The 144,179-nt window shown below is 29.4% G+C and overlaps 3 protein-coding genes and 1 pseudogene across 4 annotated transcripts; 2 read left to right on the top strand and 2 right to left on the bottom strand.

Annotated features, from left to right (window-relative positions):
- The first annotated feature begins 26,207 nt into the window (after positions 1–26,207).
- LOC103576997 (Fanconi anemia group J protein homolog) lies at positions 26,208–97,171 on the top strand. 2 transcript variants are annotated; one of them, XM_008557461.2, is made up of 8 exons: positions 26,208–26,347; positions 26,570–26,800; positions 26,887–27,233; positions 28,586–28,697; positions 91,235–91,285; positions 93,551–94,296; positions 95,734–96,078; positions 96,171–97,171. In XM_008557461.2, exons 2-8 carry the CDS (start codon positions 26,578–26,580, stop codon positions 97,164–97,166), a joined length of 2,820 nt encoding a protein of 939 aa, XP_008555683.1. In that variant the 5' UTR covers positions 26,208–26,347; positions 26,570–26,577; the 3' UTR covers positions 97,167–97,171. The 2 variants fall into 2 exon arrangements, with proteins under 2 accessions (XP_008555683.1, XP_008555684.1); XM_008557462.2 differs by having other exon boundaries at positions 26,335–26,419.
- Positions 97,172–97,274: 103 nt separating this feature from the next.
- LOC103576996 (coiled-coil domain-containing protein 86) lies at positions 97,275–99,922 on the bottom strand. Its single transcript, XM_008557460.2, has 4 exons — positions 99,794–99,922; positions 99,645–99,715; positions 97,521–97,725; positions 97,275–97,417 (listed from the first exon to the last, which is right to left on the bottom strand). Exons 2-4 carry the CDS (start codon positions 99,665–99,667, stop codon positions 97,331–97,333), a joined length of 315 nt encoding a protein of 104 aa, XP_008555682.1. The 5' UTR covers positions 99,668–99,715; positions 99,794–99,922; the 3' UTR covers positions 97,275–97,330.
- A 6,395-nt stretch (positions 99,923–106,317) lies between these two features.
- On the bottom strand, positions 106,318–109,134 carry LOC128668255 (eukaryotic translation initiation factor 2A-like; annotated as a pseudogene).
- A 476-nt stretch (positions 109,135–109,610) lies between these two features.
- LOC103578729 (traB domain-containing protein) lies at positions 109,611–129,102 on the top strand. The gene is made up of 7 exons (XM_053742723.1): positions 109,611–109,859; positions 109,954–110,174; positions 119,057–119,304; positions 119,373–119,487; positions 125,275–125,411; positions 128,442–128,851; positions 128,928–129,102. Exons 2-7 carry the CDS (start codon positions 109,976–109,978, stop codon positions 129,097–129,099), a joined length of 1,281 nt encoding a protein of 426 aa, XP_053598698.1. The 5' UTR covers positions 109,611–109,859; positions 109,954–109,975; the 3' UTR covers positions 129,100–129,102.
- The last annotated feature ends 15,077 nt before the right edge of the window (positions 129,103–144,179 follow it).

The following is a 144,179-nucleotide window of genomic DNA, read 5'->3' as shown; positions in this document are numbered from 1 at the left end:
TTATTTTACTACATGTTAATAAATCTGAGTGTGAATATTTAAATACAAATCATCAATTAAAAACTTAAAAACAATCAAATCATTTAATTCACGAATATAGTACTTAAAATGATTAATAAAAAATAGAATTTCGAAAGTAATATAAATGCTAAATTTTAGTATTATTTATTATTGGATTGAAATTTTATTGCCAATTATAATTTCTTACTTAAGAAACAATTTTTAAAGCCATGCGTGATTACTTATACAGACGTATTAGTTTGTAGTACAATAAAGTTATATAGTATTGCTTGGTTTAATTTTATATGGGACTTTAAATTCTGCAGGTAAACAGCTGCTCAATCTGCTTCATTGCGTGTAAATTTGATTCATTTTATTTTAACAAAATTTCCTATTAAAACGAATTCCAATTATAAATTATTTATTTAATTCAGTTAATTAAAATTATTGCACGGAGAAATTATAAAGTTAGAATTTTTTGAATTTCGTGAGATTAACTGATGAAGCAAATGTAAATGTCTTACTTTACAACGTCCACTCGAGTTGACAATAATTCCCCATTTTACACCTATGTCCTGAAAGCATACAGGGTAAGGGGGGGGGGGGGACAAACGGAACTTCTCCTAAATTTTATAAAATTTTTTTTTAAATGTTTTAAACATTCTAAAATAACTTTTGTAAATATAATTGAGGATTATTAGTTTTAACTTTTTCGGTTTATAATTAAAGTCGAATGACTCTAATCCAATTAAGGCGAAAACTCAATGTATATCATATCTCCGTAAAAGAAAGTCGAATTTGTTTTATGAAAACGGCTCTGAATTTCAGCTTAGAAAACCAAGTCTAAATTACGTCTTATTTTTGACCTGGGTAATGATACTGTTTTAGAGTCACAATTTTCAACTTTTCGCTAAGAAAATCGAAGATTTTTGAAAAATTCAAGAAGTTATTGTTTTCACCCCGCTTTTCAAGAATCGAGTTTCCATCAGATGTTGACGTTTTGAGGTCCTAGCAAGCTATTCTGACTATTTTCAGAATGATTTCCGAGGGTGTGTGTGTGTGTGTGTGTGTGTGAATCTCTTATAACTTTTAAACTAATTAACCGATTTGATTCATTCTTGCAGCAATCGAAAGCGTTTGTTGGCCGTCAACTTTTCTCAAAATTTCAGATCATCTGATAGAGTAGACTCAAAGATATTTGAGAATTATGAAAAAAACCATCGGTCTGTTAGTTGACCCTGCTGGCCAACTCCAAAACTTCCCGCCGTTTCCGAGCTCCTTGAGCTCAAAATCATTGTTAAGAATACATTTTTGAGCTTTTCGAGCTCGAAAATACTTTTGTATGCCTTTGTTTTCGAAAAATAACGTCTTTTACCATTTTTTCTACAACGATATCTCTCGAACGAATTCACCGATTGAGACGGTTGAGATGGCAATCGACGCGTTTCATTGAGTTCTAGAGCTCAAAACGTTTTTGAGAAATTTCAAAAAAATTAAAAAAAAAAATGTTTTTTTTTAAATTCTTTCGTTAACGGTTTCTCTTGAACGAATAAACCGATTTTGATGGTTGAGGTGGCATTCGGCGCGGCTTTAGAGCTGATTAGATTTTGTGACAAAGTTTTAGAGCTGATTAGATTTTGGAATCAATCCATCAAGTGAATTCAAAGTTATTCAAAAAAAACATTATTGAAAAAATTTTATTTTTGAAATATCTCCGAACGTACCCTACCGATTAAGCTCAAATTTTCAGTGCTTATAGTAAATAACAAGCCGCGTCGAATGACATCTCGATGATCTAAATTGGTTCATCTGTTCAAAAGTTACAGCATATTTACATACGTACATACATACACTCGGACATCTTCTTGAATTTAGTCAGGATAACTTCCTAGAACCTCGAAACGTCAAGAATTTTTGAAAATTTGCAATTTTCTTAGCGGGAAGTTAAAAATATTTTTTTTAATTTTTTAGAAATCATTCAAACGATCAACTCTAAAATCTAATCAGCTCTAGAACTCAATAAAACGCATCGATTGCCGCCTCAACCATCTCAATTGGTTTATTCATTCGAGAGATATCATCGGAGAAAGAAATGTTGAAAATCGGTTTTTCATTAATGTCATTGAAACGACTAAATCAAATATTTCCAAAATTTAATTTATCCTAGAACTCAATAAAATGTACCGATTGCGACCTCGAACATTGAACTCATTCTTCAGTTTAAATAATATTATCAACAAAAAAAATTTTAAAAACACCGTTTTCAATATTTTTCTTGGATGTTTCATGTATTAACGGTTTGATATGAGTCAGAACTCATTTAAATCCTTACTTTAATCACTTATATTGATTTCTGTTTTTCTTTATTGAATATAATCGTGGATAAATATTGAAAAACGCTCATTCGTTAATTATTTTCGATTCTAAAATTTCTTATTTCAACATAAAACGTATCTCTTTTAAGCTAGAAAAGCTCACGAAAAAAGGGGTGCAAGGGTACTTTCGAGCTCAAGGAGCTCGAAAACAGTGAGAAGTTTTGGGACTGGTCTACAGGGCCAACCGGTGCTCAGATTTTTTTTCGTGTAATATCGAAATTATGACTATAATTTTTAACCAAAAACTCCAACTGTATAAAACGAATGATTTGAACAAAAATTAATGATATAAACGAAAGGTATATTGTAAATTATTTTGCATTATAAAATAAAAAAATATTTATAAGAAGGTATTCTCATAAAATATATGTATATTATTAATTGATAGTTAAATGATAAAAACAATGCGGTCAATGACAGCAGCAAAAAAAACATTTGAAATATCTTCACATAACGTATACTACAAGAACGCGATCAAGACACGGTGTGAATCTCATCTTTTATTCAGTTTCTCTTATTCCATGGAATCAACGACTTGACGTCCGGTGTATATAAAAGTGTAACCCGTTTGATTGTGGTGATGGACTTAAAATCCAACGATCAGAGAAATACCACATACCACTTCCACCGTGACTTACACAGCTAAATTTATATTTTAATACTTAAAGATATGCCTTAAGGCGTAAACTGTAAAAATTATTCAATTTGATTTGTAAAAAAAAATAAATAAAATATTTTTAATTTGTCCAGTTAGTTTGAAAATAATATCTTAAATTATCTATTGAAATTAATAAAATTTATATTAAATAAAAATACATATTATATATATGATATAAAAAAGAATATAAATATTGTAACAGTGCGCTTTGAATTATCGCCTAGAAAATCTGGCGCGAAAATTAAAATTATTCTATGGCCATCTATTGCTAATTTTGTGTTATTTATATGTTTTCACACTTTTTCAGTTACCCGGGGATCTATAAATGTCCCGTTACATCAAATTTTAATTAAGTTGTAAACCGTAGTTAAGTAGCTCTAGTCGTCAAATTTCAGCTTATGAAAGTGTCAGCAAAAAGTTGCTAGAGTCTTAAGCACTGGCTACGACCTATAGAGTAGACAGAGTAGGATTAAAGACGCTTAGCGAGGTCCCTACTCTACATTCAGAGATCACTATGCACTACATTATTAGCTGACCTAAAGATAAGTTAGTCGAAATCTAAAGTCATACAGATCCCAGTGTCAAGTTTTATTTTACTATTATGTCCGTTATCGAATATGTATTGTGAGTTTTATACTATTTATTTTATTACAATTGTTCGAGGTATTCTGTGTTCGCTGGAACCGTTATCGTCAACGTTACCAAACTGACACATCACTATCGGGAAACCCTTAAAGCCACATCAATCAAGAAGTTCAGGAAATCGTCCTCTGGTCAAGTTTTGAACATCTAAGGATTGCAAGTGGCCGATAAAATTTATACCCAATCTGGTCACTCTGTACGCTCTTTCCATGTTGTTTATTATTATTGCACACCTCAAACGTGAAAGCTCTGAGGGTGCTTTATTACTAACTTGTTTTTTCCGACTATTTTACACACATAAAAACATTTTTACACGCTTTTAATTATACCAAAATAGGTCAAATTGTAAATGAGCATATAGAGAATTTACAAAGGGTCAGTTTGAATCTAATGTTAAGTCGATTCGTTATTTTATTAGTTTGAAATAAATTATTTCAACTCAAGAAACTAGTGTTGTCAATTGTTACGTATGAAGCTTCATAAACACGATAACTCTGGATAAACACAATTAATCGGCCTAACTTTTTTTATTATCTTTGTATTTTTTATCACAAGCAGAGCTCTGATGAAAATCACTATCTAAATCCCTTTAGTTTAATTGTAATTAATTAAAAACGTAAAACTAGTAATGCTCGAGACGTTTAGCTGCTATTTTTATTTTTTCACATTTTTTCTCTTTATCAGTTACTGGCAGCAGCACTAACTTAACAGTATAAGTTTGAGAAAAAAAGAGCGACATCTAAGACAAAAAGGTGGGATATTAAAAAAGATATTAGTAAAAAAATATCAAACTGAAAAAAAGATGTAGAAAAATCAAATTAATAATTAATAGATTGAATAAACATTCATAATTAAAGCAAAAAAAACAAAAAGTGAATTTATGGTATAAAATAAAAGTAATGATTAAAAATAAAATGAGCGATTGAGGTGTGCACTTTTGAATTATTCTATATTTTTATTAACTTCTCTTGCAAATTTTCAAAAATTCAGGAAGTTGTGGTTTTCACCTATACCCATGCAGCTGCCAGAGTTGAACGACGGGGCCCAGTACTGGAGAACCTAGCTTTGGCACACCTATATTGGCCCATGCTTGGCTCGAGATAGGGTACTCAGTCCTGGCCATCCCAGACATTACCCGAGTCTGAGCCAGAACTGGATAACCTAACTTTGGTCGTTATAATAATTACCTGGGGTTGGGCTAAAACTGGATTCCCCTGCCTTGACCGTCCGAAGGCAACCCAGACTTGGGCCAAGGTAGGATTACCCAAGTTTGGCTATACCTATGGTTTAATAAGTAGATCATATAAAAATATCAGTTCAACATTAGTAGGTTCGTCCAGTAGGTACCGTTCAGACCCAGCAATCAGAAGGACGACAGTTCGCGTCCAGAGCCCAGCAGAATTTTCATCGAGTTTTTTTCACATCATTTACCTCCCTTAGATAGTTTCAACGTTAATGATCACGAACTCTGCGAGGTTAATAATAATAACATTTTTTCTTAATTAAATTTATTTGTTTCATCGATGTATGGGCCAGGTTTAGCAACCAGGACTGGCCCCGTGTTATCATTTCAAACTTCTACCAAGATTGGGCCAATGCTGGCTTACAAGCTTGGCCCAAGGTTCTACATACTTGGACCAAGTCCTAATATATATGATATATATTTATCAAAATTACAAGGAGTAATTACAAGAAGTGATTATTGAATGGTAATTTGTTATTATTCTGATTGAAGTAATAACGATTTTTAGAAATTAATTAGATAAAGCTTCGTATAGAAAAATTTCGCCTCTACCGTTATGTGTAATAGCAAAAAAGAATTATATCGCGGATAAAAAAAAGCTTTTTTTGGGGATTGTTGTATGCGCGAAAAAATATAAATTACAAGTTTTAATTAATAATACAACTGATCAACCAAACATGTTCGTTTAAAGCCCTTCCACGTATCAGTAAGGGTTTTCCGTTCGTTGAGAGAAATAGATGGTTGCAAAATAACTGGGATACACGCCCGACAATAATTGACGAACGCCCAGCGATTTCAGTACCAGCGAGTGCTATGACATGCCAGTGACGTGGAGAATAGCCGCGAGCACGTCGTCTTTCAGCCTATTATACATTTTTCCGGACTGCAGGTAGATATATATAGAAACAAGACAAGAAATGACAAACGGCAACAAGGGACTTTATTACATTTTTATCTTTCTCTCTTTGCTTGTACATCAGTTATAACGGAATTAGAGGTTGGCGGGAGCTTATTAGTCTAAAGAAAGAGACACGAAGAGGGATATAGAGTCGTTTTATAGATATATATGTATTTTGTACGCGACGCTAGTACCACGTAAAATAAAGCTAGAGTTAGGAATATCGCTTCCTGGTTTCATGTTGACATGCTCGCTCTTACCAATCGACCGAAACAAATTATTACGACGTTTACAAACTAATTAGTCTGTCAACATATTTTTTTTGACTCATTTAAATGTTATTCTTAGCTTATACATGTATATATTGTCATTAAATGAGGAATTATTGTCGCTAAATATCTTAAGAAAAATTATGTCGTGACATCGTGATTGTTATTTTATTAAACTTTTGGTTTGATAATTTCTCGTTACTATACATATATACATATATATTCATTATAAGTATAAAAACTCATCAACTCTTTCTACTTTATTGATTTGTACGGGCATTAATTATATATCTTTGTAGTTTTATCTCTGCCGACAAAAAAAATTTTGCTATAAAAATAAAAAGCTATATATTAAACGTTGCGCAGTATATATGAATATTTAATGATAGTATAGAATGGAATTACGGAAGCCGAAGTGATATTTCAAGTATTTGCGGTACTTAAGCCGAGGTAACGAGGTGAGATAAGTCCAGAACTACTGTGAGTATTCACGCGAGGGCCGCATATAATAACGCTATATATATATATATATATATATATATATATATATATATATATATATATATACGTGTATGTATTCATACATATGCTCATCAGAAATGTAGGGCCCAAGTTGTTATGTATGTAGTATTATAACATATATAAAAAAAAGTTAAAGCTAAGCCGACTGGGCCCACACACGATAATGTAAGCACGCATGCGCTGTATTTGCAGGCCCGCATGTAAATGGCGATTTCGTCGCATTTAAATTATCGCGCATGCTCGGTTCACCGTGACTAATCGCGTCACTGAGACAAGCATTATTTTGTGGGGTGAATTTTCAGACGATCAAGATATGCCTGCCGGTCTATTTTACGTTTATTTTTTTTATTTCTTTTTCTTGCTTTTTTACTTTTATTCACTGTTAAACGTTCGTGACGAAGAGTTTAAAGAAGAATAGGAAGAAGCAAATACGAAAAGACAGAGCAGCGTCAAAGAGAGCAGTCAACGCCTGGAAACTTAAATTTTCTTGATAACTGTTTGTCTTCGAGATACTGATCGGTGATGCTTTTTCTGTTCTCGCTGTCTGCCTGTTTATTCTATTCATTCAATATACTTGTTTGCTTTTCCATCTGCTTACTAATAGATAAATCTATTTCATTATTTTTTTATGCTCATAATTATACATTAAAAATATTTTATTTATAATAGTTATAAAAAAATCAAGTGAGATTCAACTTAACATGGAGAAAAGTTATGCCAGAAATTTTCATAGTTAATACTAGAGTCTTGGTTTTAAATAAGTATGTTTTATTGGCTGATAGAAAATTTTTGTATAGAATTATCATAAGATTAAATAAGAATCTTATGGATAGAAAAATTTTGGATTATAATTTTCGAGGATAGAAATGTTTTCAAATAGAAAATTTACTGAGAAATTTTCAGAAGTTTTGTACTCGAATAAAAAAATTTTGAATAAAAACATTGCCAAATTTTGAATAAAAATATTGCCAAATTTATATCTACATAAGATTTATAACTTTCTTTTAATTTCAGTAACAATTATTCCTTAAAATAATACAAATTTTGGACCACGTACTTGGCATACAAATATTCATTATTGATGATAAATTCTATTTTTTACTTATGTTAATTTTTAATGCCATGTTTTTTCGGGTACATAATCTCTAAATTTTAATTAGCAAAATTAGTGATTATTCACTATTTTGCAGTATGAAGTGAACGCTTTGCACTATGAATTTGTGAATGCTCACTATTTGCTACTGAATTCTACTCATAACTACTACTTTAGTATTAGAGAGTTAGATAACATTTGTTTGTTCTTATAAATTAGATTCGCTTGAATGACATCTGATTATTATGATAATTAATAAATATATATATTATGATAAATTAAAATTTTTTTTTTTCTAATTTTATATTTCCAAGCCAGAAAACGAATTTGAATTTTATATTATAAAGTGTATTAATAATTAAATAGAAGGCAAAGGCGACGTTTTTGGGCGTCACAGACAATTTAACACCTGGTATAAATGGTTTGTTAACGCATAATCATATCAACTGTCACAGCTACAGGATACAAGACATTAAAGTATGGAAATTATGCTCATTGCAAATGTAAGTATAAACACTAACACGATTAATTATATATATATATATATATATATATATATATATATATATATATATATATATATATATATATGGATTTTAAATTATCCCAGTTAGTGTTATTCATCCCTAAGTTCTTTAAGGGCACGGCCAATTTCTGTCACTCCTGCGATCACAAGTAAATAAGTTCTCCATGGATCGGTTGATATTAAACGGATATCTTGGTCGCCTGGGTGCGTCTGAATAAAATAAAAATAAACTGTATATATATACTAGCAAAATAAAAAAATATGACACAGTTAAAGATAATAAAATCAGTTGGTTTACTCGTTTCCTCTAACTTTGACAACCGTAACGAAATATTTTAAATATATTGTTATTTTACTATATAATTTTCATGTATTATATTAAAAGTATTATACTATTATAGACAAGACAAAAATAGCTCGACGATGGATATTGAAAAAAATGTCAACGGTTCTATAAGCAGTAACAGCTATAAGAATATGAAAATATTCCTTACGCTGTTATTTTTACTTTCCCTATGTGACAAAGTTTTAAATCGATATATTGTACTGTCAAACCGTTTTACTCCACGTCAGATGTGTAAATGATATTATTCATTCAAAGCCTATGAGCTTATATTAGTACATAGTGAAGATATTAATATTTTGGTTATAATCAATATTTATATGTGGAATATAAACTGGCAAGCTAATTTTTATTGATATTTGCATACATTACATATCATCAAAGTAGTAAATTAATAGATACTATTCTCTTATATACACACTCATATTGGAGGATAAGTATAACATACATATGAACAAACAGAATATTGTAGTAGTATAATTTAGAGCACCAACAAATTGTTAATGTTATAAATTACTGTATACAGTAGCAATAATTTATTTAACGGTAATATTTTATAAATTGTTGTTTTGATTGAGTTTACAAACGTTTCTTTATTTCAATTAAAGCTATAATTATTTATATGCCTACAGGTTCTTACAAACAAAAACTTTCTTTTGATGTTTATACCTTGAAAAACTTTTGAATAATTTATGAATCTAACCAGCTTGAAATGACTGTAACGGGCTTTGGTTACACTGTACGTAAGCTTTGATAAGTGTGAAGGATTTGAAATTATCAAAAAATTATTTGATCAATTCTTATAACTATTTGTAATGTTCAATTATTATAAATGTCTATTTCTATTGAAGCAAAATCTGTTGAAACCAATCAAGTAATAACCGCACATTATACTTTTGAGTTTTTCGAGCTCGCTTGAAATACTTTTTAGTGCATCGCGTTTTTTGAGCTCGAAAAAAATTATGTTTTGCCTTGCACTGCGAAAATTAAAAAAGAATACAAATATTTTTAAAAAATCTTAAATTTCGATTTATAATTATTAATAAAGCAGATAGATTTGTATAGAAACAAATACATGTATATGTAATTGAAATAAAGAGTAAAAGGACTTTTGGGTAATTTTTTTAACGTTTTGTTTTCGAAACTGTCTACACGAACAAACCGACATCAAAAGAAAATAAAAGACGTTTTTAGAATGCTTGCAATTATAAGAAATTTTTTCATGAAAACGGAGATTGAAAAGGTATGGTATCACACTACTATATGTGATATTTTATAAAAAATCTTTCTTAATTAAAGAAATTTTAAGTTCTATGATTTGGACGTGCATTATATTTCTGATCTAGGCTTTATGTGGTTTCCTAATACATCTAGAGTTCGGTATTCCTGATTCAGACGTAATGAAAATCAAACTGGTATTTTTAGTGAAGTAGAAGAACAATCTCGTAATAGAAACGATAAAACAGTTGAATAAAGTGGTTTTTGATGATAGCAAACATATATTAAGCGACCTTATTCCTACGAAATTTAAAAGGATGCACATGAATAGAACAACTTTTATGATTTCCTTCGAGAGGCTATGCTTCTACATCGAAAAAAAGGCTATAGAATATTTATTTGAAGTTATAAGTGTGACCTAAATAAAAATCGAAGACGAACGGGGGTGTTTGTGAATTGAATGTTCCAGACCGGAATGGGATACTTTCTATCTACGATGCTATTATCCATGCGTATCCCGATGTAGTTGAAATGGTGATGGATTTTGGCGCAAACATTAACTCTTGTCACAATAGACCATGAATGACGTATGGGTGACTTTATTTCGCTTGCAGAGAGCACAAAAATGAGTACATTAAATTTCTATTGAGCAACAAAAGTGACTTATACACTTTTAGTGATAATAAGTTAATACACGGAGAGAAAATTATAGGAAATATTCCTATATATTATGGGAATGGTTCCCATATTGGTATAGGAACCATTCCTATAATATCATTAAATTTTTTTTTTTGTAAAATAGTGTAAAAAATATCCCTCATGATATGAAGCGATGCAAACGAAGCTTCTTCGACAGTAAATTTGTATTGAAACACTAAATTAAGCTTAAAATTACCCTTAATATTCAGGGATAACTTTCATGCACGAATAAATAAAAAATATTTAAGTTTATAATCAAAAATATAATAAACTGTGAGCGTACATAACAATTTCTATTGTTTCATTAATTACATAAATTTTATTTCTACTAATAACAATTTATTTACAAAAGCCTTAAATTAATATTTTTATGATAGTATGGGTAGCATTCCCATAATTATAGGAACTATTCCTATAAGTATGGGAAAAATTCCTATAATTATAGGAACTGCTCTCATAATGTATGGTCCTCATTCCTATACTGGTATAGGATGAATTTTCACAAATTATGGGAACCATTCCCATAATTTTCTCTCCGTGTACTACCCATACGTTTGAGCATTGACAGTATAACAAAAAAAAACAATTCCATTATTTCGGCACTTACAAAAGTTTAATATATCGACCGAAATCAGAAATGAGGTTACTTTACTAATTTTTGAACTTGAAAAGAAGAAATTGTCATTGACTAAAGAGATTGTATCTAAATTAATAATTGACTAAATTAATATATTAATATTTAATTAAAATACACCGTTGATTCATGAAATACTATTTGTAATATTAAAGAACTGAATAATTTCATAAAATCATTCGAACCTTTCATAAAAAATTTAGTTAACAATAAAAAAAATAAAGGAAAAATAGCTGGTCGACAATATTCAAAAGCAAAAGATTTTTAGATTATTCGATTAGGATTATCAGATTTTATTAAAATTACCATAAAATATACTCAAAATGAAATGAAATTATTTAATTTCACACCACACGGAAAAAAATTTGCAGGCATGTTGCAACAACAGTAAAAAATTTTGCGTTATTGCGTCAAAAAACTTAGTGTTAAAAATTTTTATGTTAAATATTTAACAGTTTTATGTGTACATTTAACATTTATTCTGTTAAGTCAACACAAAAAAGTGTTAAATATTTAACACAAAAATTTCTAACACTAAATTTTTTGACGCAATAACGCAAAATTTTTTACTGTATAATTATATTTTACTATTAAGTCGCAACAACAGTATTACTCCTGTAGCTACACCAGAATTTTTTCCTGTTGCAGCAATATGACTGCCTCCTGTTGCAGCAACAGGAAATTTTTTTCCGTACTTTAATAAATAGCAAATACTATTTCACGTATATTATGTGTATACACTGTGAAAAAAACGGTGTTAAAATGGACTCACACTACTGTAACGGTGCTATCTAATCGGTGTTAAATTGGTGTACATGCAGAATAAATTAACTGTGATTTAAATATGAAAATGTGAATATAAGTGCTTTGAAATCTGTAAAACAGAAAAAAGTAATAAAAATCATAATATTTCGTTAAAATTACGAAATTATCGTTACTTGAAATAAAAACAATTTTATTACCTCTAAAATAAGAAATATCACTTTTATTGAACTGAACAAATTGCATAAATTTTTGATCACTTATCAAATTAAATATTTAAAAACAATATTATAGTTATTTTTAATATAACTCGTTTTTCATAAGGTAATAACTGATTTAAAGATGATAAATTAATCATTGATAATTTTATTTTGTTTTTCTTGCTGATTTAGCTTGCAAAGAGACGTGAATCATAAAAATCTGCTTCCCTTATTTTAAACAATACTATTTAACATGTAATTGTGGACAAATATTCTATGAATTGGTAATCCCGGCATATCACAAATTTTTGAAACAGTAAAAATTTTTTTTTGTTTGTCAAATAAAATTACATTTCTCAATTCTGATACTTCAAAAATAAAACTACTTATTTTTAACATGACTCAGTACCGGAAAAAATTTTAGCATCACACTACCAGTGTTATTTTAACACCGGTTTTTTATTCTACAGTTTTCTGTTTCACATTTCATGTATTCAAGATCACATTGATATTGTTATCTTAATTATACCTCACATACATCTGCGTACACTAAATGATACTGTGCATTATAACAAAATAATTCCCATACTTGAAAAAAAATGTCTTTGAATAAATAATTTAAATATATCCTCATTTTTTTATTCTTCTTTCGATCCTTTAGTATTATTTGTATGCGTAAAATAAAACTTACTGCAGTATCTTTTGAATAAAGAGTATTATCTTTTGTATATTGTTATTAATATTTTTATCAGCTTAGTTTTATTTATAGTTAACAAAAGCGAGAACTTTTGCGCGATATTTCACACGGAGAACGCGGCAATTACGACCCGCATATTGTAACAATTATGAATTGCAGTATTGACCACTGCACGTGCAATAAATACGCTGCACTTGTAAACGTCCTTGAAAAATGCATGGGGCGAAACAAGACAGCTCGACTTATGGGAAACGTTTAGTCAGGCATTCGCGAGTATATATATATAACCGTCATCCTATACTAACCGGATGCAACTTCCTGCGTAATAGACGACCCAAGCTATTTATTTCACCCGTTTATTACCATCTTTTCAATCATCCAAGGTTCTAGTTGTCTATTCATCAGTTCTTCATCGTTCATCATTACCATCGTCAGATGTTATTATACACATACATATATACATACATCTATACAAAGAAAAGTAGCTATTAATTATCCAAAATATATTATAGTATAATTTATTAGATTTCAGTCGCCGCACTTCAATAAACAATAAATCATTCATATATATATATGAGTGTACTAATATATATTTCCTGACACCGTGTGATTCTTAAAAAGGGGAAAAGTGCATATATTGTTAAATGTCAATGACATAAACATATTATGTGTATAAGTATTGAGCATTTGACCATTGGCCTGATTCCCCCATGAGAATATAGATGACAAATAAAGGACCATGCGTGTGCCTAAATGAGAAAGAAAGAGAGATAGAGGAAGAGAGAGAGAGAGAGAGAAAGAGAATAACGAACATCTAGGGAAAGGACAGGACGTGATACTGGTGGTTACTACTGGTTTAGCTTTTAACACACGGCTGTGTTCAATACATTTGTAAATGTTATTGAGAAAAAGAGTGTAACAAGAAAGAGAGTAGAGACATGAACAAACGTGTACGACTGACTCGACTGCGTTTGACCACACCCTCGATAGCCGTAGAGATTTATAGCCGTAGTGACCACGATCGTCGACAAACCATCGCCCACCCACTCACTCCTCTGCCACCTCTCTTCTCTTCATCTCTTATAAACGTACGTTCTGACTCTGTACGCGCTTGTTACCAATTCCAATCGCCGTTTCCCGTGTAACTACCAGGCGTAAATAAATTGGGACATTGCTGTGACAAATTACAAGTAAACGGAGAGACGATAATTTTTGTCAAAATCGTTAAAAATCGTTTTGTCATTTTGTTTTTTTTTTTTTTTTTTTTTTATTTTATTTTATTTCTTGTCTTATAACTAATGTAGCGACCATAGAAGACAATTTAGTTGGCGGATGATGATTGAGACTAAGTAATCTGATACAACAGTAATACCGTTCCTTTTAGCTTGTTCTCTGCACTCATCGATGCGCATCAAGTCCAAAAGCTATACAACTATTCTCTTTCCACTTTCATTCCTACAAAACTCCTACATATATGTACTTAGTCTGTGTAGTCTTTCAACGCTTTTCGAGTCTCTCATCACCCGACGTGGACGAACGACATGTGCGATCGTGCCAGCGTGAAGGAGTCTAACGCGTGGATGCGTTCTCGAGTTATTGCCTCTTTCCGGTGCTTATAGGTGTCCATTACGCGAAGACCACTGACTCTCCATTGTTAACGATCCGCGACTTTCTTACTTGACTGCATGTATTTTTTTTCCTCCATCCTCTCTTACAAAACAACTAATAACTATTAGAAACTAGCGTTACAATTCAGCATATGTCTTTTGTTTTGTTTTTATTTTTTTATAATCATTTTCATCCTCATAATCATCATCATCGTCGAATCGATGAGAAACTTGACTCTTTAAATTAGTATGCGACCTATTGACTTCCGTTAAGATGTATTGTGTCTACAATTCTAATGAGCAGTTTGATGGTTATCTACTAAAATTGCCTAAGATCCGATTGATAAGACCTAAATACCTCTTCCTGAGCCATTTAATTTAGTAAAAGATCTATGGCCATAAAAAAAAAGTAAATTGACTTTTTTAGATTTATTGTTTTATTTTATTTTTTACTAAACGAATAGATAGTAATATATTTTTAATAAATTAAGGTAAAAGTCTATTTTATTTTTATATTTTTTGGTAAAATTGAAATAGCTTTTATTTTAGTACATGAGAAGGATAAAAAAAAAAATAAAATAAAATTAGAAATAAAATACAACAAAGTATAAGAAAAAAAGGACAAAGTACCATCTCAATTTAGTTGTGTAGTACAAAAGGGGGATATATAGTGACGGGGCAAGAGGAAAAAGGGATGATTGTTTAACGGAGCGAGAGTGCGTGGTGATCATACAGGACATTGAACAAGGCGTCGCCGACTGCGCCAAATTATAACTTATTTTATGACTTTTTTGCACCGGCCATTTAACCCTAAGGCCAAGGATTACATATAAGAGAGCGAGAGTTAGAAAAATCCATGTGGTTTTGGTGACAAATTCGTAAATTAAATCACACCCTAATAACTTCCAGCCATGGATAAATTTTTCCCCCTTTTTATTGTACATATTTTTTTATTTATTTTGTATATATATATGACAAAATTAAAAAAAAAACAATAAAAGCATGAGCCGTTGGATAACAAAAAAATTTAAAATAACAGTAAGTTAATTTTTCTTTTGCAACGGCTATAGATAATTAATGGACTTGAAACATTTAAAACTTTTCGGCAGTATAGGTATCTTTTCAGATATATTATTATTGCTAAGACATTTTTGTGGTGAGAGAGGTCGACAAATGAGCGAGGACCGTAACGATATGAGAGGGTAGGCGTAGAACGAAAATTTGAAAACTGTAGAGTAGTTTGCCGCCGACGAGGTATCACGCTGTGAGACTCACTGTTTTATGGTTTCAGCCGGAGAAACTAAACTTATTACGCGACGGGGGTTGGTATCGTCTTGCCAACCCTGTATCTGTCGAGGGGGATGATTTTTTATTATTAAATCACACGTCTGCTAACGCTTGTCGCACGATTAATTTTCCATGACTGTATTCTTTATTATAAGAAAAAAAATGTATAATCGTTTCCGGTAGTTATAAATTTCAATAATAAACATTTTTTATAGTTAAGTATCAACCAACTTAAAATCTATTCTCCTAAAAAAAATGTTTTATGTCATGAAATATATAAGTTACTTTATTCATCGAAAGTAGAACATATAAACGCGATCACTTCATCAAACTGGATTTGTCTTATCCTCTTTTCTTTATTTTTTCATTTTTTTTTTTTTTTTTTTTTTTGCGTCGGGAAGTTGACTTACTCTGAGTAAAAGATTTAGATGGGAATAGAAATCTACGGGGGTTACAGCAGAGACATAGAAAAACTTGGGGTTATATAGTCTTGAGTCTTGAGTCCTGAAAGGGACGGCTAATTCCACCGTGATCGTATCTGATCGATATCCTTCGACTGGCCTCACCCTCTAACGACTACCGACTGACGACTGACCTCGTGTATTTGTCTTAAAATATTTAAATCTGCCAAAGTGTCATTCACAGTGATTTTTCATAGAGTTTAGTTATCGTTAAAAAAAAAAGGAGGAACAAAAAAAGTTTCTTTTGTCTACTTAAAGATTTAAAGTCCACCAAAGATCTACTATAGTAATAAGTCTTATATTTTTTTACCCGCCAGCATGCTTCTTTTGTTTTACTTTTAAAGAGCTATTGAACTCTTGGACATGCCCTCATCAAAGTTATACAGTAGGATTGTTAGATTCAAAGTTCATTCACGCAATGTCTGAGATAAAAATAAAAATAAAATAAAATTCACAAAAGTATTTGGATACAAACACTCATCATAGGGTCATTCGTTCTGGGAATAGACGATAAAAGTTCTGACCACATATGTTATGTCCGTAAAAGTCAGTTGATTTTCGGTGACCAAGAGGATGCTATCGCGATGAAGATAACTTTCCTACACCCTTCGTCTTATCGCCGACCAATAGATACCAAACTAAGATAGTGGGAGAATACTCGAAATTGAAGACACGCTTGAGTGATCGTTGCAGCTGTACCTCGGTCAATTAAAACTTTTTGTTGTCGACTTAGTCATAGAACATTGGAGACTTCCCACAGGAACTTGCCAATTTCATTAGAGTTAACTGATATTAGATTAAAATCTATTCTAAGAAAGTACTTTTACACCATTTTTGTATACAAGTGATGATTCCTTAACTTCTATTACACTTTTTTTGAAAATAAAATATACATTAATTTTATTACAGTTGTTATCTTTTACAAATGATATTTAAGATAAGTGGGAAAAAATAATTGGAAAGCTGTTATCTTCCCATAATTTTGAGCGCTTATGGGGCTCAAAAATACTTTTTCGAACGATGGATTTCTTTGAGTCAAAAATTATTTTAGCTCAAATAAAGTTTACTTTTATTTTGGGATTACAAATTAAAGAAATAAAAAATAATTAAGAAATGAGCAGTTTTTACATTTGCGTTCACAATTACTGCTGATGAAACGAATGGACAAATAAAAATCAATAGAAGAAAAAAAGTTCAGTGAGGTTTAAATCAAATTAGACTGTTTAATTACAAAATATCTGAACAAAATGCAAGAAATGGTCGATTTTCAAATTTTTTGCTGAGTCCTTTTTTTTAAACTAATGAACCGATTGAAACAATTCTTGTGACGATTTCAAAATTCGGATAGTTATAGAGACATTATGAGTAATTCACAAAAAATGAGGAAGATTGTTATTTTTTAAAAGTTTTGTTCTCGATATCTCGACACAATAAACCGATTTCAAGGTTCTTTGCAACATTCGACACGGTTATTAAAAAGAATTCATTTTTTCAAAAATTTTATTTTTGAAGTACCTCACTATTTACTGGATTAATTGATCACAAATTTATAAAATATTTAAGATTCGATGCACTTATTCAGATGCCACATAAGAGATCTAATAATCATACCGATATTTGAGAATCATCTCAAAAATAGTCTAATTAGTTTCTCGTAATCATGATATTTTGAGATCTGAACACTCAATTTTCAAAAATCGGACTGAAAATAATACACTGATAGAAGGATTTCTTTGGATTTAATAAGATTTGTTAATATTTAACAAACGGTTCATTAATGAACAGGCTCAAATAAATATTTATTAACCGTCAACAAAATATTTATTAGAGAGTATTTCACTTGCACCAAAAAAATATTTAATAATTCATTTATTTTACGCAATTGGACGTATTTGAAGATATAACCTAATTCTCTCAAAATATAAATAATAAAAATATTATAAAAAATTTATTTTAAGTGGGAAGATGAAGAGTATATTACAATAAAAAATTATTTTTATTAAATAATTAACAAACAATTATTTAAAATAATTTTTATAAACTGTGGCCGTGTGGCAACGCTTACTATACTATCCAGTTAGTCTCTTGCTAATATATACAACTACATATGATTATATGCAGCCATCTATCGGTAATATTTACCAAAGAATTATTTGTTAACTATTACCCGGGTCAAAAAATTTGATCTAATTTTGGTCTAACTGGACTGTATTTGGACTACTTGGTCTATTATTGAACTTCTATCGAAATTCTAACCTGTTTTTGATTCACTAGGACAGAAAAATTTGATCTGATTTTAATCTAATTGGACTATTTGATCTGTTTTTGATCTTTTATAAAAATTTTAAGCTGTTTTCGACCTGTTATTTTGAAAAACTATTGCGTTACGGGTAGACCAAACTAGATTAATTCTTGAACTTTAAAAAATTTTAGTTCTGAAAATTTGCAAAGACAAAAGTAGATTAAATCAAGGACTTATAAAATTTTTATTTATGGGAAATATTTATAAAAAAAATATTAAGTTTCAGAATTGATTATGTTTTGTTTACTATTTATTTAGTCTCTTTCGTTTAAAAATGTCGGCAGTTAATGAAAGTTTGACAGCTTAATTTTTAGTTGACTTGACTGCATATTTATAGCATTGAATAAAAGTGATAAAATAACTCTTAAAATGTCAAAAAAATTTTCTTATTTACTGGATAAAATTGAAAATATTTTGACATTAGAAATTATCACAATTCTTGTGACATCTTATTACGGAAGCGCATTGGCGTTTCAAATATTAAGAAAATTAAAATAACTTTATAAATCTAAATTATTATCATTATTTATATTTTTAAAAAGTCCTGTTTTAGATCTAAAAGCGAGTAAAAACAGATTAAAAATTATAGTACATAAAGTCTGTTTTTTTCCTTAAAAACAATTGAACACATACCAATAATTATAATAAGAAAGTCTATTATTAGTCTAAAAGCAATTTAAAACAGACTAAATATACAAAAATAAGTCTGATATTGGCCTGGATAAGGAATAGTACGGGCAAGAACAGAGTAAATTCCTATATAAAATAAATAAGATTTATAAACTTGAATTAAAGAAAAAATATTTGAATTTATCATTTATTTTAAAACAGATATAATTTTTTGACCCGGGTAATCAATATTTATTTGTCTCAAAGAAGCTTCTCACAAGAATTTCAATAAATCTAGTTTATTATTCTCAAATAAATCCTTCTATCAGCATAACTATCCCTGAGAGTAAAGTGCATGGTAGTGGTAACTACACTAAGAGAAAAAAAAAAAATTAAATTCAAGAAAACAAGTTTACTTGATTCATAATAGTAAAAACAAGAAAAAACTTTATTACATCGAAGTATATAATATTTCTTATTTTTATAACAATTGTTTCAATCTACTCATAAATTTCTACAGACAATGCATTTTTACTAAAAGTAAGGAAATATTTATCTTGACACTATTAATACACTTTCTTCTTTCAGTGTATGGAGGAACGAGTATAACATCCATATAGTAATCTCATCTAATCTATATAGTTACTCGTACTATATCTAAATTCTAGAATCTAATTAAAAATAATTATATCAACTATATATTAATAACAGTTTTTGATTCATTACACTAACTATTGACAATTAGTTACCAATGACCAGAACTTGTCCTTTAGCAATAATAATAACAATACACTTGCTTAATTCATCTCAAATAGTAAAAAAATTATAAGTAGGTATTTTAGTTTATTTATCATTAAATAGCATAACTATTTTAATGGTCAATCGAACTATGTACTGATATTGTCCTCGTCGTATTTAACTATACATGAATAGTTTTCTTAATTTATAATAATATATGTAAAAATTGAAGCACACAATAGATTTCTGTAATTAAAAAAAAACTGGTAATTAATGTAACCAAAATTAAATAATTGATCTAGTTGATAGAGTAGGTATTATTTAAGTATTGTTTATCAGTTCAGAAAACCATTTGTTCCTCTCAGTGTACCGTATTTTTATAAAAATTTATAATTTCTGTTGCAGTATAACAAAAAATCAAAAAATGGATGTAAAAATAAATTTGACAAATTATCAATTGTCCACAATACTATTAAAGCTCGTAAATATTAAATGCCAGAATGATATAAGTGAAGTGAAAATAATATATTATCGAAAAAATTGTGGTCACAGGACCATGTCCGGTGCAATCGCCACGTCACGCTTATTCGCTATGATGTAAGGGAGTATAGGACTTGGCCAAAAAATAATACTTAGGGTTGTGTGCAAAAGAATGCCAAAAGAGTAAAATAGAGGGGGCAATACAAGGAAAACATGCACGTACGACACACTTTGACATTTTGTATTCTTTGCGCATAGACGTTATCTTGCCTGCGGTTTATTACATGCGGCATGGGAATATGTTTTATTTATATTTTTTTATTTTGTGGACTCGGTCTGACTCTATATGTAGAATGGACCACCTTATTTTCTTTTCTATTCTACTCTTCCATTCTTTTTTCTTTTATGCTTTTACTATATTTACATCACGATATAAACTGAAACAAAAATATTTTAGATTAAGATATTGTTAAATCTTGTGTATAATGTATATACATATATATAAGTGGAATAGCTAAAGTAGATAGGAATAACTTACTCCGAACAGTTTCATAATAGCATTTAAACAGATGTGGTGTTTTGATAAAATTATAAAAGTTAAACTGGATAACATTCCAATCTAATGCATGCTTAATAAGGATAAAAAATAAATGTACAAGTGTTCACTTTGGTAATTAAAGGAATTTAATTTAACTTAAAAAATTCTTCAGCCTTTCAAACTGCCGCAAATTTTATTCTGGACGCTCTATTTGTTTAAGAAATATTTCGTAAGAGATAAATATGAAAATACTTTTAATTTGTTCTATTCTTTAATATTTAAATTAAACAGTACAAGTTAAAATTGGAAAATTCGAATTGGATTTTTCGAGTCTGTTAAAACAAAACAGATGCAAATAATCTGCAGTGCTATATATGACAAAAAATACATAAATATCAACATGTTGGAGCAAAAATACTATTACTGTAGCCGTAACTTTTCCGTTTATTTAATAAGATTTGTTTTGATGATCATAATGGAATAAACGAACTAGTAAAAAATATTTTAGATGAGGGGAAATTTTTGTCTGAATCGTAGGGAGGGGGTGGAGGAAAAATAAGCCTTCTGAAATTTAAAAATTTTGCATAATATAAATAGGGGAAAAATAGGCCTCCTAGTATATTTTTTGAAAAAATTTTTAAAGAAAATTTAGAGTCACTAAAAATTATTTTCGATAAATCTTAAAACCAAAAATTATTTATCAAAAATTTTATTCTGATTATTTTAATAAAATTTTTAGTATAATGGGTTGACAATAATTATTTTTGCATTCCATGAGATTCTTTCGCACATAACGGATATGGAAATTTTTTAAAATTTACATTTATTTATTTTTAATGTTATTAGTTTCTGTAGTTTATTATACCCTACATATTTTTTTCTTGCAATGACCAGATCGATTCGATATAAATACGCACTAATTGAAAAAAAGCAAACAAAAAAAAATAGTAAAAACTGTTTATGTATATTAGCTACTATTTGCCTTTTAATACAAATTTTGTGAAAAAAATAAAGACTAAAATATATAAATTTTTTTTTGTTAATAACACATTATAAACATAAAAAAAAAGAATATAATTAAAATAGAATATTGTACTGCTCTTTAGAATTGTTAATTTTCATGTATTAATATTTTGAAATAAAAATAAATAAATTACTTCTGAAAAAAATAACTTTAAAGAAACAGTAGTATTCAGAAAAATCTGTCAATTCACTTGAGAATGAATGAAATTCGATTTTATCCCATGGAATGAAGGGTGTTACACGCAATTTAGCGCCTTTCGTAATAATGACTAGCTGCGCCCTTCATATAGTTTATGGATATCGTTCTGATGGGTATATATAACATACGGCTCGTTAATCCACCTTGATATTATTAATGATAAGTCTCTCTTACTTTACCCTTAAATGTAAATATAAATATAAACATAGTCCATTATTGCATACAGAAAGGATTTATTATATATGTATATATATATATATATATATATATATATATATATATATATATATATATATAAGGCATTTATAAAAGAAACGTTTATACTTATTTAAAATATATATATTGTTTTTTCAAGGTAATAACTGATGTATATAAAATATAGTAGATAGCCACCTGTAGTGATTTCTTATAAGTAGAAAGATTATATTATATTGTATACATAAAATGTATAATAATATCGGAGATTTTATACCAAACCACCGATGAGCGAAAATAAAAATTATGATCACCATCGATTTAAGTCATATGCACGGAAAAAACAGAATATTACAAATGAATAAATAATAGTACAAAGTGAAATCTGTTATCAATAATTTGTACTATTGTGCGCTTAATGCAAAGTAGTTTACTAATTTTTGTAGAATCCGAAAAACTACTATCAATTATTTCAAAAAGTAAGTAAATATTATCACTTTTAGATATAATACGTGACTTATTAGTGAAAGTTAATTAATTTAGGACATAATCTATTAAAAAGTAATGATTATAGTAATGATAGAACTCGGCCCCATATTAATGTATTTTGATGGTTCAAAGTTTTATTTCAAGAGAACTGTATGCTCTTTGAAATAGCCTATATGTGCTTAGCGGTACCTTCAACTACAATCCGCGTGGAAGCCTTAAAAGTCTAATGCCTTGTGACATTAGTGTTTTTTTGTTGTTAACTTGCACACAGTTGACTTTTAGGAAAAAACGTATGCAGCATTTTTTGTAAGAAATCTAGTCTTCTACAGAAAAATTCATATAAGCCGAATTTCTGAAATTAATATTTAACGAGATGTATGAACTTTGAGTAATTAATATTAAAAATTGTAGCTTAATATCAAGACTCAATACTATAAAATATCATCAGTTATAATTATATAATATTTATTATATTTCAAGCATAATAAATTTAAACACTTTCATGTTCTATAAATAATTATAAATGAAACTAAATTAGGAATAAAATTTATTTAATTATTAATAATCTAAATCATTTCGTCCGGAATATCGTTTTGTATTTGTGTAAAAATAACATTAGAGTGCTGTACTCTGAGAAAATATAACTTTTGAAAATATTCCAATTTTTTTATAGAAATTGTAATACTGAAAATTTTCGATCTAATATATTTTTACTCTCTAAAAATGAATTAGTGAAATTCTCGCGAACCAGTGGATACTCACTATTTCTACAGCTATAAGTATACCACTAATTCAACCAGTGGTATACTTATAGCTGGTTCCCAGTGAATATTCACTAATTTGAAGTGAATTTCACTGATTCATTTTTAGAGAGTAGGATACAAATTTGAATAGTCCTTTCATAATCATTGTCTTAATCGAGGAAATTTGAGTTGATCACACTCGAGATATGTGGATATTCTTTTTTTTTTTTTTTTAGAATAGTGGCAATAAATTTATCCTGGTGTTGAAGTTATTAGTATTAAAATTTTTCCCGGTACTGAGCGATGTGAAATATAAGTAGTATTATTTTTCAAGAATCAGAAGTCGAATTTCATTCCAAATACAAAAAAACATTTTTTATTGTTTCAAAAATGAATGAAATGACAGTTTTAGAATTCATGGAGAAACCCAAAGAATATTTGTCCACAATGATATGTTAATGTTATTGTATAAAATATGGGAAACAGATTTTTATGATTCACGGCTCTTTGCAAGCTAAATCAGCGAGAAAAACAAAATAAAATTATCAATGATTAGTTTATCATCTTTAAATCAGTGATTACCTTATGAAAAACAGCAGAGTTATAATAAAAATAATTATATTTTAACACCGAGCCTTCACTGTTGAAAAATTGTTTGAATTTTCAAAACATTGTATATAACGCAATAAACACATACATTTGTGCTTAAAATTTCATTACTAATTTCATATAGAATTTAAAATACACGTTTTTGAATTTTCAAATCAACACTTTGGATTTTCAAATACTTCGTTTTGAATTTTTAAATACAATTTTTTTAATATTCAAATACTTTGTATTTAATTTTCAAACACTTTCTTTTTAATTTTCAAATAGATGTATTCGAAAATCTGAAGCGTTTATTTGAAAATTCAAAAGCATGTATTTTAAATTCTATACGGCCGTTACAATGAAATTTCAAACACAATTGTATGTGTTTATTGCGTTATATACAAATGTTTTGAAAATTCAACCAATTTTTTTAACAGTGTATGGTTACATGGAAATTAAAGACTATTAGGTATATAAAGTAACAAATGTTTATTGATAAAACTTCAAAATTTTGTAAACTGTCATTATATTTTTTTTTTAAACGATTAAATAAGTAGAAATTAAATAAATATTTGAAAGTTAAATCACATTTTAATATTTAAATCACTATAAAACTATATTATGTTTATTAGCATTATGCTATATCACATTTAATACTGTTTACTGTCAATGATGTTCAGTTCAGTCACAAGTTTTATTTACTTTATATTATCGAGGAAATAAAAACTTAACAACAATATAAAATTTGATGTACACCGCTCAAATTACTCAAATTTATTATATATTTAACTAATTAGTATTAATACACAATCCTTGATTACTGAACGCGCAACACGTCACGCGCAGAAATTTCATATACAAGTATTTGAATTTTCAAATAAGTATTATGAAATTTCATATGAAATTATTAAAATTCATTATGTCTTCGAATTTTCAGTACTTGCTTTGAAATTTTAAAAAACAAGTATAAATTTTAAGTACGTTTATTAAAATTCATATTCTTTTTCTTAATTTTAAATACCAGCTTGATTATTAAATCATGTACATTAAACTTAAACCTTTTTTTATTGAAAATGAAATTCAAATATCTAGTTATAAAAATTCAATTCCTTTTGTATTGTAATTTTTTAATTATTTTTACAGTGTGTGTTAAAATAAGTCCATTAATTTCTAACGCCGTTTCTTTTACAGTGTACACATGAAACGTGAAACAGTATTTGCTATTTGTTAATAGTGTGGAATTAAATACTACACTTTAAGACAGAAAAAATAACTCCCATTACTTTTAGATTATGCCATTTATAATCTATAGATTATGTCAATGATATCATTATTTCATTGAAATTTTCGAAAATTCATATCTTGAGAACTTTTGGAGATTAAGGGCTAAAAAATCACAGGTAAGCGTCTTTTAATACATAAAAAAAAATGCCAAAAATTCAGCTAAATAAAAAGATATGATTTTTAAAATCTTGTGATTTGGTATGAAATGACCCAAATGTGTTGTTTTCGATACGCTTGTCAAGATAAGCAAATTTTTTCTTAGAGAGATTACCACTTTCCACCAAATCTAACGTTTCAAAAATATACCGTTGAAAGTTTTTTTTTTTATTTTTCTACACGGAGATCAATATTCAAAAATTAAAAAATTTTTTATCGTGTAGAATTTGTTTTCTTGTTAAAAGTATACTATAGAAAAAGTATACATTATCTCAATAAAATTTAATCGTAGTCTATAATCCGTCAGAAACTAGATCACGTATCTTAATTACTGAAGCATTAATTATCCTATCAGTCAAAATATTTTCTTTAAATAAATTATTCAAAACTTCAACACAAACCCAGCTTAAAATAAGTGGCGCCATTTAGTAATAAAGTATCGTACTAACTTAAAATGTATGTCAGTACTTGAAAAAATTTTCAAATATCGTTTTTTTTTTTAAACCGAATGCTAAAAGAAACTACAAATCAATATAATACTAATTGATTAATTACAAAACAATACAGTGAGTTCACAAATTCAAATATTTAAAAAATGAACTAATTAAATCGATTCACTTTTATCTATATGGACTATCGAAGTAAAGTAAAAAGCAACTAATCGATAGTTGAACTCGATTATCTCCAGCGAGCGCATGCGCACAGGTTAAAAAATATTTGCCGCGCAGCTCGCGCAGTAAACAGTAAACACGCGGGTTATCTGTCTTTTATTATGTGATGTTTGTATTCAGCAATAAATTTAAATTATTTATTATTTGTTTATCGTTATTTTTTTTCGTAAGATCTTTGAAATAAAAATTTCAAAGGTAAATAATTTTTTTTTGATATTTAAAAAATTTAAATCCATCAGATCAAATTATTTTGAATTTTATTTTAAGGTTATAAATTTTTTTAAATTATAATTTTATTTTATTTTACAAGTTTTGTGTAATGACAACATTAAATAAATTTATTTAAATATTGTAGTCATTGTATGCATATATTAATTTGGTATATAATATGTAAAAGTTGATTAATTATGTTGACAGATCTCACAATGATTTCCGATGATGATTCATCTGATGAATTTCAACCATCAAAAATAATTATTTCAAAAAAATCAAACTATTTTCCTGCAATAAATAAAAATCCAGGTATTTTGGTTGCTGGTAAAAATAATCAAGATATTGAAGCAATTATAATATCTGATGATGATTGTATGAATTCAACTGATTCTAGTGTCTCTCCCAACCTAACAATCAATTATAATATTGACAAAGGTACATCAAAAGTTTATATGAATCTAAACATATTTAAATATAAGTGCAAATTTAATTACTGACGCTAATTGTTTTTGAATATTTAGATGTTGATAATAAAACAATCGCACCCGCAAATCCTATCAACACATCGAATGCTCCAGCATTACAAGGCACATCATCAGGATTATTTCGATGGGGATCAAAAAGAATTCAATCATCTCTGCACAAATTTTTAAAAAAACGAAATATAAGTCCACTTGAAAGGGAATCCAAGAAGCAGAATACTAATTATGATGATGATGATGTTATGACTGAGGATGAGGATGATGATCGTGTTAAAACGAAATTATTTAAGCCATTGGTATCTAAACCAAACAAAGTTATGATTGCTGGGGTTAATGTTATGTTCCCATTGAAACCTTATTCTTCACAAATAGCTGTCATGAACGCTGTGAGTGTTTATAATAGACAATACACTTTTAGATTAATTTCATAGATATCTGACTCTCACAGAGGGTTCATAGTGCAACTTGGAGATCGTGATGTCTAATTAACTTAGTCGATTCGACAAATACCCTCGGTTCAATAGTTTATATATTTATTTTATGTACCCTGATTAAACAAAACGATTCACTCAATGGTGAATGTATATCTATATAGTATTAAAATTGAATCGTTTCGAATTGTTTTGAATCATTTCTAATCGTTTTAAATCGTTTCTTTTAATCAGGGTAACGTGACGTCATCACGATAGTGCTCGGTACTTATCTAGTTGTAATTTTACCTGGTATATATTCTCTTTAAGCGATTAATATGGTTGAACTTGAAGATAAGTAAACTTAGTTAATTGATTGTGAAATTTTCAATATATCTAAAAAATTAATGCCAATGGTTTCTTTCTTAGATAGCTTCTTAACGGAGTTAAAAATCAAACTCGTTAAATGCATGCTAAAGTTCGAACGATAAACTTCAATTTTTTTAAGCTGTTTCTGCAATTGTCTTATTTTATGAAAATTTTTTTTAATAATAAATTTCAATTTCTATAGATAAGGTAAAAGACCCAGGACCCGATCAGGGAACTAGTACTTGATCACTCCATTAATTTTTACATCTATATATTTAGTATAATTTTTTAAATACAGATATAAAAGTATATGACTGATGAGGTACTAGTTCCCTGATCGGGTACTGGGTCTCTTACCTTATTCTTGGACGACTTTTTAGAAAAAAAATGTTATCCATATTTCTTTAAATGAATGTCGAAGTAAGATAATGAGGTTGAATTACCTTGCTTTAACCATTTTCTACAACTATTTCTTAAAAATGTTTCAATGGTTATTCAAAATTTTAAAAATGAAAATTTTAATGACTATTTCAAACTAAATTTTTGCATTATCACTTAATTATTGTTGAACAATATCGACGTTCTAATTAGCAAATTGTTTCACTTAATATTTTTTAGTAGGTGATTATGTGCAACTTTCAAATAGTAACAGTCAGAAAAAATATTATTCGAGTAATCTAGACAAAAATATTATACACATACTAGATATGGAATTAATTTTTAGATGAAAAAAAAATTTTTAAATTACTTTTTTTCGCATAAATGGAGGATTTTCTGGAATAAAGTTAGACAACTTGCTAATTAGAACGTCGATATGGATTTTTTTACATATTTAATTCATTTTATTGATATTTTTATGGATCTACATTCTATTCTGTCTGTCAGGTACTATTTTTTTTAGTATCAACTATTAATTATATTATAAGATGGCAGTAAAAAAACTGTAATTGTTTGTGTAGTTAATTCGGGGTTGTGCTAAAGAAGAACATGCACTACTGGAGAGTCCAACAGGCAGTGGAAAAACATTGGCTTTACTTTGTGGAGCTTTGGCTTGGCAGGAACATTACGCTGGTAAGTATTTAATTATTTAAATAGTTAAATAATTTTTAAGTTAATTCATAAAACTTATGGAGTTTTAATTAGAATTTTTTTTATTAATATTTTAAAGCTATTTTATAAGCTGATGACAAAAACAATCATTATAAGCATTTAATTGCATTGCGTAAAAAAAAATAATTGCAACAAAAATAAATACTTGTAGTATGTGCAAAATGATAAAAAACATTGAAGTATTGTTACATACTGAATATTTCTGCAGTTTAATTAAAATGTTTTTATTATAATTAAAGTCCAAGTTGGGCCTCATTAATATAACAATAGACCCCCGGCGGCCCCTAGTCGTCGATTATTATGTTAGTAATTAAATTTTTGAATATCGCGATTTAAATTAATACGATATCGATATCTGCCTTTATCCTACATATTATTATACATCAATACAAGGATAAGGATATTGAAGAATGGCTGGGCATCTGGTGGCAGCGCCCAGTCCATGATAAGTTATTGAGCTGCCGGTGACAACGCCCAATATTGAGGATGGTTATTTTGAGTGGCCAGTAGTAGCACCCAAAAATATAGGAGATTATATAGGCGAAATATTAAGATGTCAAATGGCACCCCAAATAAATGGTTAATCAATTTACAATTGTAGGGTTTATTTAATAATTAATGGAGAGTAAAAGCAAACTCGTAGATTCAGATTTAACAGAGCACCAGTCTCTACTGAGTCCTCCGACTAACTACTTTCTTTTGACACTGTATCATTATATATTAAAAAATTAAGAGTGTTACACTCAGGTTCTTTAAGGGAACATCGAGTCAGTCCAATTCTCATTTACGTAGACACTTTGTTTTGTCTACGGATGGACTGCGTCGACGTTCTAAAATGCTTATTAGCGATACTTCCGTTTCAATGGATGAAAATTCACAATTAAATAAATTATATTTATTTAACTAATAAATTTTACGGCAACATAACAGTATATTAAAGATTAAAGTCGTATAAGACAATTCTTGGAAAAAAAAATGAGATAAATAGATCATCCAACTACATAAATGTTGTAGTAGATGACCGTAAGTCGCATTGCCAAAACCCAGAGTCTCGTTAAATATTCTTGTTCGTGGCGTTTGTTACATTGTAATATGTGTTGTGACTCGTGCCATCGCGTTTTCTTAAGGGATTGTCTCGTGACGTTTGGTCGTTAGCTTCGTCCTCGTCTTGCAGTCGTGTTCCGAAGTCTCGCAAGCCGGCCGACTGCTCCTTCTGTCCCCAATTCAAATTTAACGTCGCTGACTTTTTAGCGTGTGAAAATCTTGAAATTTTAACCAATCTACACAGGGGTATATTCTTGCTCTTACTTTTTTCCCTTCATTTTATTTTTATTTAGGTGCCAGTGAAGAAATTAATTTTTTTTATAGATATATCTTAAAGCTATTATCAACTTCTTTTTTAAACTGACAAAAAGTTTATCAGACTATTAACGCGACGGTGTATTTTATTTTATTTTTGTTTCAACAAAAATATCTCTTTTCAAATAAGTAATTAGTGTAGTATTATTGTGTATTATAAAACTTTTGACTAGTTAATTTGAAGCAACAGAAACAGAAAAAGCGGCAACTGTATTAATGCTGTCATTTATTTGAGAAAAAAAAAATATGCCTCATATTTAAACATACGTAGGTATTGTATTTAAGCTGTCGTTTCCCTTTACTTGGTAAGACGTTTAACCTTTTATAATACAGTAATATGTTTTCACATATATACACGTACACAATTTAAAATTTACAATAGTATTAATTCGCTGTAATTAATTACAAATGAGTTACTGTAAGTTCTTTTCGCACGAACATTAAGTGGCACGTACGTATGAGAAATCAGTGTGGAAACTATATAAACGTCGACACGACTCATGAAACAGTGCAAAGAGAGATACGGCTGTTGGCCACCCCCACCTTTTTCTCCCTCATTCCAGCAAAGCGTGGCAAGAAAGCGAACCAACAATTAGTAATTCCTCGCTTGCCATATCAATTTAAATTATTCCTGTTTCATTTCAAGCTAATAGTCATGTGCGCGTTGTTTCTCACTTTATGAAATCATCACCTTTCCGCGGCTTATACTCGTCATTTTAAAATCCCTGTAACTTTGATTTAACACGCTATTTCTTTTAATTTTTAATATAAGCAACACATTTTGACTCTAATATCTTGTTCTGCGACAAACAGTTTCACTGTTATAACGACTCGAATGTTTAGCTGAACAAATGATATATTTAGATTTAAGATACTTGAAAGAATATTTTGGAAATCAAAAAGTGACTATTCAAAACTTCAAAACGTTACACAGCGATAAACTTTTTTTGAATGTGCTTTTTTTAAACTTTGAAAAATTCTAGCGAAAAATCAATGATTGACGTTTAATTCTAGTAATTTATGCTAAAAGAATCTGATAACCGCCTGACCCTGCGGGCCAGCCCCAAAACTTCCCGCTGTTTTCGAGCTCCCTGAGCCCAAAAGCATTATTACTTGTCAATTCTTGAGCTCGTCAAGCTCGAAAAACTGTCAGACCGACGCAACACAATTTACTGAAAAAAAATAATTTTTGTCCGACCATATCTTCTGAACGAATAAACCGATTCAAGCGTTCTTGGTGGCAATCGAAAAAGCTCACCAAGACTTAAAACTGAACATATTTTGAGGTCAATTGGGTAAGTGGTTTATAAGTTATACGCAAAAAAACCTAAATAAAAAATTTGTTTAGTTTTTATTTTTCGAATAACTTATAAACTGCATGACCGATCGACTCCAAAATCTAATCAATTTTAAGTCTCGGTGAGTCCTTCCGATCGCTACCGAAAACGTTCAAATTGGTTGATTCGTTCCAAAGATATCGTCGGTCAAAAAAAGTTTACACACGCACACACACACATACAACGGACGTCCGCCCAGAAATAGTCAGAATAGCATCTGATGAAAACTTGATTTTCGAAAATCGGGCCGAAACGAATAGCTATCTTTTTTTTGAAAATTTGCATTTTTCATAGCAAGAAGTTAAAAAAATGTTCAGAAATAGTTCAAAGACAGCTATTTTTGAACGTATTTTATAAGTAAAAAAATTATCAAATTTAGAACTTTTAAGGGAGAGATAAAAAAAGTTTTCAGAAAAATCAAAAACCGTTCATTTGTAGTATTAAGTCAATAATTTTTTCCTTTTATATTTTCAGAAGTATAAAAATTAAAAAAAAAAAAAGTTTGTCGTTGTGTCATGTGTTGAAGTTTATAATTTTTTCAAATATTTTTTTTTACCTAGTAATTAATAAAATTTCAATATAGTTATGACGGTTCAAAGACGTTGAATTTATGAAGAAAGTGTTGTGTGTATGTGGGGACGGAGGGGCCTCGTCTAAGAATGCCCTTGAATATGTGATGGTCACCATAATTTAATATAAACAAAAAATTCGATCTACATTAATATAATTAAATTAAGAATACTTTTTCATTGGCAATCATAGATTTTGTGCCTAAAAGTTATAAATTATTTTATAAAATGACATTTAACCATCACTCTTTATATATAGTCTATTTTACGAGCCTTATCCAAATTAATTATCTCCTAACAACTATTTGCCATTACCGAAAGAACAGTTAAACTGATGAGTATTACTTTCCTCCTTTTTTATGTCTGAAAGAACTCATTACCCCTCTCAAAAAATTATCTCGAAATCGATTCACTCGCATGAGCGTTATCTGATAAGTAATAGTATTGATAGGAGTGTTAAAAAGGACAGTGAATTATATATCACTGTTGAACTTTTATTTACTAGATTGAGTCGGATATTTAGTACTCTAGGTTATTTATTAATAGCTTAAAATTTAATTTATTACTTCTGCTCAAAAGAATATTTTATAATTATTATTATTTGAAAAAGAAGAAATACATAAGTAAATTAATTTTAAATCTTTTGACTACGTACAATTGTTATACCAAGTACTGATTATATAAAAAAAGTTCAATTTTATGTTAAAAAGTTATTGATTTAAAGTGTAAAATGTATGTTATGTTTTTTGATAAAAAGTAAACACTAATAATATGAAATTTAAAGCAATAAATGATGATTGATATTGTAATGACAGTTCCTTGCGCAAATAGTTAAACATTTCCAAGGGGTTTGTCTATAAAATTGAAAGAGATTATCAGATAGACTACGGTATTTAGATAATTTGAAAATTCTAGTTATTTGTCATAGCCGTTTGATTTAGTCGATAACGAGGCAGCTGCATAGTCACGGGAAGGTAGTCAGGATCGGCGTACTCCTAACAGTAGGGGAAAAGATAGGACGTCCCGCATTTTTAAGGCAAACGATCGCGTGCCATTTTGGGGGACTCGTCAAATTAAACGTTTCTTTAACGTTAACTTCGAATTTGCGTGCGGAATCCTATCTACTCTTTTTCGTACCTCAATTCGCTTTCTGCGCCTTGACTTTTTCTTCTCTCACCAGTTTACTTTTTCTCAACTCATCTTTTTATTATTTTCTTCGTACTTTTTATTTTTTTTATTTCTCTCATGTTCTTTTTCCGTTTACTTGCCGAGAGAAACCGGGAACACACTGGAACACAAATGTCGTAATTTCAGGCTCTCGCGATTCCCATGGATATACAACGACATATAGAATTGAGAAAAGTTAAGTATGATACAACTTGAGCTAAAGAAATAAGAAGGTGCTTATATTACACAGACAGTGGTAAAAAAGATGATGACGAACATTCCACGTACTATGTTATGGTATAATTTGCAGTCAGACATTTTAGATGACATGCAAACCTTTTTTTTTATACCCATGTAGTAACAGACATTATAAAGTTTGTTAAATAACGTATATACCTTATAACTGCTATGCTTCATTAGTATTGTGAATAATAATAAAAGCTTGATTAAGGTAATATAAATGTCCAAAAAATGTCATCGTATTCTTTCATTATCTTGTTGACCAAGTAATTTCATTCAAATTATCATGCCACCATGTATCTTGTAACTAACAAATGTTCTGACTCATGAGTTTTACTTTAAAAAAATAAATAAGTATTTATGTCGTTTTTAATGTCGTGCTCATGATTGTGCACAAGTGCACGATGTCTCCAAGTCTAATTTAAAATTTATTCTCTTAGGCCTGTACTCATTTCCGAGGGTATAATGATTATACAAAATACTTTCCTCGCAACTATCATATTTTATTGACAATTATTCACGTCGAGAAGTTTTGGAAAAGTAACCTCGACACGAAGCGTCAAACAAGTAGAACAATTTTTCTTCTCTTTCCTTTATTTATGCATCATCGCATGATATTTCTTTCTATCTATAAAATATAACCAACTTAGGTATATTATTTATTTTATATTCTGTACAACTCACCTCGAGTGGTAGTACTAGCCGCTGAACTGTTAAAACTTTGTCATTCAAACATTTTTATACAGCATAAATTAGTAATTTTAAGTTCAAGACAAAGAATATATAGACAGTTAAAATTGTCATATTGGGGAAAAAATATAAAAAAAAGGTTACTTAAAGGTCGCACGAGCAACTAAAATAGACATGCAATTAAATCGATGATACCGCACCTTTGAAAAATAAATTTGAATTTTTTAGGGATCTCAAACTTAAACTTTTAACTTAGTAGGCGTGTCACCATCAAGGTCTTACACTCAAGTTTTAGATCATTCAGATAACGAATTGTTGATTTTTGATGTTTGTTATTATGATTATTATTATTACTATTATTATTATCGGTTGTTTTTTTTCTCTTTATTTTTTGAAATTTTCTCATTCTTAATCCTCAAACGTTCACGTTCACGTTGTTAAGTCCAGCCATTAATTTATGTCTCAAATAAGGTGTCATGAAACAAACCTAGACTGCTTTTGTACTTTTACCGATCGTTGTAGTAAAACATATACTAGAGTATTTAATAGTATATAGAATTTTTAACCACAAATATCATTTGAAAAAATTTTCCCACGGAAAAAAAGTGAAACTAGAATTCTACCACCTCATACAAATTTTGTATCAGCACTGGTTCCAAATAAAATGACACCAAAGTGGTTTAATTTTGTTTATAAATTCTGTACATGGAAAAAAAAATTAGTAAATAATACTCAGATTCTCATCAACAGCGCGCCTAAACCGAATATTAGTAAATATTACTGAGTAGAACGTAAGAAATTAATAACAGATGCATTTTTTTGATGTGTCTTGTAGTCTTTTAAGGTTTAAGTAGTAATTTTAAATAGTCAAGCAGTATATTTCAAGGATTAACTATTAATTATAGCAGTTTAAACATTAAAATCATAATTTTACTGATTGAAACAACATTAGTTATTGAACATAACATAAATCATTTGAAGTTGAACTACAATTATTGTCAATCATTTTTTGCCGTGGATCTAATGTATTTTAAATGACGTTTAACCTTTTGTATATTATATAATTTACCACACCCTAATAGAGTATATATATTAATATAGCTGTTCATCAAATTTCAAAAAAATTATATTTTTTATTTACTTTTTTTTTTTTTAAATAAATAAAATCAAAATTGAAAGTGATCAATCTGGCAATAAAACATTCAGTTTAAATATGTGCGAAAATTTATACAAAATTAGTATTATTGTAGTTTTATATTTGTACGCTTTAGTATTTTAATATCAGTAATGATATTATTTTAGCATCACGATTTTTTTTCCGTGTAGCAGACATATGATTTTTAAACAAAAATATAAGATATATGTAAAAAGTAGCGTACATTAGAATGATCATCAGGATATATGGAGGTAGACTGGAAGATGATTGTTTGCAGAAGAGGGTTGTCGAGATTCTCGAGTGAGCCAATTCACAAACTACGACACACGTAATCCATAAGCGTAACAACTATCGTATACGAACACGATAACGAGAAGTTTATAAGTTTGTCGTGTGTGATACGCGGCTGATGTGATATCATGTTTACACGCGCGCGTCAGAAGAGTTTACTAGCTCTATATGTTTATAACTGTTGCTATATGAAGAAGAGAATATCGGTAGCATGAAGAAAAAAATGAGTACTCGAAGAGAAATACTTCTGTGACGATACTCTGGAAAAGAAGAGAGTGACAGAGTAGATAAAACATAAATATATAAAAATAAAAAGATGAAAATAAAAGGAGAAAGATCTCAGCATGGTTATTGGTGGCACGGTTGCGTCGTGGCTTGAAATCGTTTTGAGGAGGGCGCGAGGAGGGTCACGAAAAAAATTAAAGAAAGATAGAGTATAGAATCGGACGATTGCGAAAGCCTAGTGAGAAAAATAAAAGTGAAAAAGAGCTAAAAGAACTAAGCAATTGACAGAGCAAGAAAACATCGACGAAGGGATGGCAAATAAATTTCGAAAGTTTATCGCGGAATCGCATGCTTGGATGTAACGTCACTTTATTACCAATGGTGCAGAAAGGTGAAGCGTGCTGTTTTTTTCTCTTTTTGTTTTTATTATTATTTTTTTCTATCTCTGTTGGCATATCTACTTATCAAAGATTCATAAAAGAGAAACCTGCAAGGGTGAATTTAGCAATACAACACAATGAGGACTCTTGATCGGCAACAAAATTTCTGGAGAATGTGGTTGTTGGTGTATAAAACGTCAAGGTTTTACTATGTAATACGTGACAGGAATACGACGACATATCCACAAGTCGTCCCGCGTCGTCGCATTGTCATGACACAGGAAGCTCGGTTACTTGGTTGGCTCATAATAATTATCGGTGAACGCGGAATTATATATCGCACTGGCGGACTACTACACGGTAATAGCGTAGACATGCGAGCTGTTCTCTAGGAAGAGGACGGAAGAATATACGCGCGACGTTCTCGCTGACGTACTGACATTAATAATGTCCTTCCTCTGGTATGGTAAGGGGGCGGAGAGGAATGAACTATCCAGGTGGGTGGAAAGAGTGCGACGAGGAATGAGGTTGGGTACCACACCGTGGTACCAACCTCGAACATTATTCCCAGAGGCGGAGAAGCTTGAAAATTGGAGTGTAATTTCAGTCTCGGGCATACACGAGCTAGCGAAAACGTCACATCGATACATCGTGCCTGGTTCTCCTCTTTTATTTTTTCTTTGTCCTTCCATCTCACTGATGTCCTAAACCACATTTTTAAAATTAACTTCAATATTAACAAACCATCAATTATTAAACTAAATTATTCTTAGTAACCCGCAATCAACTGCAGTTGATAAATAATTTAAACAATAAAATAATGAGAATAAATAACCAAATGCATTATAATGGGATTGAAAAAGATGAATTGGTAAACCAAGGGGATAAATGATGTTAAACCAGCGAGTCTAAGCTGAGGACTACCCGCAGTGCCCAGTAGCTGGTACTGAGCCACTCGCTCTTGCTCACGCTTACAAGAGACAAAAGGCGACCCACGCTTTCATCCTGCCGACATTAAGGTACCTATGGGCGCGTACACGTCCGGAGGACAATGAGCGTTCACATGCGGGTCCAACGGATCTCACGTCGTTGTCGTAGTCCTCGTGATTGCCTCTGCCTCTGCGCTTACGGCCACCGACGACAGTCTCACATTCGAACGTGGCTTACCCTTCTCTTCCCTGTGTTCATTCGAGTCCGACGGTCTCCGCACAAGCGCCGCTACTCTCTGTCCCTCTTTCTTCTTCTCCCTCTGGATCCTCTGTTTTTTTACTTTATTTTTTTTTATTTATTTTTATTTCTCTTTCTCTTTTCTTCAATTCGTGGGACCGTTCTGTAGACACGCGTGCACAGCTAGTCTGATTTGATTGTCCCGAAGATTAGCAGAGATTCGTTTACCTGGAGACAGCTTCATTTTCTACTAATTTTGTCATCGCGTGCTTTCGAATATTATCGTTCTTCATGTACATCTGAAATAACATCTACCATTTAAAAATTACATTTTTTTAATTTTTAAATTATTTTCCTATATATTTTCGTGTTTAATATTTAAAATTTTATTTTTTCATAAAAAATTATTCGCAAATAACTTTGCTATTCATTTCTTATTATTATAAAAATGATATATATTTTGTGTATATATATTCAATATATATTTATAAATTTCGACGTGGATCTATGTTCAGCTGAGTTGCGTAAAGAATCGATCGATAATGGATTCAACGAAGAAGGAGGTTGGAGCGGAGGAGGAAGAGGAAAAGGAGATTGAGAATGAGTAGAAGTAGAAGAAGATAAAGAATAAGGAGACAGAGGGAAAAGTAAAGACCGTGGGCAGATCCCGGATGAACTCCGGGAAGATAAGGGACCCCCCAAAGGCCTTCGCTGAGCGCCGACGGTTTGTATCCCCGTCCTCAACTCTCTCGGGTGGTCCTTAACGTTCTTCGGCCTCTCTTCCTATCCACTGTCCTCGCGGTTTTTCTTTTATACGCGGGAGCTTCCCTCGCTTCGCAAGTCCCCACTTTTCGTCTTGTTTCTTCGTTCTCGATCTCCGATTCCTTCGATGTAATGGGCCTTCGTTTCTCTTGTATCTTAGTCACTTCCATACATCGTTCGGGGCCCTATCCAGCATAGTCGTCGCGTCGCCGACTGACTTCTCATTCTGAGAAGAACGAGTCCGAGTCCTATTCGAAAAGGCGCCGCAATTCCGAAGGCGCCGTCGTTCCCTCGCGGATTCTCAAACTCTTGCTTACTTACATAATTCTTCAGTAACCAACAGATAAATGCTAAATATTTTTTATCTCTTCTCCTCACTCGTCCTCATTCTACCTTCTTTTCACTCATATTGACCGGGGATTTTCAAAGGTCGAAAATTAAAGTTGGTTAGAAAAATATTATTATTTATTTATTTAATAATATTTATTTTCCCATTACGTTTACATACATAAAAAATATTATATAATTAATTAACTAATTAATTAACCTGCACTTTCTAAAAATGAATCAGTTAAATTCACTTCGAATTAGTGAATATTCACTGGAGCCCAGCTATAAGTTTACCACTGATTGAATTAGTGGTATATTTATAGCTGTAAAGATAGTGACTATCCACTGATTCGCAGTGAATTTTACTAATTCATTTTTAGAGGGTAGAAATTGAAATAAACACATGCAGAAATTACTATGGTCATAGTAAAATTTACAATTTCTACAGTAATTTGTGATATAATTGTGGTCTAGTTTACTATAGCCATAGTCATTTTTGCATGTATTTATTTCAATTTCTGCAAGTGGCGAATACAGTCCGGCTTTACTATGACACCATAGCATTTCAAACAAGAATAATTTCTCCGTGTAAATGCATTAATTACTCAGAGAAAAAAATTGAGTAATTTTTACTAAATTTGAAAAAAAAATTACAATCTGAGAAGTAATCTTGAAACGTTAAACAAAATCAAAACTTGTACAAAACTCAAAGTAAAAATTACAAAATATTATTTAGAATAATAATTTCTATTGTTTATAAAAATTACTACATTTAAAATAAAATTTACTAGCGACAAATAAAAATTATAATGTACCAATAATTTTTACTATTCTACTTAGTAAATTTTAGTTAGCGCGCTTTGTGAAAGATGTATTCTGGCGAATAATTTTTACAGTCCAGATAATAATTTTTTCAATCTCAAATAGTAATTTTATCTCCCGGAGTAGCAATTTGTCTTACCGACATTCTAAAATATATAGTAGCCTACGTAGAATTACATTGTAGATGTAATATTTATCAACTACGAAACAAAAATTGCGACTAATGTACAAACTTTTGATAATTCTGAAAACAATTTCTACTTTTTGTAACAATGAACTATTTTTACACAAATAAGTAAATATTGATTTTTTCCAAGCGAAAATTTAACGAAGCTTTATTGTAATTCTTATGATTAGTGAAAATTACAATCTAGATATTAATAATCGCAATAAAACTTAATTTTCTAAAAATCATTGTAATTTTTTTTATGGATTGTAATTTCTTATTTGAGATAGCAAATTTTTCATTGTGATTGTAATTATTATTTAATTTTGACCCGCATTTTTCTCCGCGTACCATTCATAGCACAGCTTGTTTAAAATTTCGCGTGTCGAAAATTTTTCATTGAATATTTGAATTATACTATAGATATACATATATATAACTATTTTTTTTGTTTTTTTCTATAAAATTTAATTAACTAGTGATGAATATTTGTAAAGCTTTATAATTTTTTTTCATTGAGATAATCAAGAGTTTATGCAGCTACGATTGTTCCATCAGGAATTTAGGAGTTGTCTATTAACTTCTGATAAAAAATGTTTTGCATTCACGAAAAAAAAAAATTCAAAAGATATTCCATGGTCTCGGATAAATTTTTTTTAAATTATTTAAAAATTAAAGATTTTTTTTAATTTTACTGATACTTAGTACGCTTGCACAATACACTATTTCAATGTATATAATATATATATATATATATATATATATATATATATATATATATATATATATATATATATATATAACCTCACAAGTAGGAACGGTTGTCGCGCGCGCGGATCATTACGAAAGGTGGCTCATAAGTATTTATCGGGCCACCGCGGCAAGCATGTAGATCCGTATCGGGCCCGTGTTAACTAGGTTCGCGTTCGTAGTACGTGTACCGAACGCTGACAACACGAATCCAATTCCCAGTCAACGACAAGCCGCACCGACACACAACCCAACTCAAAGAGAAAGACAGAGAAAGAAAGGAAAAGAGTAACTTCCTTTACTTCTTGCACTACTATCCCAGAATTATCTTTTCGGATATCTATTTCGTGATCCCTAAGCGCCGTTTGTTTACCCAAGTATAAAAAGGCTTAATAAAAATTAAAAATATAAAATCTAATTTTAATATTTTGATATATTTTACTACTTTAGCTGTAGAGTTAATTTTATAAAGGAAATAACTTTAAAATATTTCAATTGTTTGAAGAATTTCTTGATTTCCCTTTTAGCTAAAAGGATAATGCAACACTTCTGCATGCATCCTCGACCTTTAATCCATTATCGAAATTCCTTCTTGCATAGTTTCGATTCACACGGTACAGGATCTCACTCTCTTTTCTCCTCTCTCTTTTTCACTCTTTCTCCACTTGTTTAACTTTACAAGAGTTAACCCGTCTTGCACACGCAACTGCACAGGATACCTCGAAAGTCATGAGTTCCGTGTTAAGTGCAGAAACTTTCCGACTGCATTCTGTGCAGTCTAGTATGTACTGAAATGATTTTGAGATATACTAATAGAGTATAAAAGCACTAATTCATGATACTAAACATCAACCTTAATATATCTAGTTGATATTTTATGAAATACTTAAACAAGGTGGAATTAAGATAAAGCACATGTTGATTTCATTAGTTTATAAATCGACCAACCCTTAAATTTCATCACAATCGGTCTGAAAGTACGTTTCTTATAACTCATTTAATAAAAAAAAAAAAGTACGATACTACAATAAATCCTCTAACAAAAATTACAAAATTGAAATTTTATGAACTATTATACCCAGGTAGAAACCGCCAATGATGATAATTGGACCAGGGTTAGCCCTTTTGAACTTCCCGCTAAGAAAATTGAAAATTCAGGAAGTTATTGCTTTCGATCCAATTTTCAAAAATTGAATTTCTATCAGATCTTGACGTTTTGAAGTTCTAGGAAGCTATTCTGACTAATTTCAAGATGATGTCCGAGTGTACGTACGTATGTATGTAAATATCTATAATTCTTGAACGGATAAACCGATTTTGATCGTTGAGGTGTCATTTGACACGGCTTGTTAAAATCTAGAAGCTGTAAAAATTTGAGCTCAATCGGTAAGGTACGTATAGAGATATTTCAAAAATGTTTTTTTTTGATAACTTTCAATTTGCTCGATGGATTGATTCCAAAATTTAATCAGCTCTAAAACTTCATAAGCCCCGTCAAATGCCACCTCAACCATCAAAATCGATTAATTCGTTCAAGAGAAACCGTTGACGAAAGAATTAAAGAAAAAATTTTTTTTTACTTTCTTTGAAATTTTTAAAAAACGACTTGATAAATCAATTTTTAAAAAAATTTTTTTTTCTTTTTCCCTTTTTCCAAATTTTTTCTGGGGGGGGGGGGGGGGTCCGTCGTGCCTGGAAGTCCGTACTACACCAGTTTTTTCTATTAGGTATTTATTTTTTTCCTTTCAGATTATAACTAGCTCATTATTACGAATCCAAGAATTTATAGAATATAAATTTTATCGAGTATTTATTTTCAGTCAAGAATTAAATTATTCTATCGTGTCCGTAACTGCTCGTGTAAAAATATTTAAAAGACAACTAAATATTTATTTATTAAATGAATATTAATTTATCACCTTAAATAATTAATTCATCGTGACCCTATGGATAAGTTAGCAGTTCAAAAACATCAAGTACATATTACCTAAGTCAGGGCAGTGATTAGTAGTCCGGCCCAGTAATATGATGGAGCTGGGTTCAAGCCTCAAAACAACCAAGGATTTTTAAATGATAAAAAAATTATAATTTATACTAATTTGTTTCTAATTAATTGAAATTTCTATGGAATACCACCGAATTAATTTGTAAAATTATCCTATTTTTTAAGTTTAATATTATTATTTTTTAAATAATGCCTTGGTTGCAGCTTGGTAATTTTTTTTCTCAATGCTTGGCCCAGGCCTGGTTGTTAAGATTGGCTACCAGGCTCAGCCCGAGGTCATCATTCCATAGTGTAACCATGCTTGCGTCAAGCTTGGTTTCCATGCTAGATCCAAGCCTCGTGAGGCTTGGCACAAGCTTGGGCCAAGCCTGGACCTGTCTTTTTTCCTATCTGGGATAACAAAGATATTTTTTAAATATCAAATTTTCTCAGAAAGGGTAAATTGTACTCCCCAGTTTTTATATGAGGCTAATATCATTTTGCAGCAGAAAGTTTTTTTTTGTTATGTTCACTGTTCAAAATCATAAAGAAAGCACTGAAAAAAAAAACTCTTCTTTAAGTAAAGTGCTTAATTCTAATTTTAAAATATAGTTCAAAATTTTATAATATTTGTTATATAAAAAATACAAAAATAAATATTTTTTTTTGCTGAAATTTTGATAATATCTAAGAATATTAAATGATAAATTTGCAGAAAATTAGGTTTCATAATATGCATAGAATCGCTGTGGAAAAAAAAATACAAATATGTTAAGGATCATTAAATAATTAATAAATAAATCCATGAATGATTATTATTAATGATTTTCCAACTTCTAAATAGCACGTTCATTATTGCCTAAGTCATCCCTTTAGTTCTGGTGTCCCGTGTATAAAAAGTAGCAGAATGATGGAATGAACATCATGATATATTAATTTATGATGTTCAATAATTACAAATAATTACAGTATACAAAATATCAAATAGATTAAAAAACTCATTTTTGAAAAATTAATTTATAAATTTGCTTTTTATCTATGTAGATGTATGGACGGTATATAAGGTTAGTATGAAATCTATAGTACCATCGGAGTGGTATCGGAAACTCAGAAAAAGAACAAACGTCTTTAATATGACGATTTGATCTATCAATTATATCGTAAATTATATTTTGAACTAAAATTATAGATCAATTACTTAAGATTAGTGACGTGGAATTATAAGTTTTGATCACAAGACGGTCTTGTGACCAACGATTCTAAATGACGAGCTAGTTTAAAGACCGTCACTAATTTTTCGGTCAGAGCCCGTCATTTCGGATCGTCAAAAAATGTTTTCTCACAAATCTTGCCAGTAAAATTTAGCTAGATGATTTGTAACTGCCATTAAATTTTTGGTCGCAAATTAACGTTTAGTCAAGAATTTTGTTAGTCACCACCGGCTAGATGATTGATGTACGCAATCGTTTTTTTAAATGATTGAAAAATTTATTTTTCCTTCCGTATTCTTATCTTGTAGTATTTTTAAGAAGATGGCTTAGAAATTTTAATTTATATAAAAGTTATAAAGGCGTTTGTAAGATGTCGCTATAATTTTGACGGTCTGTCATTTTAGGAACGGTCTTGTGACCATGATGTGTCGGTCAAAAATTACCTGATCGGTCAACTCGCATCACATAAGATCATAAATTTTATGATAAGCACGAGTAAAAAATTTTTGCGTGTTCTGTGAAATGCATGACTTTATGCGAAGCTATTCTGCAATACTTACTAATTTCGAAATTTCGAACATTTTGATAATTATAAAAAATTTATGGAGTAATAATTCTTATTAGGCAGAAATAAATATTTATTCAAATCAAAAAAGGTTTTTTTTTTAATATAACAAACATTTATTTAAGACCAAGTAGTGAATGATTTGAGTATGATAAATAATTGTTTGTCTCAAATAAGCTTCTTAAAAGAGTTTTAATAAATTTGGTTTATTACTCCCAAATAAATCTTTCTATCAGTGTACATAATGATGTGTCTTTAATTTCTACACTTGAGTCGGTTCGGTTTCCTTAAGAATATAGATAACACACGGAGAGAAATTTATCGCGGATACTACTATGCTGTATGGTCGTTTGGACCATACTTTATGGTAGCAAGGATTTTTTCATTCGCTTAAAAATTGTAAGTATAGATGATTTGACCATCACGGGAATGGTAACATTCACGATAGTCATTGCGGATGAGCCTATGTCAGTATGGGCGTCAAGCCCATGCTGCTTGGCGGTATCCTCAATGCTTCTGGTAGATAACGCTATTCAATATTGTGAAATTACTTATACTAATATTGTAGTATTACCAACGTTTGTTTGATTCAAAAAATAGGTTATATCCCCCATGAAAAAAATTTATAAAAAAAAATATACTTTTCATGCAAAAAAAATGTATTAAAAATATATAAACATATAAAAAATATATCTTAAATAGCTAACCTTTGGCTGATTTTCATATATTTTTTAAATATTTTAAATATGTTAAAAATTTATCTTAGAATATATTAAAAATACATATATAATAATATAAAAAAATTATATATAGTATTAATAAATATTAAAAAAATATATTAACAATATGTTCGAAATATAAAAAAATAAAATTATGGAAATGTTAAAAATATATATAAAAATTATATTTTTATTGTAACCAACAACCTAGGAAAAAAAAATATATAAAATTTATATAAAAAAATGTATTTCGATATATGTTTATTATATTTTCATAACTATAATTTTTATGTACTTTAAGATATATTTTTAATATATTTAAAATATATACGAAAATTGGCCAAAAGTTAGCTATTTAAAATATATTTTCATACATATTTATATACTTTTTATGTATTTTTAATACATTTTTTTATATGAAAAATATATTTTTTGTATATTTTAACATATACAATTTTTTATAAATTTTTGGTTTATGAATGAATGGTTTAAAAAAACACAACTAACAATTCACATATATTTTAAATAACAATTATTTCCGAACATACACAATGATACATATACTTGTTTATATAAATAAATTTTGATCTATTTATCGACGGAGAATTGCCGCTACATCTATGCGGTATGGGAAGTAATCCGATAGTGTATTGACTACCGCACAAAGATCTATAGCAGAATGCCTTAGTGGCGTTGCCGTTTCTTCAATGTAGTATGGGCCTCCAGCCCATACTTGTCCGGTCAATTCTGCTATACAGACATGTAAGCTACGCAAAATTTTCTGTACCATACAGTATGGTGAATAACACCATACTTATGATACTTGCTGCAATACTGTAATAAGAGTATGGCGATAAGGACCATACATTTCTCTCCGTGCAGTATTTAATTTTGTTATACTAAAAAAAAAAAAGAATAATAATAACTAGTCTTTCCAAGAAAATTTTTGGTTTATCTAGTTAAATGCGCACGTGCGCAATCAAAAGTGAGTTGCATATAGAACATCCGAGAACATGATGAGAATAGAACGATATAGACCTTCTGAATCGCATATATGTATATGTGAACGCTCGGGAGATTTTTATTTTTCTCTTTTTTCATTTTAAAATCCTTTCGCTTGTACTTTTACGAGAAACACTACGTGAATCGTGTATACCAGATCAAAGACGCCGACTTCTTTCACCCTTTCCTCTTAACATCTTTCTCCCTTTGCAATTTTTTAAGCTTTCTACTAACTAGACGTGGCTATAAAATATTCGCGAGAGGTTATGAATTTTAATTTCTTAACAAAAATTTAAAATATAAATGATGCAGATAAGAGAAATTGAAAAAATATATTTGTCAAAATCTATTCATCCCATCAATTGATGTTGTTTTCATTCATGTTGCTTATTTATTTTGTTTCAAGATCTGTCAATCTGAACTCAATGGGTGTTCTAATCCAAAGGTTCAAAATTATCAGTGCATAATACATATAAATCAAACAATAAATTTATAAACACGATAGTAATTTGATGTTCAGTAAAATTTTTTTTAATTTTTAAAATAATATAGCCACATTAATTATGAAAATGACTGTAAGCACATTTTGTTTGAAAAAATCATACAATGCCATTGTAAGGTAAAATTATTACACACAGTAAAAAAAAAGATTCGTCAAAATCAACACATATTGTGTGTAAAACGAACATTTTACACACTCATTCATATGTTACTTTAATATGTTGTGTGTTAAAAAAAGTTACACACGTATATGTTAAAAGTAAAAATTTTCCAAGAATGCTTTTGTGAGATAGTCGAGATTATTTTTAACATATTTTGTGAATTGATTTGACTGTCACACATAAAAAGTGTTATTTTCGAATAAAATGACAATTTTATGTGTTAAAAATCAATGAATTGCGACAGTTCAAACAAGATAAATATGGTGTGTTAAATTTACACGAAAAAGTGTTAAAAATTCAACATTCAGAATTTTAGCACACGCTTTTTTTTTACTATTTGACTATTCGTTTTTTACTGTGCACGATTTTACAAATTTTTTTAGAAAAGTATATGTTTATATAACCTGTTTTACACAAGAAATTTTGTGAATAACTATTTTAACGTGAACCAATTTTGTGAGAATAATATTACTTACATCCAGCTACATTTCACTATAACGATATTTGACTTTTTTTTTTTTTTTTTTTAGTGAAATTTACTAAAAATATAAACCAATTTCTGTGAACATTGCACACGGAAAAAAATTTTTGGTGATCACAATATGAGATAACTTCCGGTAGTAGAATTCTGCTTGAATATACGGATAACGAAGTATTCGGGACTACAACGTTTTCGTAATGCTAGCAAATTCTTCGTAGGGCCAAGCAATGATTTGTATCTGTAACATAACTGTTATATTAAAAAAAAAAAAAAAAACTGATTTGTTAAAGTATCACGTGTTCTCATAAGAAGTCGACTTCTTAATTACGACACAAATTCATTTGTTACTATAACAAATTGATTTGTTGCCGTAAACTAATCATGTTTGTCATTATAACGAAATCTTTCGTTATCCTGTCTTTTGTTATCAGGATGAAATCTGTTTTTTCCGTGCATGAATAGAAGTCAAACGGTTCTATATTTGCCTAATCAATTAATATTAAGCGCCATTTTCGTGAACCGAGAGGGCAACCGCGAACCGTCTATTGACTTAGAGCAAACAAATAAAAAAAAAAAAAACTTTTTGAAAATTTTAATTCCCACATACTTGAAATCAACACTTTAATCTAGCGTTACTGAAACTAATGATAAATAATCAACAAAATATCGAATAATTAATTGCAAGGATCAAATAGAGTAGATTCCTGTTGAAATTTTAGTTCTTTTTTTAACTTCCCGCTAAGAAAATCGACGGTTTTTAAAAGTTCGGGAAGTTATTAGTTTTGTCCTGATTTTCGAAAATTCAGTTTCAAATGTCGACGTTTGTAGATCCTGAGGATGCTATTCTGACTTTTTCAGAAATGTGTGCGTGCGTAAAATCATCAACAACAATCTTGGAAAATCACTGTTTTTGACATTTTTTTCCGGATGTTTAATAAATTAGCGCTCTGGTTTGATTTAAAGCTTATGTTAATAACTCTCCTTTTTGATCACTTTACGAATTTATAGCCAAAAATTTTGAATTTATCAAGCACAATCGTAAACAAAACTTGAAATAGTTAAAAGTACATTGTCAAGCTCAAAGAGCTCGAATACGTATTGACAAAAATGTTTTCGAGCTTCTTGAGCTAAAATAAAAGCTTTGCTCACATAGCAAATTTAATCAAAAACATGTGTTGTTATTTTAACACACATTATATATATTCTATGTTTAAGGCCACCAGCGAACTATAATTTGTTGTAGTCACTATAAACGAATTTCACGGTGTGTTGAATATCTATAGTTTGCTTGATGGTATTTCAATGTTATTTGACAAGTGTGTTAATTTTAATTACACACTTAATTTTATCATGCAGTCTAGAGTAAAAAAAAAGTATTTAATATTGTGATTTATTAAAAATCACTTTTTTTCTACTTTACTAAAGTAAATATTTTAATATAGTATTATTATTTAAATTCGATGCAATAATGTAATTACTGTATATAATCAGCAGACTCTTTAGAGCTTAAAATTCTTAAATCACTGATAGAAGTATTTATTTGAGCCAAATAAATATTTCTTAATAGTTAATAAATGGCTTATTTGAAGAGAAAGAAATGAAACATGAAGTTAATTAAGCCAGGTTATGACAAATAATTTATAGGACTGTTTACTTTTTTTTTTTAAGGAAAATATTACACACAATTAATTTGAATTGAGGGTAAAAATTATTATACAAAATATATAAAAAATTATAATAAATCTCCACTAACGATCACAGTCATTCCATTCGAGGTTATAAACATAAAGTGGCGCGGTAGTCAAATATCGCAGCGATGTTCACTCAAATATAAGATTTATTGACTATTAATAAATCTATATTTGAGGCAAACGAATGCTTATTTCAGCCAAATAATGATGAAAAACTGTTTCAAATAAATACATTTATTAATATCAAATAAATACTTCTATCAGTGTAGGTTAGAAGATTTTTTAAGATGGTAGTTTAACTGTTAATTGTCTTTTTTCTCGTGACCCTGATCAAATTACGCTACGAATTGTTATTACAATATTTAATGTATCCATATTTATATATATACTATACCTTTTGACAATTGAAAAATAATTCAGTACCTTTAGTATCACAACATTAACAAACAAACAGTTAATTTACTTCTATAAAAAATTTAATAATTATATACTGTTTGTATAATAATACGATTGATGCATAAAAAACAATAATATTCATATAAGACTATTTAATTTTTAATCATGCTTTTTTTTTACTTAACGATATATAACATTTCTACTATATGAGTAAAATATTTGAATTAACAATGTATTATTATATTATGAATTAAAATGCTATAATTAAAATTACTAAGGGGAAAAAAGTTGAGTGTAAAACGATTAAGTTTTATTTTAAAATTAGTTGTTTTTTATTATTATTATTTTTCTTTTTGTTACAATTAAAATGTAAATACACGAAAGATAAGATAATTTAATTCGTCGGCATTTCAATGAAACTTGAACGAACGTCTTTTCCACAACAGGTGAGAAAATCGTTTTACAAGTCGGACGCGACAGAAAAAAAGCGTAAGCCGGCGGAAGTCTTGATGTGGTGTGATCTCATTTCGTTAGTTGAGTACGCGGAATAAAAATGATAAAAGAAGACAGAAGAATATCATAATAATAAAAAGTGTAAGAGAAAAGATAAAAAGAGACAGAAAAGAGAGACCACCAGGCCGGATAATGTACCCACAGCCGTAAGAATTCCGCCGGCATTACTGATGGTCGAATCGTCGGTCTTCGAACGTTTGCCGGTTACGAGCCATGAAGGAAGTGAATACTAATTAATGACTCTTAATTTTCTTAATTGCTACTGCGAACGCGCCGATTGCTTGGAAGCGCGCGCCCGCGATCTACTCGCTCTTACTATATTTTATCTTTTTCTCTATCTCTGTCTAATGCTTTTATAAAAGTACTTATGCCTATAAATTGTAAATTACATTTGCTCTTCATTCGATTCGCGAGAATTCCTTCTCATCTGCGGGCTCTTGATATCATCAATTTCACCGGCTTAAATTATTTATTCTTGCTAATTAATCAAATAACTGAATTTATTAAGATCACCATATACATTGTTCTTTTTTTAATCTTATAAATTTAAAAGCTTATAATTATTCTGAGAATGAATTTGTCAAATATAAATTAATTATATTTTTTGTATTATAAATATTATACTTGTTTTTAATAAATTGCATAATTTACGCATTGACAAAAGATGTAATTATTGATAAAATATATTTAATGCAATTTATTTTTGTTTATGGAAGATCTATCCATAGGTTAGAAAATTAGATATTAAAATAACTTGAAAATTAAAAAAAATAAATAGATGTATGGCTAAATTACCCCAACTTGAAAAAGGTTTTTTTGTCTTATTGAAAAAATACAAAAATATATAGATCTTGGGAGAACCCAATCCAGCCAACCCCTAACTCAAAAAAGCAACTTTTAAGACCGGTAATGCCATCTTTCGTAGAGACGATCAAACTTGTAGTCAATATTTTGAAGTAGGCGAGAAACAAACCATATACAGGGTGTATCTTAACTTTCTGTATCTCAATAATTTTATTAAATGTATATTCAATTTTTATAAATATCTACTAGTATAAATATAAATTCACGTTTGATAAAATTTGTTTTTTTATTATTTTCATTGAACATATATTTTCTGAGATGAGAAATACTCTACAGAAGCTAATTTTTATACAACAAATATTTGTTTTATTTCAGTACAAAGTTTAGTTTTTTTTTTTTTTTTCATTAGTATATAAATTGTTAGTAACTATTTTTATGAAAAAGTTTACTTTTTGTTTCTAATTATAATATAAACGAGCATAATTACAGACATTATCTTCAATATAATAACAATATAAATAAAAAAGTTTTGTGTTGAATATTTCATAAATGCTTATTTAAATAGTTTATTGTATTTAAATTATTATATTAGTTAAAAAGTAGTTTATTGAACTTTTTTTATGTATATACATTTGAAAACAAAATTAAATATCAATACAATGTATTCATATGTTATGCAGTATATATTGCAGTATTTAACTTTTACAAATACCTAAATAAAATTCTGATTTAATATTTTTTTCTTTTTCTTTTCCGTTTAAAATTTTTCAATGCATCTTACTTTTCTATTTTTCGTCTAAATATTAAAAGCATCGCACTATATACATAGTCCAGAAAGATTATCGTAATACGAGAAAAAATTCAAAAGCCAATACCGATTGGTTTTATTAAGTGCTCTTTCAGATATTTCCGGCACTTTTTTCTTGCTTCGCCCGCTTAGTTTTCTTTATAACTATCACGCCCGCGAGTTGCAACTCTATGATTTATTTTTTCTAGACAGTAAGGGTATTTCAAGTAATAAAGAACGCTTGGAATGAGGACAGTATTAAAGAAGGTTAGAGGGTTGGAACTCGAAGAAGTAGAAGTAGAAGAATACGAAGCTAGAGGAGGTGGCTTGTGGGAGTAAAAACGACGGAAGGAACGTTTCCGTTTTCCCTCTTTCTATCATTGCCAACAACGTTGCTTTAAAACTCCTTATTTTAGAGAAAGCTAGAAGACATGCTAGTGTTAGCAATGTTCTCTTTTTTTTTTTTTCATCCCTTCTCATTCCACTGGATCTTTTTTTCTTTAGTCTCATTCTCGATTTTTCACAGTGAAATCGTTTTTTTTCTCTTTATATTTTTTTTCTATCCTCAGAAGGATGCTCTTTGTAATGCCTTCTATTTTTTAATCTATTACTATTTCGTTGATTGCTTTCTTGCTCCTTTATTTAAATGTTCAACTTTACTTTTTTTTCACATCTTTTACCCATCTCTGTAAAAAGTCTACGCATACATAATTCAGCTTCTGTAGATTTGAATATATTCAGATGACAAAGAACTTTTATTTATAAACAAAAAAATCACAAACATACTCCCTGGAAAATAAGGTTCTGTAAAAATTACAGAAAAATCTGTGAAATTTACAGAAGCTTCTCTGTAAATTAACAAGTGAAATATTTATAAAACAAGACATGTTACTTTTACATTGTGAATTCTGTAAACTTAAGTCTTCAGTTTTTACATTTTGAGGGTGTAGTAATTACCAAGTGAAGTTGCAGAGTTCACAGACATATTAATGTGAATAATGCACAGTGACTTATGTAAATATAACATCTCAGCAGAAAATGATACATGCAGGAGCAATTTTTTATTAAAAAATTTAAATTCTTAAATATTTAGTAACTTTTGAATATATTTTCTTAAACAACTGCTATAAAATGATTGATGAAAATTCAACTAAATAATGTTATGTAACATTATATTAAATCAAAAGATAAAGTTTTTTTTATTTCGAAAAAGATCTGTTTTTTTTTTTTTAAATTCTTCGAAGAATTAAAAGTTAAGAAAATATAAATAAAATGTTGGAAAATCCAAATGTGCACAACTCACTAACTCATTCAAAACGTAATCAATAGATGATGCTCCTATATGCAAAAAAGTATTAAAAAAAAAATAATAATAATAATGAATATAATGATAAAGAGAAATGGCAGCAAAATTTTTTCATGAATTGCCGGTCTTAAGTTTTTATTTATTATAACTAAACCAAATAGATTTGGATAGTGATTTTTAAAAGTTTTTTCTTCTATTTGAGGATTTAAATTTGATACAAAATGAAACAGATCAATCGATTGTTTATTTTTCAAATTATTATGTTTACTAAAATCCGTACATACTGACGGACATCACAAATTAAAAAAAATAAAATTTTTTTTTTCAACCATTATTTTTAAAAAAAAGTGGCTTAGAATTGAGTTCGTTTTATTTATTAATAAATTATCTTTCAAATGGTACACGCAGATTAATTTTTAGTAAAAATTACCCAAAAAATTTGATACTGTCAGGATATGTGGTAAATATTTAAATTTCTTTCGAGCACATTGCTTAATATACTACTCAATAGCATGTAAATGAAGTGCAATCTCTATTAACAACATAGTCAAAATTTAGTTACTGGTTAGATGTCCTTACAGTACCAAACTTTATGGGTAATTTTTGCTCAAAAAGTTTTTGCGTGTTCTCTAAAAATGAATTAGTAAAATTTACTGCTAATCAGTGGATAGTCACTATCTCTACAGCTATAAGTATACCACTAATTCAACCAGCGGTATACTTATAGCTGTTTCCAAGTGAATATTTACTAATTCGAAGTGAATTTCACTAATTCATTTTTAGAGTGTACGAATTGTGTTCCAGTTGGGCATATTTGAATGAGTCTAAATATGATTTTTACGGGAGTGAATCAGCAAGGTGCAAAATACATTTTCGAGGAAAAAAATTCAAAATATTCGATTTTTTTTTTTTTTTTAAAGAAACTACTAAATTACGAAATTACTCTGTGACGATAACATCATACTTATATAGATTTTACATGAACTATCAGTAAATATAACAAAGTAATAATGTATGACCTACAGAAAAAACATGCAATATTTACATAATTTCATGTCACTGCTACATTTTGTACTTGTAAAAATTAAATTTATGAAATTATACAAATGAAATATTTTATCTGTTAATGTTACAGATAATATGATCAGTAAAATTTATAGATTTATTTCTGTAAATTTTACAAGGCTATTTTTTCCATGCATACGTATCATACCGCATGAATAAACCACAATATTATATGAAAATTTATGATTAATATTGCTGATTTTGATAGCGAATATAATAGGTTTACATTAAATTTTAGTTATCGTTCAATATCTACCGCAGATTTAATGCATTATACACACATGTTGATATTATGCAGTACTTCAGTATATATGTATATATATATTTAGATATATATTTTGAGACATATATGTATATTATGTACATGCGCGATAGGACAGAATTTGCATTACAACATGTAGAGATAAAGATAGATCTATAGAGCCTATTCTACCGTGTTCTAATTAACCGATTCTCATTACGTAGTCGTATTGATAGTTTCACGGTTAATGAGACCACCGCACAGCTTTCTCTCTGGTTGAATGTATGGATATGTATAGGATTTATATACATATATTCTTCATGACACAAAGTAATACTTTGCTTTTCCTATGAATACTCATTTGTTCTGACGAATTGCCCATTTACATACAATTGTTCATCAATATATACGTAATACAGCTGTCATTTTAAAATCATTATTTTTATTTACTGCAGAATCATATTTTTTATCCTCAAAGTAATTTTTCATGTGTGTTGTAATGCGTGTGTAAATATATATAATAAATAAAAATTTTATATTACTTCCCGATGAAATATTGCGTTGGCGGAAATATTATTTGAATTTCTGTGACGTATATGAAATTAAATGCTAGAACATAATTTATACATATTTATTCATATATGAATATTATGATAATGTCTTAAACGATGGAAAATATTTAAACCATACACACTGTATACATATTGTGCATTTATTTTGTCTCCTCATGTTGTGAATGTATAAATTAATAATACCTCAAATCTGTTATAGTACTCATCATATATATATAATATCGAATTATGAATGTACTACTCTACACATTAATGGTTTCGATTACAATAATTTGTACTTTCATTAGTACATATATTTTCATATAATAATAAATAAAATATTTTATATATTCTGAAAATTATCATAAAACTGATCATAGCTTTTTATATTTACAATTTTACGAAAAATGATAAAATATTCATGCGATTTAACGCAGTTATTATATAACGTTACAAATCGTAAAACAAATATTTATTAAATTCCTCTTTTGATAAATTCATCATCATATTGTTAGACTATATATTTATAGTCATTTATGAAGCTTTAATTTATGAAAACTATACGAGCTATTCAATTCGACTACGTAATTACACAATAGACTAAAATTTGCCAATTAGCCATGAGGCAATTATAAATATAAATATCTATGTTAATATTATACACTATAAAGCCCTTGACGGCACATGAAAGATCAATATCATAATTTAGTTACGTTATCATATGTACAACAGCTTCAGTTGCATATATTGTATAGTCGATGTAATAATAAATTTTTTATGTAAAGCTTGGTATAATATCTATTTTCTTTCACTGTTAATATAAAATAAATTACCCGTAATTAGAACGAATAGATTATTGATTCCATATACTTTTTATCAAAATTCTAAACTTGCAATTTCATATGTGTGCCTAATGAAAAATAGTCATAATTTTTAAGAACATTAAAATAATTATTAAGACCATTGATTATTATTTTAAAATGGTATTCAATTTTTGATTGATCAAGTAAACTGATCCATTGTAATTTAGATTTTTTTCAATTAATTTTTGTTTTAAATCATTGCTCAAAAGTAGAATACTTGTTAAAATGATCTGTGAAACATGATATAATTAAAGCTGAATTAGGCATACATACGAAATTGACTTGCTGAATAATAAAAGTTGCATACTTGTTAGCAAAATCTTTTAAAATTCCGGTTTATTGTCAGAGAAAATAAAATTGAGTAAAAGAAAAAAGTAATTAATAAATATATTTATTGCCATATAAATTTAAAACTTAACATGCAGTCATTTTATCAAATCAAAGTATTTTACTGAATGTACACATGTAGAATCTATAATAGCTAAAATCACGAAACTTGTTCGGGGACATTCGACTTGACTCCTTTGTTATCTGAATACATGGGTGACCAGGGACGGTACCTATCCTACTTCTCCAGCTATAGCCTTTGGAGTCTGTATGTATGTGAGAAGAGTAAGCTATACCTAACGTATATATTGTCCTTCTCCAGTGATACTCGGCAATTTCGATTGGGCGAAAGCGTCGTTACTGCCACGCCCACCGGAACCTCTATGAAATCGCACCTATGTCTGTCTTCTTCTCTTGTTCTCGCGTTTTCACCCGCCCTTTCGCGCTCTTTCACCCTTCTTGCTCCTGTCGTCAGATGCTGGCGAGACAGCAGTGCGATTCTGTACCGCATCAGGAGCTCAAGTTGTTTCTTGAAAACTTGTTACACGTACGTTATATTCTTAACTTAGGAGCTGTATGCTGTCATGTACTGATGTCAGCAATATAGCTTCTTGCTTTCTTACTTATCCATCAAATTATCATACATATTTAATAAACAAAAATGTGCTGATAAACTCTTTTACTATTTAGTAAATGATTTTAATGATATTACTTTCATTTCGTTAATTTTAATAAGTTTTATTTTTTAAATAGTCCATAACAATTAAGATTAGATAATAAAATAGAATAGATCAATAAACAGTTATCAGAGTTAATTAAAACCCTAAGAGTTACTTTAAGATTCTGATGTTTTATGACAAGCTCCCTTGAACCATTTAGGCTCATCATCCCAAGAGTCTATGTATGCTAACAGTTGGATACACTCGTTATGTAGCCTCAACTGAATATTTCTTGATCTGATATTTGACAAGGATATACCTCTCGTCACTTTGATCTAGATAATCTAGTTCAAATCGAACAGTCGAAAGAAATTCAATCTGTTGCGTGACAATAGCAGTGTACGTGGTTGAATCGAAAACAGAAGCGGTTGCTGAGTTATCCGGCTAATCTACAATTGGCTAGCGGCAATAGCATATATATATATATGTTTAAATATATATATACGTTTTCCGGTATTGTCGTTTTGTTTTTCTTCCACCCCTCGTTTATATTTCTCGCTCTTTCTCTCAAACTCACCCCACACTTCTTTTTTCGAGTGTTTACGCAATAGCTGCTTTGTCCTTCGAACGATAAACGGTATTGTCTGTCTGTTGGGTTCGACCTATGGTCCGTTCGCTCTCGGCCCGTCTGTCTGTTTGTCGAATAGATCGTGGGATCTTCTCGAGCACGAGAGATGTACTTTTGTGCCTTTATGAGCGAAGAGAAGAGCGTGCCCCGAAGTTCGTCTCCTTTTGTTCTTTGTACTCCGCGGGCTTTTCGTTCTAAGATATTCGTGAGCCGCCGGCGATGAGAGAAAGGGAGAAGATTATATGAGAAGCAAAGGAAATAGGAGGTACAATACTCATATAAAAAACGAATTCTAGTAACATTTTTATGAATAAAATGTGCTTAGAATATCATCTTTATAATAAGTCCTACAGTAGTGAGATCCAAATTTATTGAATGTTCATAAAGTTGGTTTATATTTTCATCAGTATTCAATAATCCAGTATTTATGTGTTATAAATGAATTTGAATATTTCGAGAATCGATATATATGTATTAAATTTTAATAAATATATTAGAGTTACTAAGAATAGATACCCATTAAATATAAATATGTAAGTTATGAAACACCCAAATATATATTTTCAAATCAATTTTTCTTTGAGTGTAGAGACATTTGTCATAAGATAAGTCGTATTTTGTTTTCTTAAATTTGTAAATATTAATTAATAAACAGAAAAATATTATAACCGTGAATATATCATTGATTAAATTATTTTGAAATGGACTTATATATTCGTTTCATATATTCTATGCCTATTTTGAAAAATCATTCTGAAAATAATTCTTTTTTTTTCTAAAAAATACATGGGCTTAAATAATGTTGACTCGCGTTTTTTTGGAATTACCTTCAAACGATTTTCTATGATTTTCATAAAAAAAAAAAACAGAGCTATGTTTCATATATTTCATAAAAACATAAAAGTTATCTATAATGATATTCAATTGTAAATAATTATAATCCAAGTTTCCTTATCGACGATGCTGCTTCAATGATTTACTTGTTTATCGTAATAAAGAAACAAACGGGAGTCACGGGTGTGCTTGATCAAACAACACAAATTTATTAATTTTCTAACAACACAAGAAATGTATTACATTCCGGACTTACTGATCATTTCAACATAAAAAAAAACTGTCAAGCTCTTCAAGCTCGAAAATACTTTTGTATGCCGTTGTTTTCGAAAAAAAAAACGTTTTTTATCATTTTTTCTCCAACGATATCTCTCAAACAAATCGACAAGTTGAGATAGTTGAGGTGGCATTCGACGCGGCTTATAAAATTTTAGAGCTGATTAGATTTTGGAATCAATCAATCGAGCACATTACAAGTTATAAAAAAAAAACATTTTTGAAAAAATTATATTTTTGAAATGTTTCCGAACTTACTCTACCGATCAAGCTCAATTTTTCACAGCTTTTAGATGTTAACAAACCGCACCGAATGCCATTTTGACGATCAAAATCGGCTCATCCGTTCAAAAGTTAGAGATATTTACATACGTACGTAGATACATACACGCGGACATCTTGAAATTAGTCAAAATAGCTTCGTAGAACCTCAAAACATCAATATCTGTTCGAAATTCGATTTTCGAAAATCGGACCGAAACCAATAACTTCTCGAATTTTTGAAAATTTTCAATTTTCTTAGCGGGAAGTTCAAAATATACAAAATTTCTCACTGCACTCTAACCAAGTGCGTAATCAAAATTAAGGCACTGACCAAATAGCATTGAAACGTCATAAGCAGTCTATACATATTTAATACACCGTGAAACGTGTTTTAAGTGACTAAACATGGAACACATTTTACGTGTATTACAATAATATACACTCGTAACACACTTGGTTTTAGAGTAATGTGCAAGAATCATTTTTCAGTGTATAAATATTCTTATAGTAAGGATGGATTTCGATTATTTACTTTGTGCGATTTCGAATATTGTGATTTTAAATGTAAATAATTACAACTTCTTATTAAATTCGATAATATTTTGTTTAAAAAACTGTAGTTAATTTAACTAAATTTTTATTAATCATGTACACTCTGATTAATAATGTATCGAAGATTAGTTTTGAATATAGTACGAGTTGTATGTTATATATGCACCAATTTAGTGTGTGGTACACAAGTAATGGTATTTACAACAATGAATAGTTGAATCAACTACAAGTGACTATCAATATCACAGGCAATAGTAATTATATTCAAAGATAATTGAAAAAAACCGTTTTTTACCATTTCTTTCTCCCGCAATAACTCTCGAACGAATTATCCGATTGAGATGGCTAAGGCGGGAATCGACGCGTTTTATTGAGTTCTAAAGCTGATTAGATTATGAAGTCGATCGTACAAGTCGTTTCTGAGAAATCAATAAAAAACTGAAAAAAAAAAAAAAAACAATTTTTTTTTTTATAGTTGGCCAATCTCGCCGAGACTACTTGATCAAATGATCTGAAATTTTCAGAAAAGTTGATGGCCAAAAAGCTCTTTCGATTGCCGCCTTAAACATCCAAATCGGTTTATTAGTTAAAAAGATATAAAGAGTTTACACACACACACACACACGCACACACACACGCACACACACACACACACACACACACACACACACACACACACACACACACACACACACACACACACACACACACACACACACACACACACACACACACACACACACACACACACACACACACACACACACACACACACACACACACACACATACACACACACACACATTCAGACACTCGGACATCATTCTGAAAATAGTCAGAATAGCTTTCTAGGACCTCAAAACGTCGACACCTGATGAAATTTCGATTTTTGCAAATCGGGGTAAAAACAATAACTTCCCGAATTTTTCGAAAATCGTCGATTTTCTTAGCGGGAATTCAAAAAAAAAATATATTTAAACAAATAAGATTGTAAGTTAGTACTTCCTCAGTTACGATTCATAAATAAATTATCATGAATTAAAATAAAATTATTTACTTGAATTTTGTTATCAAACTCAAATTAATATCCTCTTACTTTTTCAATTTTTATTGGATGATCAATTTGATCGTTCGAAGATGAGCCTAAACGGTCGATTAGTTTGGAAGTTGTGGCTGTTTGAAATTTTTTTTAATTTTCATAAAAATTAATTTTCTGGCTTTATCCTTAAATTACTTTTGAACCGGAAATGATAATTCTGTAAGAAGTATCTCAAAATTCGTACGATTAGCTTTAATTTTCACTATATTACTTGTTTTTTCAAAGATCTTGTCTAATAATTTGGTAATCTCGAAAATTTCACAAAAAACTAAAAAAGCTTATTTTTGCAGCTTAGTCCTTTGATAAATTCGGAATGATGAGGCATAACTCATATCCTTGAAATTCATGCTTAAGCTCACACAAAATAAGTATTAATTACACTATTGTAGCTTTATTGTATTTACATAAGAAATCTACCTTTCCATACCGGGTAAGGCCGGATGGCTCTTTTTTATTGTATTGCTGTTATATATTATTTGCTTTGATTTTATTGTTTAACCTTACTCTATTCTAAAGTAATGGTATTTGATATTTATTAAAATTTTTTATACCTACTCTCGTTATCAAAATACGTCCAATTTAATTTTTTCTATCAAAAGAGCAATTGCACTTTATTTATATCACTATAAATTTTTATGTTTTTTTTATAACGAATTTTTATTTTTTATACGATTTCATATATCTCCTATAATTCTCGAGTATAATTTTTTGTAACCATCAGATGTCACTATCGTCGTGCTTCATGTCAATACCTATATTTTATGGGTATTTTTCTTATATTTTATTGGGATTTTCCTATGTTAACATAGTATACTGAAAAATAATGATAACTATTACCATGTAGCAATGGCGTTGATTCTCACATTGTATGCACGGAAAAAAAATATTGTTCATCGAACTATCTAAAATGTAGCTGCTCGTAGATCACAACCACAACAATGCATACCTTATGTAGGGGAGACCTGGGCAAGACGGCCCCCCGGGGGCAAGAAGACCCACCTCAAAAATTAACCAAATTTTTTTTTTTTCTTGTTTTCTTTTGATTATCACAAATTCAGATTATTTACTCATTTTTAGCCCTATACGTGAAACTAGGGGCAAAATGAACCACTCAAAAATTCTAAAAAAAAATGTATTTCATATTATTATAACCTAGTCATGATTAATTTAATAGAAATATCATTTTTTGGTGAATTCTATGAATTTGGAGTAAAATAGAGCATTTGAAAAAGTTAAAAATACCAATAATCAAATTTTTATTCAATAGAAATATAATTATTAATCAATTAAGTTATTTTTTATTAAATAACTTTTAATTTATTCATATAATTTGTTATAGAATCCAACAAAACAATTATAATTATTATATGTAACATTATGAATAATATATTTATAAAATTTCGTACAGTATTTGGTAATATGTTTGAAAAAAATTAAAACACTCAATTTTTTTCTACAGAAGTGAACAAATTACTTGTATTATATCAAAAAAGGTTATTTCGAATAATATAAAAGTAAATACAGTTGTTAAAGAGAAAAATATAAACATTTATAACGCGGGAAATTTTTTTACAATTAAAAACATAAAAAATTTTTTTCCATTTTTTTTTTCGGAGGGGGCCGTCTTGCCCCACAAAAAAAAATTTTTTTTCAGGAGCTTCAACACAATTTTGGTGAATTGAGTTAAAGTTGGACGAGAGTAAATCGACTTGATGATTAAAAGCCACAAAGAATAATAATTGGCTTAGGTGGGCCGTCTTACCCCGGTTTCCCCTATACGACTTTTTATAGGCGCGGTGTGTAATCTAACATTCATTTTCGCGCCAAGTATGAAAAGTTTAATTGATTCTAGGTGCTTAATTAAAAAAATGAATTAAAAAAAAAAATATTCAAATTTAGAGATAAATTATATATACTTGTCAAATAGACTATAACTACACGGAAAGAAAATAAATATTATAAATTATTTTTATATTATCAAAATTATTTTTTGTCAATGATCAAAATGTTAAAATATGTTATACATTTATAGTCACTTTGTTAAAGAACAATGTTTTGTTATAACGACTATGTTTAAATAATTAAAAAAAAAAATTAATAATTTATTTACCTACATTTCAATATGATATAATTTTATAGTAAGAATAACAAATCTTTATTTAGTTGAAGTAAGCTGTTTTTTTAATGCCAAATAAAGATTTGTTAACTATAAATAACTATATTTTTCTAACTTTACACATATCTATATTTGATTCAAATGAGCCATATCTTAGCTTCAAAAAAATGCATTTATTTGAGCCAAATAAATTTTTCTCTTAGTTAACTTTGGAAAAATATTTTTTTTTTCTCTGTGTAGTAGGTTCTTATATGCTAGATGATAATTGTTATCATTGAAATAATAAGCTATGTACCATTTTAGTTATCAAAAATGACTATGTCAGCATTGTAAGTATTACTAACGCGAAAGATGATAACAGTTATCACCCAACATGAAAAGAACAACTATACGTGTTACAATTGTTAATATATCAGCAAGGCATGCAATGATTGAAAACTTTGCATTAGTAATAACTATTACTAAAACGAAGTAAAAACTACATTTTTTTTTTCCTTATAAAAAATAATTTTTTAAAAGAATCTATATACATTTACAAGTAAAAATTAGCTTAAATAAAAATTAAAATAAAATAAATCTTATGAATTTTAATAATTCATTTATAGCAATTAAAATATTTTCATCACATAGATTTTGATGGGCTTGTAATCAATTCAGGTGGTAAACGTTCGCCGTTAAAATCGTTGCATAAGCGATCGTTATCACCCCCATCATTGAAGCTCTCTCGAGGGTTAGGACGCCATTGTAGTCGCCATATTTACTACCCCGCGGGAGTCAAAACAACCCAGGGGGTCCTCAACATGTCCGCATAGTTGTCTAGCCACCATAAGTGACGTACAATCAAACCAAAAATTTTATATCTATTGTAAATATGTATACTAATATAAATCTTTTTAATGTTTATAATATTTTTAATGGTTTTATTTTACAAAAATATAAATAAGCAATTGAAAAATAATGTCACCTTCAAGTGCACTAGAGAAAATACAATTTCCCATTCACATATTTCACTCAATATTTTACAAGTTGTTACATTTATTACTATGAAGTTCACAGAGTTTTATATTTGCATTTGTTTCAGCTAGTCGTGAAACAATTGCCTATTATCGCAATGGTCGTCAAACTTTTTTTTTTTTTAAAGAATTCTCATGTTTTTTTTTTTGGCTATTCGCTAGTCATTGTGTTGAAAAATGAATAAAAAAAAAAATAAAACAAAACAAGGCCTCGTTAAAAATAACTTGTTAGGACCAGCCACTCTAGAAAACTAGACAACTTAAAACTACTTGGAGCAAACTACTCTGTTCTTGTATCTCCCACTTTTACAATGATTCCTCCTTCTTATCCAGTTTTATTTCCTTCCACTACTCTGCTTCTTTACGTTGTAAAATTCCGAAGGTTCATACGACCATGAGATTTTCACGTACCCTCAAGGTTCTCGTCTTTTAGTATAATACTCTTACTGTTCTGTGTAATCTGAAATAAAAAAAAAATATTAAAAAAAAAAAATTCTTTTTCTTTCTAAGAAGAAAGAAAACGAGGCAAGACGATGACCAAGTACCTAGAAATCTTATCTTTAATTGCTCCACCCTTAGGCTCTGAGTAAATCATTTTTTATTTGCTACTGTCATCATTCTTAACGTTAATGCTCCATTAGAAAAAAGAGTTAATTTTTTTAGTTAAATTATTTTTTAAATAAAATTAATACGATTTTTTTTTTTTACTCAACTATAACATATTTATTTTTAGTTATGTAATATTAATATTGAAAAATCCTAGAAAGAAAAGCATAAAAAAAAAAAATAAAATAAAATGAATAGAGCTGTCTGAATATAGTCGCTTATGAAAGGTGACTACTAGTCGCGTCTGACGACTGTTAAATTTTTCTCCTTGCAACGCGTCGTTAGTCCGTCGAGACGCCGACAGCCCGAGCGAGCATACATACTGTTCATGACTGTATATCACGTCAAAGGAATTATTAATTAGCCTTGCATTCGGGGAATATGAAAAAGAAACTAAAGAAAATCTGGCATAAGAGAGCTCTTAACGCAAAGGAAAAAAATATTCGTGCCATCGTCAGCTTATATTTCTTGTCTAGCAAAAAACGAATACAATATATTTTATTATAACTTTAGTCCATTCATTAATTTTTCCTCTTTTGTTTTCAAATTTTCTATACATCCTATATTTCAATAGGGGTTATATATTATTTGTATAAATAATATCTATTATATTTTGAATTATATAATTTGTTTCAAGTTTTCATTTTTAATGATTATATCACTCTGAGAATTTCATAGTATTTTTTACATAAAAAATTTATAGAAAAATGATTATAGTAATAGTAGCATGAGGACAATATAGAATTATAGTATAAATTATCGATAACGTAAAAATAATGTGAATTGTAGTTTTGACACAGTAATCGATTAAACTTTATTTTATAAATTTTCCCATTCGAAAAAATATATATGTGACATATATGCATCAATGCATTGACTATATGGGATTATACATTATTTATATATTTTTTTGTGCGGGTCTACCAGCCACATCTTAATTGATTATGCTAAATTAGAATATTTGGTACAATATTAGTAAAAAATAAAATAAAAGCAATATATTTAAAAAAATTATAATTGAAAGAATGCTGAAAAAAATGGATAGGTACACTAATTTACTCTATATACATGCAATCACTCATTAAGGCAGTATTCTACTTTAAAAGTGCGAAAATAAAGCTGTTTTTTATAAATTTTCAATGAGATTATGAATAAAGATATACATGTAGGGTTTGTTAGTCTTAATAAATACACTATTGAAATACATTAAAAAAATGTTTCTTATATATTTTATATACTTTGAACATACAAAAACATCATTCGAATACAACGACTCGATTAGTAGGTGAGTCTACGCTTGGTGTTAGAATAAATAGACAATCTAAAACAGAAAATTTTTGAATTTTTAGATTCAAGATATCAGTATCATCCGGCTGAATTAGGATTTCAAATGTACATGCAAAAATAACAAAATGGCAACGAAAATAAAGAAAAATAAAGCAATTTTTTTTTTTATATTTTCGTTATTCTATGTGATATAGTAAAAATAGTTCTCTTTCATAGTACATTTTAATCAACTCTAATAAACATACTGATGGAAATAGTACAATTCTCAAGAATTTCGAGTTGCTTCATTGTTACACGCAGAAAAATTTTTAATTAAAATTATCCAAAAAGTTTGATACTGTGAGGACATATGGTAAATATCTAAATTTTTCTCATGCACATTGTAATATATTCGATAGCATGTAAATGAAGTGCAATGCCTATTAACAACATAGTAAAAATTTAGTCGCTGGCTAGTCGTCCTCACAGTATCAAACTTTATGGGTAATTTTTACTATAACATTCTTTGCGTGCAGTAATAGTATATTACACATTTAGGGAAGTAAAGTAAAAAATGGCTCAGATCACATGTAATTGTTGGCCGAGGCTTCGCCTAGATAAAAATCTGTACAAACGTTGTTTGTAAACTTTGAATTAAATATTACATATATTGTTCGAATGGAAATAGTTCAACAATAAAGTAAAAAATAACAATTTGAATTGATTTAGAACAATGGTTTGAATAGATTTAAGCTAATCAAGAAATACCAATAGCTTAAACTAGACATAGCTAAAGCTTTTGGGAATCGTGAATGAATTGAACCATGTGCGCAGCCCTCTTGGAAACTATACTGCATGACTGATCAATCAAAACCCCTGTGGCTCTCTGGCGAAACCTATCGGTGATCTCCCATGGGCGTGCTAACTATTTACACATGTACCCACGTCTGTCGATTTAACGAGTTTCATTAAATATAAAATTTCAGTTACATGCATCCAAACTAAACAGTTAATTGTTACAATCCTCTTTATTTAAAATAAAAATACTCGTCAATAATATCATATTTTATGTTTATTAATTAATTATTTTTTATTATGAAAATAATGCATATTTTTTTTATTCAAATAATTTATTTACTCGGGGAAAAAATATAGGAAACATTATTTAAAATTATGAGTTAAAATTAATAAATTTTTATTGTAAATTTAAAACGCTATTGAAACTTGACTATACGTTTAGTGAAATTTATTATCTAATATAGTAAATTTTACTATATTGGAATGGAATTTAATAAAATTAAATTTGTATTAGTTTTTCAACTTTCCATTATTATTATTATTATTATTATTATTATTATTATTATTATTATTATTGTTATTATTATTGTTATTATTATTGCTATTATATATGTGTGTTTTAGTGTTGGTATAAATTTTTATTTTTAAAAATCACTTGACTTGACCGAGACTCGAACCCTGATTTCCCGCTTGCAAATCCTGTCAGTCTGCCGGTCCGATGTTTCCTTTGCATGAAAGCCTCTGAACTTGTAATACAAATTCTTATACGCTATCTGTACCAATTATTAATTTTATCGATAAATGGATAAATTTTAAACCGTTTAGTAATTTTTATTCATTTATTTTACAGAAATTAGTATTGAAATAGTCCCTTTTTATATCGGATACTATTTAATACACACTTTTAGTTCATTTTTATATTTTTACAAAATACGAATCTTCAAGTCGTATAATAAAATGTATTACTTAAAAATTAGCAATAATTGAATATTCTCTTTACATGAATGGATATTCCATCAATAAAGAATATCAATGAAATCATAATAATATAACAATTTTTCTGATAAAAATACATCATTAATTGTTATTTTGATTATGCTTTATATTTGGTAATAAGTAATAAAAATAATGCAATTATTAATATTTTTTACTATAATACATCAAATTGACAATATTTTCGAGACAATGTATACTTTATTGTAAAATTTAATTAATTCAAATTTAAAACGAAAAAAATCTTGATGTCACATGGCGCTTGAAATAGTGAACAGTGATACGAAAGTGCCGCTCTGAAAGCGGCTAGACGGTTGTAATCGGAGAAGCCGCTGAAATGTGCTCTCGTCGTTTGCTCACTCGCCGCTGACGAACAATTCCTAATTTAAAAAGAGTCCTCGACCCTCATACACTTTGATTCAAAACCCGGAATCTTATTTTCATTTCTTGAATACTCAATGTGACTTATCTATATCACTCACTTTTGTTAAGTCAAAAAAAAAAGTTGAATTTATAATTTTTTTTGTTTATAAAAAATTTTTATTTCAAATAACTTATGATCATAACTACTTTTATTATTTATTACTCTATTTTTAGTTTAAATATTTTTTTTTTAATGGGGATATAGTTAAAAAGATGTAGGTTTTTTTTTTTTTTTTTTTTTTTTTTTTTTACGAGTAAGTTCATTTCACAGCAGAGTAAAATGAAGTATGTATGGATGTATGCCGCCGGAGAATTAAAAAAAAAAAAATAGTGAAAGAGAGTTTTGAAAAGGGAAGGTGGAGTCGCCGTCACTTTGCCCACGGCGAAAAATTTAGCTCGTGTGTAACAAACGTTTTTTTAACGATATATCGCTAGTGGTTTGTTTGTACACCTGGAGACGACGCGTCTTATTTTATGTATAAACGGTATTATCTTTACAATCTTACTCGAATTTTTTCTTAAATTTTATTTTCTTGATTCATGCTCAATGGAATACGTAATTTTTATATTTACTATATCAACTTTGTCAGCATGTAAAAAAAAGAACAATTTCATCCAAGTTTATAAACCAAATATAAACAAATAAATTTTTATTTACCAAATAAATGATTCATAATTTAGATATATTTTTAACAGCGTCAGTGTGAAATTTATTTTTTCCACGAATACAAAAGTATTAAAAATCTATGTTACCATAAAACAAATAATTCTATACATATATTCATCATTCGATTTTCGCAATAACTATAACGTCCATAATAACGAAATAGATTTTTTTTTTTTAAAGTTCACCTTTATTTATATAATACCGAGTTTTCACGCTTTTTATATTTACTCAGTTAAATTTTTTGAAGCGAAAATTCAACTACATAGAATCGATGAATTTTATTATCTATATGGAATTTTATTTGTTTATATTTATAAATAATTCATGAAATATTTATTAAAAAATGTAGATTAAAAAGTGAAAAAAAAAAATATATATATATACATAAATAATAAGAAAGAAAAAGAAAGGTTTTTTTTTGTACGTAGGCAAGAGTCCAGTGAACAATGTCCGTGTTCGAAGGGTCCTCATTCCAATGTCTATGTCCACCATATTGATCGTGGAGGCGTAGGCACACTCGACCATTCTATATATATACATATACATCTGTAACGGGATGGCTTTATAGGGTGGTATCGACCTCCCTCAGTCTCTCTATACCCCTGACACGTCCACCCCTTGAGTTCTAGGGGCTGGTAAAGCTCGATCCAACGAGGAAGAACGACGATGTGGAAGCAAGGGTAAGGGGTGGTAAAAGCAGAGTAGAAAGGGCGAGGACGAAACCAGAGAGAGATGAGAAATTCGGGTGGCGTTGGAGCCGACACTCGCGGGTGCCATCGTTGCCATGGATACTCACCACCCTCGCTGTGAACAAGCCCTCCACATCATATTGGCATAGTATATTCCCCACACCATAAAGCCAAATAATCTAACGGGTGAATCTATTCAAATTTACTTTTTTTTAACTTAACACTTTAAAAATTATAAACTTATCAACTACAATAGCAAGTTATTATAAACATGTAAAAAATAAAATAGTTGTATTTTTTATTATTTTTTTTTTTTTATTATTGAACATCAATTTTTTATAATTTTAAATTCATTTGTCATATTTTCAAATCAATGTCTGGATATATGGCTGTTGGTATAAATATTACTTTTATTTATTTATTGAAATTTTTAAATCATAAAATAATATTTTATATACAAACGAATGAAATGTACGAGAAAACTATTCAATTAAAAAAATTTTTGTGAAAAAATTAAAAAAAAAAATATATATGTGAGAACTTTCATTTTTTCGATGAAATACAGTTAAGAATTTTAACACTTGATTATATTCCAATTTTTGAATCGAAAATTTTTAATCAATACTTAGTTACTTCAAAAATTGTATAAATATATATTGATATTACCATATATGTTAATTAATAATAACAATCACTAAAATTTATTATATTCTGTTCGATATTTCATAGTGATTTTTTTTTAAATACTAGTTATTTTAAATGTTAATGAACAATTCAATGGGTGTTATCAAGTCTAGATAAAAAATTTATCAATAAATAATTACAATTATAAAAATAATTACTGTTAGTAAACTGATTCGTTAAAAATTAATTTGTAAATAATTTAAATAGGAAATTTGAAAATATAACAACTTATTGGTAAATAACTTTAATTCGATAAAGTGAAAACTACTAATTGATTAATTTTAAATATACGATAATTATTTCTTTTTATTGAAATTAACAAAGTAACATATTTAAGAAAAATAAAAAAATACTAATTTGAAGAACTAGTAAAGTTTTCTGTTAATAATTGACATAACGAATCAATATTTTCTTTAATCTGTAAATGATTTGGTGTAATTAGTTGAATAATTTCTAAAAATAATTTATGTAAGGTAAAAGACCCATTACCTGCTCACTTTTCATTGGAGTAAAATACTCACTAATTGCTAATGAATTTTGCTAATTCAGTTTTCGAGAGTATTGGCATCAAAAATTAAATATAACCCGGGTCACAATATCTAGCCTCAATCTAGCCTCATCGAACCCAAATAAGCTGCAATCCAGCTTCTCTGAGTAAAATAGTAGTTTATCTATTGAGTGCGATCGTGTTTAAGATGCGAGGTGTGAAGATTGGTACCCGAGTCGAAGGCGAGAGTACCAATACGCGAGCGTCTTAGACTCGATTGTACTAGATAAATATATCAGTTTTTATGATAGATATATCAAATGTACTACATTTAGTGCTTATAAATGGCAGGTTATAAATCCGCGTTTGTTTATTTGGTAAGATTGTTTTGATTATTTGTTGAAAATGACAGAGAAGTCGGTAAGTGTACGAATTAATATGATGATAAATTTTGTCACAAGATGACTCGTTGAGTTACTTCGATATTTTTTGGTGGTTTCCAATCGCGCTTGTAACCAAAAAATATTTTTTGATCCGTTGATGACGTCACTATTAGAACGATTAGGTATCTTTTTTACCAGCTGTGTCTTATCTAATATTTTTAGCTGCCGGTTATAGGCTCTAAATGTCGTACATTTCAAGTGCCTGTCACAAAAAAAGCATTTTGAGCTTCAAATGATGTTCAAAAAGCCTCCATGAGCCTCAAATAATGTTCAAAGAGCCTCAATAAGCCTCAAATGGTGTTCAAAGAGCCGCAAATAATACTAATTGAATTTAAATTACATAGTCAAGACTACACGGAAAAAAATTTCTTGTTGCTGCAACAGGAGGCAGGCACGTTGCAGCAACAAGATTGATACTGTTGTTGCGACTTAGTAGTAAAATATAGTTACTCAGTAAAAAATTTTGCGTCATTGCGTCAAAAAACTTATTGTCAAAGATTTTTGTGTCAAATATTTAATAGTTTTATGTGTACATTGAACATTTATTCTGTTAAATCAACACAAAAAAGTGTTAAATATTTGACACAAAAATCTTTGACAATAAGTTTTTTGACGCAATGACGCAAACTTTTTACTGTGTAACTATATTTTACTACTAAGTCGCAACAACAGTATTAATCCTGTTGCAGCAACAGGAAATTTTTTTCCGTGTAGGTTCATTTGTGGCTCATTGAGGCTTTTTGAACATCATTTGAGGCTCGAAATGCTATTTTACTCAGTGAGGCTGGATTGAGGCTTACTTGGGTTTGATGAGGCTCGATTGAGGCTAGATATTGTGACCCAGGAAGTTACTAGTGACTATGTGGCTATATTAGTAACTATTTGTATTTCGAGTAATAGAGTAGAGGTGTCAATTGTGGACGGATTTGACCACTGAAAAAATTAAAATGAAATAATTTGTAACAAATTCAATGGCATTATAATAGATCAATTGGTTAATCAATGAAAAATAGCCTATGGGATAAGTCGGGTCAATAACAAAAATGAAAAAATCTTCCAATCGTTGAGCCTTAAGCAATCATCAACGATTCTATTTTGGAAAAATAATTCACGTTAATGAAGGGTGTAAAAAAGTTATGTTTACTCTCTAAACATGTATTAATGAAAAAAACTGAATATTCACTAATTCCAAGTGCAAACCGAACCTCTAATTTCAAAAAGTGGTTCGGTTGGCACTCATAATTAGTGAGTATTCACTTATTTCACTTATTCATGTTTAGAGAGTACGGTTCTCCAAGTAGTGATGGATAGGTTGTAATTTTCTTGTAGAGACCTTGTACAAAGCAGAAATAAATATTTATAAATTTTAGATTAATTGCTTCAGTCAACTGTGAGAAAATATTCGTTTTGATTTACTTCGGAAATAAAATAGGATTTTTGTCTTTTTATCGGTCATATAATCATTAGTTCTATCAATTAATGGTTACTGACTTCATAATAAATTTCTGTTATGTGTCAAAATTTCAATGAGAGAAATTTATAAAAAAAAAAAAAAAAGAAATTTATTCGGTTGATATGAAATATTTTGCATTTATTAATTTATTTATATCGGTTATGAAATTCTACAAAACAAGAACCTGAGCGAAATGAGACACCATTTTTGAGACAAATAATGGGGCAAGTTGACCAACTCAGCCAGTGCGGACAATATAAATTTTTCAGTAAAAGAAAACTTTAACTAGTGTTTGTTATCTGAATCGTATTATTGGTAACTAGACAAAACTGCTTTGGAGATAAATTGGCCACGACTAAAATTGTTTTATTTTTTTACTTAAAATTTTTAATTGACCACTGTGTAAGTTGATCAACTTTTCTAATTTTTTTCTACAAACCGTAATAAAGTATTTAAAAAAAAAAAAAATCGTTTGAAAAATGGTGTCTCATTTGTATTTTCATTGGGAATTTTGACTAAATTTTAAAATATTTCAATTAAAGTATTGTGGTAATCGCATGTATTGATTATTGGCCAAATTGATAGTATTCAATTTTGTGAATATTTTTATGCAGTCATTGAATTTTATTTACAGTTTCTACAGATTTAAAGACCGATATTTTGAATTTAATATTTTATCCCTTATATAGATCTAGTTTTACTTTTTTTATTTAACTTCTATGAAGTCTGGTATCAAGTACTCAACCAATTAAAAAAATCTCTTCATAAGTCAATTAACAGTGGCATTGATACTTGGATATCAAAATAATTGGACACGTGATCAACGAAGCATGAATTTTACAAAGTTTTAAACTTATTGCGATGAATGTTATCAATATGTCAATAACTTTTACTACAAATTATTTTAAATAATTATTATTGTTATTTATTCAGTATAAAAAAAATAAAAACTAATTAATCTATAAAATTAAAGCCTTCATTACAAATAAAGTAAAAACGAAAAAAATGTTGAATACACATTAGTGTCTCATCAGTCAGAAGCTTTTTCTTGAGGGTTGTGAGGACAGAGCTGAGGGTTGGCATGTTGTCATCGTAGTCGTAGTGAATGATAGTGTATAGTAAAGAGCAGAGTGAAAAGCTCACAATTCAAGAGAATACATTGTCGAGGACGTTGACAGAGAAGCCGAAAGGTAGAGCAAGCGAGAGGGTGGTAGGCGAAGCGAGGCTCATTTTGTCGGCAATGGATGGCGTTGGTCCCTGCGGGCGCGGGTGGCACCGGAGGTGGTAGATACGCCGCGGCGAAGAGGCAACTTGCAAGGGTATGGAAGGAGCTTGATGAAGGGAGTTTTGTAAGATGAAATGATGTAGGAAGAGGGATGAAGTGCGGGTGAGGAGAGTGATGGAACTGGGGAAACATCGAGGAACGCCTGGCTGGCGACATTATTAGACGCCCCCGGTGAGTGAGTGTAGTATACTAAGAATAGAGGGGTTGAGAGACAGCGACTGAGTAATGAGAGGAGAGTTCTGTTATCAGCTCTTTCGAGAGAGATATACGTATATACATATATATGTTTACATATATACATATGTAGTTACTTTCGTGTATATAGGTATACCTTAAAAAGAGCCAAATATACAATTCAAGAACTTTTTGTAGCCTAGTTTGTCTATTCTAGTATCAACGAGGTCTAGAAAGCTGAAGAATGAACGATCGAGTGGTTTGTCTAGAGGTCGAAAATTCAGTTCTTCATATACATTAGTATGGATATATAGAGAAATAAAAGTACATAGTAAAAATAAAGAAACAAATAGACGTTTGCAATTTGTACGACTCACTTATGGTTCTATGCACCGAAAGCAGACGAGTCTTCTTTCTGTCAGCAGCCACTCTCGTTCTAGTTATTACTCTCTGATTCCACAGATTGCGAAATGATGAGGGAAGTAACGGGAAAAAAGTCAAGACAAAGAAGTTTCTTTCACTCTCGTTACCCCCTGTGAACAGGCTTATCGCTTGTACTCCGACAACTGCTGCACTAGCTGGATTTATCCTGAAATTAAACGCTGTCGGTTATCCAGAGATTTAAACGAACGCGGGTAGACGAGTGGAACGGCTTTTATTCGATTCTAGATGCGACGGCCGAGATAGGCAGACTCACCCCATCGTATGCTGGTAGTTTAACATTGGGAATATGCTAGTATAGTCAAGAGAATTTAAAAGACCGAGGGATAGGGTAAGAGAGAATATAACTGGAGGTTGAGGCCAATATATAGTCTCTATCACAGGGAATGAAAATCAGCGGGACACCCTCGTTAGTGGAGAAGAACGAGTCAGAATTAAAATGGCTGTCACACGCAGCCGGGGATTGCTCTACTACATGTCTCAACGCGGGATAACTTCGCATTTACCCCTTCAGCCATGATAACGTCAAACCATTTTTTGTTTTTTTCGTTTTTTTTTTTTTTTTTAATACGGTTTATAGTCTTTTTGCATTCATATCTCCTGAGTTTTTATCTTTTTTTTAATCTTTTCGTATTTTCTCCTTGACTGGTGATAGTATCTTACCATAGAATGATCCACGACATCATTTTCGTACAAAAGCACCATCATGATTACATATTGCCTTTTTCAGGCGAGACTATAAATTTTTAAAAAGTTAGATATCTCGGTATAATTATTAACGCTTGGGAAAGATAATAAAAAGCTACTTATTATTCAGTGCTCATTGAAGAAGATTATCAAAAGATAGATCTGTGACATTTTACAGTTTTATATAAAAGAATATGTTTTAATTGATTTTTTTACTTTACTTTGTCAGAATCAAATATTTTAAATAGTAAATTATTGATTTTACTTTTATTTTTAACACTTTTTATTTTAGTAATTATTCATAGCACCAAGTTTTGAAAATTATTTCTGATTATTTTTAAAATAAAACTTAAATGTTTGTGTGTGCTAGAAAAATCTGTGGAAGCAAATTCATTTTTTCGCTCATAGTATCTTTCGAACAAATTAAAAAGTTTAGATGGTTTTTGCAAGAATTGAAATAGTTTATTGTGACTTGAAGTTGATCAAGTATTTAGTTTGATAAAACAAATAGTTCTTGAATCATCGTAATATTTTTTTTTAACTTTTCTTAACTAATCTAAAGACTACTGAAACATTGGTGCCACTTGTAAGTGATTATATTCAATGTAAATGCACACGTAATAATTTTGATCTTGAAAATCCCTATTGATTGAGATATAATTCTAAAAATTTTTCTATTTTCTATTTTTTTTTTGTTTTAAGTAATTGAAAGACTATCAATTTTATCAGCCTTAAAATCCAATGTGATATTAGTCTTGATAAACTTTTTTAATTATCTCAATCCTTGGAAACTTTTAAGAATAGTACATTATGTGACGTAGGATAAAACAGCGTAATTTTATCCCAAACCACATAATATATTTTTCTTAATTACCTGGGTATAAGCTTGGAATTGCCATGTTTGAAACCAGTCGAAATTGAAGTATTAAAAAAATTTCATTCCGATAGGGTTGCAATAAACTCAGAAACTAAAGCAACGGGAAAATTAGCGCATACGCTAATTTTTATCATTTATTATATCAAAACAGGAAAGAACGCCTTTCTGAAAATAAACCATTTTCAGACCAATACTATTTGGCAGATAGAAATTGATCAGCATATTCCTTAAAAAAAAAAAAAAGTCATTGGTTTCTATCCTCTAGATTAGGTTCTGACTTCCGTTCATCCCCGTTAAAATCGCGTTTGCTTATTATAAACCTCTAATTGTTTATGTCTTCCTAATAACTAATCGAACTGACAGTTGTGTTTGAAAATTTAAAAATAAATATGAGTTCCAATAAAACAAAAGTTTTAAATTAATAAAAAGCATTGATTTCCTTCTTACAGTACTTAAATTTGTTAAAAGACAGCATTATTTTTTTGCCACGCGTTATCAGTGAAATATTAGCCCTTTTCGACCTGATGGTTCATACATTCATTCTCAGTACCATACGAGTAAGAAAGTAGTACGTAGCACGTGATAAATAGTTATTTTCGATACGTATGCGGAACGGTAGGGATTCTGACGGCTTGAAGTGACGTCACGAGTTTGAGGAGATGGGCGCATTCTTAGCAAGACCAGATATAGTACGAAGTCTTAATGAGAATGTATCCATAGCCTCAAACGCGTGCCTGCACTTTAAGTCTGTCAGGTTTCCTACTTTTGAGCATAAAGTATCGAACAAAATTTTTTGTCATATCGACGGCGGAAGTTGAATTTGCGAGAGAAACAGTCAAAAATATTTAATTACTGTTTATTTAATTTATAAGCTCTACCTAGCGGACGTTAATGTAGAGATAGATAGAGAGAGAGAAGTTATTTTTCGATACTAGTTCGAGGAAAGTTGCCTAAACTATAGATTGCCAGAAATCGTATAGTTCGCACCCTCTGCATGTTACTCGAAAATTCAACTTCCGCAGTTGATATGACAAAAAAACGATTTCAGACTTCAGGTGGTGTCAGTCAACTTCACCTTCGTCTAAAATTATCTTGTTTTTGAACTAAATGAAATAAAATTTACTAGTGAAATACTTTTTCTGTCTAAGTGATGTAAAGTAAAAACTGTAAATTTAATAATGTGTTTAATAAAGATTGGGTTCTTTAAGCAGACCATAAAATGATTCATTTTCAACATTTTTTAAGATTGACATAATACTTAAAAATTTGTGTGCATAAACAACAATGTAGACATTTTTTGACAATCAAATAAACTCATTGCAACCCATAGCTATTCATGGCCATTTTGATCCTTGTATTAACCTCTAAAAATGTAACTAATATAAATATAAACTGAACGTTAAATTTTGTATCAACTTACTATAAAAGACTACAAATGAAAAACTGTATGAATTCCTGATACTTTTCTTCATGTGTCTTATAATTGATTAAAATAATATCATATAATTAATAAATTTGACGAAATATACGGATGACTTTTTACAATAATTTTTTAATAAAAATTGTCAGTTATCGGATATCAATCAAATAAACGATTCTAAACTAGGAAATGGTATAGTATTACAGAAACAAACAATATTTTGAAAAAAAAAAAAAAAATAATAATAAAAATTAGTCAAAACATTATTTTAAATCACTCTATATAATTATTAAACAAAAAAAATATAAGTAGATATCATGATTACATTGCAATATTTAAAATTTTTCGAGGAAACATTAATAAATTAAACACTAAAAAAAAATTTAATAAAAATTCTTAACGATTTAAAACCTTTATATTTCTCTACCGGAACAAAGAGTATGAATTTTTGCATTACTTACACATTTAATTAAAAAAATAAAAATAATAATAAACCTGTGAATGTTGCTGAATCAAGTTTTCAAAGAGATGAGTATATTTGAGACTCCCTCATGCTGGTTCATCGCTCATCCTGTAGTCCTGCCTAGGGGGTTGAAATTAAAATGACAACGAGGGCAGGAATTGTAGGGTGGCGAAAAACGTGTTCTCCCCGTCGAGAACCAATCCTCTACCAGCTTTTATGGGGACGCCATTGCCTTCACTCACACTCACTTTCATCTAGCTCTTTTTTTTCCTCGCCTTTCTTTCAACCCTCCAGGCTCTGAGGACCTTCTTGTGGTTGGGGTTATATGCACGAAACAGCATAAAAAGAACGCAAAAGTTTGGAGAGCTGGGAATCGATATAGAACCGTATAAAAATAAATAAAATGGAGGGAAACTTTTTTTTTCTTTTGTATATTGAGGAAAAAAGCTCTCATCATTTCTCCATTTAAATCACGATCGTCTAAATTTTTATTTTTTTTTTTTATTTTATTTTTTACTCTTTCTGCCGACTAGTTTGATGACACTTGAGAAGCGAAGGAAATATCGATGCACAAAGACTGGATTATTATTTTATAGCGATTCCTTAATAAAAGATTTTATTCTTTTATTTATTAAATTATATACAAGTTAAAAGCTCAAATCTCTTCATTTTATACTAACTATTAAGAGTAATTATCGCTTGTTTTCCCAGCAATATTTTATTTTAATAATTTCATAACAAAGTTCGAAAAAAAAAAAAAAAAAATGAGTTAATTGGTTAAATATTTCGCGCCAAACCCAAAACTTTTTATTCTTGTTGTATAGTGTTAGTTTATCAATAAAATGTATATATTATTAATTTTATGTAAAAATAGACGAATTTCATGTATACATTTTTTATGCAATCCGTATTTAATTAATGATATCTTTTTTTTTTGTTTTTTTTAGTAGTTTGTTAAGTATGTTTTCTTACTTATATATTTATAAAATTAATTAAATATAGTAAATTAATATTTCTCTTCTCTTTTATAATTGGGTTCCATATTTAAATTATTTATCTTATTTGCAAATTTTTTTTTTTTTTTAAGAATTTTAATTTTTCTTTCTTGCCTATTCATTTTATTTTAATTTTTTCAATTTCCATTAACCGTTTGTTCGAAAAATCTCTTCCTATTATGTTCAAATTATGAAATCATTTATGAGTAAACAAACTGCAGTACAAAGTATTATGAATATTCTTCACTTCGAAAAAAAAAAAGAAAAAAAAAGGAGTACTGTTTTTATAATTTACTCTCACTTTTTTGTTTATCTATTAAGAGCACCTCTCATACCTGCTTTTTTTTATAATAAATCCTGTAGTATCCTTAAATATCTCTACCAGGTAGAAATAATCTAGAATATTTCTTTTTGGTTAAATAACCGAAATTCTGTATTCTATATTTTATATTTCTTTATCCCTTCGGCACACAAATGTGTAATTTAATGTACATACTTAAAACGGAATACATTTTCCTTTACAAATCACAAAATTAATAAAAATAATTTAATTTCAAATTTTTCTCTCAATCAAAATTTAAATTTAAATAAAAACAAGTAAAATTATCGGTTTTCAGTTTAATTCGTTATGATCTTGTCCCTAGGGAATGTTCACATTATGAGTCCCAAAAAATTATTTATTTTTTCAAAAATCGGTCTGTCGGTTGACCCTGCGGGCCAGCCCCAAAACTTCCCGCCCGTTTCGAGCTCCTTAAGCTCGAAAAATTGTTGTGGATACATTTTCGAGCTCTTCGAGCTCGAAAATACTTTTGTATACCTTTGTTTTCGAAAAAAAACGTATTTTACCATTTTTTCTCAAACGATATCTCTCGAACGAATAAACCGATTGAGACGTTTAAGGTGACAATCGACGCGTTTTCAAATCAATTTCAAAAAAACTAAAACAAAATTTTTTTTTTTAATTCTTTCGTTAACGGTTTCTCTTGAACAAATGAACCGATTTTGATGGTTGAAGTGGCATTCGGCGCGGCTTACAAAGTTTTAGAGCTGATTGGATTTTGGAATTAATCCATCGAGCGAATTAAAAGTTATTAAAAAAAAATGTTTTTGAAAAAATTATATCTCCGAACGTACCTTACTGATTAAGCTCAAATTTTCAGTGCTTATAGTAAATAAGAAGCCTCATCGAATGACACCTCGACGATCAAAATCGGTGTATCGGTTCAAAAGTTACAGAATATTTACATACGTACGTACGTACATACATACATACACTCGGACATCATCTTGAAATTAGTCAGAATAGCTTCCTAGAACCTCAAAGCGTCAACATCTGTTGGTATTTTTATTTTCACAAATCGGGATGAAATCAATAACTTCCCGAATTTTTGAAAATTCGCAATTTTCTTAGCGGGAAGTTAAAAAAAACGTCAAAAATGTACATGTTTTTTTCAAAATAATGTGTTTTAAATGGATTGACTAATTAAAATTATTTTCAGGGCAGTTAAATAAGATAATCAGACTTTTACTATAATAAGCACTGACAAATAAGGAATAATTATATTACTTTATTTAAAAAAATTTAATTATCAGAAATTACAAAAAAAAAAAAATTGTTTCCATATTTTTCAAACGATTTCAAAAATCATCTTCTTCAACAAAAACAGAAATGTTGAAAAGTATATAATCTCTTGACTCAAGAATCATCTTGAATATTTTTTCTAATCAATTAGTATATTTTACTTAAAATAAAAAAAAAAATTTTTTTTTGATAAAAGAAAGTCGATAGATATTTTGACTGCGTACTGATTATCACATAAATAGAGAAATAATTATTTTCAATCTCACAGTGTGGCGATTATTACAGCAATGAAAATTTTTTATAGTAAATTCTTACGATAAAACTATTTCATTGACGACCATCAATCGAGAAATTTTTTTAATCAAGAATATTTATTTTGTTCAAAACATTTAAACTCAGCAATATAAATCACATAATTTTTTTCAAGCTCATAATACTTATCAAAGTATTCAAGCAATAAATATGAATCAGGCTTTTTTTGTTTTAAATATAACTTACATAACAACTATCATAATTTATATAAAAGATCTAATCCTGTCACATTTATATTAGTCAAAGTTTGTTACATATACAGAACTGATTTAATATCATTCACAGAGCAGAGAACGTCAGACTTATATATGATACAGATAAGTTTTGTTATACAACATCAAACTTATTATCGTGTACGAAATTTCATATTCAACTATTGAATTATCATATAACTAATATCGTAATTATTCAGACAGAAAAAAATTTGAAATACACATAAAAGAAAATTTCTCGGCTACCATGAATTGAAAATAAAAATTTTTTTGTCGGACAAGAAAAAATTTGTTGATCTAAGCAACTTCCCCTTTTTTTCTCCGCTCTTTCAGGCGCTCAAATTTTGTCCTGATGCTCATTATAAGCATCAACCATTTTTTGTCTGAAACAAATTTTTTAAAATAATAAATTTGTGGAAATACATGTTGTATCAATTTAACAACATTTGCATGCCATTAACTCTGGCTTGTGCAGAAGAACATATTATGCAACAATTCACATGCGTAACGCACACATGTAGCCTACACCGAAAACCAAGATGTACACCGAGAACTATGCCTTTGAAATCTTATTATTAAAAAAATAAGTTATTTTTGTGTTCGAAATTTTACTAATAATATTTAATTATGTACAAGTTTATTATAATATAAATACATAAGGTTTTGTTACCTTTTATTTAAGATACATATAACATACTACTTTGAAAATGCACATATGTACAGGTTTTGAAAATTAAAATGGTTTGTTAATTAATATGATAATTATAGTATGCAATATTAGATTTAATCATATTGTCTATAAGATTCTTAATATTCTGAATAAGTTTAAGACTTAATTAATAATATATTGATTGTGATTTTAATTATTCATATTCGTTCAAAAAATAAAGCAACATCGATTATTGTAATAATTATTTTACTAATAAAATATAAAAATATAAGTCATTATGTAAAATTAAACGTTCAAAAAATAAATATTAATCAATAGCATGTTTTTAATACATTTCATAAATATTCTACATCCACTCTTCATCCATTGTATTTTGAGGCTTGATTTGAGCTTGATTTTTGATTATCCGAGGCTTGAACCAGTTTTCATTTTTTGTATTTAAAAGTTCGGTCCGAGCTTAATTTTTTAGTACCCCAAAGCTTTGCCCAAGCCTAATTTTTTGGTTTTCTAAGGCTCGGTCCAAATCTGATTCGTACGTTTCTGAAGGCTCGACTCAAGCCTGGTTCTTTTTTTCCCGAGACTCGACTTAAGTCTCGATTTTTGGTTTCCCGAGGGTTGGCTCAAGCCTCGCTTTTTTGTTTCCCAAAGTTCAGCTCAAGCCTCATTCTTTTGTTTCCCGAGATTCGGAACATGGCCATTATCTAAGGTTTGAACCAAGGCTCATCCAACGGTTCGACCCAGGCTCACGCCAGGGCTTGGCAGCACTGGCTGACGACTGGCCGAGGTATGGTCCAAGCCTTATCCAATGGTTCCTTCCTACCAGGAAGCTGCCAGAGTTGAACGAAGGGGCCCTACTTGGCCCAGCACTGGGGAACCTAGCTTTGGCACGCCTATATTGGCTAATGTTTAGCTCAAGAATGGTTAGTCAATTCTGGCCATTCCAATCATTCAGGATAATTCAGCTGGGTTCTTGATAAATAATCAATTAAATTTAATAAATTTTATTTTAAAAAATTATGTAATTATAATAAAAATAATACGAAATTATTATTTATTTATTTTTTTTTTAATCGAAAATATTAATTAAATTGCTCTTTATATGAATAAGTAGATTATATAAAAGTATCAGTTCAACATCAGGAGGTTCGTCCAGTAGCTAGCGCTCAGACCCAGCATTCAGAAGGACAGCATTTCGCGCCCAGAGTCCAGCAGAATTTTCACCGCAATTTTTTCACATCATTGACTTCACTTAAATAGCTTAAACGTTGATGATCACGAATTCTGTTAGCTTAATAATATTAAATTTTTGTTTAATTAAATTTATTTGTTTCGTTGGTTCATGGGCCAGGTCTGGCAAGCAAGCGTGGGCTGGCAACCAGGGCCGAGATTATCATTCCAGACTTCTATCAAGGCTAGGCCAAGATTGGCTTAAAAGCTTGGCCCAGGATTCCGTGAAGTCGGCTCAAGCCTGGGCCCGTGGTACTTTCCTCTCTGGCTGGGTTTTTCCACTAAGATCCTCCATAAGCCCTAATAAGATAAAACTTACAATAATTTAATTTATTTTCGATTAGGATTTCCCAGTTGGGTTTTTATTGGGTCCTCATATAGATTTCCCTATTGGGCATGCCTTATTGGAACTCAATGAGGTCCAGATGTAAACTCTGGGCAATCCCAAAGTACTTTCTAGTCAGGTAGATGTAAGTCAAGTGACAGTTTGTGATTCAGTGAAACTATGTTAATGATGAAAAATGACAAATCTATTTCTGCACCTTCATAAGCGTGAAAGTTTTCATTATTATCTGCTTAAAATTTTTTTAATTATATTTCGCGTGAATATATGTAAAGGGAGCTCTTAATTATATTCGTACTCATGATAAATGTCAAATGATGAAAGACCTCACCTCACTATGTATTAGTAATTTAATTCTCGAGTTTTTACTACGATTTCACTCTGCGGAGTTTTTTTATAATTAATATTTTCCAAAACTCCCTTTTGGAGTGCTTTCCACTTCGAGGGGATTAAATGAATAAAAAATCCTTCATTCCGCAAAAACGCGGAGTTCACTCCGCAAATTTTTTACAGTGTAGTAAAAAAAATAAATAAATAAATACGTACTACTAGAAAAAAAAATCATCTCAAGTACGTAGCAAATAATAATAATTACCCATAGTAGAAAATGATTTGGGTAGTTTTTGATCGAGTAGTAAATGTGTATATGAATCAAGATCCCACGTCATTCATAAGAGGCTTCATAGCAGCGGTAACTCGATTCATTTTACAATAATATGACGGAAACGTCAGTCAATTAATAAACATAACGAACCTGACCATAATTTCCGTTCTTGTTGTTGCAGTCGTTGAACATAAGAGAGAAAACGTAAAAGATAAAAAAAGATGGGACTAAAAAGAACAGGGAAAAAAGCTTAGAGAGGGTGCATATAAGGTGAAGAGAGACCAAAACAGCATTTAAACCGCACGGAAGCGCCAGCTATTATATATGCGGCTTTATGATTGGTCAGATTCGTATCTCGACAGCCGGTTTCCGCTTTTCAATTCTCTCTTGGTCCTGCCGCACGTCAAAACTTTCGGAACAGAACCTTTTAACAGCGTGCACGTGCCGCAAGAGTAATAGCTGGCTGCTGCACTCTCCTGATGTTTTACCGCTTATTCTATCCTTCTTTGTTTCAATAGTTTTTTTTCTTATTTTTATTTTTTTTTATTAGACCTCCTCTTGGACCTCATACACTTAATCTCCTCACTTTGACCTGTTTTATATACCTTTTTATTCACTCTGCTATTCACAAAGCTTATCTTTTCCGTTTATTTTCATCAATATTATTATACCCTGCTTTTTCAACGTCTCGTGCCTCTTTTCTATATTATTGGCAACTATTGTTTTTTTACTATGACTTTATTCCTTAGTTCCATTGTAACCTTTTTTTCTTTTATATTGTTGTACTCATCGACTTTTCTTTATTGACCTTTCATTTCCAAATTCTTCGACTTCAGGAGCCTTTATTATACAGATTGTCAACTTTTTAATGTTTTTCTTTTACAATCATTAAAAAACATATTTTTTTTCTTTGTTATGCTTTTTAATTTTCATTTCGATAAATTAAAATCTCAAGTTCGCTTGATGTTTATTTTATTCCCTATTTTAATATAATATAAACTTTACTACAAAATGTACATTTTAACAAAACAGTTTGATTATTTTTTGTTGTTTCCATCGTGAATTATTAAGAATAAAATCAAAAATTGTGAAAATCCACAAGTGCACACCTTAAACGCTCATGCTATGTTTTGAATAATTAATTAACTTCTATAAATTATTTAAAGGTGTATTTTTTTTCATAAGTTTGCAAATTAAACAAATTTTAAACCTGATCGAATACATAGAATATTTTTCGACTGTACGATACCGATAACTCTTCTTTACTTAGCCGAAAAAAAATTGTTTTAAATAATGAAGAAAACAAAAAAAAATAATAAGACCTAAATACAGTACACAACGATACTTAAAACAATCTATAAACAAGTTTAAAAAAAACAAACAATTGAATCAGCCATGGTTTTTTTTTTTTTCCATAAAAATTGTAATGCCGGTGCTGCTGCCCGGTGGCATACAGCAACAACAGTCAATAAAAAATGGCTCCATAAAGTGTTTTTTTACATATAAAATTGTTTATGAAAAAAAACGAAAAGTATTACAGAAATAATTATCAAAATAAACCATCTCTGCGTGGTTTTGAAGATAGTGAAAAAAAGGTTCTTTCATTAAGTAGTTCTCGAAATATCTTGCTCGATATTAAAAACAATAACCACGATTCAATGTGAGAAAATGGGATGTCTTTGACACTTCAAAAGTAAAGTCCTACCGATCTGAATCGCGTTCGAACCGTGAAAAATATTAAATCGTTAACTGTATTTCTATAAGAGATAGTGAGGCAAAATAAAACACTGTTTTTTAACAAAAAAAAAAAACAATTATTTTTTTATAATGTCTATACATAGTTTTTATAAAAAGTATGGAGTACGTTGGTCACTTCGAGCAATGAGTTATACGATCTTTTTAAAATTTTGACCAAAAAAAAATTATTTAGTGTTTACTATAAAATTCAAATTAGTGTAATAGTAATGCTGATATAAAAAATAGAAAAAAATTTTTAAATTCTGTGTTGAAATTAAAAAACATAATATAAAATATATCAAATATTCAAGTCATAGCTGCACTGAAAAAAAAAATAAAACTGTTTTCAAGTATCTGCGTGTTTTTATCCCCCTGATTAAATATTTGTTCAATCATAGTAAAAATATACTTTAAGCGAGTAATATTTTCTTGATTTAAGAATTTGTATACATATTTTAAGAAAATATTCTTCGTTGGAGTGCATTTTTACTGAGATACAACAAATGATTTTTTCGGGGGGATACAAACACGCAGATATTTGAAAACAGTTTTTTTTTTCAGTGTGATAATTATACAATATTTCTTTTAAAAATTTATAAGAAATTGGAAGATTTTCAAAAAATTCGGGAAGTTATTGTTTTCACCCTGATTTTCGAAAATCGAGTTTTTATCAAATGTCGACGTTTGATTTCCTAGAAAGTGCGATTCGGACTGTTTTCAGAAAGATGTCCAAGCCTGTATGGAAACTTTTTATAACTTTTTAATAAATTAACTGATTTGGATGGTTTTGGCAAAGATCGAAAGAGCTTGTCAGCCATCAATTTTTCCGTAAATTTTATATCAATTGATTTAATAGACTCTGAGATATATAATAAAATTTTTTTAGTTTCTTAAAAATTTCTGAAAAATGATTCGATTGATCGATTTAAAAATCTAGTCAGCTCTAAAACTCAATAACACGCGTCGATTGTCGCATGAGCTGTCTTAGTTAGGGGTTTTGTTTGAGAGATATTGTGAAAGAAAAAAATTTTAATAAATATTTTTTTCCAATATCTTCAAGAAAACTGATCCGATCAATTTCAAAAACGTATCAGGTCTAGCACTCGATAAAACGCGTCGATGTCTGCATTAAACACCAAAATCGGTTGATTTTTTCGAGAGCTATGGATGTCAAAGCATTAAAAAAAAGACAATTTATCTTATTTTCCCTAGATACCTCAAAATGTAATATGCTAAATATTTCGAAAATGATACTAGATTTTTATCTGCACGATCTCTTTTTATCACGGCATAATTGATTGTAATCGGTTTGGTAGTTTAGAAAATATTATCAGCTAAATATTTAAAGAATTTGAAGTTGCTTGAAGAGCTCAAAAAAACAAATTTACTCAAAATTGTTTTCGAGCTCTTTCGAGCTTGTAAACAGCTGAAGTTTTAGGATTAGTCCGCACAGGCAATCGTTTTACAGATTTTTTTTATCAAAATTTTGCAATAATCGTAATATTCGGGGTGACAAACTCACCTTTTATTTTTTCAAGAAACTGAAGATGAACATTTATAAAAAAAATTTGTTTTTGTCAAAAGTGGTGCCTCATTTTACCCCCAAATACTTATGAAAAATATGCTGTCTTATTTCGCCCCATTCCTTTTATATATATATATATATATATATATATTAGGGTGCTTCGTTTCCGGCGAAAATATTTTTTTTGTTGCTCATCAAGCAAAATATTGTTTTTTCATGCAAAAACAAAAATTCCTGCCAAGTTTGAGCTCTTAATTCCAACCCGAAGTACTTTCCATTTGATTTCAAAGATTTCCCATTTAAAATACACTTAAATTAAATTACTTTTTTTTTAAACTTTCTAATACTCAGCTGCGTTTCATGATATCGACGCGGTTTTGGTCGCAAATTGTAGGGCATTTGGTGTTCTTCAAAAGTGCCTATAGTAACTTAGCTGTAATTCTAGTTGTTTCACTTGTGTCCGCTGCGGAAATCATTTTTCCTATGAAATTAACCTTTATTGGCTTGCAAAACGTAAACTAAGGGAAGTATACTGAAAATATTAATAAGAATTTTGTAGGAAATTTTATTCCCTTCAAAAAAAGTCCTATGAGTCAAGTTGCTAAAGTCCATAGTTTCTGAGTTATAGTGATTTTAATAATTTATAAAATAAAATATCAATAATCATTTTTTTTTAATATTATATTATTCAAATTATTAAAACTCCTATAACTCAGAGACTATGGACTTTAGCAACTTGACTCATAAGAATTTTTTTGAAGGGAATAAAATTTCCTACAAAATTCTTATTAATATTTTCAGTATACTTACCTTAACTTACGTTTTGCAAGCCAATAAAGGTCAATTTCATAGGAAAAATGACATCCGCAGCGGACACAAGTGAAACAGCTAGAATTACAGCTAAGTTACTATAGGCACTTTTGAAGAACACCAAATGCCCTACAATTTGCGACCAAAACCGCGTCGATATCATAAAACGCAGCTGAGTATTAGAAAGTTTAAAAAAAAGTAATTTAGTTTACGTGTATTTTAAATGGGAAATCTTTGAAATCAAATATAAAGTACTTAGGATTGGAATTAAGAGCTCAGACTTGGCAGGAATTTTTGTTTTATCATAAAAAACAATATTTTGCTTGATGAGCAGCAAAAAAAAATACTTTCGCCGGAAACGAAGCACCTTAATATATATATATATTTAAGATACCTCAATAATACCCAGTAATAAAAAATTCGTGAGATACTACTGGCCCTTAAAATTGAAAATGCGGGTGGCTTAATATGAACACACAAGGGATGATTTTAGGGATGGCGAAACGGTTTCATTACTAAGTCTCGCGAGGGACAATATCCTAGGATCCTTTCCATTCCCAAAGGGGAGACCAAATTCGGATGTCGACTCCCATGAGGGATAAATGCTATCGGATCCAACGAGTAGGATTCAGTATCATCTCTAACATATAGTTCCCTTGATCATTCCTTCCAAATATATACACTTACTTTCAACTTTTCATTATTTTATGCATCCATTTGCCTAAAAGTAATGGACAAAAAAAATCTCTTTGAACTGTAACAAAAATATAAAGTTAAAAAGAATTGTTTGTTAAATAAATATCATCCGGAATATTTATCGAGTAAATGTTACAATATTTTTACACATTTTATATAAAAAGTTAATGTTTAATATTTCAAAATCTCCATTAAATCATTCAATTCGATAATCGTTTTGCATCTACATATATGCATTCGTTTGTCGGCATTTATTCAACTCATATATATAGCGGTTCCTTTGAAGATCCCAGTAACGTTTCGTTTAAATCGGTACCACTATACACATCACACGATAAAAAATAAAATAAAAAAGTAAAAAGAATACGAGTGTATTCGGCATTACGATTAGTATTTAATACAAACATTTAAAAGAGAGAAGTATTTTTACCTCGGTATCAGATGTGTACGCCAGCCCCCGAGGGTTTTAGACCAGTTATTAGCCATCTGACAGGCCCATAATCTCTCAACTCTCAAAATATAATGCCGCGTAACACGCTGAGATCTCTTTCAATACCCAAACACAAGTATAATATTCAACGGCTAAAGTAGGAAACTTTTAAACGTTTGAATATTATGCCCCACAAAATATAAGCAATATTAATCATTTATAGAGTACGTTTTTATATATATTAACTATAATTTATCATAAGTCGTAAAAATCAAACTCTTCAATTATCGCAACTTATAATGTTTTGTAAGAAATGTTATTCTGAGTAAACAACTTGTAAAAAAATTTACTTTGGAAAACTTTTTATTCTAAGGTGCGCTGTATGCGTATATTTATTTATAGAAGCAAACTACGTATATTATACGAAACATACACATATATAAGTATGAAGAGTTTCAAAATAAACTGAGGCAGAGCCTCTGAATTTCCGGTTTTCAGCACCCATTGTAGCTCTATCATAAAGAAGGGATGTATTCGCGCGTAACGAATAATATTGCGTAACATATTCCAATTCATTAGAGCGCGAAGAATTGAGAGAACTGCAGGTATATTAAATGGCAACTGAGTTGTAGATAATAATAATCATAATAATAATAGTGATAATAATAACAAACTAGAAGAGAATTCACATCTGCCTCCCTCTATAAATTCTTTGATATATTACATGCTTTTTTATATTATATTCATCGTAGTATATAATCACCACAATTCTATCCTATTCTATGTTCCACAACTGAAAGAACAAAACAACTCAGCATATTTTACTATCAATCGATTATATAATCTTGCATCCAATCTATTTTGAGCTGTCCACTTGAAACCTCATCATTGCCCAAGGTATGTGCCACATGACAAAAAATCATAATAGAGTATGAGAGAAAGGAAAAAATAATCTGTCTCAAAGTCCAGATGATAATGATGATGATGATAGTGATGGTGATGATGTAGAAGAGGCGTGTTTGAATGTGCCAGTGGATTGAGGGAACGTACGTGAAACGTGAAGACGAATTGGCGCCCGAAGACCGAGGGGTTGGGCAACGGTTGGTCGTCATGACGACTAGCAACCCCTGCGATCCCTCGGAACCCCTACAGTCGAGCTTGGTTGAAAGGGTGGCCCAGGGCGGTGCGGACCAGGTTAGGTTAGTAGTCTCAGTGAATGTCACACGAAGAGGACAAGGACGGAGATTCCTCGCCGCACCAAGATGGCTGACTTGACACCACCATGTCAATAACACCCTCTCAGCTGCCTCATGCGCAACCCTCTTTCTTTCCCTTCCTCGCGTCTCCAACACACTCATCCTACCACTCTCTATTACTTTCTTTTACTCTCTACACTCTTCTCTTCGTAAAATATGTGCGTAATACTATGATATTTCTATGCGTATGCACTAAGTAATAAAAGCTTAAATATGCTTCGAAATATGGAGAAAGATGTGTTCTCTTGCAATGCGTATACTTCATCATTCCGTTTTTATTTCCCTCACTCTACCCGTAATTAATGTTCGTTGTTGAGAGGACGAGTTGAGTGAAGCTTAAAAAATACGAGTTTTTTCTTTTCTTTTATATATATACTGTCAATATAGATAGGGTTGTGAAATACACTTTTATTGAGTGTTTGATAGAAATTTACAAAACCAATTTTATTATGATTATTTTTTTTTTTTTTTTCATTTCCAGCAATATTCGTTACCTTCCTTTGTCATAAAAGCTTTTACATGACTTGTCCGATAGTTTTTAAAAAGTGAGTGATGTTAATTAAAAGGTAAAAAAACAAGTAAATTCTATTTGTGAATGTTTTAAAGAATATTTTTAGACCATTTTTAATTATAAAAAATAAGTTACAAACTACGAGAGCTCAATTATGAAAATAAAATAAAAAAATAATCTGTAAATGAAAGTTTTTTTGATTAAAAGACCACTTTAGACGAAAAATATATGGTCAGTTGATCTTTAACGGATATTTACAACATAGATAGTCTAGGTTATATAATAGGTCACACGATTGTGCCTCGGGATCTCGAGGGTGCGATAACTTTCGTGGTGAACTGTATCCGACGAGATGAGACCCTCATATAGGGGTTATCTCCCCTCGGGTGTTGGGTGTGTTTGGTTGCTTGGCAACGACACCCTCCAAGTCCGGACTGCGATTGGCTCCGTTCTCTTTTCTGTCTTAGTTCTTGCCTCTCTCTCTTTCTCTCTCTCCCTTTTCATTTTCTCTCGTTTTAGCTTGTCTCACCTTTGTATTGAATCCCCCTCATTTATATCAGTAACTCCATCAGTGTAGTACACCCTTCGGACTACCATCAACCAGTGGACCCGTTCAATTTACCATCCTCCTATCGACCTCTCCATTCCCTTCTGTATGTCACCAATAAACTTTGTTGAACTGAAGAACCAAAGCACTCAAAACATCACTGATGCAGCACATGTACCAAGCTAATAATTTCTTGTGTACGTCGTCCATAAACCTCTCTCTTCTCATCTACCTCTCGCATACATTTACCTTCAATCAACTCTATATATACGTCATTTAATTAAATTTTATGCTCGTACCCTTTCTTTGATCTCAAGTACTAGCTTAATCGACTGAAGAGTGCGACATTATTTTGTCAAAATATTTTTTATTTATTTTTTAAATTTATGTACGAGCTTTGAATTTTTACCAAAAGTTATTAGAACTCTTTGATTAGTGATAGAAACAAACTTATGTTTTTTTTTTTTATTATACGCATTTCAATAGTATATTAACTAAAAGGATAGGAATATTGTCTAACTCATAGCATTGTATGCTCGGTCGACCTCTAGAAATCCGATTATAGACAAATGGCAGCACAAACGTTTAACGATAGTACGCGCCATTGAAGATGATTCGAATATCTTTTCTGACTTAGCTTGGAATTTAACAAATGGCTCATGTCTGGCACTCTTCTTTGTTTGTTATGATTTAAAATGAATAAAAAAAAAAAAAAATAGTCCTTTGAATCGATGAAGGTGCAGACACATTCTACCATTTCATATACTGAAAAAGTTTGGCCTACCACTTGGAGGATTAGGTCTCTCGCTTTCGCTCCTCTCTCCACAATATACCATTGATATCCCTAAATGGATTTTCTGTATAATGTCCATTCAATCTAGAGTCTCGAGTATGTTTTGACGCTTGTGTCACTCGCTCTGATCCTAAGCTTTTTTGTGTACACTTAACCCTTTTTACAGTTGTCATGTCTTTCTTAAATTGTTGACAAAACTAAATAATCTGTCAATGCAAGAAAGACTTTGCTATTATTTGAATTTGTATATCTATTATTCTCATTTGTTCAATAATATAAGAAATAAAAAAAAAAATTAATAAATATACTACATTAGCTGTTATATTACAAGTATTATTTTTCACTTATAAAATTACATTTTATTATTTTCAGCGCAATATTCAATTCAGTTTCAAGAATGGATCAATCAACAATGTAATGCAGGTTTGTAAACTATTTAAATTTATAGTAAATTGACTATTAAATATAGACATTGTTAAAAATTTACTTTAAGCTTATCAGTTTTTAACAGTTTATACATAATATCTTAATTCTAATATACTGCGATTTTAGAGTCTCTCTTAATTAGTGAATTAATTATATAACTATTTATCATTTATATTGCCACTTAGTTTTATGTATTATAGATTAAATATGATATATTTTCGTGATTGTAGCTAACGTCTACATTTTTTTTCTTCACAAGCAAATTACTATTTATTCTTTGTTACATATTTAGTGCACGCTGAAAAAAAAGTAGTAATACCTCCCCATCTTAACAAAGTAATTATTTCTATCTTTACATTTAAAGATTCTCATTCTTTTATGTTAACATTTCCTATCGAGTATGGTAGCCATTTTTATTCGAAACGATAATCATTACTATCTCAGATGGCACAATTTATAAATTTTTCGGATACAAGAAATATTACTATCTATAAAAGGTAACTACGTGGAAAAATTTATGGTAACAATTACAATATATTATGACATTATGGAAATGGTTCCCATACCGCATGGTAACGTTCACCATAGTATTATGGGAATATTTCACATATATTATGGAAATGGTTACCATAATGCATAGAATATATTTTTACCACATTATATTGAGTAATATTTTTGTTATCACAAAATTTGAATACTTTTAAATATTTGCTCAGTATCTTTATTTTATTATTGATTAATCTTAACGTAATTTCAGTTACTTAAAGCAAATATTTACTGTTTTATATTGATTCCTAGTAATTTTTTATTTCAAATTAATGAATTTAATTGTTTCCATGACAATTATCCTTAAAAAACGAAAAAATTTTTAACAGTGTATTTTCATTGGTTGATTTTATTGATTAAAATTAATGAAGTATCATTTAAATAGCAATTCAACGAGTTGAAAAGCGCAATTGCTTATTAAATTTATTTGAAAATTGTAAAGATTGAATAATGCAAGTAATTATCACAATTTATTTACAATGTTTTTTATCTATTAAATCAAAACTAATTGATTGTAATTATCTTTTAAAAATAATCATCACTTAATTATCATCGACTTTAATATTATTAAATTAATTAATATAGGAATTAAATATAAAATACATTCAATTATTTATTGAGTAAATTGATACAAATTTTATTTAATTAAAACGTTTCATGGAATAAAATTAATTAAATTAATCTAGAATAATTAAGTTAATTAATTATACACGAAGAAAAATTTATGGTAGCAATTACAATATATTATGGGAATGTCTTTCATAATGCATGGTAATCAGTTTTTTTGAGATGTCTTATACAGGAACAGCACCCATAAATATTATAGTAATCATTCCCATAATATTATGTTAACCATTACTATAATATTATGGCAATTGTTCCATGTATTATGGTAATTGTTACTATAACATTATGTTATTAATTAAATTTATTAAGAAATTGACCACCGAAGCCACTCTCAAAACCTCTTACTACTCTTTGAACTCGAAAACGATATTTTGGGTCTCGTTTCGAGTTTTTTAAGCTTGGAAATTTTTTTGCAGTCTTGATAAAATAATATCACTTTTTTTAAATTGATTGATAAATTATTTTAATTTATAAATATTATCGTAACCATTACCACAACAATATAGTTACCATTACCATAATATATAGGGTTTATTTTCATAAATACTTAGGAACCGTTATAATGTGGTTATAGGATTTGTTCCCATTTGCTTATGGGAACTATTCATATGAGTGTGGTAATCATAACAATAATTCTATTACCATGCGATATGGAAACTGTTACCATAGTAATGGGAATTTTTCTCATAGTTATGCAAATTTTTCTCAGAAGGTATGGGCCTATAACCCATAATTTCAAGTAATTATTTCCATAACAGTATGGGATGATATTTCATAAACTTTCTAAGAACAGTTACTATACATTTTTTTTCGTGTACAATGTAATTATTGATTAATTTTGAATTCGTATAAATGCTTTAATTACAAAAGTTCTGGTCTCAATTTTTACTGGCAATTTTTTCTTTTATTTTGTTACTATATTCATTTTCGATGTTTATAAAATGTTAAATACGTTGTGACAATTTTTATTGATCAATGAGCCGAAAAATCTTTTAATATTAATTCAACTGCAAATTCATTCAGTTCAGTATAGAACTACTGAAAAAAAAAGAACAAAAAAATACAATAATTATTTTGCAATCATTTTAGAGTTCAACGACGTAGAGATGGACTTTGAAGAAATATTGGAGAAAAAAGTGGTTAATAATAAAGACAAAGTTAAAGCACCTGTTGAGGAGCCTAAAAAAATACCTAAAATATATTATGGATCAAGAACTCACCGACAAATTTCACAAGTGATAAAAGAACTTCGCAGAACAGCATATGCAGATACTAAAATGACAATATTAAGTAGTAGAGATTTTACATGCATTCAGCAGTCGAACAAAAATAAAACTGAATTATGCAATGAATTATTGGATCCTATTAAAAAACAAGGGTGTCCATTTTATAATGAATCTAATAAACGTACAATATCAACTTATAAAAATTTAGATAAAGTTTCGTTACCGCAACCTTGGGATATTGAAGAATTAGTTGAAGTGGGAAAAGAATATGGCTGCTGTCCATACTTCGCTGCGAGAAATCTTATGATTGAAGCAAATATTATTTTTTGTCCGTACAATTATTTAATAGATCCAAATATAAGAAAGAGTATGCAAATTTCTTTGAAAGATGAAATAGTAATATTGGATGAAGCTCATAATATTGAAGATATTTGTCGAGATAGTGCTAGTGAGACATTCAGAGTCGATGAACTTATGGAACTTATTAAAGAATGTGAACACTTAACACTTAATGTAGCAAAAGACAAAATTCCTCCTTATGCAGCTGTGATAAAATCTTATTGCGAAGCTTTCAACCAGTTTATTGAATTGACTAATCTTGAATCCAAGGTAAGCTATTTATTACGTTTTTGAGTTTACAAAAATGTTAAATGTTTTGAATAAATATAATTTTACCAAGTTTCCTATTTGTCAATATCTACATAACGAAATGTGATATCTTCAGGTATTTTTGATATAACCCGAAAAACAAATTTTTGTTTGAAGAAAAAATTTTTGCGTTAAAAAATTATTTTACTAAAAATTTGCATTTAAGTCATTTCGTAATACAAGAAACACTTTTCTGAACAGCGAAAAATTATTTTAATTCATTTCTTTAAAATTTGGATTAAACACTTTCATCATAGAAGAATTTATTTCTTTGTGTTAAAAGATATAGTATATTAACGAATTGAGTAGAAAGTGCTTTTGACAACGAGTGTGATTGGTTCACAAGCCGTTAGTTATTGTAAATTATAATTTCTCTATTCTAATGCTTGTTTTCTTTAAATTATACCGACATAAAACACAAAAAAATTTTTTTTTGTGAAAAATTCAATTCCCTATAAAATCATCTCTTTCAAATTCAAATGAAATTTGAATGTACCTGAAGATTGGAATGTTTTTCGCGCAACGAAAATGAAAAAAATTATGTAGTTTGACAGCTGAAGGAGTATTTGGGCGGCCTGTTATTTCCTGCTGACATAATAGTACCTATGCGAAATATTTCAAAAATCTAGATCCAATCGATTTTTTACTTTTCTTTTTTTTTTTTTTAAATTTCGTTCCGCGAAAAACGTTCAGATCTTCAAGTACATCAATTTAACTTAATCAAAATAACGATGACAAACAAAAAAACTAATTTCTGATTAATTTGAGTTTTGTTAAAAAATTTTTTGCTCTATAACTTTTTCTTTTTATTGATTTTATGAATATGATACAAAATACTTTTTTTTTATCGAGAATTCAATTTCCTAAAAAAATATGTCTCGGTCAATTCTGTATTTTCACCCGTTAGTAAGTTACAAAACTTCAAAGTTTGTTTCAGAAAAATATATATATTTCCATTTAAAACTTTTATTGCCTTGGGAGTCATATTAATATTAAAATTAAAAACTCTTTCTCTTCAGAAATTGTCTTTTTACATATTTTTTATGACCTGTAAAGTGCGCAACATTAAGCTTAAAAATAAAGTACATTCATTTTATTTGACCACTTCAAATTGATCTGAAATCCTAAGTTAACGATTTTGAATTGTTTCGGAATATTTTAATAATCAAAAGTATGAAAATTAATTAGTTGACTGATATTCGAACATATTTTTACTTAAATGCATTATTTTTGTTTAGTATGTACTGAAAAAATCCGAAATTGTAAATTGAAAATTACTCACCGTTTTAAATTCAAATTTTGATTATTACGATCAAAAAAATATCATGACAAAATATAGATAATAATTTTAAACTTAAAAGAACATTATATTTAAATTGTAACGAATTAATTTTTCAGGAAGCGAAAAATGATCAACTGACAAGTAAATTTTGGACTAGCCGTGAACTATTGGAATTAATGAGCGTAAATAATTTAGATGTACGTGTTCATTATCAGTTTAAAAGTGCTTCATTGAATGCAATTGATAAACATAATGAAGCCAAAGAAAAATCACGAGAACCTTCAAATTTACATGGAGATCCCAAAAAACAAGTTGTAGTTCCCACAGTATCTCCTATTGCCGTTCGTACTCTTGAAAGGCTTAATTTTGCTATCGATATGTTAACATCGGAACAATATTCATCTGATTTTCGAGCATTAATCAGAGAAGTCCCTGAAAGATTTTGTCAAAAAATAACAACCGTAAGTACAATACTATTGTTTTATTATTATTATTATTATATTTTTTTAATGTAAGATCTTTATAAAAATAAAAAATATACTTAATTATTTAGAGATCACCAAGTGCCAGTCAAAAACCACGAAATCAACGTATACGGATGCTTGATTTATTGTGTATGAATCCAGCAGTTGTATTTTCTTCATTAGCTAAATCAGCTCGATCAATAATATTAGCATCTGGTACATTATCACCAACAACTTCATTTTCCAGTGAATTGGACACTAAATTTCCACACATGCTTCATGCTAATCATGTAATACCTAAAGAACAGGTTCTTGTTAAAGCTGTAGGTCAAGGACCAAACAATGTTAATTTACGAGCGACTTATGCAAATGTTAACTCATGGAAATTTCAAGATGAATTGGGACAAGTTCTAGTCGATGTATGTGAAACAGTACCTTTTGGAATATTATGTTTTTTTTCATCATACACTTCTATGAAAACATTGACGAATAGATGGTGGCAAAATGGTACTATGACTAAAATAAATCAATGTAAACGTATTATTGAAGAGCCACGTGTCAGTAAAGATTTGTCTGAAGTTATGAATGAATTTCGTACAGTAATAAAAGAATGTACAGAAGGTACTATTGATGATCGTAGAATAACTGGTGCCTTACTTTTTGCAGTATTTCGTGGTAAAGTCGCTGAAGGAATTGATTTTAGTGATAATGAAGCACGGTGTGTTTTAACTATTGGGATACCTTTTGCTGTAAGAAATGATCCCGCAGTTGAGCTTAAAGTTGCTTATAATGATTTACATTCTAAAGAAAAAAAACTATTACGTGGAAGTGAATGGTATGCGGTACAAGCTTACAGAGCACTGAATCAAGCTTTGGGACGTTGTATTAGACATAGAAATGACTGGGGTGCTATACTACTAGTTGATGATAGATTTTTAATAAGCCATAATCAAAGTTATCTTCCCAACTGGGTTAAATCTATGTGGAGTAACCGTAATAATAATTATAATTTACGTCACGAGCTTAAACAATTTGTCAACGAAAGGATTAAATGTGATGAAGAACGTAAACTTAATAGTGATTAAATAATTTAATTATGATGATGATAGAGATTTATTTTAATACCTTATAATACTAATTTAATCATTTAATTACTTGTTTCTTTATTTATATATTAATTTAAAAGAAAAAAAAAGTATTGTCATTTTGTTTATTATTAAGTTTATAAAGTTAATGTAGTTGTTGATAGTTATGATGATGCATTGAGTGTATCACGTTTTTCTATCATTCGTAATTGTTTCTTCTTCATTCTCTTTATTTTTGCAGTATTTTTTATCTAATGATCAAAAAAATTTATAAATAATTTATTAACGTACTATTTTATGACGGAAAAAATTTTTTTTAACATAAAAAAAATCATCAATATTATTGATACTTACTACTTGGACAATTTCATTTTTCTTAGCATTCTCTTGAGCTCGTTTCAAATTTTCAATTCTCCGTTGCTTTTTAGCTTCTTTTTCAGCTTTAAATTTGTCTTTTAATGCGCGTGATTGTTCTTTAACACGTTTCAATTCTTCTCTCAATTTTTGTTTCTTCTCAAAAGAGATACGTAAACCTCTTGTTTTTATTAGTGAAGAAAATCTGTATAAAAATAAATAAAAATAAAATAGAATAATTTGTTTAAATATTTAAAATTTTAATAAATGCTAATAAAAAAAATTATATGTACTGAAGATATTAATAAAATTTTTATACCAGATGTTCAAATAAAAATTTTTGATACAGCTTGTTATTGATTTAAATTTATTTAATATAGTTTTAAATCTTTACTTATTATTATCTATATTATTAAGAGAATAAGGAAAATTTTGTTCCCGTCATATCTATATAATAAAATAAATCAATATTGTTAAATTTGGTATTATTAGAAAGGTCTTGACTTGAACCTGTACCTTTTCATAGTTTAAACTCTTTTTTTATTGCTAAGTTTCGAGATAAATCAACTTATCTATCATTCAAATTATATTTAAATCGCGCGCAAAAAAATGACGATCGCATTCATTTTCTCCAAATAAATTAATATTTTAATTATTTTGACACTATATAGGACTTAATACATGAAACTATTATATATATATATATATATATATATATATATATATATATATATATATATATATAATTGAAAGATAATAAAAAAAATTTAGTTTATGCCATGTTTTCTATGATTATGAAAACTTAACAGATTTAATTTGATATCAGTGAAAAAAAATATACTAGATGATTAACACCAAAAATTTTACCATGTGTACATTTTTTTTTAAGAATTCCATGATTATACAAGCATTGAAATTAATCAGTTTGCGAGTCAATAATGAGATTAGTCTTATTGAATTTCAATGATAACGGAAATAAATTAAAGATTCTAGAGTATAGTTTTCAATAAATCGTTAAATTCAAATCATATTCAATAAATTTTGCAGTAATACTTGGGCAATTAGGTAGTGATTCAGGTTGCTCGTTATTATTATTATTATTATTTTTTTACAGTAAAGTTTAATTTCTAATTATTAATTGAAAAGATCTTAGTTTAATGTATTTTTAAACAAAAGTAAAGATCTTTTTCCTCGTGATTTAAAAAATGATAAATTAAAATTATAAATGAAAAAATATATTAGCTCTTATTAAGTTATCAAATTTTATCAAAAGAAATTCGACCTTGAGAAAAAAAAATTGTCAGTACATAATGCATTATCTACGAAAATGGATAGGGTTTTTTTATTAGAAGTTATTAGGGGGGGGGGGTAACCGAAAACAATATCATGTGATACAAATAGATCTCAGTTTTTCGTACGAAAAATTTTTATAAAACTTAAATTAATGAAAATTCACTTAAAAAAAGTATACATGGCTAAAAATGTATGATATTAAAATTAGCCGACGTCTAAGAGCTTTAGATGTTTTCAGAAACGATAATTCAAAAAACAAAAAAAATATATATTTCAGAAAATTACACCTATAATTTTATTAATTTTCTACATGTGCATATTTTTAGTTTTTTAATGTAAGTCATTGAAAAAAAAAAATCTAAAATTGTTAATTGTCTACTAACTTCAGGATCATAAAAATATCCCGTTTAAAAATATTGATTGAAAAGAATTAAAAATGATGAAATTCGAAATAATTTCAATAATTTCAATTCTTTTGTTTGTATACATAGATATTCAGTTTGCATGGAGTGACCGCATCTCAATTCTTTTCAATCAGTATTTTTAACCAGGGTATTGAAAATACCAGACATCCATAATTTTTTTTTACTTTTCTAAATAAATTACATATTATTCAAATAAAATATAATTACTGCCCAATACACATATAAAGGTTTTAAAGTTTTGCGTATGGATTCTTTAAAATTTATTTTAATCAATGTTGAATTCATTCAATTTAAAATAAAATAAAAAAAAAAACGTTAGTTGTCTTTGCTTTCATTGTCATCAAACTTATCATTTTGGAGCACTATTGCTATTATTAATATTTTAAATAAAAAAAAAAACATCTACCTCTTTTTTTGAGCCATTGACATTAGACACGTGTTTCTGTTTATTTACTCAAGTTCATATGATTCTTTAATCTGCAATAATAAAATTGAAAAATTGAAAATTAATCCAATTAAAAATTCTTTGATTTATCAGTAATAATTATTTCTTACCGAAGATTTAATTATAATAACTGAAGCACATAAATATATTACAAGTTAAAATAAAGAAAGGTTAGAACAACTCACGTGGACCATCAGTCCATCAGTATTGATTACTAACAGTTGCTTTGCTTTTGCTCCTTTCCTTACTTTTATGTTTCCATACAGCCGTTACATGATTTCTATTGGCTAAAAATTATCTAAACTTGTAGATGATTTATTCGTATAATCCTCACTTTCTATTGGTCAGGATATTAAATTTTTTTTCTGGAATAGTTAAATAAATATTAAATTGATTTTAGGATTTAATTTTGCTTTCTCTATATTAACAATATATTTTTATTGATTAATGCCATTAATTTAATATTTTTTAACATATAATGCAACTATTTCATTTTATATTTTATTATTTCATATATTTACATAAAACTTACAGTTGGTAAGATGAGTGTGAATTTAAATGACAATTTAAAATTTTTTATATTTTAGAATAAATAAATAAAATGTCAGTAGAAAAAAAAATTTAAAACGCATATTTAGACAAATGAATAATCAGCACGCGCATTTTCTTTAATTTTATTATTTTAATTAATATATTTATTTATTGAAAATTTATAAACATTTTCATGACTGCTACGTTCACACTCATGTTGGTAAGACCGGAAAGAAGTTAGCGTAGAAATTTTTTTTTTTTTTTAAATTATATGCCAATTAATTGCTCCTCAAATGCTCTTCCAGAATCCACAATTGCTCCAGGTGTATGATTAATAGTTAATTAATAATTAATTTTTTAAAAAATTGTTAACTTGGAAAATTAAAATTTTTATAGTTCGAAAAATAATACACTTTATACAATTTTTTTTTACTCAAAAAATTGCTCCCTACTTGCTCTATTGACTAGGCAAAAGAGTTGTCGGATTTTTGCCGTATTTATAATAATTAATTGCAATTAACTATTTGTACGTGTTAATTGCTGTGCTATGACGTCATCAATTGTCGTTGGAATTTATAAAGGCCATATTTACATGTACTACTGCTATAGCTATTTCGTGTTCGCCCTAATGTTTATTTATATTTTGTAAATAATTCTAGTATTATTATAAGAAAAAATCCAAATATATATTCGAATCAGATAATTATTCTATTTTAATTATAAAAATCATTCATATATATCGTAATCCTGCCCAAAGATTTTGTTTCAAATTTCGTTCTTAAGCTAAGATTGCCAGTCTATAATATTATAATTTATAAATAGCAATTGTTAACCTCCATTTGATATTTGAATGTGCTGTATTTCATCGAATGTTTCATAATTAAGTTGATAATCGAATTATCAAAGAATAATGTAAGTGTACTCAACTCATTTTTATAATTATAACTGAGTTAAAGTGGAAAATGTATAAACTTTTACGGTTATGAAAATGTAATCAGCAAACATATTATAATTTCTTAGGTTTTTTTTTTAATTGTTGAATCATTAAAATGTACTATTAACACTAATTAATTATTATGAAGTTTTTTACAATAAATAGTTTATTAAAAAATTTGAAAATCGTCAAATGTATGCTAATTTCACTTTTATAAATTTTTGTACACTCATAAAGTAGATTTTAATGTTGATTTATGATAATTTTTCAGTAAATTATTCCTTGGATGCTATGCCAAAATTGAAGAATATTATTAATTTTCATCAGGCATTTATTATTCCAACAATATTATAGTCAATGATCAAATATATTGACTATTTTCATAAGCAATAATCCTCAAATTATTGTTCTGGTAATAAGTATTCTTATCTTTAACTTAAAATTTTTTAAGAAAAATTGATACCCTTTTTTTTTTTGTTTCAGGATGTCAAGGAGTAAAAATAATGAGATATATGTAAATTTATTTTTATTACTGAACTTTATTTATAGATATAAGTTTTTACATATAATAAGGGAAAAATAAAAGTGTAAGTTCTGTTTGATCCAGGTGTTATTAATTATTGCTTATCATTACAAATCAAACTCTTTAATTTCTAAACTAGTACATCAAATAATAAAAACGCTTTAACTTCTCTTAATTTTGGTGCAAACTTTTGTGATTTCTGTTGCATGTCGTTAATCTGTGTCCATACATTATTTATGGATCGGGTATATGCAATATAATGTGGTATACTTAGTGGATTGTCAGGTGGGACGAACTCTATGACACCAGACAACAGAAATGACATTTCGAATACCTCCAAACGGTGTGGTATTTCCTCCAAATAATATCCTGTTCGTTGTTTTATACCGGAATTAGCACAGTATATATTCGACTCATAAAAGTGTTCAATATTAAGACATAAGTATGAAGTGACGGTAGTTTGTTTTTTGGCAGATAAAGTTTTACACGCGTCACATAAATAAAAATGTTTTTTTCTAACTTCTTGACAGATACATTGTTCCAAAGATTGAAGTCCATTTTTCCAAACTAATGTAGCATTTATATTCAACACTGGTGCTTTTACAGATTTCAAGTAATTACATTTATTGTTGGTACAGTATGTTTGTTCAGTGTTACAATTTGACTCGTTTATAATCCACGAGAAAGTTCTTGAAACATCATCACGACAGTTAATAGAACAATTTTCTTCTGGGTATTTATTACTATTAAATAAATAACTCAGTCGTTTTTTATTAAAAGATGCATCCGCGCCAAATTCAGTATAATGTAATAAACAAGAGAAGAAAGAGTTGGGTTTGATTTGACAATCTACAAAATTTTTAAAATTACTAAAATTTAAGTAATTAAACGATAAAACCTCCATCAAACTATCGAAAGGGCATGTATTGTACAATCTTAATTTCTTCCCTTTTATCGGGTATGCACGGATGAATTGTCCATTGCGAATAATTTGTTTTTTCTTTATTTTCTTGTTTTTAGGTAATTTATTAATTGATTTAGCATGAAATATTTGCACTTCTGGGAAAGGTGTTACATATTTACCTCGTTTAGACTTAGGACTTGACTTGTAAGTAACTTTATCTGTTCTTTTCTCTCTTATTTTACTACATTTTAATTGGAAATTGGGTATTTTTGATTCTAATTTTATAGAAAAATTTTCATCAGAATTTTTTTCTAAAGAAAAGTTAGTATCATTAACAGATGACAGTAACGAATATTTAGGATTAATAAGGTCTGTAAGTTCTTCATCAATAATTTTACTTTCAACTTTTAAAGGGGTTGAGACAAATATTGGTTTAGATAATTCATCTTTGTCAAAAATTAAATTAAGATCTGCATTTAATTTTTGAACTGGATCGAATAAACCATTATTATAATTAAAAATTGAGTTTAAATCTTCTGAACTTTGAACTAAGTCGAATAAATCATTATTATTATTATTATTATTATTATTATTATTATTATTATTATTATTATTATTATTAAAAATTGAGTTGGAATCGTCTATTCTTTGAACTGGATCTGATGAATCATCATTTGAATTTTTGTTTAAATCTTCTGAAACTTGAACTGGTTTGTCTGGTAAAATATCACGAAAATGTAAATTTGAATCATCTTTTTTCGTAAATGACGTGTCGCTTTCTTCAGAGCTTAAACTAATAGGCTGGACTTGATTTCTCCAATTTTCCTGTAATTTAAATATACTGTCAATGTTTATTTTATTCTGTTTTTTACCTTTATCTTTTTTTAGCTGTTTTTCTTCCATTTTTAACTGTTCAAGTGCCGCTCTTGCTTCTTTGATTTTTGAAAAGATTGATCTTAAATGCTTAACTAGAAATTTATCCACTCGGACTGGCTGATAATTGTCCAATTGATTGCTTTTAATCAAATTAAAATAATTTTCAGATCGTGCTGATGTTGGAACCAGATTTTTGCAACCATAAGGACCTTTCATAACGTTTGACCACGATGGAAACTTTTTAAATATTATCTTCAAACTAGGTAAAATAGCAGGACAGTAGTAGCTATTAATATTACTATAGTTCATGGATGCATTGGAAGAATTATCTATGCAAGTTTCGATAACCAATCTCTCAATGTAGTCATCAAGTTCATTAGGTTCTTTTAAACGACATTCAATGTCATCCATTTCGATGAGCTCTTCATGACAAGATAAGTGATCATCACAAAATTTTTTTTCTTCACAGGGAGTAGCTTTTTTTAAATTCTTATAATTTATACTGTCATCAAATTCGAAAGTTTTAATTTGATCTAATAACGATCTAATATCATCTGTGACATTATAATTATTTTGAGAAATCTTCAAAACGGCTCTCATTAATTTTTCTAATACTTCCAAATTTTCTGCCGTAATCATCAGTCCAAAAGCACGTAGATAAAAATCCTTAACTGCAGCATTAACGTTAGCAAAGCAACGCAAACGCGAAACCCAATGAATAAAATGGGCTATATCAATCCGCAAATAAGGTTTTAATAAAATTTTAGTTTTATTAGTTAGAAAGCGATAGCACATTAATAAGTATTGATTATAGGTGATATTATTCGTAGCTAAGCAGATGGCATTTTGTAGTGGTTTCGACATGTCTGTTACGATCTCCAGTGGAATATTAGCATTATTCGAAAACCAATCTTTCAACCAGAACTCTATGATAGCAGTATCATGCCGCTCGGACAGCATTTGATAGACCGAACGATTAATTTATCAATGTACGTCACGATCTGATACAAAAAAATCGGACCATTAGAGTAATTGTCTTGCCGGGGAATTCGTCTAGCTATGCTTCCTGTAGCATCGATGGAAACGCAAGGATTCAAGCTCAATAAATCATTAAAAAAAATCTATTTGTTCAGGTGTCCAATAAAATTGAAAAAACTTGTCTTTTCCAAACTGTTGAAGGGCTGATTGAAACTCTAAATTTTTTTTTAATCTGTCCAAAGATTCCCATAATGTACCTTCTATTCCTAATTCTTCGTTAATTGCTTCCTGTCTAATTTTATTACAAACAACAGTGTTCGGGATAATAGGTGGCATTTGTTGCCCATATTCATGGAATTTGTCTATTAATTTCGCTCTAAAATTTTCTGTTTTTGTAGATTTTAGTTTTTGTTTAAATTCTTCACGTAGAGGTCCTGAAATGTGTCTTTTTTTTCTATGAGGAATTTTTTTTGTGTCTAAGGTTATTATGTTCAAGGTGATGTTATCTTTTTGACTAAAATTAAATATTCCTTCACCATAAATAGCAGCTTTGCAATTTTTGTCGGTGCAAAATCCATTTATTTTAATAATAAAATTATTGTTATCAGTTAAATTATCTTGAAAGATATTATGAGTTTTTAAATTAAATGCGCATGGTAATTTTTTACTTAAATATATTAATTCACAAACAATATGTGCCCAACCTTTCTGAAAAGACCAATATGATTTTTTGTTTTTATCTATTTTTTCATTCGGTTTGATTGATGACCATTGTGTTTCCGAAAATGTAATATTAAAATTAAGAATTTTATTTTTGCAAGAATGATTATTATTTTGTGGGTAGAGAGTGAAATCTTCTGATATAGGTTCATGCATTTCATCGGAATCTCTTTCTTCATCAATATTATCCTCTTCAATGGAGTCTATATTTTTTGTTTTGAAAATTTCATTTCGATACTCTTTATAACTTTTGTAAATTGCATTTCTATTTTGGCTAACGTAGAAATATAAGTTGAGCGGTTTCATTCGATATTTCCCAGTATCATGTAACCAATTTGAACAAATTTCCACCCACACATGATCTCTTTTTGACTTTAACTTATCATGACTAGTACATAATTCGAAATTTTTGATCACATCAAAAATTTCAAAATGAGATACAGCTGCCCAAGACGTCATTTTTAAAAACTATCTTTTTATAATTAATGCATCACTTATTATTTAATAACACAATTTTTAATGATCATTCATCAAGTTACACCAATAATTGTTTTTCTTTATATATACTCTATTATTATAACTGTTATTTTTTAAATAAAAACTAAACAATCATTATTAAAGAAATTATTTTTTTATTAATTAATAATATATTAATTATTCACTATAAGTTAATAATATTATATTTCACAATAACACATCGAAACAGAGCAATCATTGTTTTTATCAGATGTACGTTATTCGCGACTGTCAATTGATTCGTTATTATAAAAAGAAATATTTTTTAATAATTAATGCACTTTTAGTTAATAATTCTATGATATTTGACGAGAATAGCTCATTAAAACACAGCAGTCATTTTTTTGGGGTACATTATGTTTGACTTTCAATTGTTTCATTATTAATCAATATTATTATTATTTTAAAAAACAAGAAAGGGAAAATTTTACAACGCAAAATAATAATGTTAAGCCTTCGTTACTTTTTTTTTTTTAATTTATTTAATTAGAATTTAAAATTTGCCTTAACTGAAATGAGTAAATCTAATATTTTGTGGGATGTTTTTCAAAGAGAACTATTCCAAACTTACACATTTATCATAAGAAGTTGAAAAACTTTATATGAAAGTTTTGTATTAAATATTATTCATCATAATTAATTTTATTAGGTTTATCTGTCCAACAATAGCCAAAAAATGTTCGGATGTCAGCTTATTTTATTATTAACATTATAATAAATTTTATTCAAAAAATTTTTCTACAAAAATTAGTGAATGCAATTTTAACATCAATATAACAAAATAGAATAAACAATGGATAATATTACTTTAAACTTGGTAAATTTATTAAAAGAATATTATTTTATTCTTTGGCAGCTCCATTTTTCCTACACAGCTAAGTGCCTACATTAAGAAGTTGCATGAAAACTTCTGAAGCATCAATTCTTAAATTAATAAAAATTTTTTTTATAGTTGATCTATTTGTATTTCATAGTAAATTTATAATAATGCGAAGAACAGAAGAAAAATTAACGTTAGCAATAACGTTAATTACAGATTGAACTTATTGATGTTGATTAAAGATGAGACACAGCAGCTGATGATAAACTTAATCCAATCTCACGATGAACTAAAACAGAAATAATGAAAGTAAATTATAAAGAAAAAATACCGAACGCTTGTTGTAAATAATAAAAGTGTTAAAATTAGTAAACATAATATGATCCTTTTTAATGAATAAAATATCAACTTTTTTACCAATTATTTTAACTATTAACTTCTAATTTTTCGCTACATTACTGTCATCTTGACATTTTTTAAATATTCGCATTAAATACCAGCTCAAATAATCTTACAGAAAATATATAATTGTTCTTTAATATATCAGCTACTTACATGTTGCTAGATAGATTAGCTGTTGTATACTATTAACACCGTTGATTTTCAATTAATATACATTTATTGATCCGTGTAAATTCAAGCCAATTGTTCGGGGAGTAACTGCAAAAAAATGTGTAAAGCAATCAGTAATGAAAATGTTTTTAAAGATACAGAAAAATACAATTTTTGCTAATTGAAAAATTTTTTTTTACTGAAGAATTTTATTTCCTTGTAAATTTTTTTGAATCGATAAAATGTTTTTCTTTTCTTGTAAAAATTCTTTTTTTTCTGATGTATAATGAAAAAATATGAACACAAAAAGACTTACTACATTTTTTTTCTGCACATTAGCTTCCAACTCTTTCTTAACTTTTTTTAGCTTCGCACTTCTTCTTGGCCTTGAGCGCGGCTTCTGACGACGCGTTGATGGTGTTTTTCTTGGAAGCATCGTTATCATCGTTATTGTCATTCAATTTGAAATTTATTGTACGACTACGAGCCGAGGAGGGTCTGTATACTTGCTTAGAAGCCTGAGTACTAGGTGCAATACCTTCAACAGCTTTGTAACTAATTGCTTGTTCCGGGAAGGAATTTACCGGAAGCCGTTGCCAGAGGAGTTTTCACAATTCTTCCTGCTTGTTTCAAGGCCTTTTGTACAACTGAGTACCAGTGTAATGCCAAATTTTAAACCCATTAACCTTATAGAGCCTCGATGCAGTGGTAGCAGTCATAAAATCGTGACCGTCTGGTGACAAGTGGAGCAAAGTAACAATGGCCGTGTCACCCTTCGTATTGAATTAAAGCAGTGCTTGCTTACTGTAATACGAAACTCCAGTTTTGTCAATGTCTATACTGGTCAGAATCAACACACTTGTACTCTGACTTCCAGTAAAAATCAACTCTATCAAGCTGGAAAAAGCTCTTGGTTGCTAAAGATTGTAAACTGTCCAGTTTTGGGTACTTGAAGAGTCTAGCTAACGATGGTTGTCTAGTTTACCCGGTGTATAGATTACAATGTGCTAAGAAGCGTTTCCAGGTGCTATTTTAAATCTTTCGGCTTTGGTTACATCTATACGATGAACAAATTTTTCAAAATCTGCATTTTCGTAAATTACTATGCCCGTGTTGATCAAAATCGCGCAGATTTATTCATCGTCTGACCAATCGGGCTCCCAATCAATTTATTGTTTTTGGTTAAAACTTTGAACATGTTCGCCTTCTTTTGATCCAGATGTGGAGTTGAGGGTTTCCTTGAGGATTAGCTGCTAATACGATGAAAGGCTCACTTATTATTTAATATGTTCCAAGAGTTGAAAACTGTAGAGCACATACTTTAGGCTTTTTGATGACGGCGACCACAGCTCAAGTACTGCACGAAACAATTTTAGTAGTAGCTCCAGAATTGCAAACCGGGATATTTACCATCTGGACTAAATGTCTTACCCTTGCAATTTTTACCGTCGTCTTTAACAAAGGAAGACACTTCCTCATACCTTTGAGGACTTTAGCTCAAGCAACAACTCTGTTATCTGTATCGGTGATGGTGAGATTCTGAGAATTTTCCACAAGAGGTGTGATGAGAAAGGGGAAAATCTCAATTGCACTATTTATTATATCCACTACTTCTGTATCTTTCAAGTCGGACGGTTTGCTCGCAACATGAAAATGAATTCCTTAAATATTATTCTATTCAATATGCAATTTATTTCCAACTTACACATCAAATACTGACCAGTAATGTTCAATACATTTTCCATTTAATATTGCCTTGCGTGAACATTATAAATTATAATAATGGTCAACATGACAATTTCTGGTAGCAGAAACGGAGATGGTTTAAATATATAAAATTATTGAGCCACAATTTAATTACTCTTAAGAAATATCGAATTGCCAATTTATTGTTAATAAGGGAATTAAACATTTATTTATTATAATATCTGGATACATTTAAACTTCAAACGTAAACTGTGGTTGCACTTGATCCTGGTGAAAATAACCTAAGTTTAATATGTAAATAATAAACATTAGGGCGAACACGAAATAGCTATAGCAGTAGTACATGTAAATGTGGCCTTTATAAATTCCAACGACAATTGATGACGTCATAGCACAGCAATTAACACGTACAAATAGTTAATTGCAATTAATTATTATAAATACGGCAAAAATCCGACAACTCTTTTGCCTAGTCAATAGAGCAAGTAGGGAGCAATTTTTTGAGTAAAAAAAAATTGTATAAAGTGTATTATTTTTTGAACTATAAAAATTTTAATTTTCCAAGTTAACAATTTTTTAAAAAATTAATTATTAATTAACTATTAATCATACACCTGGAGCAATTGTGGATTCTGGAAGAGCATTTGAGGAGCAATTAATTGGCATATAGTTTTTAAAAAAAAAAAAAAATTCTACGCTAACTTCCTTCCGATGTTGGTAAGGCTACTGTATTCTACGAAAACAAAATTTTTTTAGCAGTTGTTAGGTTACCATCTTAGGATAAACATCTGACAATCAAATTGTATATAGGTATATAATATATAGAATAAAATATAAGAGTCATCACTAGTTGACAATAACAACTTGATGATGGTCTTAACTCTGTTATATTATATTTTCATAAAAATTTTATTTATATAAAGTAATGACTTCATTATTTTTATCTCTTAACTAATATATAGTTTTTTTAAAATTTTATCTTATAAATAAATATTTTTAAATAAATTTTATATATTGTATTTATATATGTTATTTGTTATATTATAATACAATTGTTTGTTAGTTTTCAAATGATGATCCACGTCATTTAACCACATAAAATTCATACTTTAGTAGTAAGTAACATATTGTAATAATTATTTATTAATTTTAAAGTAATAAGTATGTTTTGTACGTGAATTTAATAAATTAATATTTTACTTTTCCTAGATTAATTAAACAATTATTCGCAATGGAGCGCATTGAATCGAAAAATTCTTTAATTGGAAGTCAGGGTGTTCAACAAATGCACTTGTCAGTAATTAAACCACAACCCGATTCGAATAATTCTTCAATCATAAATGCTGAAAGTACAACTAATCATTCTATTGAAAATAATGATGATAAAAGATTTCATTTGAATCACGAAGATACTGTCATTGATATTGATGGTAAGCAAAAATATTACTTTTTTTTTATTTACTGATTTTTAAATTATAAGTTACAACAACAATTGTATTGATACTTTATCTAGGTCGATGCTATTTACTCTTACTTTTAAAATATTATTTAAAGTAACCAGAATTTGTTTTCAAAACTTTTTCGTTCCCGCTATTACTGTAATTGAACATAATCCCGACAAAAATGATTATATTTAATCATATATAATTACATACACAGTTTTATATTATAAGATCTAATCATATTTGACGAGAATTAGCTTATATAAATTTATAGATGTTTAGATCTAATTAAACTTGAGTGATAATCCTATATACACTAGTCACAAAAATTAAGGTATGTTACGAAAATTATCAACCTAAAGATTTGAACGTTTTTTGCGGAACGAAAATATAAAAATTTTTGTAATTTGACTGCTCAAGGGATAGTTACCCACGTTTAGGACCTAGGATTTCCGGCTCACATACCATTATCTATATACAAAACATTTCAGTAATCTAGTCATCAAATAAATTTTTTTACTTTTCAATTTTTTTTTCTAGTTGCGCGAAAAACGTTCCGACCTTGAGGTTCGCAAAAATTCCGAATTTTTAAGTGATTTTCAACATTCTACAACTAAGAGGGAATGATCGTACAGTAAAAAACAAAGAAAAGCGAGATCTACTTCAAGCGTTTAGTTTATTTCAGTTCTGAACTTAAAAACTTTACATCATGCATGGTTTTGGAGCAGTCCTAAAAAAAATCAACGCAAAAAAAATTTCAAAATTTTTACTTGTTTTCAAAACGGTCTATGGGCTTCAAAAAATTTTTTTTCGATCATTTTATCTTAAAACTCTTTTAAGAAAATTATTACCCTTTAAATTACAGCAGTTCAAGATTCGCGCTCAAAAAAGCGTATACTATATGTAGATCTAAAATTAAAGCTAAAAAAGCATATACATTTTTTTTTTCGTTCAACCACTGAGAAATAATTTGAAATGTATATTTCGATCAGCGTTATTGCTTTTACGCACAATGATTATTAATGCCAAAAAAAGATATAAAAAATCGGTCTGTCAGTTGACACTGCGGGCCAGCGCCAAAACTTCCCGCTGCATTCGAGCTACTTGAGCTCGAAATCGTTGTTGAAAATACATTTTTGAGCTCCTCGAGCATCCGAGCTTCTTGGATCAATTCGATTATATTACTTATATCTATGTTATTGCTTATTACATTACCTTGTCTAATATTATTAGCGTTACTATTACCTGTTACTTTATTGCTCAACAGACAGAAAGAAAAAGCTCAGGGTACTGCCCAACTATCTGCTCAATCCTGTCAATACTGATTTTTTCTTACCGTTCTCAATTGTTACCATTAAAAATTCACACATTGCATAACGATAAAATATTATCAACGAGAGCCGACTTTTCATAATAAATTCAATATCTACAAGCATAAAAATCTAGCCAACACAGAACTTACATCCATTCTAATATTTTCATATCCAGTTATACTTATGGTGGAATGTTCTTAAAAACAAAAATAGGTATACAAATTTGATATATATAATTTCTGGAGTGCATTATAAATTATATTTAAATAAACGTTATAAATTGAAAATTCTCCATTATGCACTCTCTAACTTGAAATTAATATCAACAAAGCATAAGCGAAAAATTGTGTGCTGATAGTTGTTAAACTTAGAAAGTTTTTTACGTAAAAAAAATTTGGTGGCCCCGAAAAGGGCCGTTTTCAACCTAAAGTTAGGAAACTTGGGTTTCTATTTGTTGTAGATCATCACCTAGAAAAACAGTCAGCTTTAACTGTAGAATCAAAGTTCCGTCCACCAGTAGACCACAAAAGTCGTTAAAGTCGTGTCGTTCAAAAAAGTCACCAAGGTATATCATATTGTCATAGTCGCGGAAAGGTTTAGTCTCTCCAGTCAGTCGTAGTAAGTTACCTTCGCAATCAATCGCACAGCATTCGACCTCAAAAGTGATTTCCGAATGCTCCGACGTCAGTGGAAGGATACCTAGAGATATCCAGTGTTCGTCGTCTTCGTCGTGGCTAACCTCCACTTTAAATCGCCAGATGTCGTCAACGTGGACACCTGACGAAAACTCCGTAAATAACGGAGTAACCGTACCAGTCTCGTTAGTGTAGAGAAGTTGACTAATGTTCTCTAATTCAAAAGTGCGAACAGTCGTGTACGTTAATTTTTTGTATTCAAAATCCATGACGTTTCACTGTGTCGTTCAATAAACAATCGAAAATTTAAATGACAAGGCTTACAGCGGCAAGTTTCGAGTGTAATGACCTTTACTGACCGTTTGACGGATATACTTTCACCACCCCCTCCACTCAGATCTTACAAATACTCGCAAGGTAAATTTTTTCCCCCACTCTTGAAAATAGACCAATCCTGTCAATACTGATTTTTTCTTACCGTTCTCAATTGTTACCATTAAAAATTTACACATTGCATAACGATAAAATATTATCAACGAGAGCCGACTTTTCATAATAAATTCAATATCTACAAGCATAAAAATCTAGCTAACACAGAACTTACATCCATTCTAATATTTTCATATCCAGTTATACTTATGGTGGAATGTTCTTAAAAATAAAAATAGGTATACAAATTTGATATATATAATTTCTGGAGTGCATTATAAATTATATTTAAATAAACGTTATAAATTGAAAATTCTCCATTATGCACTCTCTAACTTGAAATTAATATCAACAAAGCATAAGCGAAAAATTGTGTGCTGATAGTCGTTAAACTTAAAAAGTTTTTTACGTAAAAAAAATTTGGTGGCCCTGAAAAGGGCCGTTTTCAACCTAAAGTTCGGAAACTTGGGTTTCTATTTGTTGTAGATCATCACCTAGAAAAACAGTCAGCTTTAACTGTAGAATCAAAGTTCCGTCCACCAGTAGACCACAAAAGTCGTTAAAGTCGTGTCGTTCAAAAAAGTCACCAAGGTATATCATATTGTCATAGTCGCGGAAAGGTTTAGTCTCTCCAGTCAGTCGTAGTAAGTTACCATCGCAATCAATCGCACAGCATTCGACCTCAAAAGTGATTTCCGAATGCTCCGACGTCAGTGGAAGGATACCTAGAGATATCCAGTGTTCGTCGTCTTCGTCGTGGCTAACCTCCACTTTAAATCGCCAGATGTCGTCAACGTGGACACCTGACGAAAACTCCGTAAATAACGGAGTAACCGTACCAGTCTCGTTAGTGTAGAGAAGTTGACTAATGTTCTCTAATTCAAAAGTGCGAACAGTCGTGTACTTTAATTTTTTGTATTCAAAATCCATGACGTTTCACTGTGTCGTTCAATAAACAATCGAAAATTTAAATGACGAGGCTTACAGCGTCAAGTTTCGAGCGTAATGACCTTTGACGGATATACTTTTACCACCCCCTCCACTCAGATCTTACAAATACTCGCAAGGTGAATTTTTACCCCCACTCTTGAAAATAGACCAATCCTGTCAATACTGATTTTTTCTTACTGTTCTCAATTGTTTCCATTAAAAATTCACACATTGCATAACGATAAAATATTATCAACGAGAGCCGACTTTTCATAATAAATCCAATATCTACAAGCATAAAAATCTAGCCAACACAGAACTTACATCCATTCTAATATTTTCATATCCAGTTATACTTATGGTGGAATGTTCTCAAAAATAAAAATAGGTATACAAATTTGATATATATAATTTCTGGAGTGCATTATAAATTATATTTAAATAAACGTTATAAATTAAAAATTCTCCATTATGCATTCTCTAACTTAAAATTAATATCAACAAAGCATAAGCGAAAAATTGTGTGCTGATAGTTGTTAAACTTAGAAAGTTTTTCACGTAAAAAAAATTTGGTGGCCCTGAAAAGGGCCGTTTTCAACCTTAAGTTCGGAAACTTGGGTTTCTATTTGTTGTAGATCATCACCTAGAAAAACAGTCAGCTTTAACTGTAGAATCAAAGTTCCGTCCACCAGTAGACCACAAAAGTCGTTAAAGTCGTGTCGTTCAAAGAAGTCACCAAGGTATATCATATTGTCATAGTCGCGGAAAGGTTTAGTCTCTCCAGTCAGTCGTAGTAAGTTACCTTCGCAATCAATCGCACAGCATTCGACCTCAAAAGTGATTTCCGAATGCTCCGACGTCAGTGGAAGGATACCTAGAGATATCCAGTGTTCGTCGTCTTCGTCGTGGCTAACCTCAACTTTAAATCGCCAGATGTCGTCAACGTTGACACCTGACGAAAACTCCGTGAATAACGGAGTAACCGTACCAGTCTCATTAGTGTAGAGAAGTTGACTAATGTTCTCTAATTCAAAAGTGCGAACAGTCGTGTACGTTAAATTTTTGTATTCAAAATCCATGACGTTTCACTGAGTCGTACAATAAACAATCGAAAATTTGAATGACGAGGCTTACAGCGTCAAGTTTCGGGCGTAATGACCTTTGACGGATATACTTTCACCACCCCCTTCACTCAGATCTTACAAATACTCGCAAGGTGAATTTTTACCCCCACTCTTGAAAATAGACCAATCCTGTCAATACTGATTTTTTCTTACCGTTCTCAATTGTTACCATTAAAAATTCACACATTGCATAACGATGAAATATTATCAACGAGAGCCGACTTTTCATAATAAGTCCAATATCTACAAGCATAAAAATCTAGCCAACACAGAACTTACATCCATTCTAATATTTTCATATCCAGTTATACTTATGGTGGAATGTTCTTAAAAATAAAAATATGTATACAAATTTGATATATATAATTTCTGGAGTGCATTATAAATTATATTTAAATAAACGTTATAAATTAAAAATTCTCCATTATGCATTCTCTAACTTAAAATTAATATCAACAAAGCATAAGCGAAAAATTGTGTGCTGATAGTTGTTAAACTTAGAAAGTTTTTCACGTAAAAAAAATTTGGTGGCCCTGAAAAGGGCCGTTTTCAACCTTAAGTTCGGAAACTTGGGTTTCTATTTGTTGTAGATCATCACCTAGAAAAACAGTCAGCTTTAACTGTAGAATCAAAGTTCCGTCCACCAGTAGACCACAAAAGTCGTTAAAGTCGTGTCGTTCAAAGAAGTCACCAAGGTATATCATATTGTCATAGTCGCGGAAAGGTTTAGTCTCTCCAGTCAGTCGTAGTAAGTTACCTTCGCAATCAATCGCACAGCATTCGACCTCAAAAGTGATTTCCGAATGCTCCGACGTCAGTGGAAGGATACCTAGAGATATCCAGTGTTCGTCGTCTTCGTCGTGGCTAACCTCCACTTTAAATCGCCAGATGTCGTCAACGTGGACACCTGACGAAAACTCCGTAAATAACGGAGTAACCGTACCAGTCTCGTTAGTGTAGAGAAGTTGACTAATGTTCTCTAATTCAAAAGTGCGAACAGTCGTGTACGTTAATTTTTTGTATTCAAAATCCATGACGTTTCACTGTGTCGTTCAATAAACAATCGAAAATTTAAATGACAAGGCTTACAGCGGCAAGTTTCGAGCGTAATGACCTTTACTGACCGTTTGACGGATATACTTTCACCCCCCCCCCTCCACTCAGATCTTACAAATACTCGCAAGGTGAATTTTTACCCCCACTCTTGAAAATAGACCAATCCTGTCAATACTGATTTTTTCTTACCGTTCTCAATTGTTACCATTAAAAATTTACACATTGCATAACGATAAAATATTATCAACGAGAGCCGACTTTTCATAATAAATTCAATATCTACAAGCATAAAAATCTAGCCAACACAGAACTTACATCCATTCTAATATTTTCATATCCAGTTATACTTATGGTGGAATGTTCTTAAAAATAAAAATAGGTATACAAATTTGATATATATAATTTCTGGAGTGCATTATAAATTATATTTAAATAAACGTTATAAATTGAAAATTCTCCATTATGCACTCTCTAACTTGAAATTAATATCAACAAAGCATAAGCGAAAAATTGTGTGCTGATAGTTGTTAAACTTAGAAAGTTTTTTACGTAAAAAAATTTTGGTGGCCCTGAAAAGGGCCGTTTTCAACCTAAAGTTCGGAAACTTGGGTTTCTATTTGTTGTAGATCATCACCTAGAAAAACAATCAGCTTTAACTGTAGAATCAAAGTTCCGTCCACCAGTAGACCACAAAAGTCGTTAAAGTCGTGTCGTTCAAAAAAGTCACCAAGGTATATCATATTGTCATAGTCGCGGAAAGGTTTAGTCTCTCCAGTCAGTCGTAGTAAGTTACCTTCGCAATCAATCGCACAGCATTCGACCTCAAAAGTGATTTCCGAATGCTCCGACGTCAGTGGAAGGATACCTAGAGATATCCAGTGTTCGTCGTCTTCGTCGTGGCTAACCTCCACTTTAAATCGCCAGATGTCGTCAACCTGGACACCTGACGAAAACTCCGTGAATAACGGAGTAACCGTACCAGTCTCATTAGTGTAGAGAAGTTGACTAATGTTCTCTAATTCAAAAGTGCGAACAGTCGTGTACGTTAAATTTTTGTATTCAAAATCCATGACGTTTCACTGAGTCGTACAATAAACAATCGAAAATTTGAATGACGAGGCTTACAGCGTCAAGTTTCGGGCGTAATGACATTTGACGGATATACTTTCACCACCCCCTCCACTCAGATCTTACAAATACTCGCAAGGTGAATTTTTACCCCCACTCTTGAAAATAGACCAATCCTGTCAATACTGATTTTTTCTTACCGTTCTCAATTGTTACCATTAAAAATTCACACATTGCATAACGATAAAATATTATCAACGAGAGCCGACTTTTCATAATAAATTCAATATCTACAAGCATAAAAATCTAGCCAACACAGAACTTACATCCATTCTAATATTTTCATATCCAGTTATACTTATGGTGGAATGTTCTTAAAAATAAAAATAGGTATACAAATTTGATATATATAATTTCTGGAGTGCATTATAAATTATATTTAAATAAACGTTATAAATTGAAAATTCTCCATTATGCACTCTCTAACTTGAAATTAATATCAACAAAGCATAAGCGAAAAATTGTGTGCTGATAGTTGTTAAACTTAGAAAGTTTTTTACGTAAAAAAAATTTGGTGGCCCCGAAAAGGGCCGTTTTCAACCTAAAGTTAGGAAACTTGGGTTTCTATTTGTTGTAGATCATCACCTAGAAAAACAGTCAGCTTTAACTGTAGAATCAAAGTTCCGTCCACCAGTAGACCACAAAAGTCGTTAAAGTCGTGTCGTTCAAAAAAGTCACCAAGGTATATCATATTGTCATAGTCGCGGAAAGGTTTAGTCTCTCCAGTCAGTCGTAAAAACGCGGATTTGTAACCTGCCATTTATAGGCACTAAATGTAGTAAATTCCAAATATCTGTCACAAAAACTAATGTATTTATCTAGTACAATCGAGTCTAAGACGCTCGTGTGTTGGTACCCTCGCCTTCGGCTCGGGCACCAATCTTCGCACTCGCATCTTAAACACGATCGCACTCGATAGATAAACTACTATTTTATTTTTTTGTTATTTAATTAATGAAAGTTTTTTTCTGAATTTTAATTTCGCAATCTTTTACAGAAAATTCTTTTTTTCCGCAAAAAATTTTTAATTTAACATGCTCATAAAGTGAAAGAAAAAAAAGTTATCAAGCTTTCACGGTTTAAAATAATTAAAAACCGTGACGATTAACTTTTTTATTTTTATCTGTGTCAATCAGTCAATAAAATAGATTCTCTGTAAAAGATTGCAAATTAAAATTAAATAACAAAAAATTCCACCAATCAAATAACAATAATATGAAATCAATAATTATACATAAAAAAAAATTATTTTTTTTGAACTGTGAAGGCTCGTAACTTTTTTTGTATTATAGTTACGAACATGACTATTGTGGATATTTTGTAGTGAATTTGATTTCCTATAAGGGTATGAAAGTTAAAATTGGAAAAAAATATTTTTTCCTTGATATTTCCCCGAAAAACTAATAAATTTTTGTTACACGTATTTTTAAATGGAAAATGAACTAGTAAACCGCCAGCTTAATTTTTGAGATATCAGCTGATTTTTTAGGAGGGTTTTTTTTTAGATCCCAAAGAAAGTTTTACGACTAAGACCCAAAGAGGAAATAATTTTTTTTTTTTAACACCCTTATATACAGTGCGAAAAATTCTCATTAAATTTTACTATGGGTGCATTGTAACCCCGGACCATAAGAAAACTGGTACAAAATTTACAAGTTTCTCATAGTAAACGTATGCGCACAGGTCCCAATCGTGTCGTCTGCGCATACTGTTTACTATGGAACACTTTTGAATTTTGTACCAGTTTTCTATGGTCCGGTGTTACAATGCACCCATAGTAAAATTTGTTGGAAATTTTTCACAGTGTATATTATTTGTGGTCGTAGGAGGACTATAATTTTACAACAAAATAAATAAGAAAATTAATTAAAATTTAATAATCTTTATCATTACGAAATCAATTACTTAATTATTGAAATTATTTTAATATTAATATAGTGCAAGTGACACAGAGCTTTTTTATTGACTGAAAATTTTAAAACTTTGTCTTTGATTGAGAATTATCTTTATAAGGTTTCATGACATCCATTATACTTTTATCAAATTAAAGTTTTACGTTATACATAACAAGTGATAACATATTTTTTTTAATTTTTCATTACGGTCTAGTTTATTAAAATGAAAAAAAATGCCTGCGTACTCTAGAAATAGACGCTCAGTGATAAAAGTAAAAGGTGTAATAATAATCAATGTTAATATTATTTAATTTGTAACAATATGTTGTAATTGATGCTGATAATTGTTTAAAATTACAGAAAATACATATGGAACGGAGAGTGATACAGAAGATAGTAGTTATACAAATTTAGATGTAAACAATTTAAATGTAAAAAATTTTAATGTAAGAAAGTGCAGACCATTCGGACATAATTTAGACTATGATGCGACTATTGATGACAGATTACCTGAGACAGTTTCTCTATTGACAACTCCAGATGGTGGAAAAGTTTACTTAGTTGGAACAGCACATTTCAGTGAAGAAAGTCAAAACGATGTATCTATGGTTAGTAGTGTTTATATTAATTTATTTTTAAAATATATTTTATAACATAATTTAATATATTTTCTCAGATTATTCAAGCAGTTCAACCCCATATTGTAATGATTGAATTATGTGATGCTCGTGTTCATATTTTACAGCTAGATGAAGAAACTGTTCTTAAAGAAGCTGAAAATTTAAATATGCGTATGTTATTCTAATTTTTCATTTATTTTAATTAGGTTATTTAATGATATTTATAGTTCAAGCGTAATCATAAATTTATGATAAAAAACCGCAACAGTGAAATCGCGTTGTAAGTTGGGAAGTTGTAGGAGTTGTAGGAGACATTTTCGGATGTCCTCAATCTTGTAATTCTCAAGGGTCTTTTAGCATTTACGTATATCCATGAATTATCACTAAGCTAATGTATGTACTGTAAAAAATTGGGAGTGAATTCTGAGTGATTACGGATTTTATATAAATCCGCATTTACTCCGTCACTCGGAGTTTCGAAGTTCTTTAAAAAAATCATACCGCATATGGAGTAAAGAGGAAGTTTGTTTTTTCATCAGAGTGACCGAAGTGGTCTAGAATTTATTTTCATCCGCATTGGCTCCGATTCAGAATTTAAATATTGAAATAAACTCTCCTTCGGAGTAAATTTCACTCTGAGGAAATCTAATAAATAAACAGTCATCCACGCCGAATGCACTCCGGATTTAATCCGCGTTTACTCCGTAAATTTTTTACAGTTTGTAAATGTAGGAAAATTTGTTACCCTAATCAAAATTTAATCCTTAAATTACACACATCTGCAAAATATCGTATGTGTCATGCGGTGACATTTGATCCTAGCATGCAAAAATGAACCAGAGTTTTTAAAATTTTCTTTTTGAGTGAAATCTTTTAAAAAAATTAAAAAATGGTCGGAGTTACCTCCGACATCCGGTGTCATTTAAGGGTTGAATCATTTATATAAATAGCGTTTACCCGGATTACTACCCAAGTCAATTTTATGTATGAATAAACAAACAATTATATATTACTATTCTGATCAATAATTTTTTTTAAACCAATACGATATTATTACAAGCACAGTAGTCGATATATAAAGTATATTGTGTGACAAGGAATGAAACAAGACGATTTCAGACTAGGGTGAAGTTGGCTGCCCGAGCCGTAGGCGATATTATATCGGAATTAAGTAGGAAATTGAATAAAAAAATTCGACACTTTCTATAAGAATTTATAAATTGCACTAGCTGTTTTTTGTGGAAGCGTATATGGATTAAAGGAAGAAAAGATAAAAAAAAATACTCAATTCAAAATTGAATCAAATTTTTATATGTTCCAGTATATTCTTATAAAATCGATACACGTATATTCATTAGAATTTATGAGACTAATTAATAAAATAATATTCATTTACTTATTCTTGCAAAAATATAATCTAATAGTAGAAACATTATTTTGTAATTTAAATATTATTTTTTTCTATAAGTTTTTATAAATTTTTTATCGGAAAGCAAAAAAGAATTCTTACACGGAGAGAAATGTATGGTACTTATCGCCATACTCTTATTACAGTATTGCAGCAAGTACCATAAGTATGGCGTTATTCACCATACTGTATAGTACAGAAAATTTTGCGTAGCTTACATGTCTGTATAGCAGAATTGACCAGACAAGTATGGGCTTGAGGCCCATACTACATTGAAGAAACGGCAACGCCACTAAGGCATTCTGCAATAGATCTTTGTGCGGTAGTCAATACACTATCGGATTACTTCCCATACCGCATAGATGTAGCGGCAATTCTCCGTCGATAAATAGATAAAAATTTATTTATGTAAACAAGTGTATGTATCATTGTGTATGTTAGGAAATAATTGTTATTCAAAATATATGTGAATTGTTAATTGTGTTTTTTTAAACCATTCATTCATAAACCAAAAATTTATAAAAAATAATGTATGTTAAAATATAAAAAAAATATACTTTTCATATAAAAAAATTTATTAAAAATACATAAAAAATATATAAATATGTATGAAAATATATTTTAAATAGCTAACTTTTGGCCGATTTTCGTATATATTTTTAATATATTAAAAATAGATCTTAAAGTACATAAAAATTATCGTTATGAAAATATAAAAAACATATATCGAAATAAATTTTTTTATATAAATTTTATATATTTTTTTTCCGAGGTTGTTGGTTGCAATAAAAATATAATTTATATATATATTTTTAACATTTCCATAATTTTATTTTTTTATATTTCAAATATATTGTAAATATATTTTTTTAATATTTATTAATATTATGTATAATTTTTTTATATTTTTATATATGTATTTTTAATATATTCTAAGATAAATTTTTAACATATTTAAAATATTTAAAAAATATATGAAAATCGGCCAAAGGTTAGCTATTGAAAATATATTTTTTATATGTTTATATATTTTTAATACATTTTTTTTTGTATGAAAAGTATATTTTTTTATAAATTTTCTTCATGGGGGATATAACCTATTTTTTGAATCAAATAAACTTTGGTAATATTACAATATTAGTATAAGTAACTTCACAATATTGAGTAGCGTTATCTACCAGAAGCATTATGGATACCGCCAAGCAGTATGGGCTTGACGCCCATACTGACATAGGCTCATCCGCAATGACTATCGTGAATGTTACCATTTCCGTGATGGTCAAATCATCTATACTTACAATTTTTAAGCGAATGAAAAAATCCTTGTTACCATACAGTATGATCCAAACGACCATACAGTATAGTAGTATCCGCGAAAAATTTCTCTCCGTGTATCAGGTCGATTCATTCATAGAAAAATTTTACAGAATTTTATATAAGTATTAATTAGAACTTATTGAATTGTTTAATACTGGGTAGTTACGTGCATGTAGTCATGGAAGTGTTTTTTTTTTTTTTTTCTTAATAGAGATGTGACAAGATAGTAATGTCATTTGATGAAGATCTAATTGGTTAAAGATAGATTTTGATAAAAACATGATGGTAGAGTTGATCCGGGTAGTTTTAATTTTGGTATACCCTGATACTAGAGACTCTCATGTGCCTAATATTAAATTTATGGCCAAGTGTGGATAAATAACCAGCTGTGACATCTAATTGATAGTTAATAATTACATAATTAGATATTTTGTAATTCCTATGTATGTATACTAGGGTGTTAAATGTCTTTTTTTTTTTTTTTTTTTTTTTTTTTTTCAAGCCGTATTGTCTTAAAAATCAGTCTCTGGTATAGAAAAAATCCTCCCAAAAGAGCAGCTCGTAATCTTAATTCTGCTAAGATTTCAACGAATATTCATTTTCCCATTTGAATTACAGGCGAAAAACATTGTTTTTTGTTTTTTATAAATAAAAGTACTGAAAAATTAGTTTTTTTAAACCGAAGTATACAGTCTTGTAGGAAATTGAATTTTCTTAAAAAAAGTGACTGTTTTCTTCGTACAATTAACAGAAAAAAAGGTTTGAAAGTTTGAAACAATATTGAATTGAAAAACTTGACGTATAGATAGTTGTAAAGCTACTTTCCGGGTTTTACTATATGTAAAGTAAGAGATCCAGTACCCGATCACTCATGTATTTCTATATCTATATTTACTAAATTTTACTAAATATATATATATATATATATAAATATATATATATACACAAATATATGAAGTGATCGAGTACTAGCTCCCTGATCGGGTTCTAGGTCTTTTACCTTATATATTTAAATGGTGAATCTATATATTATGCTTAATCAATCAGATGTTTTAAGAAGATTTTTAAAATTTACTTATTTTCCATATAAATTTCAGTAGTGAAATATTTTTCTTTAAAAATAAAAATTTTTTACTTTCGCTTTTTTTTTTTAATTAAAAAAAAATTCTGTTTTGAAAGTAAGAAACATTTTTTTTCACGTGTTAAAAAAAAATTCACTGATGGCATTAGCTCATATGAAAAAATTTTAATTTCTGTCAAAAAACAGTGTAATATAATGTGACGTTCTGGCTTTAGTTATATATTATATATAAATAAAAATTTTAGATTTTTTTTTTTTTTTTTTTTTTTTTTAAATCTTGAATTATATATTTGCCACGCCGGGCGAACAAACGGTTCGACACTTCTTAGAATTATAAATAAATTAATAAATCGTTACTTTGTTGGTGAGATTATTTCTTTTCACCGCGAACAATGTAACGGAAATCTCTTGCGATAAGAGAATCGCCGTGGCTCGCGGATAGTCTAAACAGATGACGATCCATGAGATCCGGACCACGATGATTCTCTCATAGGAAACCTGAGATGCAATGTTAACACTTTGATGAATATAATTACCAACGAAGAACAACACCAAGTCAGTCGATCGCGAGATCTAAGGGAATCGGGAACTCTAATCAAAATTGATGATAATTTGGCCCTGCCGCTTTGTTCGTGTTTTTGAGCAATAAAAGCTGTCACTCCACGTACGTAGTAGTTATCATTAAAAACCACCTTTACATTGGGGAACGCTGATACCAGCGGTCTCACCTCCTGCTTTGCTATTAGTAATGCTGACACCGGCGACCTAGTACTCTACCTGCGCGCTGTTACCGGCTGTACAGGTAATCCCTAAGCCTCATCCCGATCTTATGCCAAAAAAGAAACGAGGGGGCAAAAAGGCCCAATTACACCAGATTATTCGAACGATCCATGAGGATCTCGGTCACTCAAGTGACCAACGTTCCCGCCTAGCGATCGTTACCGAGGAAGTCCTCCTCGATCCGGTGAAGTTGGCCATTCGAAATCAGGTTGGTGAGTTACCAAATTCGGATATCGCGTTATTCTAGTTAAGTAAAGTTCGTGAGCTTTCAAGCTCTGGTGGTTTGATCGACCAACTAGAATCACTTGCCCTTACGCAAGAACCGACTCTTCAAACCTCGTCCTGTTCGCACCCAGGGGAGGCATCAAGGGAAAACACGGTCTTTTGGACCAGCATCATTAAAGGTTCGCAGTTGATTCCTGTGGACGTTCCATCCGTCCATCCACCGAGCGGGAGCATCCCGTTTCACGATCCTCACTACGGGTACTATTCAGAGGCCTATTTCAAGGCACTATTCCACTGGCAAGGACGAGTACGCACCAGTAGAGGCAAAGAAGTTACTTAAAAAAGGGATTATTTGGGCCGAATTATGGGGCCCATAATCTCCACCATAGTAAGTCCATAAAATTTACTATACTTAAAATAAAGGAAAGTCAACAGCTAACGCACCTGGGGTCTATCGATACCCTAACGACGTCAATCTGGTAATTTTAAATTTTTCTCTCTTATAAATGGAGGAGCCAGAATGTATACCAATAATAAAAACATTAAGTTATACTATTATAGTTTAAAGCTTTATAACTTTTTTTCTGTTAATTGTACGAAGAAAATACTTAGTTACTTTTTTGTAGAGTATTCAATTTCCTACAAGACTATTATATTATGTACTTCGATTTTCGAAAAAAAATTTTTTCAATACTTCTATTTTTAAAAAACAAAAAAAAATTTTTTTACATGGAATTTAAATAGGAAAATGAATATTTGTTGAGCTCTTTTTTCGAAACGCCCTAATGTATACATCTTAATTCACTAAATATATTTTTTAATTAGATATTAGAGTCTCATCCATAACTATAATTATTTATCAATTATTTTTAGATATATGGACATTAATTTAATTAATGCTAAATTTTCTATATGTTTGACGTTTCGTCAATTTATATTGAAGTTCATATTATTAGTGATTTATGACTATTAGTGAATGTACTGTTTATTTATTTACAATTGATGTTTACCACTAAGTACTTAATAAACTCACAATAAAATGACGAAACGTCGTATATTTAGAAAAATCAACATTAATTAAATCATTGTCTACACACCTAGAAACAATTAAAAAATATTTTTTAATAATATCTTATATTCATTACAGAAAAAATTCGTATGATAATACAACGAAATGGTATCTTCAATGGTATAATTTATGTGCTATTACTAAATATGTCAGCTCATATGACTAAACAATTAGGAATGGCGCCAGGAGGCGAATTTCGACGTGCTTTTTCTGAGGTAATATCATAAGTAATTTAAATTTATACAATGTCGGCTGTTAACATTTTTAAAAATGAAAAATCGAAAAGTTAACATTTTTTTCAACTTACTAGTAGAAAGTACAAATTAAAAAAATAATCAGAAAAACGGTTTACCTTACGGGACAAACCTAAAACTTCCCGCTATTTTCGAGCTTTCTAAGCTTGATAACATTATAACTTGTAAATGTTCGAGTTTAAAAAACTGTAAGACCGAAAATACAATACATTTCACTGAAAAAAAAAAAAAAAAAAAAAAAAAAAAAAAAAAAATTATGTACGATGATATTTTTGGAACGAATCAACCGATTCGAGCTTACATGGCGGCAATTGAAAGAGATCATTAAGTCTTGGAACTGATTACATTTTGAGACTAATCGGACAAGTGGTTTATGAGTTATATACAGAAAAAACCTAAAAAAAAAATTTTTTTAATTTTTATTTTTCGTATGACGCGTAAGCTACTCGACCGATCGACTTCAAAATCTAATCAGTTCTGTTAATAACTTTTTTTTTTTTTTAATTTTCAATTTTTTAGCGGGAAGTTAAAAAATTGTACCCAAGTAGCACATTCGCTTTTGAGACATCTATAAGACATCAGTTTTTAGACTACTTTTTAGCATATCGATAAGGCACCAATATGTTGACAAAATGATCAGAAATTTATGTTACCGAAAAAATATCTACTTTAAAGACTTAACACAAGTGACGACAAAAAGTAAATTACAAATAGTGGTAAAATAAGTCATCCAAATGATTTTTTAATTGAAATAAGACTGAAAAAATAATACATCTCAGCTCTGTCTCCGGAATCAAAATTTGCATGTCATATTTATACCAAAAAAGGTGACTTTGAGACAAAAAAAAACTTGTCTTATCCTTTTAAAAGACATCTTAAAGTTGACTCTGTGCTACTCGGGTAAGATTATTTTTTGTAAACTCAATCAATCAAATAATTGATGCAGTAATAGTTCAACTAACAATTTTATTGCACTGCAAATGATATGAACCGATGTGTGTTTTCTCAAGATACCTCCTCTCTACATTTCTTACAGTTATCTATTGCATGCGCTGCACGTTTTTCGTTTTAAATCTTACAAGTATTTTCACAGCTATTAAAAATTCCCAATTATAAATTTTCAGGACTATCTTATATAAGAAGTTTGGAATCTGTATGTGGTTTTAAATCTTCATGAAGCTCAGAAAAATTATTTTATACTTTTTAGTCCGTTTTAAAAACGTGGTATATCAAAAACTCTTTTTTATTTCGATAATTATTTTCTGCTTTTCAGTACTGTGTGTGTGAAATTTTGAAATTGATTTTAAACACCTTCATAAGATAATAACAGAAACATGTGACAAATTTCAGGCTTATTTCAGTTTTTTCGCCTGATCATGTCTGAAATAGAAAATCGTTATATCTATCTTCCAATTATATATCAAACTATTTAAGTATTGTTCCTTATTAAAAAAAGTGATTCAAAATGATTTGTAATGTTAAATGTCTATAAGAAGGGCGATTGAAGAGTATTCAAAGTATTAAAAAGTATTTAAAATTTTTTTTTCTAATCACTTTAAATCGCTTCTTTTAATAGGGAGTTTTACTGAAAAATAAAATTAAGAAGAAAGTAAAAATCATTTTTTATAAGACTTCTATACTTAAAAATATTAAAACAAATTAAAGCCAAATCCTTATTAGTTAAAATATTTAAGTTCATATCTCTATTTATGATGCTGGAAGTCTTAGTCGGGTCGCATTCCTTCCATCTTCTTTATTGCATCTTCATGACATGGTGTTTATTTATCTGTCATTCAGTTGCGAGCTATATTTTTGAATATAGCTCATCCAGAAGTTGAATTTGTATTGATTTTAAAAATTTGTACCGAACAAATAAACGAATATGAATTTTTTATTTTATTACATACCTCAAGCGCGAAAGCGCTGAGGGTGCTTTATGAACAGTTTTTTTTTATTCGACTATTTTACTCACATAAAAATCTTTCTACACTATTTTAATTACCCCAAGATAAGCAAAATTGTACACTAGCATGTAGAGAATTTATTAAGGAACAATTTGAACCTCATATTAAGTCAATTCATTATTTTATTAATTTAAAATAAATTATCTTAACTCAAGAAACCAGTGCTGTCAATTGTTACGTATGAAACTTCGTAAACACGATAACTCCCGATAGACACCATTAATCGGCCTAACTTTTTTTTTATTGTCTTTGTAGTTTTTATCACAAGAACCCTTATGAAAATTACTATCTGAATCCTTTTGGTTTAATTGTAATTAATTAAAGACGTAAAACTGATTATTCCTGAAAAATTTAGCTGCTATTTTTATTGTTGTTATTATTTTTTTCATTGTTTCTCTCTATCAACTACTGATGGCAGCACTAGCGTACCAAAATGTTTGAAAAAAAGAGCAACATTTAAGACAAAAGACGGGATATTAAAAAAAAATGTTAGTAAAAAAATATTAAACTGAAAATAAGACATGAAAAAATCAAATTGATAATTTGTAAGTTGAATAAAAATTCATAATAAAAAAAAATACATTAATATTATATAATAAAAGTAATGATTAAAAATAAAATGAGCGATTGAGGTGTGCATTTTTGGATTTTCCAACATTTATTGTTTTTTCATTTTCTTACATTGTCATCTAATTTTGAGTTATATTCTAAATTTTAAGTCTATATCATCGAAAAGATTGTTTAAAATCAATTACAAATTTCCGCCCGAATAGACATAGATGAAAGCAAGTTAATAAAAACGTGGTAAAATATCAAGTAGATATTTTAAATTTTTTTAATTCTGAGCGACCTCTAAAAGATAGGTTCTCTCACTAAAGTTCATGGGAGCCATTTATTATATATTAGAGACGGAGGAGGGGCGGGGGGGGGGGGGGGGGGGGGCGGTAAAAATGAGGAAATTGTTATAAGTAGTAGCAGCTGATATTCTTAAAAATGACTAATTGCTTACATAATAATTAACTTTTAGGCAAGAAAAATACCAAATTGTTTCGTCCAGCTTGGTGACAGGCCCATTAATGTAACGTTAAAACGTGCATTAGCTTCATTATCATGGTGGCAAGCAATGACATTATTTTGGTGTCTATTAAGGTCAAAAGATCCAATAAGCAAAGAAGACGTCGAACGTTGTAAGCGACGTGATCTGTTAGAAGGATTGTTAGCGGAAATGACTGCTGAATATCCAACTCTCGGAGAAGTATTTGTTAATGAACGAGATAAATATCTGGCTCATTCACTCCAACTATCTGTTAGACCTTTCCAAACATCACAGGGTATGAAGAGTACACGTGCCGTTGGAGTAGTTGGAATTGGTCATCTGCCAGGTATAATTAAATACTGGGGCAAGGTACAGTCATCTGATATCCTACCACTTATGCAGTAAGTTATTATCATTATAATCATGATGAATAAACAAATGAATTTATGATTAATACTAAAAAAATGTATTTTACAGAATACCAACGCAATCTTTATCAAGCAAATTGCTTCGGGTTACTGTTCAAGTATCCTTAGTAGGTGCAGTTATTTACGTAGGTTACAAATTCATACCAATTCCATCGGTACTATCATTTCAATCATTAAAGTCATCGGTTCAGGGACTTTTTAAGGTCAGTGCTAATAAATAGGAATCCACGGAATAAATTTTTTTTTATTCATCAATAATTTCAACCACTTCTAGCAAATAATTACTATCTTTATTATTTACAACCTAATAATAATTAATGTACTTTATTTTATAAACGAAAAATATTTTCTTGTTTTTTAATTATTTTTGTGCTGCTTTTCATCCAAGTATTTCATGACACTCGTCGATATCTGGCTGTAAAAAAAAAAAAAAAAAAAAAAAAAAAAGAAAAAAAAACCCATGAAAAAAAAAAATAACAGGGTAATTATTATGGAGACTGGAACTGGGAAAATGGATGAATATGAGCATCCAATGCTCGATGTGATGTATGTAGTTAATAATATTCCGGGTAAAGGAATTGATATTGAAGACTTTGAATCAGAATTTACAGTTGGTTGTAAATGTAAATCAATATGCACAGAAAATTGTTATTGTATGAAAGAAACAGTCAATTATATAAATTATAAATTCAACGAAGGTATATCGTCCAAATTAATCTTAGAATGTAATTCAATGTGCTCGTGTTTAATTAATTGTCAAAATAGATTAATACAACGTGGGCCGATTGACTGCTTAAAAATAATAAACTCCGGATCTAAAGGTCTCGGTCTATCAACGTCTAAATGTATTGAAAAAAATAAATTTATATGTGAGTATGCGGGTGAAGTTATTGGTATTGATGAAGCTAAGCGTAGAACTGAAGATAATAAAATAAATAAGAAAATGAATTATATTTTAATTGTTTCTGAGTATATTGGTGATAAAAAAATAACAACTTGCATCGATCCGAAATATTTTGGTAATATTGGACGCTATTGTAATCATAGTTGTTCACCAAATGCTAAATTAATTCCTATTAGAGTCGATAATTTAATTCCACATTTATGTTTATTTGCTATCAAAGATATTGATATTGATGAAGAAATAACATTTGATTATTCTGGAGATATTGATAAATCAGCTAAAAATATCAGCGAAACACCATGTTTATGTAAATCATATAATTGTACTGGTTTCTTACCCCATCATCAAATTTAAATAATGTATTTTAATTTTTTATAATTTTTTTTTTTTTTCAAACTATTATTTAAAAAATTATATTTTCGTTAACTTGTTAAAATTAGGTTAAGCATTTGAAAATTTTTAAATGATTAAAATTAAAGACTATTAGTTCATTATTATGAATAATATATTAAGAATAGTTATTATTTAATTTAAAAATTTATGTTTTAAATTTTGTCTTAAACAATTTTTTGTATAATTGACTTTTACGATTTAAATTAAAAACATCGACTCAAAAAATTTTTTATGGATTTATAAATAATTGAATTATTGGTAATTGTGAGCAGTAATAATTTATTAAAAGACAAAACATGTTTGTAATGTACAATATTATTTTCACATACGTATATACATATTTTATTTGTTTTAAGTTTAGCAAATGAAAACCATTGTAATTAATAATTTATTTTCAAAATTAATTAAGGTTGAGACATTGATGATGTATTTCAAATAAAAAATAAAATATAAACAATTGATCGTATACATGTATTATACAACGATATCATTAATGAATAAAACATTGCTAAGAAATATTTTATTTTGAATTAAAAGGAAACTGATTGAAATATCAATAATTTTTAAGATTGATGTAATTAAATTTTAAATATTATATTCTTTTAAATTGAGTAAAATATATTTTTTTTTAATGCTGGTTAAAAGTCGTCAATGAATTAAACTAATTAAAATTTGTTTTTGATAATAAGGATAAATAATATATGTATTGATTATACCATTGAATGTTTTATAATTATTGAAAATAAAATTTATTTCTTATCACAATAAAAAAAAAGTAAATTTCATAATATAACGGCTAATACATTAATAAGCTCTTCAAACTATTTGACTGTTTTTATTTTTATTAACAGATTAATTACAACATAAATATCATTATAGTATACATATATGGATGCATACCAAAAATAAAATAATTACTACTATTAATAATTAAACTATAACTAGTTATGGTACAATTATAAAGTTGTTGATTGTTCATTTGTCGACTCATTACTTTGATAACGGAAACGATAGTAGGCAACTTTCATGCGATCCCAAATATTTTCAAGTGAATCCATAGCTGCTCTTATATCAAGTGTTATGTCCGCCGCTGTAATTTAAATTTATTATCTGGAATTCCTCCCTTTGGTAGCGATAGGAAAATTTTGACTAGTTATTTTGAGGATGCGGACAACTATAAAGAATATAAGGAAGATTTTCACTTCCTATATTCAGTATTTGTTGTAGGTTTTTCGAAGAGTACGAACCCAAACGCTTTCGAGCTTTGTGACGTTGCATTTATAAATTGATCAACAAAGAGAAAAGATATTGAAATTGTCTCTAACTTACCTTTAGATGATTCTTTCTTCTAACACGGCAGGCTTTTATCCCTCCAGGACTTTGCATCTCACTCGGCCTCCTCCTGAAGGATTTGATTGAATGGGCGCAGCTGAGGTTGTAGGATAAAGTCTTATGTGCTACTTTCGAATGAAACTCGCAAGGTTGAAGTTATGATCTCTAGTCCTTTTATTAAACGTTTCAATTTCAATATTTTTTAATTGAACTTCAGTTAGACACTACAACTTTCCAAACTAAATCGACTGGAGATTGGATTATAGATTATATTTATTTTGTATCACTATTCAATCGAACCGAATTTTTAATCTAATTTTAAAATTTATAATAGATAATTTAGATCTAGTTCTTGACTTTTCAATGAAAACGCGGATTCCGACAGTAAAATTAGTTGCTTTTTATAAAGATTTGTATTAAATATCCGCTATTGACTTTTCGACGCAAACGCAGATTGCTGCAATAAGATTCACGAAATTTTCGCGATTTCGTTATTCGCGGTCCGTACACGGAGATAAATTTCCTGTTGCAGCAACACGAAAAAATCCTGTTGTAGCAACAGAATAAATACTGTTGTTGCGACTTAATAGTAAAATATAGTTACACAGTAAAAAATTTTGCGTCATTGCGTCAAAAAACTTAGTGTTAAAAATTTAATAGTTTTATGTGTTTATTTAACATTTATTCTGTTAAATCAACACAAAAAAGTGTTAAATCTTTAACATTAAGTTTTTTGACGCAATGACGCAAAATTTTTTACTGTGTAACTATATTTTTCTATTCAGTCGCAACAACAGTATTTATTCTGTTGCTACAACAGGATTTTTTCGTGTTGCTGCAACGTGCCTGCCTCCTGTTGCAGCAACAGGAAATTTTTTTCCGTGTAGGATTCAAGATTACGAGATCTGATATTCGACTAAGGCCCTGAGCCATGGTGCTCAGGTTAGTTAAAAACTTTCATTGATGTTTGATGGGAGTAAATAAATTGTTGTCAATGGTGGAAAACGACAACAAGTTTTTATTTATTCGTCAATCATTATTGCAAAAATCGTCGCACTACTTTTATACGCATCAATGGTTTTTTGAAGTACATCTTTTCCATATCTATCGATGATTTAATCGTGACGATAAAAGGGCAATTCATGCCTGAAATTTTTTGAATTATTATTATTGATATTTTTAGAAAAATTAATTAAGTGAATGACATCTTTTAAGATCTATTTAAAATACTGAAAAAGATTTCAATAAATATAGTGCTGATAAGATTTTATTTGATATAAATTTTATAGAACTGATCCAGTAAAACATTATTTAAATTTGAAATATATTATTTTAATTAGCATTCAGTAAATTTTTTTTATCGAATTATTAAAGAAGCTCAATATCAATTTATTTTAAATGGTAATTAAACGAAATTAATTAAGTCTTAACAAAATAATATGGTTCTAATTTCTCAGACAATATGTGGAAGTTATTAGTAAATATATGGATATAATTATTATATTTATAAAGGTGTTACACAATGCGGGTGTTATTATTAAATATATAAATATATATATATTAGGGTGTGTCAAAAAAATCAACTAATGATTTTTTCGAATGGCCGTGGAATTCTGTCAGAGGATGTCAAAATAAAGTTTCTGTGAAAATATGAGCTCTTAATATCGATATTTAGAGCTTTAGATAAACTTTTCTCAAATTTCGCATAAATTCCAAGTTATTTACATTTTAATGTTAAGCTCTTATAATCGATCAGAACACTGTTTTTTTTAAGAGCTTGATATTGAAAGGGAAATAACTAGAAAGTTATGGGGAATTTGAAAAAAGTTTATTCAGAATAGTTTGTAGGAAATAAATTCTCTACAAAAAAGATCTCGTGGCATTTTGTGATAAGTCTGATAGTTTCGCCGGAAAATTAAAAAGAACTCGAAATTCATTATAAATTTGACTTCAAGCTCCAATAACTTTTCAACAGACGAATTTATCAAAAAATGGTAAGAAACTTTTTTTGTGGAACAATTAACTCCCGTCAAAAACATATCCTGAGCTCATCTGTACAATGAGCCATTGCCGAGATATAAAATTCCAAGCTTAAAATTTTTTTTTTCCTATGTTATTTAAATGGAAAATAGAAAATTATGATTCGCGACCTCTAAATATCAATATTAAGAGCTCATATGTTCACAGAAACTTTATTTTGACATCCTCTGACGGAATTCCACGGCCATTCGAAAAAAAACAGTCGATTTTTCTGACAAACCTTAATATATATATATATATATATATATATATATATATATATATATATATACTAGGGTGCTTCGTTTAAAACTTTTCAAAAATTCGGGAAGTTGTTGGTTTCGGTCCTATTTTCGAAAATCGAATTTCTAAATTTTGATTTTTTTTTTTGCAATTATCTATAGCTCTGCGGCATTGAAAGATATTAAGTCGCTATTAGACAGAAATTACAGAGGAATCTTTCCTCTAAAAGTGCTTGTAGCTAATTTACGTTTTGTCTGACCTCACTGGTAACAAATCTTAAAGCCAATTTTTTCTGAAATTTCATGGTTTTTTTTTTTATTTTACTCGCCAACCACCAACTTTACAACAAAATCGTAGAGGACTCATTTTATAGAAAATTTGATTTCCTATAAAAAAGGTCATTTAAGCCATTACCATAAGGCTAGTAGTTTCCGAGATAAATCTAATTAAATATCTCAAAATTAGAAAAATCGCTGTTTTATCCGAGATTTCAGTACTTCTTTATAAAATTATGACCGAAGAAATATATAATATACATTGGTAAAACATCACCAAAAATATGGCAAGTAATACGAAATTGACTCCAATTACACTTACCTCCACCTTTTCTTATCTTAACCCAAATGTCTTTGTTTGACCATTGGAAGCTTTTTCAATCACTACCTCTCTCAGTACAAAGATAATTGCTTCATACTTTTTATAATTACATATAAATGTGTAATATGTATTTTCATATTTTATTCTTATACATGATAGGTTCTCTAAATAATATTTAGAGTATATATTTAGAGTATTGTTCAATTATTAGTAAAATTATGTATCAATTAAACTCTTCCCTTTATAAATAATTTAATTTTAATTTAAGTTCAAATTTGAAACATGTGCTGTAATAACGGCTTAACTGAGTCGTTCAATAAACAATCGAAAATTTAAATGACGAGGCTTACAGCGTCAAGTTTCGAGCGTAATGACCTTTACTAACCGTTTGACGTATATACTTTCACCACCCCCTCCACTCAGATCTTACAAATACTCGCAAGGTGAATTTTTACCCCCACTCTTGAAAATAGACCAATCCTGTCAATACTGATTTTTTCTTTCCGTTCTCAATTGTCACCATTAAAAATTCACACATTGCATAACGATGAAATATTATCAACGAGAGCCGACTTTTCATAATAAATTCAATATCTACAAGCATAAAAATCTAGCAAACACAGAACTTAGATCTATTCTAATATTTTCATATCCAGTTATAATTATGGTGGAATGTTCTTAAAAATAAAAATAGGTATACAAATTTGATATATATAATTTCTGAAGTGCGTTATAAATTATATTTAAATAAACGTTATAAATTAAAAATTCTCCATTATGCACTCTCTAACTTAAAATTAATATCAACAAAGCATAAGCGAAAAATTGTGTGCTGATAGTTGTTAAACTTAGAAAGTTTTTTACGTAAAAAAAATTTGGTGGCCCTGAAAAGGGCCGTTTTCAACCTAAAGTTCGGAAACTTGGGTTTCTATTTGTTGTAGATCATCACCTAGAAAAACAGTCAGCTCTAACTGTAGAATCAAAGTTCCGTCCACCAGTAGACCACAAAAGTCGTTAAAGTCGTGTCGTTCAAAAAAGTCACCAAGGTATATCATATTGTCATAGTCGCGGAAAGGTATAGTCTCTCCAGTCAGTCGTAGTAAGTTACCTTCGCAATCAATCGCACAGCATTCGACCTCAAAAGTGATTTCCGAATGCTCCGACTTCAGTGAAAGGATACCTAGAGATATCCAGTGTTCGTCGTCTTCGTCGTGGCTAACCTCCACTTTAAATCGCCAGATGTCGTCAACGTGGACACCTGACAAAAACTCCGTAAATAACGGAGTAACCGTACCAGTCTCGTTAGTGTAGAGAAGTTGACTAATGTTCTCTAATTCAAAAGTGCGAACAGTCGTGTACGTTAATTTTTTGTATTCAAAATCCATGACGTTTCACTGAGTCGTACAATAAACAATCGAAAATTTAAATGACGAGGCTTACAGCGTCAAGTTTCGAGCGTAATGACCTTTACTGACTGTTTGACGGATATACTTTCACCACCCCCTCCACTCAGATCTTACAAATACACGCAAGGTGAATTTTTACCCCCACTCTTGAAAATAGACCAATCCTGTCAATACTGATTTTTTCTTTCCGTTCTCAATTGTCACCATTAAAAATTCACACATTGCATAACGATAAAATATTATCAACGAGAGCCGACTTTTCATAATAAATTCAATATCTACAAGCATAATAATCTAGCAGACACAGAACTTACACTGAGAAAAAAAAATACTATTTTCCAAGCATGAATTTCTTGGTTCAAGAAATCTGTTCAAAATATTTATTTTATTATTATTAATTATCAATTTCTTGAGAAAAAAACATCAAATTTATTATTGTTATTATATGAATTTGATATTACATTGTTAGTAAATAAAAGAATAGCTTTACTTGAATTAAATAAAAATTATTTCTTTCAATTCTACGGAATTCTTGAGACAAAATTATGCATTCTTAAAAATTATCAAGAATATATGTTCTTGTATCAAGTGAATGTTCTTGATAAAAGTATTTTTTTTTCTCAGTGTACATCTATTCTAATATTTTCATATCCAGTTATACTTATGGTGGAATGTTCTTAAAAATAAAAATAGGTATACAAATTTGATATATATAATTTCTGGAGTGCATTATAAATTATATTTAAATAAACGTTATAAATTAAAAATTCTCCATTATGCACTCTCTAACTTAAAATTAATATCAACAAAGCATAAGCGAAAAATTGTGTGCTGATAGTTGTTAAACTTAGAAAGTTTTTTACGTAAAAAAAATTTGGTGGCCCTGAAAAGGGCCGTTTTCAACCTAAAGTTCGGAAACTTGGGTTTCCATTTGTTGTAGATCATCACCTAGAAAAACAGTCAGCTCTAACTGTATAATCAAAGTTCCGTCCACCAGTAGACCACAAAAGTTGTTAAAGTCGTGTCGTTCAAAAAAGTCACCAAGGTATATCATATTGTCATAGTCGCGGAAAGGTTTAGTCTCTCCAGTCAGTCGTAGTAAGTTACCTTCGCAATCAATGGCACAGCATTCGACCTCAAAAGTGATTTCCAAATGCTCCGACTTCAGTGGAAGGATACTTAGAGATATCCAGTGTTCGTCGTCTTCGTCGTGGCTAACCTCCACCTTAAATCGCCAGATGTCGTCAACGTGGACACCTGACGAAAACTCCGTAAATAACGGAGTAACCGTACCAGTCTCGTTAGTGTAGAGAAGTTGACTAATGTTCTCTAATTCAAAAGTGCGAACAGTCGTGTACGTTAATTTTTTGTATTCAAAATCCATGACGTTTCACTGAGTCGTACAATAAACAATCGAAAATTTAAATGACGAGGCTTACAGCGTAAAGTTTCGAGCGTAATGACCTTTACTGACCGTTTGACGGATAGACTTTCACCACCCCCTCCACTCAGATCTTACAAATACTCGCAAGGTGAATTTTTACCCCCACTCTTAAAAATAGACCAATCCTGTCAATACTGATTTTTTCTTTCCGTTCTCAATTGTTACCATTAAAAATTCACACATTGCATAACGATAAAATATTATCAACAAGAGCCGACTTTTCATAATATATTCAATATCTACAAGCATAAAAATCTAGCCAACACAGAACTTACACTGAGAAAAAAAAATACTATTTCCCAAGCATGAATTTCTTGGTTCAAGAAATCTGTTCAAAATATTTATTTTATTATTATTAATTATCAATTTCTTGAGAAAAAAACATCAAATTTATTATTGTTATTATATGAATTTGATATTACATTGTTAGTAAATAAAAGAATAGCTTTACTTGAATTAAATAAAAATTATTTCTTTCAATTCTACGGAATTCTTGAGACAAAATTATGCATTCTTAAAAATTATCAAGAATATATGTTCTTGTATCAAGTGAATGTTCTTGATAAAAGTATTTTTTTTTCTCAGTGTACATCTATTCTAATATTTTCATATCCAGTTATACTTATGGTGGAATGTTCTTAAAAATAAAAATAGGTATACAAATTTGATATATATAATTTCTGGAGTGCATTATAAATTATATTTAAATAAACGTTATAAATTAAAAACTCTCTATTATGCACTCTCTAACTTAAAATTAATATCAACAAAGCATAAGCGAAAAATTGTGTGCTGATAGTTGTTAAACTTAGGAAGTTTTTTACGTAAAAAAAATTTGGTGGCCCTGAAAAGGGCCGTTTTCAACCAAAGTTCGGAAACTTGGGTTTCTATTTGTTGTAGATCATCACCTAGAAAAACAGTCAGCTCTAACTGTAGAATCAAAGTTCCGTCCACCAGTAGACCACAAAAGTCGTTAAAGTCGTGTCGTTCAAAAAAGTCACCAAGGTCTATCATATTGTCATAGTCGCGGAAAGGTTTAGTCTCTCCAGTCAGTCGTAGTAAGTTACCGTCGCAATCAATCGCACAGCATTCGACCTCAAAAGTGATTTCCGAATGCTCCGACTTCAGTGGAAGGATACCTAGAGATATCCAGTGTTCGTCGTCTTCGTCGTGGCTAACCTCCACTTTAAATCGCCAGATGTCGTCAACGAGGACACCTGACGAAAACTCCGTAAATAACGGAGTAACCGTACCAGTCTCGTTAGTGTAGAGAAGTTGACTAATGTTCTCTAATTCAAAAGTGCGAACAGTCGTGTACGTTAATTTTTTGTATTCAAAATCCATGACGTTTCACTGAGTCGTACAATAAACAATCGAAAATTTAAATGACGAGGCTTACAGCGTAAAGTTTCGAGCGTAATGACCTTTACTGACCGTTTGACGGATAGACTTTCACCACCCCCTCCACTCAGATCTTACAAATACTCGCAAGGTGAATTTTTACCCCCACTCTTGAAAATAGACCAATCCTGTCAATACTGATTTTTTCTTTCCGTTCTCAATTGTTACCATTAAAAATTCACACATTGCATAACGATAAAATATTATCAACAAGAGCCGACTTTTCATAATATATTCAATATCTACAAGCATAAAAATCTAGCCAACACAGAACTTACACTGAGAAAAAAAAATACTATTTCCCAAGCATGAATTTCTTGGTTCAAGAAATCTGTTCAAAATATTTATTTTATTATTATAAATTATCAATTTCTTGAGAAAAAAACATCAAATTTATTATTGTTATTATATGAATTTGATATTACATTGTTAGTAAATAAAAGAATAGCTTTACTTGAATTAAATAAAAATTATTTCTTTCAATTCTACGGAATTCTTGAGACAAAATTATGCATTCTTAAAAATTATCAAGAATATATGTTCTTGTATCGAGTGAATGTTCTTGATAAAAGTATTTTTTTTTCTCAGTGTACATCTATTCTAATATTTTCATATCCAGTTATACTTATGGTGGAATGTTCTTAAAAATAAAAATAGGTATACAAATTTGATATATATAATTTCTGGAGTGCATTATAAATTATATTTAAATAAACGTTATAAATTAAAAACTCTCTATTATGCACTCTCTAACTTAAAATTAATATCAACAAAGCATAAGCGAAAAATTGTGTGCTGATAGTTGTTAAACTTAGAAAGTTTTTTACGTAAAAAAAATTTGGTGGCCCTGAAAAGGGCCGTTTTCAACCAAAGTTCGGAAACTTGGGTTTCTATTTGTTGTAGATCATCACCTAGAAAAACAGTCAGCTCTAACTGTAGAATCAAAGTTCCGTCCACCAGTAGACCACAAAAGTCGTTAAAGTCGTGTCGTTCAAAAAAGTCACCAAGGTCTATCATATTGTCATAGTCGCGGAAAGGTTTAGTCTCTCCAGTCAGTCGTAGTAAGTTATCGTCGCAATCAATCGCACAGCATTCGACCTCAAAAGTGATTTCCGAATGCTCCGACTTCAGTGGAAGGATACCTAGAGATATCCAGTGTTCGTTGTCTTCGTCGTGGCTAACCTCCACTTTAAATCGCCAGATGTCGTCAACGTGGACACCTGACGAAAACTCCGTAAATAACGGAGTAACCGTACCAGTCTCGTTAGTGTAGAGAAGTTGACTAATGTTCTCTAATTCAAAAGTGCGAAAAGTCGTGTACGTTAATTTTTTGTATTCAAAATCCATGACGTTTCACTGAGTCGTACAATAAACAATCGAAAATTTAAATGACGAGGCTTACAGCGTCAAGTTTCGAGCGTAATGACCTTTACTGACCGTTTGACGGATAGACTTTCACCACCCCCTCCACTCAGATCTTACAAATACTCGCAAGGTGAATTTTTAACCCCACTCTTAAAAATAGACCAATCCTGTCAATACTGATTTTTTCTTTCCGTTCTCAATTGTTACCATTAAAAATTCACACATTGCATAACGATAAAATATTATCAACAAGAGCCGACTTTTCATAATATATTCAATATCTACAAGCATAAAAATCTAGCCAACACAGAACTTACACTGAGAAAAAAAAATACTATTTCCCAAGCATGAATTTCTTGGTTCAAGAAATCTGTTCAAAATATTTATTTTATTATTATAAATTATCAATTTCTTGAGAAAAAAACATCAAATTTATTATTGTTATTATATGAATTTGATATTACATTGTTAGTAAATAAAAGAATAGCTTTACTTGAATTAAATAAAAATTATTTCTTTCAATTCTACGGAATTCTTGAGACAAAATTATGCATTCTTAAAAATTATCAAGAATATATGTTCTTGTATCGAGTGAATGTTCTTGATAAAAGTATTTTTTTTTCTCAGTGTACATCTATTCTAATATTTTCATATCCAGTTATACTTATGGTGGAATGTTCTTAAAAATAAAAATAGGTATACAAATTTGATATATATAATTTCTGGAGTGCATTATAAATTATATTTAAATAAACGTTATAAATTAAAAACTCTCTATTATGCACTCTCTAACTTAAAATTAATATCAACAAAGCATAAGCGAAAAATTGTGTGCTGATAGTTGTTAAACTTAGAAAGTTTTTTACGTAAAAAAAATTTGGTGGCCCTGAAAAGGGCCGTTTTCAACCAAAGTTCGGAAACTTGGGTTTCTATTTGTTGTAGATCATCACCTAGAAAAACAGTCAGCTCTAACTGTAGAATCAAAGTTCCGTCCACCAGTAGACCACAAAAGTCGTTAAAGTCGTGTCGTTCAAAAAAGTCACCAAGGTCTATCATATTGTCATAGTCGCGGAAAGGTTTAGTCTCTCCAGTCAGTCGTAGTAAGTTATCGTCGCAATCAATCGCACAGCATTCGACCTCAAAAGTGATTTCCGAATGCTCCGACTTCAGTGGAAGGATACCTAGAGATATCCAGTGTTCGTTGTCTTCGTCGTGGCTAACCTCCACTTTAAATCGCCAGATGTCGTCAACGTGGACACCTGACGAAAACTCCGTAAATAACGGAGTAACCGTACCAGTCTCGTTAGTGTAGAGAAGTTGACTAATGTTCTCTAATTCAAAAGTGCGAAAAGTCGTGTACGTTAATTTTTTGTATTCAAAATCCATGACGTTTCACTGAGTCGTACAATAAACAATCGAAAATTTAAATGACGAGGCTTACAGCGTCAAGTTTCGAGCGTAATGACCTTTTACTGACCGTCTAACAGATATACTTTTACCACCCCCTCCACTCAGATCTTACAAATACTCGCAAGGTGAATTTTTACCTCCACTCTTGAAAATAGACCAATCCTGTCAATAATGATTTTTTCTTTCCGTTCTCAATCGTCACCATTGAAAATTCACACATTGCATAACGATAAAATATTATCAACGAGAGCCGACTTTTCATAATAAATTCAATAACTACAAGCATAAAAATCTAGCCAACACAGAACTTACACTGAGAAAAAAAAATACTATTTTCCAAGCATGAATTTCTTGGTTCAAGAAATCTGTTCAAAATATTTATTTTATTATTATTAATTATCAATTTCTTGAGAAAAAAACATCAAATTTATTATTGTTATTATATGAATTTGATATTACATTGTTAGTGAATAAAAGAATAGCTTTACTTGAATTAAATAAAAATTATTTCTTTCAATTCTACGGAATTCTTGAGACAAAATTATGCATTCTTAAAAATTATCAAGAATATATGTTCTTGTATCAAGTGAATGTTCTTGATAAAAGTATTTTTTTTTCTCAGTGTACATCTATTCTAATATTTTCATATCCAGTTATACTTATGGTGGAATGTTCTTAAAAATAAAAATAGGTATACAAATTTGATATATATAATTTCTGGAGTGCATTATGAATTATATTTAAATAAACGTTATAAATTAAAAATTCTCTATTATGCACTCTCTAACTTAAAATTAATATCAACAAAGCATCAGCGAAAAATTGTGTGCTGATAGTTGTTAAAATTAGAAAGTTTTTTACGTAAAAAAAATTTGGTGGCCCTGAAAAGGGCCGTTTTCAACCTAAAGTTCGAAAACTTGGGTTTCTATTTGTTGTAGATCATCACCTAGAAAAACAGTCAGCTCTAACTGTAGAATCAAAGTTCCGTCCACCAGTAGACCACAAAAGTCGTTAAAGTCGTGTCGTTCAAAAAAGTCACCAAGGTATATCATATTGTCATAGTCACGGAAAGGTTTAGTCTCTCCAGTCAGTCGTAGTAAGTTACCGTCGCAATCAATCGCACAGCATTCGACCTCAAAAGTGATTTTCGAATGCTCCGACGTCAGTGGAAGGATACCTAGAGATATCCAGTGTTCGTCGTCTTCGTCGTGGCTAACCTCGACTTTAAATCGCCAGATGTCGTCAACGTGGACACCTGACGAAAACTCCGTAAATAACGGAGTAACCGTACCAGTCTTGTTAGTGTAGAGAAGTTGACTAATGTTCTCTAATTCAAAAGTGCGAACAGTCGTGTACGTTAATTTTTTGTATTCAAAATCCATGACGTTTCACTGAGTCGTACAATAAACAATCGAAAATTTAAATGACGAGGCTTACAGCGTCAAGTTTCGAGCGTAATGACCTTTACTGACCGTTTGACGGATAGACTTTCACCACCCCCTCCACTCAGATCTTACAAATACTCGCAAGGTGAATTTTTACCCCCACTCTTAAAAATAGACCAATCCTGTCAATACTGATTTTTTCTTTCCGTTCTCAATTGTTACCATTAAAAATTCACACATTGCATAACGATAAAATATTATCAACGAGAGCCGACTTTTCATAATATATTCAATATCTACAAGCATAAAAATCTAGCCAACACAGAACTTACACTGAGAAAAAAAAATACTATTTTCTAAGCATGAATTTCTTGGTTCAAGAAATCTGTTCAAAATATTTATTTTATTATTATTAATTATCAATTTCTTGAGAAAAAAACATCAAATTTATTATTGTTATTATATGAATTCGATATTACATTGTTAGTAAATAAAAGAATAGCTTTACTTGAATTAAATAAAAATTATTTCTTTCAATTCTACGGAATTCTTGAGACAAAATTATGCATTCTTAAAAATTATCAAGAATATATGTTCTTGTATCAAGTGAATGTTCTTGATAAAAGTATTTTTTTTTCTCAGTGTACATCTATTCTAATATTTTCATATCCAGTTATACTCATGGTGGAATGTTCTTGAAAATAAAAATAGGTATACAAATTTGATATATATAATTTCTGAAGTGCATTATAAATTATATTTAAATGAACGTTATAAATTAAAAATTCTCCATTATGCACTCTCTCACTTAAAATTAATATCAACAAAGCATAAGCGAAAAATTGTGTGCTGATAGTTGTTAAACTTAGAAAGTTTTTTACGTAAAAAAAATTTGGTGGCCCTGAAAAGGGCCGTTTTCAACCTAAAGTTCGGAAACTTGGGTTTCTATTTGTTGTAGATCATCACCTAGAAAAACAGTCAGCTGTAACTGTAGAATCAAAGTTCCGTCCACCAGTAGACCACAAAAGTCGTTAAAGTCGTGTCGTTCAAAACAGTCACCAAGGTATATCATATTGTCATAGTCGCGGAAAGGTTTAGTCTCTCCAGTCAGTCGTAGTAAGTTACCGTCGCAATCAATCGCACAGCATTCGACCTCAAAAGTGATTTCCGAATGCTCCGACTTCAGTGGAAGGATACCTAGAGATATCCAGTGTTCGACGTCTTCGTCGTGGCTAACCTCGACTTTAAATCGCCAGATGTCGTCAACGTGGACACCTGACGAAAACTCCGTAAATAACGGAGTAACCGTACCAGTCTCGTTAGTGTAGAGAAGTTGACTAATGTTCTCTAATTCAAACGTGCGAACAGTCGTGTACGTTAATTTTTTGTATTCAAAATCCAT

The sequence above is a fragment of the Microplitis demolitor genome, chromosome 1, assembly GCF_026212275.2.
Source record: "Microplitis demolitor isolate Queensland-Clemson2020A chromosome 1, iyMicDemo2.1a, whole genome shotgun sequence".
NCBI lineage: Eukaryota > Metazoa > Arthropoda > Insecta > Hymenoptera > Braconidae > Microplitis > Microplitis demolitor.
The sequence above is the reverse complement of the archived record's forward strand: the minus strand, read 5'-3'. Positions and strand labels throughout refer to the sequence as shown.

What these genes read in the sequence shown, in the direction of transcription:
- LOC103576997 (XM_008557461.2), top strand. Translation starts at nt 26,578, where the DNA reads ATGATTTCCGATGATGATTCATCTGATGAATTTCAACCATCAAAAATA. An exon ending in AAATAGCTGTCATGAACGCT is followed by an intron (nt 27,234 to 28,585) that starts GTGAGTGTTTAT and finishes TTGTTTGTGTAG; the next exon opens with TTAATTCGGGGTTGTGCTAA. An exon ending in TTGGCAGGAACATTACGCTG is followed by an intron (nt 28,698 to 91,234) that starts GTAAGTATTTAA and finishes TATTATTTTCAG; the next exon opens with CGCAATATTCAATTCAGTTT.
- LOC103578729 (XM_053742723.1), top strand. Translation starts at nt 109,976, where the DNA reads ATGGAGCGCATTGAATCGAAAAATTCTTTAATTGGAAGTCAGGGTGTT. An exon ending in GTCAAAACGATGTATCTATG is followed by an intron (nt 119,305 to 119,372) that starts GTTAGTAGTGTT and finishes ATATTTTCTCAG; the next exon opens with ATTATTCAAGCAGTTCAACC. An exon ending in TTCGACGTGCTTTTTCTGAG is followed by an intron (nt 125,412 to 128,441) that starts GTAATATCATAA and finishes ATTAACTTTTAG; the next exon opens with GCAAGAAAAATACCAAATTG.
- LOC103576996 (XM_008557460.2), bottom strand. Translation starts at nt 99,667, where the DNA reads ATGTCAATGGCTCAAAAAAAGAG. An exon ending in TCAATGGCTCAAAAAAAGAG is followed by an intron (nt 97,726 to 99,644) that starts GTAGATGTTTTT and finishes ATTTTTATACAG; the next exon opens with ATTTTCTTCACTAATAAAAA. An exon ending in AAAATGAAATTGTCCAAGTA is followed by an intron (nt 97,418 to 97,520) that starts GTAAGTATCAAT and finishes TTTGATCATTAG; the next exon opens with ATAAAAAATACTGCAAAAAT.